Source organism: Azolla caroliniana, unplaced genomic scaffold (assembly GCF_043228905.1).
Source record: "Azolla caroliniana isolate FFs.n. ecotype wild unplaced genomic scaffold, voAzoCaro1.0.p SCAF_3, whole genome shotgun sequence".
Lineage (NCBI taxonomy): Eukaryota > Viridiplantae > Streptophyta > Polypodiopsida > Salviniales > Salviniaceae > Azolla > Azolla caroliniana.
In genome coordinates this window covers 20,878,795-21,022,973 of record NW_028230438.1, presented here as the reverse complement: position 1 = coordinate 21,022,973, position 144,179 = coordinate 20,878,795, and the positions used below count along the sequence as shown (strand labels likewise).

The window sequence follows — 144,179 nt, the reverse complement described above, 5'->3', positions numbered from 1 at the left end:
ATCGTGGTTGAAGCCCATGCATGACCATAAATGGAAGAAACTTTGTAGCCACATGTTGCATACAATCATAACTAAACTTTCATAACACCCCCAAATGACGCAAAATTTACTTGCATATGTTCATAGCATGTAGACTTCTAATTGAGAGTTAAACACAATTGATTGTAACAAGCATCTTTCCAATATACCTCTAGATGATGTTAAATGTTGATCTTTAACCCTTAGGAATTGATAATAATATTCAGCCATGTGCGCCACTAACATAATGATACACAATCATGATTACTAGGAGGGTCAAACAATAGAGGCATCGATATTCTTGCATGTTTCCCATTGGTATGACCAACAAGTTTTAAATTATGTTGCACTCAAAGAACGATTTGGTGAGGATATTCGACTTCTTGTAAAGTGCACATATTCTCCCATAATAATGTAATCAGTATCAATGCTAAACACTTCCACTAGTATCACAACTTTTTTAGCCTGAGTATGCTTACCCATGATTCTCAAAAATATGACCCTTTGGACATCTTAAATTATAATTTACAATCATATTCTTGGTGGATTATTGCCCATTTACCATCATGGTCCCTGGTTCCATATTCGGTACTAACATTTTGTGTTCTCACAATATAGTAGAAACCATATAGTCATTAAGCTTGTAATGAGGAACTTTACAAGAATTGGCCCCATAAACACAATAGACATTAAACCAAATACTTAAATGGAACACTTGGCTTGTCTACAATGTACACTCTGCATGAGATTCAGACTGGTGATCTTTGCATGTGTTGGATGGACATATCCCCCGATAAAAGGTTAGTGATTTCCAGTTTGGCATCCAACTGTATATTCAGCAAAGTTTAGCTCATCAATATAATATTTAACCCAGTCTAGAACCATGGCATCACTTGATGCAAGCATTACAAGATAGCAGATGTGTCTTTATTTTAAGAGAGCTTTTGACACTTGGATCAAGTTGGTAAACAGTGACTCACCAATGCACATTTAAGATCCACATACATCACTTGTAGTCTTGTACCATGACATGAAGACAGACAAAGTATTCATGGTGTTTATGTCGAGCAGGCAAATACCCCAATAAGAATGATGCACCATTACATTCACTTGTACACAACAAAAGAGTATGTAGCTTCTGAATATAAATCATTCACCTGGTCTAAATATACAACGGTGCTCCATGAACCAACAAAAATCATGTCTTGTATTTGCATCACCTCTCCCTTAGACAACAGTGCTTAAAAATACATTTCATAGATTTCCAGGAAATGTTTTTGCGTATTTACCAAAGACGTATTGTTTTTGAAATTGGTCAGAGTACCACTTGTACAAAAGATCAGAATGCCAAGTTTACAAATGAGTGAGGGTTTGTAACATAACCTTTTTAATACTGAAGCATAAACAAATAGATCTGGCGATGTGGGGCCAGAACTTAATTTTACATTGCACATAAGTTTTGATGGAAACTTAGTACCATCTGTGATTGTATGTAGTTGAGAAGGCATCAACTTGTTGCTATATATGGGTTAGCAGAAAACAGTTTTACAACTTCAGAAAAAATGACACTTGCTGAAGTAGTAGCTAGAGCTAGTTCCTTAATATTATACATGAATGTAGAAAAGACTACATGAATTGGTTTTCATGTTATCGTCACTCTAAAGATGGTCCACAGATTGCGCATCGCGTGGACCATCATTAGACTGAGCTTTTCTCATATTCCAATGCAATCCCTCTCTCACACTACGCAAGAAATCATAAGTAGAATCTACTTCACATGTGGTAGGAACAGGCCAAAGAGAAATGTTACACACCAGGGCATCTCCAGCCTGTAAGTGTTGTCGATCTTTTCCATCGAATGAAGCCCATGCATCACCTCTGCTGTTGAATGGAACTTGCACACGAAGGGTAACATATTCCGGTAAGATTAATGGTCGAAATGAAAGAGAATGAGGACAAATGGGTGTAAAAAGGATCCCAGGGACCTACACATAAGCAAAAACAAACACAATCAACATAACATTAACATTCACTAATCAGTGACATAAATATGTAAGAAATTCTTATCAGAATTGTTGTGCCCTTATTTTAGCACATGCAATGATTTGGTGCATTCAGTTTCATAAATTATATCTTTAATTTTGGTGGCCCCTTTCTGCCTTCTTCATTCCAATAGACATCCAACACATCATTCCCTATATTTAGAGTTTTCCATTATCGTCATTGTGTATAGTATTGATCTCGCGCACCTTAACCAAATACAATGTAATTATTACGTCTACTCCATAGGTGAACAGTGGACTCTGGCAACAAACACAATTTTAAAAGGATTGGTGCATTCATAATAATACCCATGCTGACGCTCAATGTGAAAGAATTGCCTTTACACATTACTTATGAGAGACAGATTATTCCTCCTAGATTCATAATGTTACTCTATTGGAAACTTAAAAACCCAAATGTATAAACACAAATAGTGTTGAAAGCTGTACTTTGCAACTGTAAGGCTATGAATGGGTAAAGTCTCAATCAAGAGGGGGGTTAGAATTCATCAAATCTTTGATTTTATAAATATTACTTATTTACTCCTAAAGAAATAGGTTTACAGAATTTAAGACATGAACATTTGTTTCCACAATAAGAAGTGTGAAAACGATATTAGTTTCGAAAAAAGTGTTAATAAACCATTAAAAGAACAATCCACAGATATAGTTTTTGAGTACGAGTAACATACCTGAGGATGTACCATAGATCCCCCTGCTGCCAATGAATACGCAGTACTCCCAGATGTTGTCGAAATAATCAACCCATCTCCTTGAACACAAGTCATGAATGAGTTATCACAATAGCACTCCAGGAAAGTTAGAAAAGACGATATGCCTCTATCAATAGATACTTCATTTAGAACAATATGTGAATCCCTTGAAATCTTTCTTGTATCCCATGGTTCCTCAGGAGGGTCAGATGCCCTGATTATTCGGCAGTTTAGACGATAACGAAGAGAGATATGCAATGGCCCTCTCATTATGTTCTGGAGTGTATCTTTATACCTATCGCTCTCTTTATTGATGGTTAAAGTTAAATTACAAGAAAAGTTTTGTTAAATTACACCAGCCATTATTTACAGTAAAGGATACGGAATGGTGTCATGAAACCTAATGACCCCATTGCAAATGAGACCAATGGAGGTACAGGTCCCTTGAACATGGAAGCCGTCTGGAACGTTTATAAACGTATGAGGATCTGACAGCAATATTTCCTGAAATTTTGTAAGACAAAGCTGATACATACCCAAAGCACAGTTCCATCTCCACCTAGTGTTATAACAAGATCAACCTTGCTATGCAGCATTTGGACCTCTTCATCTGCACTGATAAACTTACTTATTAATATTTAAAGGTATACCAGCCAGTTCTTCGTTGATAAAAGCAGAAAGAGTTTTTCTTTTAAGCTTTTGATATAATATTAAACAAAGTAAATATTCCACTTGAATCCTGATGCCAGAGGAAAACTGAAAGAGGGAAGCTTTTGGTGAACACCTCATCTTAAGGTGGGAAATAGACAGGAACATTGGCAGTCTTAAAGATATGGAGAGTTACACCTACAAGATTGATCTGCAGAATAAGAGCTCTACAGTTATGTCATCATCACCTATTCAAGTGGATGTAATCAATTAAATAATCTACACATGGCATGGGTTGGCCAAATACATATCAGAATCCAATATAGGCATTACCTAATGCAATTCCTTTGTGAGACCCATGGTTACATTGTACTCAAGATTTAACATTATTACCTAGCATTACCATTAGCATCAAACCCAAGTCCAATCCACTCTTCCAAGATTAGCATGTGTCACAACAAAGAATTTTTTATGAAAGCACATAGTGTATGAAAATCTCAAAGCTAGCAGAGATTATGTTTATTACCACCACCAATCACATTCAAATTTAATATACAGCATGCTATAAAGAGAGAGACGGAGGGTTCTCTGGATTTGATAAGCAGAAACATTACACTTAACATACATGTCTCATTGCTTCTCTTTGTTTATTTATGTTCCTAAATATTCTTTTATCATGGCAAATACAACCTCTAGCATCCGTAAGTCTATACCTTTTTCCCACGTGTGAACAAAGCTGTAAAAGGAACTACTTGACAGAAGCTCCAACTTGACACGTGGTTCTACAAAAATGTTCAATCCTTTATCCTCCTTTAGCCACCTACCAAAAGACAGAACCCCACATTTTAATCTTTTTTTTTCCATGAAAGGTCGACTTTGAACAATGATTTCTGAGACCAGAAAGGGAGAACATACTTCACCATCTCCTTACAAAGGGCCTGCACTTCAGCAGAATTAGGCTTTGTAAGTATCGCAACAGATTGAGGTGGCGAGTCCCATTCTAAGATGATCTGCCCATATAATGCAGATCATAATGGGAAATAAGCATCAGAAAGGACAGTTAATTCAATTTTGAAAATGTTTCAAGATCCTAGATCTGCAATTGTACCATTTGGGGACATGTCTCACTGTCATGCATATGTACATTTGGGAACAAATCTGGAGTTACTGTTAAGGTAAAAACTCCTAAACTCCCTTGCATTTTCTTTCACTACCCCCATGCCCTTCCGTTTTTTGTTATTTCCGTCAATGACCTGGATTTATTATTGTTATATATGCACCAAACAATGTATAATTCCCTGTTTTATGATTTATCATGCATACGCTTATGCATGCTCTATTAAACTGTAAGTAAGTTCAGAAACTTTATGGGGTTACTGCAAGGTAGAAACTCCTGAACACCCCTAAGTTTTCTTTTGCTATCAATGCCCCTGGGTTTTTGCTATTTTTCCAGATGCCGTTCATAAAACCCCCAAAAGAGAGAAACGGAAAATGAATTTAAATGCTAAAATATCACATGAATTGCAAAACTGGAGAAGAATTGGCAAAATAATTGCCCAAGACATAGTGAACCAGGAGAGTATTTAGGAAAATATTAAAAACTTATTGGAAACAAGGAGAATTTGGGAGTTTTCAAGAATTAGTTGCAAGATACAACAAAATTGCAAACATATGTTACCTCCTTGCTACTCCGAACAGCTGTTGTGATATCACCTCTTTCAAATGAAACCACATCATGCTTGTGATGCCTGTCCTTCACTCCATCACAGCCCCATGCAAGAGAGAACGGTACCTGTAAAACCAACAAATATGCGACAACTTTATCACCATTATTTGATGGCTCTTGTGTAAATAAAGATTGTAGAAGAAAGGAAGGAAACAAACCTTTGTTAACATTTTCTTCTCATCTAATAAATTTGGCAGTTCTGATGTACTATCTTCTCTCCCAAGAACCTCATGGCTACAAATGCCATCTCTCGCACAGTAATTCCCATTCAGCTCAGGAATCTGTCTTTGACTCCCATCCAAGGAAACCACCACATTGTTTTGTACATTAACTGATGGCGAGTTCTTCTTTGTGCTTGATACTGCGAGAACTGTTAAATAAGTATCAACAATCATTGTAGCTTTCATAAAATGCAGAGCTCCATTTGTTATTGATAAGAGGGTTTAGGATCTAGAGTGTATCAAAATTCGAAGTACTAGAGGATGAAAAACCAAAAAGTGTATACAGTACAGAAACAAGTACAATGCTAAATCAAATATATATGATTGTATAGTCATCATAGTCTATTATATAGGAAAAACGTTTATCATAGTCATCACTATTCCACATTCTGGAGCAAATGCTAACTACCAATTAATGTAGGAATAATATCAACCAACCATCACTCCACCTATTGAAGTAAATGCACCCATCACATTTATTGCAGACATAGAAGTATAATAAATGACCCTTACTTCAATTACATAAGTTATTACAATAAACCCATTTAATGCAGACATTGTAGAAATTGGAGTAAAGACTAAGAGTACGTTTTAATGATGCATCCAATGCATACTGTACCATGGGCTACAGTCATGGAGGTGTACAATGGAGTTAACTCTCACATTTCCACAAGACCCTATGTACATGGGATCAAGGAATGCGGTTAACACCTACAATTGGAAATACCTTCGGTTGTCTTATTCCGTGAGCATTCGAGTTCATACTTGCGCTTCCACTCAGCAGCTTCTTCCAATGCTTTTGCCTTCCCCTCAGCAACAATCCTCAAAGCCTTTTCTACACCTGCAATACATACGAATGTTAAACTAAATTAACCGCATTTATGCATGCAAATTAAACTATTTTAGAAGCTGAATTGGTACAAATTTAACCAGATCAGAACACAGAATCTAAAGGTGCAGTTCAACACAATTGAGAGTCACAATACAAACTCGACAACAGTCAAGAATTTAATGTAAATGAGCATTTCAAGATAAAGAAACAAATTTAAGCATACAAAATCAACCAGATTACGAACTGAGAATGGGATACCAAAGGCTTTGCCCATTGCAATACATGGTGAAGATGTAAGGAATCAACAAAAACAAAAGAAAACTAGCACAAGGAATTACGCAAATACCCAAGAGAGCATGTGGGCGAAAAAGAGAAATGGTCCAAGACCAAGTTTGGTGAACCTTTCAGATGGCATGGAGAGGTTGGGAGAGATTTGTACATATACCCAGTATAACTTCACATTGCAGGCATGTGCATCTTTCTTTGAGTTACGTTGTATCAAGTATTATGTGGGGTCATGCCCATATTGGTGATAAAAAACTGATGATGAAGACATAATTGCTAGAAGTATGCAATATCTATTTGCAGGCCTTTCATGACATTCATAAGCATACAAGTAAATATATCCTCACGTTGAGAATAAACCATCAAATAGTGTAAAATTATCTCAATATCTATTTGCAATCGTTTCGTGACATTCATAAGCATACTCATATCTGGTCATGTTCTTGGTATCCACATTTTCATATTGTCATGCTTCCACAATAAATTACAAATATGCATCATTTGCAGCCAAACCAATTCGTCTCCAAGTGCTGACACATTCTTTAATTTCTGGTCTTAATGATGGGGATCCCATCAAGTAATCTATCATACATTCTTCACCGTCAGGATTCCAACATATCAATGCATCTCCTAAAACCTGCCTATCATGAGCATCTATGGTAAACTTGAAATCCATTCTTACTTCCAAGGGCAAGGAAGTGTCTAACATACTCTGCTAACTCTCTTTTGCCTTGTGCTGATCATTGCATGCCAAATTCCTCTGCAGCAATCTCCACATACATGACCTCAGAGTATTGTTTTTTCTTCACATGTGCATGCATTAAAGTCGCCAAATAGCACAATGTTTCCCATGTTTACAAACCTCCAAATGTCATCACAAAATGTTCTGTAATGTGATACCCAACTAGGTGCAAATCTATTGAGGGTCTCTTTTTGCATCATCTTGTGGAGCTACCACAGGCTCTTGGTCTTTCTTGTACAACCAAGAAGAGTATTCCCACTCTAGGAAGTCTTCTTGCTATTACATGTGTGTCTTGCAACCTTCAATCAGCACCATGCTCTTGTCAGATCCAACCCAAGTGGCAGAGCATGACGAACTCAATATAAGGATGCAAATTTTACAAAATTTACGAATTGAATTTAAGAAAGCAAATTTGCTAAATTTAGAAACGCTAATTTAACCACATATAGAAATTTGGTTTAGGGTTAAGGGTTTAATCAGAATTTAAGGCAGCAAATTTAACCTGATAAAAAACTGTTTTAAATGTGGAATTTAACCAGCATTAAATTTAAGGATCAAAATTCAACTAGATTAAAGACTGAATTTGAGGATGAATATTCAAACTGCATTAGGAACCTACTGTAATGTAAACAATTGAAATTCACAACGATAGGATACTAACTTCTCAATGCTTCAGAGAACTCTACAAGATGGTCATCTGCTGATAGATGAGCCGTTTCTTGAGCAAATTCTTGCTGAACGTTTTCAGATTGGAGAGATGAACTTAGATGTCCCCATCCTTTTTGACCAATTCTCTGATCCTTCTCTTCTCCACCAGTTTTCAGGGAAGGCTACAATAAATGAACATGAATAAGAAAAAGATCTGCTCCATTATAGATCCATCAAAGAGAACAAACCTTTACGTGAAAATCAAACCTTTATAAGGAAAATCAAATCGTTACAGGTAAAGTTAAGCATATTGATCAATGAAACCAAGCCTTTACAGAGATATTAACCCTTTACTAAAAGGAAAATTAAACCTTAACATGAAATTCTGAGCATATAAATCGCCTTTAGAGGAAAAGTAATGCATGTTTATGAGAGAAATCAAGAGTTTTTAAAGGGAATCCTTATGCATTAATACACAGATATTTTAACCAATTCTTTTTGACCAATTCTCTGATCCTTCTCTTCTCCACCAGTTTCCAGGGAAGGCTACAACAAATGAACATGAATAAGAAAAAGATCTGTTCCACTATAGATCCATAAAAGAGAACAAACCTTTACATGGAAAATCAAACCTTTATAAGGAAAATCAAATCGTTACAGGTAAAGTTAAGCATATTGATCAATGAAACCAGACCTTTACAGAGATAATAACCCTTTACTAAAAGGAAAATTAAACCTTAACATGAAATTCAGAGTATATAAATCAAGCCTTTAGAGGAAAAGTAATGCATGTTTATGAGAGAAATCAAGAGTTTTTAGAAGGAATCCTTATGTATTAATACACAGATATTTTAAGCAATGATCCATTACAATGGAAATGAAAGTTTTCCAAGAGAGAGTCAAACCTTTTCAACACAAAATGAAGCATATAATCGAAAAAATCGAGTGTTTACAACAAAAAAGATCAAACATATTAAGCCTGATAATTGAGACTTTATAAGAATAATTAAGCATGTAGAACTCAACCGAATCAAGACTTCTACAAGTAAAGTAAACTGGGACTTTAGAAGGAAAATCAAGGTGCTGCAAGGAAATTCAAATGTTTGGCAAATAGAAAATTGCCAGAATATACGTGCGATTATAAATATATAAATTAGAGAAAGAAGATGGAAATATAAATTTGATTCACAAACCTGTTGAGCCAATCCTCTAGGTGAGGCGGAGCTGGCCATTTTAGCTGGAGTATACACACACTGGTTATATGCTCAAAGAATCCATTGGCGGTGCTTTTGCTTCACAAGAAAATGGAAGATGAAAATGCTGACAAAGAGGAGGAAGATAAAAAAAAAAGGCGAAGAAATGGAACGAACAGAAGAAGAAGAAGAAAAGCTTGCCGAATCGGGATGAACTGAATAAAAAGATAATGTTGCAGAATTAGAATGACCTAAAGATGAAGACGAACGAATAAGAAGAAGAAAAAGAAACAAGTTGCAGTATTAGGATGGTCTGAGGAAGAAGAAGTAAGAATGGGGGGAATGAACGGAGGGAATGAACGGAGGGGGAAGAAGGTGTTACAGAATCAGGATGATCAGAAGAAGAAGAAGATGATGATGATGATGATGATGGTGATGATGATGACAAATGATAAAAGAAGAAACGGAGAAGGAGGAAGCAGGAAAGATTGGAGAATCAGAATGATCTGAAGAAGAAGAAGAAGAAGAAGAAGAAGAAAAAGAAGAAGGAAGATGGAAACGTGGCGAGATAGATAGAGAGGGAGATGAATTAAGAACAGAGAGAGAGAGAGAGACATTAAAAGCCTTAAATCTACTCCGACACCATTCCCTTATACCCTCCCCATTTCTCATAATAAAACCTAAACCTAACCCTAAACCCTAACCCTAACCCTAACCCTAACACTCGGCCCCAGGCCCAGTTGATACTACTACCGCGACTTCATTAAGGTTGCATCATTACGTTGCGCCACGATCTAATTATGATCCAAACACTACACTATAATTATGATTAGTTTGATCTAATTAGGCCTTAATCCAAACCTACACCCTAACCTAACACTAACCCTCGGCCCCAGGCCCCATTGATAATATTACCATGACATCATTAAGGTTGCATCATTTAGTTGCGTCACGATTAATGGGTTTCGATCTGATTAGGCTTTGCATCGTAAATTATAAGTAGTTTGATATAATTAGGTCTTAATCCAAAATGGCTCTCATGCATTTGTCACTACTTTAATTGCCTTGACCCCAGGCTCCATTGAGACTATTACCACGACATCATAAAGGTTGCATCATTCGGTTGCCTCATGATTAATGGGTTTCAATCTGATTAGGTTTTGCATCGTATTTATTATAAGTAGTTTGATATAATTAGGTTTTAATCCAAAATGGCTCTCATGCATTTGTCGCTACTTTAATTGCCCGTGTTCTCAATGTCTAGGCCTAAGAGTTTGACAACGATTAAAGTGTTGTTGATTTGATTGGATTTTGCATCGTAAATTATAATTAGTTTGATATAATTAGGTCTTAATCCAAAACAACTCTCATGATGCTTGCATTTGTGACTACTTCAATTCTCCGTGTTCTTAATGTCTAGGCATAAGGAAAAAACATATTGTGGTCTCTCCAGAGTTTGACAATGATTAATAGGTTTTTATTTTATTAGGTTTTGCATTGTAAATTTTTGTTGAGAATCGAACTCAACTCCCCCAATAAAATGGTTTTCACACTAGCCAATGGACACACTAGGCTTGTTTTGTAAATAACATAAAGGGTAGTTGCCCTAGGCTAGTTAGTATTTAAACCAACCTTTTGTAACTTAGTTACTGTTGAGCAGCAAGCACAACCAAATCCGGATCGGCTGAATAAGCTTGAACCGGATCGGTGACCCGGTGAGCAAGTGAGCCGGTGAGCTGGGGAGCCGGTTAGTTGGATCCATCAGTAACCGGAAGCCTAGTAGCAACTAGACTACTAGGGAGTTAATAGTCTCGTAGTCAGTGCCAGACGCTCGAGTGAGCATTGAAGTACGCGGTACTTCTGTCAATCCTCTCAGGACTCGTATAAATAGTGTTGTTGAGCACGTTTCATGTATAGAGAACTATTATTGTTTTCTAATAGAATTAAGTTGTTCTGCTCTTTCTCTGTCTCTCTCGCGTACTGTAAAACTTTCCATTAAACCTACGTGTTTTTTGTGTTCGTTTTCTATTGATTCCGCACATAATCTTTTACACGGTATCAAAGCGCGAGGGTTGAAGACCTCTGCAGCTGACATTTGCTTTCGCAAGAAAAACCCTACAGGTTGTGAGAATAGAACAATAGACGAAAAAAAATAAAATGGAAAGAGGTATGGCGAGTTCACTTCCTACAGAGAAGCTCGACTGGAGCAACTACGCGTCCTGGTCATACAAAATGCACCAGTACCTACTAGGACATGGGTATTGGGGTTTCGTGGAAGGAACGAATGAGGTAGCACCAGAGCCTGGACACAAGGACTTCCCGGTATGGGAGCAAGGAGCGAGCTGAGTATTATACTACCTCGCGTCCTGTGTGCACGACCAGATGCTCGGCTACATCAGGGATGCAAAGACGCCAAAGGAGGCCTGGGAAAATCTGCATAAGCTTTTCGCCACAAGTACCACAACCCGTAAGTTGCAGCTCCGGTAAGAGTTGAACAACATCCGACAAAGAGATATGTCAGTTACGGACTACACCACCAAAATAAAGGAGATTTGCGACGCGCTCGGGTCCATCAACGTGACGGTGGACGAAGACGAAATGGTACAAATTCGCCTTGGTGGTCTAGCGCAAAGGTACGGGCCAATCCGGACAGGGATCTACACCCGAGAGAAACCACCGACCTTCTTCGGCTTGCAATCGATGTTGATGGTCGAAGAAAACCACATGAGTGGGTCTAGGACCACTCAATTAGACAGCCGGAGGTGGGTCGGCACGCACTGGAGGCGGCCGACAAGAGCCGGAAAGAAGGCACAGAGAACGTGCTGACAATAGTTCTGGGACTTCCACAAGCAGGGGGAGTCAAGGTGGCACCGGAGGTCGGCAAGATAAATCCGCCACGGAATGCTGGTATTGTGGTAAAAAGGGCCACCGAGAAAGCGAGTGCTAGAAGAAGTGTGCCGATTCGGACAGATCTGAATCTGACAAAATCGGTCGGGAAAACCGGCAAAGCTCGCACTACGCGCAAGGATCGAAAGGATCCGGAACTAGGAAGACCGGTAAGGGGCCAGCCTTCGTGATGAAGCACGAGGCAAATTCGATGAAGAAGACCACTTCCAAATCAGAGGAAGTATGGTATATTGATTCCGGTGCGTCGAATCACATGACAAGCCACAAAGAGTGGTTCTCCTTCTTGGAGAAACCGGAACAACCGGGAGTTGTCGAAACTGGAGACGACACTCCTCACCCAATCGTGCATGTCGGAGAAGTCCCTTTGAGCCACGTCGGACAGAGGGGGAAGCTGATGAACGTATTACACATTCCGACTATCATGAAGAACCTGGTGTCAATCTGTCAGATCGTTGACTAGGGGATGTAGGTGCGGTTTACGCACCTCGGGTGCTTCATCGAGGAAGAGGGCCAAATCATTGCGCAAGGGCGCAGAGATGGGAGGATGTTCATCCTCAACACCAATGACGTCGGCACTGCTTTGTTCGCCAAAGCACAGAAGGTCGAATCGGACATCGACTTGTGGCACAAGCGGATCGGCCACGTCAATTATCGGAGGCTTCAAGACCTGCAAACGAAACAAGTTGTTTTCAGTTTGCCGAAGTTTAGTGGCCGGAAGGCCCAAATATGTGAAGCCTGCCAACTCGGGAAGCAACACTGACTTCCATTCCCTACCGAACGAAATTGTAGCCGTAACAAGCTCGACCTTATTCATTTGGATGTATGGGAACCGGCACAAAATGCGAGTCTTGGCGGGAGTCGATATTTTGTCTCCTTCATCGATGACTATAGCCGGCACACATGGATCTACCTCATTGAGCGGAAGAGCGAAGTCTTCGACTGTTTCCGGAACCTCCAGAGCATGGTGGAGCGGGAATCAGAGAGGAAGATCAAGTGCATGCGGTCGGATGGCGGAAAAGAATATTTTTCCGGCCAATTCAATAGTTATCTGTAGCAAACAGGAATTCGGCGAGAGTTCAGCTGTAGATACACACCAGAACAAAACAGTGTAGCCGAGAGGAAGAACTGGTCGCTTATCAACACGTCAAGGGCGATGCTGGAGGAGAAGAGCATACCCCATTTCTACTAGGCGGAGGCGGTTCGGACAGACATCTACTTCCAAAACCAGATCGGTGACAAGGTGTCCGCGCATGAGCTATATTTCGGGCGCAAGCCGAATTTGCGACACCTTTGGATATTCGATAGCATTGCATATGTGCATGTACCGCATGAGAAGCGGAGGAAGTTGGATGCAAAGTCGGAGAAATACATCCTAGTCGGTTACTCGCATGAGCAAAAGGGGTAGGTCTGAGTTAGCTAGGATGTTGAGTTTGATGAGACGGCATCATGGTATGCCTTACTGGCTCTGACTTCCGACCCCGACCCGATACCGGAGGATGAGGCTAGTGAGCTTGAACCGGTCTAGTTAGAAGATGAGGATGTCGGCACTCTAAAAGAGAGTCTGATATCATTTCGGTTAAGTGGATCGAATGAGCGGCTGAGTCGAGATGACCAATCGGATGAGGAACCGGCGAGTAGTGAAGACTCTGTCGTGCTCTCCCCGCGCAAGGAATTGAGGAGACGGTTCACGCACAAACAAAAGGGGAAGAAGAAGATGCAGGATTATGAAACCGGTAATGATGAGTCGGATCGGAGCGGATCCGACTCTGGTATGAAAGAAGGCGGATCTTCGGCAACAAAGACCGAACCGGCCAAGAAGAACCTCAAACTGGGTAACGGTGGGTTACGCCGATCAACCTGCCAGAAGGAACCTGTTAAGCGGTACGGATACAATGAGTACATGGCGCATTACTATGCGTACAAGACCAAGGTGGCGGAAGTGCGTGAGCCGGAGAGCTACGCAGAAGCGGCAAGGGACACAAATTGGCGTGCCGCTATGGAGGAAGAGATGCGGGCACTTGATGCCAACGATACATGGGACCTGGTTGACCCTCCCCGTCACTGTAAACTGATTGAATGCAGTGGGTGTACAAGGTAAAGTACAACGCCGACGGTTTAGTTAACCGGTACAAGGCCCAGTTAGTGGCAAAGGGATACGCGCAGACCCATGGAATTGACTACGATGAGACCTTCGCTCCGGTAGCGAAGATGAGGACGGTTCGTGTGGTGCTAGCGGTTGCTGCGACAAGGGGGTGGCATCTTCACCAAATGGACGTGAAGAATGCATTTCTTCACGACGATCTTGAAGAAGAGGTCTTTATGACCCAACCCCCTAGTTTCCAGTTGGGGATGAAAAAGTCGGCGGTATGCCGGCATAAGAAGTCACTTTATGGCCTAAAGCAAACCCCCCGAGCTTGGAATGCGAAGATCACGCACCGGTTGCGTAAGATGGGGTTTTCGGCCTCCAAGTCTGACTCTTCGTTGTTCATCTGGCAAGGTTCGGACGGTCTGGTATGCATCTTGTTGTATGTTGATGATCTAGTCATCACCGGACCCGGACTCGATGAAATCAGTCGAGTTAAGTCCCAGCTGTCGGACACATTTGAGATGAAGGACTTGGGGGAGCTTCACTACTTCCTTGGGATCGAGGTGATCCGAACCCCTGGCGGCATATCGGTCTCACAGAGACACTATGTGTTGAATATGTTGTACAAGTTTGGCATGACGGAATGCCGCCCTATTTCTACACCCCTGGACCGGAACCAGAAGCTCTGTCCCAACTCCGGACCGGCCTGCGATGAGAAACGGTTTCGACAAATTGTCGGAAGCCTTATATATTTGACCATCACCCGACCCGACATCAACTATCCGGTCAGTGTGATTAGCCAATTCATGCAGAAGCCGACCGTAGAACATCTTCAGTGCGCGCATCGAATACTGCGGTATGTGAGCGGCACGAAGGACCGGGGACTGTTATACCGATGAGGTATGACCGAAGAGCTAGTCAGTTACACGGATGCCAACTGGGCCAGTGTTGCATCAGATCGTCGTTCAACTTCCAACTATATGTTTTCCCTTGGTAGCGCGACTATTGCGTGGAGCAGCAAAAAGTAGCCAACAGTGGCTCTCACGAGCACTAAGGCTGAATACCGGGGTGCTACCGTTGCCACATGTGAAGCCATTTGGCTTCTGCAACTGCTGCAAGACTTGCGAATCGAGGTGCTGACCCCGATCCTGATCTACTGCAATAACATAAGCAGCATGCAGCTCGCCAAGAACCCTGTATTCCATGCTCGCACAAAGCATATCGAAGTGCACTACCACTCGTGCGTGAGCGTGTCCTGAGCGGTGAAGTCGAACTTCGGTATGTTCATACGGATCGGCAAGTTGCCGACATCTTCACCAAACCGCTCGGATCAGACAAGTTGCAGCACTTCACCGAAATGGTTGGTGTTCAACATCTCGAGAATGGGCAAAGACACCACTGGAACGGGCAAAGGCAAAGAGACTGCCGATTGCGCCAGTGAGGGAAGAACCGACAAGGGGAGAGACAAGAAGAAGAAAGGAGCCAAGTCGACAAAGGAAGTTGACACATCTGAACAAGTCGGAACAAGCAGCAGCGGAGGTAGAGTCAAGAAGGACAGAGTCGACCGGAAGAAGAAGGCCAAGACCCGGACATGGTCCGATGTGGTGAAGGGCCTGGAACCGGAAGACGAATTGGGAGCAACCGATTTAGACAAGAGCTGGAACGAATCGGAGACAACCGATTCGGTTCTACAGAAGGATTAAGAAGAACCGGATCAATTCAAGGCCAAGAGGACGAGAAGGCAGCAAAAGTCGACGCCAACATGAAGGGATTGGCGAATCGGCAAAAGCCGAAGTCACAACAGCGAGGGAGCTGAATTGGGCATGTTGAGCAGACAAGCCGACCAAGGAAGTCGAGGTGCGCAGGAATAGAAGGGTCGCGGCAAACGGGACCGGAACGAACGAGGAGTGCAAGCGAGGTGGAGTGACGCCAGAAGGAGCCAGGTGGAAGGACCGGCTACCATAGAGACTAACACTACGATCCGACCTCAAATTGAGCTTGAGGGGGAGTGTTGAGCGGCAAGCTCAACCGGATCCAGATCGGCTGAATAAGCCTGAACCGGATCGGCATCCGGAAGGATGAGCCGGATCGGTGACCCAGTGAGCAAGTGACCTAGTGAGCTGGGGGGCTGGTTAGTTGGATCCATCAGTAACCGGAAGCCTAGTAGCAACTAGACTACTAGGGAGTTAATAGTCTCGTAGTTAGTGCCAGATGCTCGAGAGAGCATTGAGGTACGCGGTACTTCTGTCAGTCCTCTCAGGACTTGTATAAATAGTGTTGTTGAGCACGTTTCATGTACAGAGAACTATTATTGTTTCGTAATAGAATTAAGTTGTTCTGCTCTTTCTCTATCTCTCTCGCGTACTGTAAAGCTTGCCATTAAACCTGCGTGTTTTCTGTGTTCATTTTCTATTGCTTCCGCACATAATCTTTTACAGTTACTATTGGATATATTTTTATTTTTCACTAATATAGCTTCTTGCAAGCTCTTTCTCTCTCTCTGCTTGTCTCACTTACACTTGCACATACATAGTTCATCTCTGCTGCACAATATCACCTATGCCTCTTATTTCTTTACATGGTATCAGAGTGTGTGGTTTTCTGATCGAGTTTATTCAACTGTGTTGTGCTACACACCGACGATCAACAAGACTGGCTCAACAACAGAGAAGAAATCGACATCATGAATACTCAGATGGGAAGCGCTCTTCCTACAGAGAAGCTCGATAGGACAAACTTTGCATCTTGGGAATACAAGATGCATCAATACCTTGTTGGACAATATGTGTTCATGATCATATGCTCGGCTATATTCGAGAGGCGAAAACGTCAAAGGAAGCTTGGGCCAACCTCAAGAAAATCTTCATAGCCAACACAACTGCACGTAAGCTTCAACTCTGACAGGAGTTGAATAACATGCAACAGAGGAACATGTCAATCACCAGCTATACATTGAAGATCAAGGAGCTGTGTGATGCCCTTAGGTCAATCAATGTCATAATCGACGATGATGAAATGGTGCAAATATGCCTCGGCGGCCTAGCACCACGATTTGGCACGATCAGATCGACCTTTCTTGCAAGGAAGAATCCTCCCTCCTTTTTTGCCCTTCAATCGATATTGTTGTTTGAAGAAAATCATGCCTGACAAAGGAGCAATGCACCCGATGGTCAGGTGCTCAACTCCCAGTTGGATGATGGAAGAGGATTTGGTCGAGGAAACGGAGACCGACAGAACACAATTCCCATCATTGGCAAGAGGCTAGAAACACTCCTAGGGAGTTCGGCAAAAGAGGGAGCCATCCTGGCAGACCGAGCCACCAAAACAACCCAATCAAATGCAGGTAATGTGGAAAACTCAGTCACTACGAAGAGGAGTGCCAAAAGAAGAAATGAGAGTCGGCTTCGACTAGCCGACAACTCACAAACTATGTCACGAATTCTGACTATGATGACCATGGCGGAATGTTCGTAATGAGGCATAAAACACATTCAATGTCAACACAACGCCCAACCAACACCTCTTCCTCAGACAATGTATGGTTTGTAGACTCTGGTGCATCCAATCACATGACGTCTCACGAAGATTGGTTCCGAGAGTTGGGAAAGCCCAATCGACCCGACTATGTTGAAATCGGAGATGACATAACTCACCCGATTCGGCATATCGGAAATGTTTAATTCGAAAACGACGGCAACCAAACCTACCTCAAGAATGTTTTGCATGTCCCAACCATCACGAAAAACCTGGTCTCAGTCGGCCAGATTGTCAAACAAGGCATGCAAGTACAATTCAATAATGACGGGTGCTTTATTGAAAAAGAAGGCCGACTAGTAGCTCACGGTCGAAGAGAAGGCCGAATGTTCATCCTCGAATCGAACGAGGTGAAATCGGTCATGTTCGAAAAAGTCCTCAAAGTCGAAATCGACTTGAAATTGTGGCACAAACGAATTGGCCACATCAATCTTCAGAAGCTCAAAGGAATGCAGTCGAAAGGAGTCATCATCGGACTCCTGACTTTTACTGAAAAGGAGTTGGTAGGTGTATGTGAATCCTTTGAGTTCGGCAAATAACATCGACAACCGTTCCCGAAAGCGAGGAACGTGAGCAAAGGGATCCTAGATGTAGTACATTCAGATGTATGGGGACCAGTCAAGAAACAACATTGAATGGTTGTCGATATTATGTCACGTTTATCGACGACTTCTCCAGGCATACCTAGATTTATCCTATGCGGCAAAAGAACAAAGTGAAGTTGAAAAAGTCACAAGTGGGCATGTTCAATGCCTTCGATCGGATGGAGGAAAGGAGTATTTCTCGGATGAATTTACAATGTATCTCCGAAAGGAAGGAATTCGCCGAGAATTATCATGCTGACACACACATCAACAAAACGGTGTAGCCAAACGCAAGAATTGGCACATATTAGAGGTGGCAAGGACAATGATGAATGAGAAGAACCTGCCAAAATTGTACTGGGTTGAAGCGGCTAACACAACGGTGTACAACATCTGGGGTACACGACGTAACCCCTCATGAGAAGTTATTCAGAAAGAAGTCGGATTTATCCCACGTCCGGATATTTTGCTCAATCGCCTATATACATATTCCGGATAAGAAGCGACAAAAGCTTGATCCAAAGTTGGAGAAATGCATCCTCGTAGGGTACTCACTCGAACAAAAGGGGTACAAATGTTACAATCCGATTCAACAAGTCGGCATTCCTGTACGAACCAGAGATGACTCCGATGCCGACCCCAATCGACCTGGAATTGGCCAAATAAGGGATAGAAGACGAAGATCGATTGAGGCACATGTTCGAAGAAAGTCCGATTATGACAAGGTTGAGTGGACCACAAGAGCCCCTGAGCGATCAAAGCACATCTCGACTGAGTTCGAAGCTGGACAAAGGGAAGGACAAAATGCCTAAATACGACGATCCAATTGACAACGAATTAACTCACTCCATTGATAGTGAGTTTGAATGCCTTGATATCCCAATCATCCGGATGAATGGAGCAAAGAAAACCATAGTCTTTGCAAATGAGAAGCTTCGTCGCTCCACCCGAGAGAAAAACCCAGTCAACCGATTCAGCTATGATGAATATATGGCATATCATTATGCCTTGATGATTAAGGTGGCGATAGTCTGCGAACTGGAAACCTTTTCCGAGGCAGCCAAGGATCCACGATGGATCGAGGTTATGAACGAAGAAATGCACGCTCTATGCAAGACCGATACATGGGATCTCTTCCCCCATTCTCCACACAAGAAAGCAATCATCTTCAATGTAAAGTATAATACTGATGACTCGGTCGATTGCTACATGGCACGACTCGTAGCCAAGGGATATGCTCAAACACACAGAGTCGATTATGAGGAGACGTTTGCCCCGATGGCAATGATGACGATTGTTCAGACAGTCATTGCTCTCGCAGCTACAAAAGGGTGGCATCTCCACCAAATGGATGTAAAGATTGCCTTCCTCCAAGCTGAATTAGAAGAGGAGGTTTTCATGATTCAATCACCTGGTTTTGAATTGCCCAAACACCCGACAGCAGTCTGCCGACTCAAGAAGCCGCTATATGGACTCAAGCAAGCACCGCGTGCTTGGCATTCGAAGATCACCCAATATCTTCACCAAATCGGCTTTCGAATGTCAAAATCAGACAAATCCCTATACATAAAAAACAAGTCGGACAACCCGATTGTGATCATCTTGTACGTGGATGATCTGGTCATCGGAGGAAATAATCTAGCCAACATTAATAAGGTGAAATTGTTCCTATTCGGTAGATTTGAAATGAAACATATGCACGAGCTCGATTACTTCCTCGGTATTGAAGTAATTCAGACACCAGTTGGGATAATGATCTCCCAACGACACTACATTCTCAACTTACTCCACAAGTTCAGAATGACTGAGTGCAAACTTGTGTCAACCCCACTCGATCGCAACCTTAAGCTCGATGCCAACTTAGGGACAAAAGAGTGTGATCCGACTCAGTATCGACAACTTAATCTACCTAATCATCAAACGGCCTGACCTCAGCTATTCAGTCGGTCTACTTAGCCAATTCATGTAGAAACCTCAGGATATACATCTAGATTGTTTTACGAGAGTACTCAAGTACGTCTGTGGGACGATCAATTATGGCATCATATATAAGTTAGATACGATCATTTGTCTTGAAGGGTACATAGAGGCAGACTTGGCCGGCTATAAGGCCGATAGATGATCAATGTCTAGATTCGTCTTCTCATTTGGCAGCGGAGCCATCTCTTGGAGTCGCAAAAAGTAGTTGACAATCACATTGTTGAGCAAAGAGGCCGAATACAAGGGCACAGACGTCGTCGTATGCGAAGTCGTTTGGCTAAAGTGTATACTGAAGGATTTGGACACTCCCGTCAAGGATCCAATTCTCTTGTACTGCGACAACATGAGTAGTATTCATCTGGCTCAGAACCCGGTGTTCCACGCGTAGACTAAACACATTGAAGTACACTATCACTTCATCCGAGAACACGTTCAGGTCGAAGATGTCAACCTACAACACATCAACACGAACATTTGAGTTGGCGACATCTTCACCAAGGCCTTAGGAGTCAACAAGCTAGGGCAATTTACATCGGACCTTGGTCTCACGATACACGTCTTGCCGAACTTGAGGGGGGAGTATAGAATAGCAATCGATCAATCGATCGAAGGTGACCAGGGAAGTTGAAGTATGATGATAGCAGTCGATCAATTGATCAAAGTCGACTAGGGAAGTCAAAGTATGATGATGACAATCGAGCCGAACAAGGAGCATGAAGCAATCGAACAGTCGAAACCGTTCTGGCTGACTATCCTCACAATAGAGTAGAAAGCCGAATTCATTTGAACAACAGAATAGGAGTAACTCGAAAGTCGAAGCCGATTCAGTCGAATCAAGGTATTTCGAAGACCGAACCGAACAAATTTTTTGGCATCCGGAAGTTGTGTTCGAAGGGGCGTGTTGAGAATCGAACTCAACTTCCCCAATAAAATGGTTTTCACACTAGCCAATGGAAACACTAGGCTAGTTTTGTAAATAACAGAAAGGGTAGTTGCCCTAGACTAGTTGGTATTTAAACCAACCTTTTGTAACTTAGTTACTGTTGGATGTAATTTTATTTTTCACTAATATAACTTCTTGTTCTAAGCTCTTTCTCTCTCTATGCCTGTCTCACGTATACTTGCACACACATAGTTCATCTCCGTTGCACATCACCTACGCCACTCATTTCTTTAGAATTATAATTAGTTTGCTATAATTAGGTCTTAATCCCAAACAACTCTCATGCATTCGTCACCTCTTTAATTGTCATGTTCTTAATGTCTAGGCCCTAAGAAAAAAACATCTCGTGGTATCTTTGAAGATTGATGAATTGGGGTATAGTTTTGATGTTCACAAAAATATACTACGAGTTGAGGGTCTGCTCTTATCATACTTTCCTAATCAACATGTATATGGTAGTTCTTTGGATAGAGCGTTTCGTCTCTCCTCTATGATAAGTAGACTTCTATGTCTTTCTCGTGATATTTCATGGACTGATAGAACAATTGATGAGAGGGAATGTAAGTCCAAAATCCCATCAATCCCATACTATGGTTCATCCACAAGCTTTGTTGGAAATGGAGGTGTAACAACTCTGATCTAAAATGGAACTAGACGCACAACATGCCACTTGTGAGATGTGGACCAGTGGGTGGGGAGACACATATGTGAAGGGAAATTCGGATAAAAAGGGACATTGATAGTTTGACTCATTTAATGGTCTATAATTCTTATGATTAAGCCACAATAATAATATGAGATCTGCAACTTGAAATTTTGGTCTCTCTAATTAGGTTCAAGTTGATGATGATCCATTTAGGCATCTCCTAACTACTGAGAATGTTTGGGCTTAATCTCTTAGAGTTGAGTTATACAATTTTCATAGATAGTACTCAGAGAGACTTCAAGGTGTTCTGACATATACCAACAAGGGTGATGCCTGGTATTTCTAAATAATGAATTGCCCTACATGGAAGAATGCATTGAATTATTGGAAGTTGACCCTATTGTCCTCTTGGTAGTTAACGAAACAACAAAGATACTGCTCCAAAATTTGATAAATACATCATTTTGGGCATCACTATGTGAATGATAACTCGAAAAGAGCTTACAAGGAATTCTGGGTCACATGAACAAATGTTTCCAAAACTATGAGATGAACAATTGTCCAACATCACCAATAGTATTGTTTGGAAAATAGGATGCTTAAATACCTTTCATATAACTAGACGTAATGTTTCATCTTAGAGATAGAAGGAAATGCATCGTCGTAGTAAGTTGATCCACCATAATGAGAATGGAATCAAAAAGTTTGGAAGTAGGAGATCTATAATGAAATTCAAAGGAATAGATATCTGTCAACCATCAAGAATTGGTAATGCATTGCATCAATTTAAAGATGACGTTGACATTGTGTAGTTGAGACCCGACCCAAAAAAGGGAGGGCATAAATGTGCACGTGCATGTCTACTTGAGTGAGACCACGATGGACTTGAATTAGGGAGGACACAATGGCATGAGAGAAGACCTCAAACCATTTGTGGGTAGCCCTCATGTAATCCCCTTTTTGGGAATGATCTCTTTTGGGGAATCTCTTGCTTCGGCGAATCGTGGTTTAGAAGAAAGCCTTCGTTCGAGAAAGCTTCAACTTCGAGGGATCCAAATTCTTGGAAACCTAGCAACACATGTATCATGTGCCATTGGCAACACAACACGTATTAAATGCTCACCTACAATCTTTTTATCAAAATGCAAAAAGGGTAGTGTCTTTATGCACCATCCAAGATTCAAACCCTTCCCCCTTTTCCAAATGGAGATTACGCACAAACTTATAAACAACAATGTGTCCATCAAACATACGTATGTTCATTTTTTATCGTGCATTTGTATGTTGAGCTTTGGAGAAGATATATTTCTAGAGGCGATCTTAACAGAGAGGTTGGCCAATGTCAGAGAAGTACTTCACAACTACATGTTTGCCTTTCACATCTAGAAACAAGATGTTCTTTATCAATGGACACAAAAGCTCCATTGTTGTCGAGGAAAATCACAATTATGTTTGTCTTTAAACTTCTTCTTCTTCTTCTTCTTGTTTTGTAAGTGAATATAAAATGGAAAGTGATTTTATGGACAAGCTAGTTTTCAAAAACACCAAAGCACCATTGATCACCTTGCCATCCTTTGAGTATTAATTGGACAAAGTTATTTGAGAGGTAAGGGATTATATTGTTGCTTCATAGACTTCAAATCAACGTAATTTGATATAGTGCAACGTGAGTATCTTTGGAGGAGCGTGGAAGAACTTAGGGACCCAAGTGAATATAAATATCAAGAGAGCTTATGGACAAGCTAGCATTTGAAAACACCAAAGAACAATCAATCACCATGTAGTCACCCTTTCAGTATTAACTGAATAAAGTCTCTTGAGAGGTAAAGGTTTATATTGCCACTTTGTAGACTTCAAGAAAACTTATCATCATTTTACAATATCCATATCTCCAAAACTTGCTTGGAATTCCTTGATATAGCCTTCGAAAAATTATAGTAAAGGTAACTTCTTTTTTAGAAATAATTCAAATTATGTTAATATAGGTTGTCAACAAAAACTCCAACTTGAGCTATGCCTACTTGATATTCCTAGGATGCACCTCAATCACTTGATGCACTAGGTTTACAAATCCTTGAAATGGAGACTATGTATTTTTGAACTTGCAAGGTAGGTTGATCATTAGTTCCTTGGATGCCTTTTGGCATCTCGAAGATTGCTATCATAAAGGTAATAGAGTTACTTTTAGTTGTTATACTTAGTTTAGTAGACCTTATTGATGTGCCTTTTTGGAGTACACTTGCTACATGCAAATCCCAAGCTTCATCTGAAGAATAAGAATTAGAATTTTTATCGTCCATAAAGAGGCCAATTTTGACCTATGGGACCAAAGTATACATATGTTCTTGATATATGTCTCCTTCCTAAGAAGGGGTATTCATACATTGAAGCACAAAGTCTCTATGTGTGAATAAAGCATACACATATGAGCTCAACCTTCTCGGTGTTGTCTTAAGTAAGGCACTTAAGTTATCACTCCCTCTTAGTATGTCAACATATCTTGAATGAATTGCACTATATGTCGAGCATGTGAAGAGCAAGTGACATTCATCCTCTACCATGCCTTCATTGCATACTATAAAATAAGAAGAGGAGGAAGAAGGAACATTTGTTAACCCCTAAACACAAATTGTGAAGAGGTGAAGCTAAAACAACATGAAATATTATCATTGACAAGGAGAACAAAGCATAAGACTACACACTAAAGTTTGATGTTTGAGTGAGATGGTTTAACAATCTTATAAGTGTTCTATCTATGTAGTATCGTGAAACCTATCCTTGGTCTCTACCTTACATCAATCTATGGTCCACATAACAATAGTGCATGCTCGCTAGTAATTGGTGTACATGTTAGTCGTTTTGGCTATCGTAAGTGACTATCATATATAATTAATATGACTAGCTAAGGTTTAAGCCATGTATTGGTGAGTTCATGAGTTCAAGTGCCCCCAAATTGGATGGTTTTTTATATGCTCATGAGACGTATATGTATGGATAGACCGTGACCTCTTCGAAAGAATCTCACATGAAGACGCATGCTCAACACTATTGTTGAAGAAACCTCCACAATATCCATCTAAAAGAAACCTAATTGGTTGAGTTTTCATGCTTGATTGTCCTCGATGACCTTGAATGAGCTACTCCATATTATAAATGACAATTAAATCAATATATATTTGTAGTAATATCATACACCACTGATGATGTTGATCAACAAAGCATCTTATCATGGACGACATTGATGTCATTCAAGAGAGACCCCCATCAACATTGGATCTCATGAAATGAGCTTCCCTCATCTTTGTATGCACGAAACAAGTAATGTCCAATTGGATCGTCTTGAATGAATCTTCATATTAAAAATGATAATTGCATCAATATAATTGGAGATATACAACATGCCAGAGGTTCAATATCGACATGCCATAAACCCATCATTCCTCACTAACCCAACCATCCCATTCCATTTTTTGTATGTTGTAATCACTTGACTTAACACCTAACCCTTCAACGTATTGTCATAAATGTATAGTCATATTTGGTCACTTTTGTGATGGGGTCATTCAAGGGGGTTGTTTGTCAATTAATGTGGTCATGTTCCATCGCATTAGAAAAGTATTCAATGATCTTAAAAGTTTAGCTTCGCATTTAGCATATATGATTACTCATATTAAATTTAAGTCGCATTGTGCATATTGGAATTAGGTACCAACAAGCTTATCTCATGAGAGTAATCCATAATTGTAGTAGAACACAAAGATGATTTAAAAACCATTTCATGAAGTTTTTGGTAGATCTCATTGATAATGACAAGAAGACAATGTCCACTACTCCAACATAAGCATTACTTGATCATTAGACAATTCCTTCTTTCAATTTAAGATTAGTTTCAATGGGATGTTAATGTTCATGACTTAAAAAAGCTAAATCCAATGAATTACTTACTCATAAAGTGTGTATTCATGTGAAAAAATGACAAGGATCAATGAATCAACAAACATTTCTCTTAGGTATATTGAATGGATATGTTTGTCCAACCTAATTATCAACATTGGAGCCCATGATATGTTGAGTGAATGGTGGAAAACAAGCCATCAAATAGCATGAGAATAATGATGATTATGACTTCTTGTCTTATTTGGTTGGTTGGTTGGTTGTAAAGCTTGAGTAATGTTGGCATGTATTGAAATTTGAGATTTTTCAACTAGTTGTAATTTCAGTTTGGATATTTGGGCATTTATTATAGTTCACTTATGTAGGTATGTGTAAAGTTCACTTATGTGTAGGAATGGTCCATGCTTTGACAATATTATGTAGGCATGATCCATGTTTTGCCAATCTTGTCACCAATCGCGATCATAAAAAAGATGGGGATATAGATGATATATTGAAGTACAAGATCATTAAAGCAAACCTAATGGATGTACTTATTGTTGAGAATGAAATAACAAGTTGGTAAAAAGTCAAAAAGAAGTTTACATTGCAAACATCAACATCAAATGTTGAACCTAGTACGAGCCAAGAATGACACAATGTATCGAGCTACATCTTATCATCCTAATGAGTATTACCTCACATGGAGCTTTTTCACCTCTTCCAAATTATTGCACAAGTTAGGCATTGACATAGTGTAAAAGCCTTAGAAAGCAACAAGGTATACAATGAAGACTTGGTGGACTTATTGTATGCTTAACATATAACGTGATTTATGAAATTGATGAAGAATTGTTAAGTGGCATGGTAACTTTAGTGCAGTATGCAAAGCACACTTCGAAAGTTTAAAACATAGGTGCATGCATTATTTTTTCATTGAATTTGTTTACTAGAAAGTAGCATGTAATCCACCTTCTATTATGAACATATATCAAAACTCCAAGCTCGTAATAGAGATTTGAACCCATGGCCTCTTCAAAAAAGATGTATAACCTCAACCACTTAACTTTCATTAGACCGTTACGACATATAATACAATATTATGAAATGTCACCATCTTGCATGGCCTAACACATGATCACCAAGTGTCATGCTTGCATGAATGCCAAGTAGCGATCATGTGTGCCTACGAGGTGGGGAGCATGCATGTGTCCACACTATGCTATATAAGTATGTATCCAAGTATTAATGAACCATTCTAGTTCAACGCCCATCTATGGCATATCCTTGTAATCCTTGTTCTCATTGTTAATACATTGTCAATTTCCACGCATTTCTCTCTTATTTTCCTCATTTTAAACAAGTCCTTGGCTACGGCACCGACACCTTACGAAGGTGACACATTTAATATGTATATGTTTATTCCCCTCCCAAGGGACAAAATCTAATTCTCTCTCCCTTGCTATCTCTTGATCTATCTCTTTCTCTCGTGGATGATATGAAAAAATATTTGGAAGATGTGATGCAACAAACTTCATGATGCATCAATAAATTCCTTTTCTAAATGAGGCTTTTTTGTAATGTGAAAGTATCATAACATGGGAAAAATGTTGAGGCTTGTGTTTCACATATTACAGTACATATGTTTCACCTAACTACAATACAATATTCTTCCCCAAATTGGGAAGCCCCACACCTTGATATATACTAGAGCCCATTTCATTGCTAGCTAAACCATTGCTTCCATGTGACTTAGTTCACACTCATTTGACAAGGCATTGGGGCAAGCCCTTGACATAGATACCATTCACAATCTACAATATACACATCATTTAACACAATCTTGGAATTTCAAGGCAACAAGAAGAAAATTCTACCACTAAATAAGAAATTTCAAGAACCAGAGGAATTATTTTGGTTTAAGAAACAAATAGGATATAAATACACCCAATAAGGCTTCGAGCTTTGCATCCCCCTATGGGCCCCTATAAACACTAATATGAGCACTGATGTGCTTTTAATCATTCATTCATTATGTGCACTAGGGTAAAAGTTCTATACACATACTCTTTTGAAGTATGTTTTGCTAGCTTCTTTGGCTGTGATTGTAGCCAAATTGCAATCATTCACATTTCTTTCATTTTCAGATGGACTCATCTTTCTGGGATATAAAGTTTTTCAGCTTTTAAACTCGAAGCACAATATTTCTTCATTAGACCATCCATCATTCTTGCCTTTTATCGTTCAGGTCATAGAAATCAATTGCTTCATATTTCTGTGAAATAATTTCAGCCTGAACTTTCCTCGCGGTATCAGTAGCAGAACCAACAAGAATTAGAATCGAGGTCCCAGCAAACCCTCGGAATGCAGTTAAATGTGTGACTGCTTCAACAACAGAAGGTGCTGCAGACATTATTCCAAGAAATAAAGAACCAAGTACTGAAATCCGACCCAACACCTATGTCCAAAAGACACGAAAACATCAATACCACTATTATTGTGGAGACTGTAGACTGTCGATTGAATTTACAGTATGAAAAATTGCTCATAAAAATGTTGTCATTCCAGAAGCAGGGAGCTTGATGATCTACCAGCTTTTAAAAGCTTATCATGTTCCCTTATCCCAGCTTCCCTACCTTCTTAATGGGGCCCCACTTTTAGGCTTAGAATTTAGTGGTTAGGGCGTTGGGTTCAGCAGCCAGTGGTTGAGATTTAGTAGTTATGATTTAGGGTGTTAGTTATGAAATGGTTAGGGTTTAGAATTTATCTGTACAAACCGCCAATTTAGCATTAGGGATTCTAGACCTCCTCTCTTGAGTGATAACAGTTTTTTGCTCTATATTTTGTCAACACCAGATTGATATTATTATATATTGAGCAAACTCCCAAGGTATCTGCTAATTTAAAGTAAAAAGATTGCTAGAAGAAAAAGGCCTAGAAAATGGTATACAAATGCATTAGAAAATGCTTAATGCTTACAAAATGCTAAGGGGAAAAAGTCTTACATTGCTGATGAAGGTTGCAGTTGACTTTCCAGGACGTATTGTTGGAATGGATGCACCCTGACGCTTCAGCTGATCACTGACATCTATAGGGTCAAGCTGAAGAAAAGTATAGAAATAATTGAAGAAAGAAATTAAGAAGACGTTGAATGGCAAGTACAATGCACCTGAATAAAAACACAAAGATCAAATGGCATATTCAGTGAGAGTAACAGTCAGAACTCTATCATACGATGACATACAGATTGCTTTATATTAAAATGAGGAAAAAAAGAACACGAATCTATAAAGAGAATTTGATACTTCACCTCCTGGATATAGTGCTATAGCAGCGTTTTTCAACACCTCGGCCCCTGTAAAACGAGCTAAAGCACCAGGAATAGCAAGTGCTGAAGTAGAGAAAATGATTGGCATAACTCCCGAGCTATTAACCTGTGCATAAAACATAGCAGAGCTCAATGATCATATAGAGACATTAAATCTTCGAGCACCTGAACAGGCTGGCTTAAATGAGCCTTCTCTACTATTGACCATATCTTCACACTTAAATGTTTAATTAATCAGACGAAGGATTGCAAGAAGAAATTATATTGTTGTTTCATGGACTTCCGCAAAGCCTTTGACCCCGTTCCTAGAGAGCGGTTGTTTGATAGGCTTAAAAGCCTAGAGATACCAAATGACATGATTTGGGTCATCTATGTTTTATACGAGCAAGTCTCTGGGTGTGTACGATGCCCAGGTGGCCTATCCAATTGCTTCACTAGCACAATTGGTGTAAAACAAGGTTGCCCCCTATAACCGATTCTTTTTGGGATCTACATTGATGAGATCACTGTTTTTATTGCTCGTAAGGGAGGCAACGGAGTAATCCTTAGAGGTATGCAAGTCAATCTCTTGCTTTATGTAGAAGACATAGTTTTACTTTTTGAGTCTGAACACGACCCACAAAGGGACCTTAATGCCTTAGATGACTTTTGCACACAAAGAGGATTGGTAGTGAATGTAGGGAAAACTAATGTCCTTATCTTCCACACATATGCTGGAGTTAGGACTAAATGTCACCTAACCCTCTCTCATAGACTAGTTGAGGTAGTTGGATCATATGTATATCTTGGAGTCACTTTCAATGCTCACTCAGGTAAATTTTCAATGACACAAGCAGCCAAAGATAGACTAACGAGGGATATACATCCCTCTCACCCTTAAAGAAGCAATGCCACCAAGCATACTTTCAAAAGCCACAAACTCAAGGGTGGCTCTTCGACTCATTAGTGACCCTGTCCCTCATGTATGCATCAGCGGTTTGGGCGCCAGTGCTACCATCTTTCATGTGGACGCAATTAGAGAGACCATTGGTGACGATGTTATCACATAACTCCGAAGCAAATCGATAGTGCCACATGACATTATTAGAGCAAAGTTTACTTTACCCTTGATGCTAGTAGAAACACTTTTCCAACTTATTTTTATTCATAAGATACATAGCCAATCACAAGATAGAATATCTCGTCAAGCTTTTGAGCATCTTGATCACTCTTTAAGTCCGGCGATACTAGCTCTTGGTATAGCATTGTGGTGAGTTGGCTTCTTGTAGACAAACTAGACATTAATAATCTACCCCCTCTTAGGTACAACCAAGAGGCTGATAAAACTTTAATCCCTCATGAGGACCGTAATAGAGTAATACGCCAAGAAATATGTCAAATTTACACTCGATATAAATGGATCAACCCACTAGTGCCGCTCCCATCTAAAATGTTGCACTATAAGGAACACTTCATGCACTTCTCTAATTTAGGTTTTATTAGATGACCAAAATATTTAGATACATTCTTACCAAGTGCACTAAGGGCTGCCATTGGCAATCTCACCAACTTGAGATTGAGAATGGTCGTACTAATGGAGTCCGCAAAGAGAAAAGGATATGTAGATTATGTCACATACAAATAGAGGATGAATATCACCTTACATGCAAGTGTCCAACTTACGCCGAGATAAGGGCAAAATACCTAGACATATTAGGACCCTCTCCCACCCTCTCCAAACTATTAGATACCCCAAATATAAAGAAACTAGGTAGATATATCTTAGAGCTAAAACAACATAGAGAGAATAAGCTACAAAATGTTAACCATAACCTTTCTAATATTCACTAACATGTAACCAATAAAAATTTTCAGGATCGGGGAGATAATGAATGTGGACACACTTGCATCACTCAGCCTCTCCCTTGTTGAAGCAAAAAACCAAAGAACAACCAAACACCATTGGATTCCGGGTCTCAAAGTAACTTGCAGTGTAGAAGCAATTAAGAGGATAAGGGAAAGTGAGTTACACCGCCTAGAAGCTATGGTTGGGGCACCTTTTACATTGGGATCCCGACCCACACCCACATCGAAACCCTTTGACCTCCTGCTCCTTTTCGAGAGACTTGGATGGAAATGAAACTAGGCCTAGCACAAAGCCATTTCCTTTATAGAATATGTTAAACCATAACACGTTTTGTACAATACTAGAACTCTTTTATCCGAGATTTATTTTATTTAATTTTTATTTTCGATGATTGGGTGCACATCCCATTTTGTTGTAAACCAATTCTCTCATGGGCCAATTTTGGTCTTAGAAGACGTTAATATATCTTTCTTTCTTTTTCTCTAAAACCTAGACCTTAAACCTACTTGTAACTACCATTGGGCGATACCAAAAGGACCTCATACTATGGGTGTGTAACAGGAACTTGACTATATGTAAATAGATATATAATGGATGATGCATAATTGCATTTCAACACATTGTTCTACCACATCAACAAATCATCCATGCCACCCAAATCATGTGAAGTTAATCCTCTTTCTCCCAAAGCGTATATATCTGATTGGCCTAATCACCTTGGCTAAGGATTCCAATTCCATGGCAAACAAGGGAAGAAATGTCAGATCATGGGGATCATAATCATATATAATTGTCCACATTGAAACACATATAAACTTGCCATGCCCAAGATTTTCAATGCCCTTATTTTCCCTGAAGTTTACTCAATAAGCTGTGGATAGATCAACCTCCACAATAAACAGGTAGCCTAAATGCCCAAACACTATCAAATCACAATACCACAAACTCACTTTGCTTCCTAACTCTACATTTTCCATCTTCAATATATGCATTGGATCAACCTCCACAATAAACAGGTAGCCTAAACGCCCAAACACAAACAAATCACAATACCACAAACTCACCTTGCTTCCTAACTCTACATTTTCCATCCTCAACATATGCATAGATAAATGTGTACACATTTAAGGACACTAGTGTAGAAAGTCATTTTTCTTCTGCGAAGTTAACATAAACCGTTGCAGCCTTTGTCAAGGCTTGTAATGACATTTTAGATTTGTTCACATTTCTTCCTTCCATTCCTTTCTATATATGGGAAGTTAAATCATCATATTCAATAGCAAAAAGCTTGTTTAAAGTATTAATCTAATTTCTAAACTTGTCCTGAAATTCAACTTATACTAACCTTAAATGGTAAATATGCTGCTTTCCCAACTTCTCTTTTGTCAAAGTTGTATCTCGAGGCATAGTTTATTGGTATTTTTCTCTCAGCTTCCTGTTATTAAGGAATAAAGAAAAATATGAATCATCGAGTAAAATTTTGATAATACAATGTATATTATCATCCCTAAGGTAACAACCACCTGCACATATACAATCCCCAGCACAAGAAAGAAAAAGGAGGAGATGATGACACCCAAACCAGTATAATTTCCATCATTCAAGGCTTCAATGACAGTGCGGCCGATTGAAGCAGGCAAATAGGAAACAATATTTGTGAAAATTAAGAAGGAAGTTCCATTTCCAAGTTTCAGCTCCGAAATTTGCTCTCCAATGTATGTTGTAATGACAGAACCAAGTGTCAGCAAGGATACTGAAGTTAGGGCCCATTCAACACTGAAATCATAGACATATGGCCGTATGTATGTAATTTGACCAATTGCCTGATCAGGAAAAGCATCAGAACCTCTCTCTATCTCCCTCTCTCTATCTCTCTCTCTGTGCATTTTAAGGTTTCTTGCTGCGTTTTACGGTTTGTGTTGCTGCACTTAAGAGTTTATTGCTACATTTCAGGGTTTCTTGATGCATGCTACGGTTTCTTGCCATGTGCAAGGGTTTTTCTCCTGCTGCATTGTATGGTTTCATTCATGTCATATTTTTATGGTTTCTTTCTTGTTCTGTTTTCCATGTTGATTTTTCTTGTATTTTAGGGTTTTATGATTTGTTGCATTTTAGGTTCCTTTTTTCTTGTTTCCCCAATGTACAAGTAACTATATTTCAGCACCTCTTTTTAGGGTCTTATGGTTTGTTGCACTTTCAGATTCCTTTTATCTGGTTTCTCCAATGCACAAGTAACCATATCTCTCTAGGCATCCGATCACTGAAACACTAAACCCATGACATGCCTCAAGAAGATGAATGGAAATTTCACGAACCTTGAGAAAACATTTCACAATTTGATAAACTCTAACAAGAAGAGCTCAGGTACAATGATTAATTAATTCCTCATAATGTTGAATACTCATCCTTAAAGAAGAGAATTCTTTATTTATCCTAACGTTATCAAAGTATAAAGGGGCACTCAAAGCCTATATATAATCTAAACATTTTAATCGTTTCATCCAAGTACATATGCCATGTTAATCTGTTTTCTATCAAAGTATGTACACAGAAATAACTTGTGTACCTGGAAAATAGCAAAACCTATTGATGCATATCGAGTCCATTGCAGAACTTTCTTTCTTCCAGCTTCTCCTTCTTTCTTTTGAAGGTCTTGAATTTTTGGATATAGCACCCCAAGAAGCTGAAATACAATTTGTGCATTGATAAAGGGCACTATTCCAAGAGAACAAATACCAAGCCTACCAATGCCACCCCCTGAGAAAGAATCTAGAGTGCCCAAGAGGCTGTTTTGGTCTAAACTCCCTTGGAAAGCAGCTCTATCAACACCACCAAGTGGTATGTATGTTCCAACACGTGATAATGCTAGCCACGCGAGCAGCTGCAAGAACTTCCCAGGAAGTTGTCCCTTGAAAAAATCTCCAAAATCTATAGAACTGTCCTCAATTGCCGCTGTCAAAATCATAAACAGAAGTCTAATGTCTCCAGAATCCTTTTTATAAGAAAATATTCTAGTTTATTATCAAGATCAAATGTGAAAAACTCAAAGGGTCAATAACACGAGTTTATATCTCATAAGACCATAATATTATTAGTAATTTTTGAAATTCTCAAAGATTTGGGGAATCTGTCAAATCCCTCAATCATAATTAACCAAAGAGTATCCAAAACCCTTGAAAATACCATTTTGTGAAGATTCACCCCAAATGTTTCTGTGGTAACTAAATAATTTAGAGCATGATCAGATTTTAGGTACTGTAAATTTTCAATAGCATATTCAATAATCTAATGTAGTTCTAAAGTGCAAAAAATTAACTATTTGAATGGTAATTAAATGATGCTTCTCAAATTCCTGCATCAAGTTTTTCAATTATAAAGGGCTGGTTGAGAACAAAGAAGATACAATACCTGCAACTCCTTTTCCAGATTTAGCAGATTGTGGAACTTTGGAAGCTTCCATGGAAACAATAAAAAGGTCTCTCCAATCATGGAAAACTCTTTGTGGAAAGTTTTCTCCAAGATTTAATGGATCAAAAACATTGTCCATAGCCATTGATCTCCTGGTGTAAATCACATCATGTTCAATCGCATCATGTACCTACAATTACTACATCATATAAAGACTAATGGGATATATATTTTAGAAAGATCCGTACACTCATCATGGTAGATAAGTGCATGCCTTCATACGCATAAACCAAGATTTTAATTTAAGAACTAATAAAGAAGAAGGAAGTAGCCCAAAGTAATTGTATCTTGCCTCTTAGTTTCGAGCTCAGGAAGTGCAATATCACTGATTTCACTATGCAGAGCCTGGCTAATGGATGTATAAAGCCTATCTAAATAGGTGATCTCTTAATTCCAAGTTTCCAAGACAGCATCAAATCAACTACATGGCTTACATTCCACTCAAGCCTCAAAAGCTTAATTGGCTGAGGGTTATAGTAATCCCTGTTTTTTTCAAAACAAATTTATACTATACTATATCCTGGCTGGTAAAATTCGACTCTGATTCAATTCATAGAAGAACCTCACAAACACGTAGATATGAGTTATATTACAAAGGTTGATCATGAACTATAATATTGGGCTCAGGTTTACTAAGTGTTATTGCATACATTATGTATCAATGCAAAAGTTAGCATACTCATAGATCCCAGAGCTAATCAATCTGTGAAATGGCCACCATTCCCCTTTCAAACTATGTCCATGTTCCTCACAGATATTAAAGAGGTTTTATTCAGAAATGTACTTCATCCTTATAGATAGTAACAGAGTTCCCTTGAGAAATGGACATTAAGAGTTTGGATTTTCATGAATACTAAGGTTAAAGGTGTTTTAATAATATCCAACCAATCAAATTCTCTTCTTTAGGTGAAATGTGAATTATTATATTTTAACCCAATTCTTCTCTTTTATATCCTAAGTTTATGGTACGTGAGACTAGAATGAAAGAGTATTCAGTATTTTTCTTTCATAATGCTACTACATCTTAATGGGATATGGCACCTAGCTAAAGAATAAACAAACTACCATAATTGGGGCTTGGTATGAAGAAACTCTTCTCTTTGGATGAGGATTAATAGAGGCCCAAGAGAAAAACGTTAAGGAGTGAAACATTCGAAATAAGTAATATACATAATCTTCATGTACTCTTAAAAATTAAAAACTCAGTCCTGAAATATGTCACCATTTTGCCCATGCAACTGGATCCCATCACCCATCATAGAGAGGAAATGGTGGAGTGGAAGTATAGTATAACTTTCCACTTTTTAGTAAGGAACGATTCTCCCTAGGGTCATTGGGCACATGAAGAGTATATGCGTGTTCACATGGGTTGTTCAAGTTGTCAAAGGGAAAATCCCCCAGTAGAATGCTCAGGTGAATCTCTACTCAGCAGCAATAGTTGCTTCAAGGAAGTAAATCCTAGTGCTATATTGGGTGCCAAGAGAACAGTCAGGTGTACAAGGAAGATATCAGGCATCACAAAGCTATCTGTTTTCACGTGGGCTGATCGAGTGATGAAAGGAAAAATTTCCCCTCAGTGGCAGTATGGTCGAGCAGGGAAATGCTGGAGCTACATTAGGAGGATCCTGGGTATGGTCACACCTATATTCACAGGGGTTTGATCAAGGGAAATTTCCCATTAGAATACTTTAGGGAATCCCTAATCCTCACTGGTGAATTGTTCAAAAAGGAGGATGTCAAATGCAGTTTGATCAAGCTCCAGTGCGCTGGAAAATTATCCAGGATGACCCCTAGGTTGTTGATTCCATAGCTAATTGCTCGAAAAGGACCTTCCCCTTTATGACCCTTCTAATGTCGGTTTTGTTATGTTACTCTTTTCTTTCCTTTTTAAAAAATGATTTTCTTTTTTCTGAAGGGGGAGACATACACGTAAACAGAAAAAAATGAAATATGGTGTTGAAATTGAGAAACCTAATGTATAGTCTAATGGGCAAAAGAGCAAGGAAATCCATCATCACGATGAGGTGGAATTTGCAAAAGACTTCATAAATCTATACAATCAGTATATGGCATGCATGAAGGCAATACATTTGGAAAACTTACCAAGAAGAGGAAGAAGAAGAAGAAGAAGAAGAAGAAGAAGGGAGAGGATGGCTTCGCCCACCCGCAATGGAAGCTCTGCAAGGAAGCATAGGTCTTCTGAGGATGGGCCTGCATTGATTGAGAAACAGGGGGTATTCCAGAGTCTTGTTACGTTGAAGGAAACCCATGCCTTGTGTTGGAAGGAGGCCTCCCACTGAAGATCCCACCATAGCCATGTCTGGCATAGGGAGAGAAAAGAAGAAGAAGAAGAAGAAGAAGAGGGAGAAAAGGGCTAGGCTTATCATATATGAATATCATGATTTGGGAAATCTTCAAACAAATGCCCTCCTCCTCATCATCATCATCATCATTTTCTTCATCTTCATCATCATCCACGTGTTTGTTATACATCAAAAAATCATAAATAGGGCTGGCGAGGGAATCGCGGCCACGGACGGTGCAGGTCGGCTCGAATCATGGCGCATGCGATTTGCACCATCGGTTTTGGATAATAATAAAACGCGCGACCAAAAAAAGTTGTCCCCCGTCGCCCAACTACTTCTTGTGGTCGCCCAACCTACCTATTGTGGTTGGGCGACCTCAATTGGCTGGCGAGGGAATCGCAGCCACGGACAGTGCAGGTCGCTCGAAGCATGGCGCATGCAATTTGCACCATCCGATTTGGATAATAATAAAACACGCGACCAAAAACAGTTGTCCTCGGTCGCCCAACCTACCTATTGTTGTCGCCCAACCTACAAATTGAGGTCGCCCAACCTACCTATTGTGGTCGCCCAACCTGCCATCCAAGTTTGGTCGCCCAACCGAGTTTAATTGTGGTCTCCCAACCCATTCAGTGTTGTGATCGCCCAACCGCATATATCCACAGATTTTTTTGGTCGCCCAACCGCCGACTTTAAAACCCTGAAACTTGTCATTCTCTCTCATTTTTTCAAATGAGATTGACAAGGTTTTTTGCCGGGAAAGTGATTCAGGCGGCCAGTTGTCAACAAAATCAATTAATCACATCTGCCATAGCCACCCATATATTTCCCAAGTATGTATTTATGTTTGTCTCTACTTTTCTACAAAAAAAAATTATGTGCAAGAATTTTTCATGTCGAGGGATTAGGGTTTGGGTACGGTTTGATATTATGATTTTAGAAACTGTTTAGGGTTTGGCTTGATCCAGTGATTAGGTTATTTTTCAGAAACTATTTAGAAACTGTTTATTTTATTGATTATTGATTATTAAGGGTTTAGGGTTTAATGCTTTGCTTGATTAAAGATAATATTGGGTGTCCTTGAGTTCAAGAAATGTTTGATTTCTTATTTACGATCATAGTATGTAAAATTCATGTTCTTCTAGCATAACATTTGTTTTCCTACGTTGGAAAACGAATGCGAATGTTATTCAAACATTCTTGTGTTTATTTTTGTTTTTTCCAATTTTTTAGGCTTATTTACCTCATAATAAACAATTTTAATCCCAAAGTATGGTATTTATCATTCTTTGAGGGTGTTTTTCTTACACGAATGATTGAAACATTCGCGAATGTGAATGCACATATGGTACGTATGGTTCATACTATGTTTACGATTTTGCGTCATTTCTATATGTTTTCTTTTCCTTGAATTAGGGTTTAATTTTTTTGGTGTAAAACTTGTCATTTTCACGTCAAGGGTTTAGGGTTCGGGATTATGTTTAGGGTTTTGCTTATGCTTGATTGTGTAGATGGCTGCCAGGTCCAAGTACAAAGAGTGGTGGGATTCCGATAACGATGGCATATATCCAACTGAAGAGAGGTATGTCATGAACCAATTTTGATTGCTAATGGTAATGACGTGTGATGCACGTATGCTGACCAATGATTAGTTAAAGGGTTTTCGTTAGGAGACATTGGAGAAATTGTGTAGCCGGATGTCTACCAGTGCATGGATCAGGCACTAGTGCTTCATCATCCTCGGATCAACCCCATACAACGCATAACATCAATTGACGAAGATGCTCCCTCAAATGGTATGTGGATTTGGTCTCATTGTATTATCTCAATCTTTATGTAACGAATGGACTGGCATATCTAAAACATAAACAACAAATGGGGAGATCCCAAACTCGTTGTATAAGGTTGGAATAGATACAAATGGGAAAAAGGATTGTGCATGTATTGTGACTGAGTATTGCCACCTCTCGCCGAGGTGGTATCACAAAAAATGTGACATGGAAACACATTTACGCAGGGCACATGGAATTGACATAGTGTTGCCATGAGGGATGCAGATAGAGGAGGAGGAGGGTACTCCAAGGGCATGCTTCAATAGCTATGAGACCCAGAGATCGCTCAAGCGTTTCATGAACCCCAAAATCAAGTACCACAGAAATCGACAATCATACATCTAGAAGTTGAAGGTTAGGGTTGTTTTGAGGTTCAACTCCACTCCATTTGAACTCTGACTCGACACAAAGGTAGCGTTTGTGGCGAGATTTATGGCGCACAAGATGGCCATCTATGACTCCAAAAGGGATGAAAGGTTGGAGACATTGTAGAAGAATATTGCATCAGGATTGGATTCTTATGTAAGTATGAGTGAGCCTTTCATGCTTTTTTAGTGTTGGAGGGTTTATTGCCAGAATTTAGATAATAATATGTGTTGATTCGTGGTGAAACAATGTAAAAAGGCGGGGATATCCACCGAAGAGTGTGGTGTGCCCACTAATACGGTAGAGGCTCAAAACCCATTTGATGTGTCGACGCCACCAAGATGAAGATGACTGAAAATGCAAGTTAGATAGAAGGAGGTCAAATCAAACACAAATGTTGTCCCATTAACATCAGATTTAGATGACGCTGAACCGAATGTGGCCACGATACAAATTGAGAACGCAAGGCCGTCAAATCGTGGATCCAAACACGTTGATTTGTGGATTACAATTTGTATCCTACTATCCATCATTAAGTGTGACTCGATTCATGATGCATGCATGTTTCTATGTATACAGGTACCAATTGACCAACGCATGACTTGATATCGTCGTTAATGTTACAAAGTCAAAACTTGAGACGATGTGCAAGGATGAAGAAATGGCATCTACATGGACGATGACATTATACACCATGTGGATGGAGTACTTGTTGCCACATGAGGTGTTAGAACGGTTCGCCATAGTCGACCCACTATGGGTGCAGCTACACAAGCAAACAACGAAGGGGAAAGATATCCTCGGGAAGGTGGCCACGCGTGATTTCATCTTCATTCCAATCGTGGTAGAGGGCCATTGGGTGTTGTGTACAAAGATGTGGCACAAAGTTTCTAAGTTGAATAGTGTTGTACTCTTCTACGATCCACTAAACAAAGAGGCAATTGGCATTGTGTGGACTCTTGCAGATACTAGTGAACCATTAGACCACACCATTGTGTTGGAGGGTCAACATCACATATTGCACATCCCAACTCAGCCAAATGGTTGGGATTGTGGCTTTTACGTGATGAAGACTATAAAGATGTTGGTCGAGAAGTTCTTACGAGGATAGATATCTCTGGCTTTTGTAAGTGTGATTGCAAATGGATGTATTATGTGGATTTTGTATAGTTGTGTTCTTATACATATTTGGTGACAAGTCACAAATATGTGGTTCGCCAAATTTGAAGTGAATTCACTTCGGATTCAACTCAAAGGGTGGGCACGAAGGGTACTGGGATTTCCAATTGCGACCGGTGGCCCCATATTGTAAATTTTGTATAGTTGTCATGGCCACGGAAAATTTGTATATGGTGGATATTGTAAATATGGTCATATAATTTGTATCCGAGCGGATATTGTAAATGTGGTCTTATATTTTGTAGACGATGGATGTTGTAATTATGGTCAACTTTTTGTATACGTATTTCTATATGGCGAAAATATGACTCATTGTATATCGAAAATACTTATTAAATGGAAATACTACCAAAATTGTTGTTTTAGAAGGCGTTTTTTAATATCTCAAGTGTTTGTTTAGTATCTTTTATCTCAAGTGTCTATATGTTGTCTTTGATTCATAGTTTGATAAATGTTGAGTGTCTTTTATCTCAAGTGTTTGTTTAGTGTCTATTTGTTGTCTTTGATTCATAGTTTGATAAATAACACGTTCGCGTTCACAAGTGGAAGGATCGCGCATAAATGGAAGGATAAGGGAAATTTTAGGGGTTTTTCAATGATTTTACAAAACACATTGATACCAGTATCATACATGTTCAAACATACTATGAAAAAGGTTAAAAATCCACTATTTTCGTGATTTAGAAGTAACTAAAAAAAGACGAATTTCAAAAAGATACATTCTCAATTTATATCACAAACTTTACAACCAATGTTATTTTATAAGAAACGATTTTTTAGAAATCATAAGAATTCAAAACACATGATTTTATATTACTCGATTTGTTACAAGCGGAATGTAGTTACACTTAATAGCCAAATATACATTCATGATCACTCCTTTACGGAGAATCACTACTATAACTAATATACAATGACGATTCCTCCTCATCATCCTCGGATGTACCAATCAGTGCATTATCTTCGTCATAAACCAAATGGTTTGACTCTAGATTATATGTAGCAGATCTCGTTTGCCTTTGACTCGAGCCACCTTGTAGACCTGGTAATTTTTCTTTTATTATATCTATTGTTGACTTCCTTAATCGTCCGGCTTTTGTAAGTGTGAAGTCGTACACGATGATATCCACATTAGAGATATCAAGGGTCGAGGTGTTACGAATGTTTCGCTTCCTCTTCCTACCTCCCCTTCTTGTTTGGCATTCAATCATCTCCAATGTATACTTACCTGTAAAAGCATTTGCACTTCTAGTGTTGTACCAATGAACATTTATAGACTTGATCGTGTTTTCTATTTCATGCATTAGCACTTCTAGAATTTTACCAACCCAAAATTGGTGGCCATGTGAGTTCTCATCAGCCGGCGTTGCAATCAACATCCCCGCGGTGAGCTCTTGCAAATTTCCTTGCCATCTAGCTTCGGCTGCTTTGGTCTTCCTTGGTCCCACATAAATGTCTATTTTTTGTGGATGGACCAAGTTGTCATTAATCGCATTTACTAGTTGCTCCGGACTTCTATTTACGCGATCATGTTGCAGCGACCATGTGAATGGCGTTTCCAAATTCCAATTATCAACAGATACACAATTGTCTATAATTTCTTTCTGATCACTATAAAATACATCCCACCATGACGTGTCTTGTTGTGCGGCATATTTCTTGGCGGCCTCAATATGCTTTCTTTTTTCTTCTAAGGCTTGGAGCCATGACCGTTTTTGTTCTGATACCAAGTCGCTCTGCAACTGTCCTTTCTTCTCAATTGGCCTTTGCTTAGCTCCATGGACAATTGTACTCGGCATACAAAGTAATAACTGGCAACCACCTTCAGGTTCCCATGTTGTAGAAGATGAATATTGTTTAGCATACAAAAGTGTAGAACCACTTATTCCATTTTTCTTTATCAAAAAAATGTGATTGAAACTTATATTGTTTAACTGAGCAAGCACTTTAACATTCCCACCACCCCCATCTAATATATATCTCTTAAAGTCATATACCTCCTTCAAGTGTAACACTTTTGGCCGTGGTGTATAAGCATCACAAATGACATCAAATAGTTTAGGTAAAGTGAAAGCATCATGCCGAGACAACTGTCTGGAGAATGTGCTAAACATCTGATCTATATGGTCATGTGTGTGGCCAACCAAAAGGAAATTGACTTTCACTTTCTTAAACAATTCTAGGTTGACCAACATACTTAGATAGCCAAATACAGTTGAATTTTTGTTCTCTCTAGCAGTATTGTCCAATTGAATGTATAGAACATGGGGGAAAGGTTGTCCCCAAGACATCAAAACTCGGTGAATCACTGTAACTGTTAGGTTAGGATCATTGTGAACATTGGGGTAAGTAATGAAGACGTGAGGTCGAACAGACCTATTATAAGCCAAGCATCCCACCAAGTACATTTGAACAAGGCACTCATCATTGACATCTTTGGGGAGCCTCCGCATATGCGGCAAGCATGTCTTCTTCTGGTCCATGCCATCTATCATTAAGCACATGTATTGTTCGGGCCTCTTCAAACACTTCTCTCTATGATGCATCGCCTTCCTTCGTTCAAAGGATTGTGCCTCAGGATGCTCTTGTAGTAACTTCTTACTCGTATCCTTTTCCATTGATGTCTTTGCACCTTTAGCCAAACTTTTAAGATTTGCACAAATGGAGCAATACCCCATACGTACTTTACGAGGAATAATAACATTTGAAAACCGAGCTCTCCATAATCTTGTGAATTGGCTATAGGTGATAGACTTATTACGTGAGCCCAACATATCAGATCGATAGACATCATAAACTTCCCGACGTGTATAATTATCAGAAAGATGCATCCTACCTGTAGTGGGCATTACTTCACAATTTAACTGAAAGTAAGTTTTCATCCAGCCAATAGCTAGTCTTCCAATTGCACCTTTCATACTTGGAACCTCTTTACAATTGAGCATCTGATCCCCGCTAAGTAAACGTTGTTGTACTCTATGTAGCCGCATGTTACTAACACATAACGCAATTTTGAATGCAACTCTACATATCTGTTGCGCATGGAAGATATAATACTCGAATGATACTTTGATCCCCGTACATTTGTCAGATACTAGTTGCATATGTGACCCGAGGTAAGTGTCTTGCTCATCACCGGTCATCGAAAAATAGTATCGCCTTAATTCTCGCAACTTTGATTTTCCAATCATAGACATACAACCACGGGCACAACATATTTTGTTGACATCAAATCCAATCTGTTTATCTGATGTCACCAAGCTAAATCTAGCCAGACGAATTCTTCATGGGATTCTTCTAATATGCATAGGGCTCCCAAATTTCTCTTCTTGCATAGAGGTTGGTGTAACCTTGTTACAGTCTAATTCTCTGTTGTGACCATCGCCAATGTTATTCAATGTTTCCTGGGGACTTCCTTCATTCTCGATATCTTTATTAATATCGTATTCTTCAATAGAGAACTCTTCACATGTGTCATTATTTACATTCCCTGTAGATGAGCTCAGACAATATTCTTCGATAGAATATGGTGAGTCGGTCGACAGACAATATTCTTCAATCGAATATGGTGACTCTGTTGACAAACAATACTCTTTAGTAGAAAATGATGGGTCTGATGACAAACAATATTCTTCAATCGAGAACGGTGAATCTTCACTCATGGCTTAAGGTCTAGATAGGGCTCTCTAAGTTATGGGCTTAGGGTAAGGAAAAAAACTAATAAGCTCCTCTCTAAACATAAACTTCTCTCTAAACAAAAGCCAAATCAATAGAATGTCTATATTATGTAATATTCTATTAATACAATACATCAAAAAATTATTTTTAATAAAGTAATTGTACTTAAAATATCAATTATTATATAAACTAGATCTATATGAAGTTAAATCAAGTAAAATATAAAACTAATCATTAACAAGCCATGAATATGTTGGATTAATGTTAAAATCATTGGCTAATTAATGGCACCCATTTTGATATAGAACGTCTCACTCATTGGTTCTTTAATGCTCACCATTTTAAATATTAGACTTATCAATCATTGGTTAATTCATGCCCACATCTTTAATACATAACATTTGAGAGTCATAAAAATTGTTGCTTTTAGTAATCAATCATTGGTACATTCATGAACCTCTATCATTGTCTCCTTCATAACCTTTGAAGTCATTGTAGGTTGTTATGACTATAAAAGATTGATCAATATGTTAGTTTGACTTTGTAATCATAAGTTACTCTAGTTAATGTGACTATGGTTACCAACTAACTATCCTCAAAGTTACCAACATTGGTTAAGGTGACTATGGTTACTTTAACCAATGTGTTCAATCCCTATAAATAGGAAGACCTCGTCATATTTCACTCACCAGAGCGTACAGAGCGTACAGAGCACACAAAACGTAGAGAGCACACAGAGCACACAAAGCACATAGAGCACAAAGCACGAAAGCGCGATCTCCGCCTCCACTTCCACACGATCAACCATGTCTTCAAAGAGAATCGAGCGCGAGGACTCCAGGTAGGCCTCTGACACTGTGGACATTTTTGTAAATATGTTTCGTTTCTCAAGAACTCGATACGCCGTATCGAGTTCATGTATACAATACAAATATTTATACATGAACTCGATACGGCGTATCGAGTTCATAATTTAATTTTGCTTTTTATACAGGAACTCGATACGGCGTATCGAGTTCTTGTTTAAAGTGTAGGTTTTAAACACGAACTCGATACGCCGTATCGAGTTCCTGTATATAAGAAGGCTTTGAGAGAAAAAAATTGTGTTTTTGGGGTAACAAATAATTATGGGGTGGAAAAGATATCAAATTGTCTGGCAAAATCAGTCTTTTTTATGTTGACTTTCCTTACTTTTAAAAAAAAACATGCTCTAATTATAGGTGTTTTATGACCTACTTTAGCTTAAAATAGTACAAAATGATCCACAAATTGCCTTTACGATAGCAAATTCTCCTCAATATAGGTTTGGAATCTATATAAGTCATACCTACTATTTAAAAGAATATATAACCCTTTTTACTTATTACGATATATATTTTCTAGGTTGAATAGCCCTGCCTATAATAGATTTTTGAATATAGGACTGCTCCTGGGAACTGTTCTTCATGTTAATATACAACCTTAATCTACGTGACTACCTAACTTATGTTTTTGCATATACTTTCTTAAATAGGTCGTTTGAGAACCTGTCGGACCGACCCGTGAAGAAAATAAAGCTTCACATACAAGGTTCTCCAATCGAAGCCCAGACCAAGGTAGCTCCTGAGTCCATGAAGAGAGGAAAAAAGCTTCTCTTTAACGAAGAGACAAAATCTCAGCCACATAGTGATGTTAGCCAAAAGAAACTTGTCGCCGCTACTGGAGGTGAAGACCTTCCTGACCGTGATCTAACGGACAAGGAATGGTGTATGCAATATGTCGACTCAAAGAAAAAAGTCATATTGTATACAGCAAAGAAGAAGGGTGAGGGGTAGCTTGGAAAGGAAACCCCATTTATGTATGGCCGTATTCTATGATTTGACTACGAAGATGCAGATTCGGCCAACATACTGGTAATGATAGAGTGCTCCAAGGGGGTACGTAAAGTGTTCCTTTCAGAAGACCTTTTAGTAAAGGAATCTTGTGGGCCAGAACTGTTCAAAAAAGCACTTGATAGCTCACAAAACCTTATTGTTACCTTGAGGCCTTATATACAAGGCCATGTAACTCTAAGAGATGAAGTGCCCTCCCCATTTAAGGCCACAAAAAAGGTATCCAAAGTCCAGTCAAGACCAGCAAAGAAGAAGACAACGAAAATGTCGGATACGGATTCAACAAGTGAAAACGAAGAGGAGGATAATAAGGGGACGCCAGGAGCTGAGTTGGCCTCGGGTGTTTTGTCATCCGAGCAGAATAAAATAAGGAGAGAGTTAATGCAACGGAAGCTGGTAAGGAAAGGGCAAGTATTTAATTTGCCTATAACACACATCCATCGGCCCCCTATTGATGAAAAAACAGGTCGAAGACCACTTGAGATTAGAGAGCCTCACTACATGCATGTTCAAAATCTCAAGAAAAAAATGAAAATTAATCCTCATGCCACTGTGGTGCCATTTATTGTTATGGTAGATCCTGAAGAATGTGAAACCATTGAAGATTTTGATATTAGAAAGCATGATCAATATAATTACTTTGTCATTGGTGGATCGCATTCAGCGAAGGCACGTCGGCAACTTGTGAGAGAACATCCAACCACTTTCTTCTTCAAGTATGCCGAGTGTAAAATTTATGTTGGGCTCACAACCGAAGAGGTTAAGCTGTTGGCATGGGACCATAATAATGATAATGACTATAGGCAGAAAATGTCATCCATTGAGCGTATACGGTTCTTCCACCACGAGTATTTAGATGTGAAACAAAAGTTTGGTGTGAAGTTACATCCAGGCCTTCGACGTCAATGTCTGCATGAAGTCGGCATTGTGGTAGATGATAATGTTCGGTCCGATGGTCTTCGAAAGTATGAGTCTTGGTTTCAATTGGCGTTTAGAGATGGAGAAGTATGGGACCTACAAGATCAAATCTTCTCAATGTGGGAGAATAAGGAGGTAAAGGGTCAACGACAAAAGAAATGTAGGGTTGACCCTCAACTAGAGTTAAAGTCACAAGCCGCCAAGAAAATTGACTTGACAATTGAAGAAGCGGCAGATGACATGAAGCTGTCTCTATGGAGAGCGATGCAAGGTATTAAGGACGAGCAACTTCTTGTGTCGGTTTTGTCAAGGGTTGTGGCGAAAGATTTAAGCCTTGAAGAAATAGTCACTGAGTTCAATAAGTAAGTCCCTCAAATACTGAAATTGTAGTTTATATGGTGTAATTCAAAGTTCTAATCTTGATTTCTAATTTTACAGTCATAAGGTGTACATGAAGATCCAAGAAGTTATGATGAAACAACTTGGATGTATAACTTGGGAACAAGTGACCGAGGATTATCCTCTAACGTCTTCGTATAAGGCGTTATCAGAGTATTTTATTGCATTCAAGGATTGGGTTAGTATTCATCTTTTCTCATTACCCTTTCATCATATGTAGAGCTTGTATAATAACACCTGATGTCTTATTGCTTCTATTAGAAACCGTGTCGAGGCAAGAAACAAGGAGAAGTTAAGGATATACACGATTTCCCTACATCCTTCCTTGCACAGCTCGAGCGAGCCAGAAAAGAAAAGGATCGTCGCTTAGTCAAGGCGTAGGAAATGGAGGAAGATGGCTCCTTTAAAAAATTTAGCCACAAAAAAGATATTACGAGAGATCTTTACTACAATGTGGTTTGTGGTGATGTCATCAACTTGATCCAGAAGGTGCCAAAGAAGGAATATACGCTAATGATTGCGGATATTCCTTACGGATTTCGAATGGTTGGGTCATCATACGACGATGAACCGTTTAGGTTTAAACAATTGGAGAAGATGGTCAAGGATTTCGCTGAGCTAACGACCACATCCTTGTGGCGAATAGTTGTCTTTCATAGTATGGACCAAGGGTACTCGGTAGCTCAAGCTTTGAGATCTCGTTGTCATGGCATCGAGAACCTTGCATGGTAAGGATTATTTATAGGTGTCTTTCACTATATTGCATTTCTTAAGGTTGTTGAATCTATTCTTAACTCGATGAATTATTTTTTATAGGATCAAGACCAATGTAAATAGAGGGCCAACTTTTCGGTTCGTTAATGCCATTGAATACATAACGGTTGGCTACTTCAATGAAATTAAGAAAAAGAGAATCAAAGAGCATTCTAATGAAGTGGGAGGTTCAAATCTGTTGGTAAATCCAGCAGTGACTCGGAAATTGCGACATGTCACCACGATAGAACGGGGACTTGTCAACCCATACCAAAAACCTCAACGACTTATGATGCGCTTGATCGAGATGTTTTCTGTCGAAGGAGACTGGATATTAGATCTCTTTTCTGGCACAGGTATTCCTCGAACTAGGGTAACGATCTTGAGATAACCAATCCCGAATCTTTTTTGTGTGACAACTAAATCTTCTTGTTACTTACATCACAGGAACGACGTCTGCATGTGCATTGAAGCTCTTTAGAAATACAGTTGCATTGGAGAAGGACGAGGACCAGGTTATATTTATTAATATGCGGATTAAGGCTTTGTGGGAGAGCCCAGACCAGGATGAAGAGGTCGGTGCAAAGAACCTCGCTAATACAGAAAGGTTTTAACCTGCTTCACGAGAGCCTATTCCTCCATTAGCCGGCGAACCGGGGGAGCTAATAGAGCTTGATGATGAGCTTATAGAAGATATTTCGTTGGCTCGGCTAACAGGGGAAACCAATGCACGTATAGCCGAAGACAATTCTACACAAGATGATGAAGAAAATGACGTTGATGAATTGATTGCTATGTAATAGACTCTATGAAGAAAATGACACTGACGATTTGTTAGGTTTTCACATTATTAATACAAATTTTGGGTTTTACCTAGTGGATTATATTCTTTATAGATTCAACAACCTTAAGAAATGCAATATAGTGAAAGACACCTATAAATAATCCTTACCATGCAAGGTTCTCGATGCCATGGTAACGAGATCTCAAAGCTTGAGCTACCGAGTATCCTTGGTCCATACTATGAAAGACAATTATTCGCCACAAGGATGCAGTCGTTAGCTCAGCAAAATCCTTGATCATCTTCTCCAATTGTTTAAACCTAAACGGTTCATCGTCGTATGATGACCCAGCCATTCGAAATCCGTAAGGAATATTTGCAATCATTAGCGTATATTCCTTCTTTGGCACCTTTTGGATCAAGTCGAGGACATCACCGCAAACCACATTGTAGTAAAGATCTCTCGTAATATCTTTTTTGTGGCTAAATTTTTTAAAGGAGCCATCTTCCTCCATTTCCTACGCCTTGACTAAGCGATGATCCTTTTCTTTTCTGGCTCGCTCGACATGTGCAAGGAAGGATGTAGGGAAATCGTGTATATCCTTAACTTCTCCTTGTTTCTTGCCTCGACACAATTTCTAATAGAAGCAATAGGACATCGGGTATTATTATACAAGCTCTACATATAATGAAAGGGTAATGAAAAACCATCAATACTAACCCAATCCTTGAATGCAATAAAATACTCTGAAAACGCCTTATATGAAGATGTTAGAGGATAATCCTCGGTCACTTGTTCCCAAGTTATACATCCAAGTTGTTTCATCATAACTTCTTGGATCTTCATGTACACCTTATGACTGTAAAATTAGAAATCAAGATTAGAACTTTGAATTACACCATATAGACTACAATTTCAGTATTTGAAAGACTTACTTATTCAACTCAGTGACCATTTCTTCAAGACTTAAATCTTTCGCCCCAACCCTTGACAAAACAGACACAAGAAGCTGCTCGTCCTTAATACCTTGCATCACTCTCCACAGAGACAACTTCATGTCGTCTGCGGCTTCTTCAATTGTCAAGTCCATTTTCTTGGCGGCTTGTGACTTTAACTCTAGTTGAGGGTCAACCTTACTTTTCTTTTGTCATTGACCCTTTACCTCCTTATTCTCCCACATTGAGAAGATTTGATCTTGTAGGTCCCATACTTCTCCATCTCTAAATGCCAATTGAAACCAAGACTCGTATTTTTGAAGACCATCAGACTTAACATTATCATCTACAACAATGCCGACTTCATGTAGACATTGACGTCGTAGGCCTGGATGTAACTTCACACCAAACTTTTGTTTCACGTCCAAATACTCGTGGTGGAAGAACCGTATACGCTCAATGGACGACATTTTCTGCCTATAGTCATTATCATTATTATGGTCCCATGCCAACAGCTTAGCCTCTTCGGTTGTGAGCCCAACATAAATTTTGCACTTGGCATACTTGAAGAAGAAACTCGTTGGAGGTTCTCTCACAAGTTGCCGACGTGCCTCCGCTGAATGCGATCCACCAATGACAAAGTAATTATATTGATCATGCTTTCTAATATCAAAATCTTCAATGGTTTCACATTCTTCAGGATCTACCATAACAATAAAAGGCACCACAGTGGCATGAGGATTAATTTTCATTTTTTTCTTGAGATTTTGAACATGCATGCGGTGTGGCTCTCTAATCTCAAGTGGTCGTCGACCTGTTTTTTCATCAATAGGGGGCCGATGGATGTGTGTTATAGGCAAATTAAACACTTGCCCTTTCTTGACCAGTTTACGCTGCATTAACTCTCTCCTTATCTTATTCTGCTCGGATGACAAAACACCCGATGCCAGCTCAGCTCCTGGCGTCCCCTTATTGTCCTCCTCTTCATTTTCACTTGTTGAATCGGTGTCCGACATTTTGGATGTCTTCTTCTTTGGTGGTCTTGACTGGACTTTGGATACCCTTTTTGTGGCCTTCAATGGGGAGGGCACTTCATCTCTTAGAGTTAAATGGCCTTGTATATAAGGCCTCAAGGTAACAATAAGGTTTTGTGAGCTTTCAAGATCTTTTTTTAACGCTTCTGGCCCACAAGATTCCTTGACTAAAAGATCTTCTGAAAGGAACACTTTACGTACCCCCTTGGAGCACTCTATTATTACCAGTATGTTGGCCGAATCTGCATCTTCGTAGTCAAATCGTAGAATACGGCCATACATAAATGGGGTTTCCTTTCCAAGCTGCCCCTCCCCCTTCTTCTTTGTTGTATACAATACGACTTTTTTCTTTGAGTCGACATATTGCATACACCATTCCTTGTCCGTTAGATCACGGTCAGGAAGGTCTTCACCTCCAATAACGGCGACAAGTTTCTTTTGGCTAACGTCAATGTGTGGCTGAGATTTTGTCTCCTCGTTGAAGAGAAGCTTTTTTCCTCTCTTCATGGACTCAAGAGCTACCTTGGTCTGGGCTTCGATTGGAGAACCCTGTATGCGAAGCTTTATTTTCTTCACGGGTCGGTCCGACAGGTTCTCAAACGACCTATTTAAGAAAGTACATGCAAAAACATAAGCTAGGTGGTCACGTAGATTAAGGTTGTATATTAAAATATAAATAAGAAGATGAAGAACAGTTCTCACTAGCAGGCGATTAGTGGTGAAGTGAAAATATCAATCATGCATTCAGAGTACATGGTAGCCCTATATTCAAAAATCCATTCTAGGCAAGGCTATTCAAACTAGAAAATATATATCGTAATAAGTAAAATGGGTTATATATTCTTTTAAAGAGGAGGTATGACTTATATAGATTCTAGACCTATATTGAGGAGAATTTGCTATCATAAAGGTAATTTGTGGGTTATTTTCTACTCTTTTAAGCAAATAGTAGGTCATAAAACACCTATAATTAGGGCATGTTTTTTTTAAAAGTAAGGCAAGTCAACATAAAAAAGACTGATTTTGGCAGACAATTTGATATCTTTTCCACACAATAATTAATTGTTGCGTTCTTTTATACAGGAAATCGATACGGCGTATCGAGTTCCCGTTTAAAGTCTAGGTTTTAAACACGAACTCGATTGTGTTTAAACCCTAAACTTTAAACGGGAACTCAATACACCGTATCGAGTTCCTATGATTTCCTTGCTTTTTAAACACGAACTCGATACGCCGTATCGAGTTCCTGTTTAAAAAGCAAAAAATATATATATGAACTCGATACGCCGTATCGAGTTCTTGTATAAAGTTTGTATTGTATACAGGAACTCGATACAGCGTATCGAGTTCTTGAGCGACAAAACATATTTACAAAAATGTCCACAGTGTTAGAGGCCAACCTGGAGTCCTCGCACTCAATTCTCTTTGAAGACATGGTTGATCGTGTGGCAGTGGAGGCGGAGATCACACTTTTGTGCTTCGTGCTCTGTGTGCTTTGTGTGCTCTGTGTGCTCTGTACGCTCTGTACGTTCTTGTGTGCTCTTGTGAGTGAAATATGACGAGGTCTTCCTATTTATAGGGATTGACCACATTGGTTAAACTAACCATAGTCACCTTAACCAAGGTTGGTAAGTTTGAGGATAGTTAGTTGGTAACCACACTGACATTAACTAGAGTAACTTATGATTGCATTAATGATTACAAAGTCAAACTAACATATTGATCAATCTTTTATAGTGATAACAACCTGCAATGACTTCAAAGGTCATGAAGGAGACAATGATAGAGGTTCATGAATGTACCAATGATTGATTACTAAAAGCAACAATTTTTATGACTCTCAAATGTTGTGTATTAAAGATGTGGGCATGAATTAACCAATGATTGATAAGTCTAATATTTAAAATGGTGAGCATTAAAGAACCAATGAGTGAGAGGTTCTATATCAAATATGGGTGCAATTAATTAGCCAATGATTTTAACATTAATCCAACATGTTTATGGCTTGGTAATGATTAGATTTATATTATACTTGATTTAACTTCATATAGATGTAGTTTAAATAATAATTGATATTTTAAATACAATTACTATATTAAAAATAATTTTTTTATGTATTGTATTAATATAATATTACATAATATAGACATTCTATTGATTTGGCTTTTGTTTAGAGAGAAGTTTATGTTTAGAGAGGAGTATATGTTTAGAGAGGAGTATATGTTTAGAGAGGAGCTTATTAGTTTTTTTCCTTACCCCAAGCACATAACTTATAGAGCCCTATCTAGACCTTAAGCCATGAGTGAAGATTCATCGTTCTCGATTGAAGAATATTGTTTGTCATCAGACTCATCGTTTTCTATTGAAGAGTATTGTTTGTCGACAGAGTTACCATATTTTATTGAAGAATATTGTCTGTCGACAGACTCACCATATTCTATCGAAGAATATTGTCTGAGCTCATCTACAGGGAATCTAAATAATGACACATGTGAAGAGTTCTCTATTGAAGAATACGATATTAATAAAGATACCGAGAATGAAGGTAGTGCCAAGGAAACATTGAATAACATTAGCGATGGTCACAACAAAGAATTAGATTGTAACAAGGTTACACCAACCTCTATGCAGGAAGAGAAATCTGGGAGCCCTATGCATATTAGAAGAATCCCACGAAGAATTCGTCTGGCTAGATTTAGCTTGGTGACATCAGATAAACCGATGGGATTTGATGTCAAAAAAATATGTTGTGCCCGTGGTTGTATGTCTATGATTGGAAAATCAAAGTTGCGAGAATTAAGGTGATACTATTTTTCGATGACCGGTGATGAGCAAGACACTTACCTCGGGTCACATATGCAACTAGTATCTGACAAATGTACGGGGATCAAAGTATCATTCGAGTATTATATCTTCCATGCGCAACAGATATGTAGAGTTGCATTCAAAATTGTGTTATGTGTTAGTAACATGCGGCTACATAGAGTACAACAACGTCTACTTAGCGGGGATCAGATGCTCAATTGTAAAGAGGTTCTAAGTATGAAAGGTACAATTGGAAGACATGGTATTGGTTGGATGAAAACTTACTTTTAGTTAAATTGTGAAGTAATGCCCACTACAGGTAGGATGCACCTTTCTGATAATTATACACGTTGGGAAGTTTATGATGTCTATCGATCTGATATGTTGGGCTCACGTAATAAGTCTATCACCTATAGCCAATTCACAAGATTATGGAGAACTCGGTTTTCAAATGTTATCATTCCTCGTAAAGTACGTATGGGGTATTGCTCCATTTGTGCAAATCTTAAAAGTTTGGCTAAAGGTGCAAAGACATCAATGGAAAAGGATATGAGTAAGAAGTTACTACAAGAGCATCGTGAGGCACAATCCTTAGAACGAAAGAAGGCGATGCATCATAGAGAGAAGTGTTTGAAGAGGCCCGAATAATACATGTGCTTAATGATAGATGGCATGGACCAGAAGAAGACGTGCTTGCCGCATATGCGGAGGCTCCCCAAAGATGTCAATGATGAGTGACTTGTTCAAATGCACTTGGTGGGATGCTTGGCTTATAATAGGTCTGTTCGACCTCGCGTCTTCATTACATACCCCAATGTTCACAATGACCCTAACCTAACAGTTACAGTCATTCACCGAGTTTTGATGTCTTGGGGCCAACCTTTCCCCCTTGTTCTATACATTCAATTGGACAATACTGCTAGAGAGAACAAAAATTCAACTGTATTTGGCTATCTAAGTATGTTGGTCAACCAAGAATTGTTTAGGAAAGTGAAAGTCCATTTTCTTTTGGTTGGCCACACACATGACCATATAGATCAGATGTTTAGCACATTCTCCAGACAATTGTCTCGGCATGATGCTTTCACTTTACCTAAACTATTTGATGTCATTTGTGATGCATATACACCACGCCCAAAAGTGTTACACTTAAAGGAGGTATATGACTTTAAGAGATATATATATCAGATGGGGTTGGTGGGAATGTTAAAGTGCTTACTCAGTTAAACAATATAAGTTTCAATCACATTTTTATGATAAAGAAAAATGGAATAAGTGGTTCTACACTTTTGTATGCTAAACAATATTCATCTTCTACAACATGGGAAGCTAAAGGTGGTTGCTAGTTATTACTTTGTATGCCGAGTACAATTGTCCATGGAGCTAAGCAAATGCCAATTGAGAAGAAAGGACAGTTGCAAATCGACTTGGTATCAGAACAAAAACGGTCATGGCTCCAAGCCTTAGAAGAAAAAAGAAAGCATATTGAGGCTGCCAAGAAATATGCCGCACAACAAGACACATCATGGTGGGATGTATTTTATAGTGATCAGAAAGGAATTATAGACAATTGTGTATCTGTTGATAATTGGAATTTGGAAACGCCATTCACATGGTCGCTGCAACATGATCGCGTAAATAGAACTTCGGGGCAACTAGCAAATGCGATTAATGACAGCTTAGTCCATCCACAACAAAGAGACATTTATGTGGGACCAAGGATGACTAAAGCAGCCGAAGCTAGATGGCAAGGCAATTTGCAAGAGCTCACCGCGGGGATGTTGATTGCAACGCCGGCTAATGAGAACTCACATGGCCACCAATTTTGGGTTGGTAAAATTCTAGAAGTGCTAATGCATGAAATAGAAAACACGATCAAGTCTATAAATGTTCATTGGTACAACACTAGAAGTGCAAATGCTTTTACAGGTAAGTATACATTGGAGAGGATTGAATGCCCAACAAGAAGGGGAGGTAGGAAGAGGAAGCGAAACATTCGTAACACCTCGACCTTTGATATCTCTGATGTGGATATCATCGTGTACGACTTCACACTTACAAAAGCCGGACGATTAAGGAAGTCAACAATAAATATAATAAAAGAAAAATTACCAGGTCTACAAGGTGGCTCGAGTCAAAGGCAAACGAGATCTGCTACGAGGATGAGGAGGAGGAATTGTCATTGTATATTAGTTATAGTAGTGATTCTCCGTAAAGGAGTGATCATGAATGTATATTTGGCTATTAAGTGTAACTACATTCCGCTTGTAACAAATCGAGTAATATAAAAGCATGTGTTTTGAATTCTTATGATTTCTAAAAAATCGTTTCTTATAAAATAACATTGGTTGTAAAGTTTCTGATATAAATTGAGAATGTATCTTTTTGAAATTCGTTTTTTTTTAGTTACTTCTAAATCACGAAAATAGTGGATTTTAAACCTTTTTCATAGTATGTTTGAACATGTATGATACTGGTATCAATGTGTTTTGTAAAATCATTGAAAAAGCCCTAAAATCAACCAAAATTTCCCTTATCCTTCCATTTATGCGTGATCCTTCCACTTTTGAACGCGAACGTGTTTCATGGGTAACATCAGCTATATGGTATATTCTATGCGCGAAGCGATCAATCATCGTATATATGATCGATAACGTTGACACTGGGTACACCCCATGCCTGCCATGGTACCACCTTTCTTTGATGTCACGGATGCTTTGAGTGAAGGGAAGAAACCAAAGAATCCATGAGAGGTTACTGGAGAGAAAAAGCATTGAGAAAGTTGACCAGTAGTAACAAGAGGTTCGTCGGGAGGAATCCATCGGGGCGTATCGCGGTTTTTTACTGAGGAGGTGGATCGAAGTGATTGTAGTGAAGAATTGATTGGAAATGAAGCGCTTCGTCTTTGGGCATTGTGGAAAGGATCGAATATAACCCAAATTGTTCCTTCCGGATTACTTCAGTATGATGGATGTGCACAACATGTGGCACAGATGAGCATGTGTAAGGAAGCATATCATAAGTCCAAGGCTAGTCCATTAGACCTAAGTTGTTAGTTATAGGTTCTTTATTATACCAAAGGAGGTTCATAACATGGCCAACAAGTTAAAAATTGGGAATACCATGTCAGAGGTTGATTGGTCTTTGATGATGCAAGATGCATATGCACTCCAAGATCTTGGGATGGTGGCTCATGTCCAACCTTACTTGCCTGGTGAATATGGATCTCCAACAAGGAAACCATTCATCTTGGTGCTTCAAGATGAATGGATGTTATAAATGTGTGAGCGATTGTCAATAAATAACTCTTGGGCAATCGACTCCATGTTTAAAACAAACCAATTTGGGTTGCCATTATATGCAGTTGTGGCCCCAAATGCCATGGGAATTGGTATCCCATTATGGTACATGATATGTAGTTCTAATAAGGGGTCAAACCATGAGCAAGTAGCTTTAGAAACTTGCTTGAGAGTCATATTCACACAGTGTCGTGGAGGATTCTGACCACTAGAGGAAAAGCCACAGGATGCGTGTAAACAAGGGTGTGCATGTATGCACATGAACTCGGCCTAATGTACAAAACAAATGTAAATATAAAGTATTAATAAGTACAAGACAGGGGAATGTAATAGGTACTTTAAGGATCCACAAAAAGAGGGAATAAAAGTGAGTGATGGGAGGAAATAGTGGGAGAATCACTAACAGAAAACGGTTGTCATGATTGCTAATGTAAGTTCCATGGTTGTTTACGTACTCGTATTTAACGTTTAAATACGTATAGTACCTCATCATTTGTATAGTACGTACTATACCTCAATGTTGTTCAGTCAAATATCATGTACATTTGTCCAATACAGTATTTAACGTATTTATAAAAAAACAGGTATAATGCGTATTTATAAAGAAAAAAACCCTAACAAAAAGCAAAATAAATAGAAGAGACGACGATGAAGAAGATGAAGAAGAAGAAGAAGAACAGAGAAAAGAAGACATAAACCTATCCTGAGTGTGATAATCGCAGAAGATAGAAGAAGAAGAAGAAAACGAAGAAAAGAGAAACTTATCATGAGTGTGATAATTGTAGACAATTCCTCAATCTATGAAGGTATAATTGTAAATAATTATAATTTGAAGTAGAACATCGTGATACACACTTACACTAATTTATAGAATAAGGGAATATTGACATTCATATTACTACAAGTATTTTAGGATGTGAAATGTTCAAATGTCTTATATGCATTTTAGGATGTAGAACTATATTGTACAATGTACATCATAAAATTTTGTAAACATAGATTTTTTTTTACAATATTATAGATATTTTTTAGAAAGGTAAATAATTTTCAAATTCTAGAAGTATTTAATGTACTATACGTAAAATATGTAAAATACGTATTTTATAAGTATTTAACATATTAAGAAAACGTATTTAACATATTTTTAAATTGGGAGGTACTATACGGGTATTAATACGTTAAATACATATGGTATCCGTACTGTACCTAACGTACCTAACAACCTTTGATGTAACTGACCCTCCTTGAGCTATAAAAGGAGGGGAGGAAGAACATTTCAGAGATCCATTGTTTTGGAGGGAAAGGTGTTGTCGGTTCATGCTCTCGAGTGTTTGTTTTTGGCTTTGTGCATTCGAAAGGTGTTGGTGAGGCCTTTGCTCACATAGGAAGCCTATGTGCTCCCGACCAGAGACTCACTTGTCTACTTGTCTGTCAAGCTCAAAGCTCTGTTTGTCGGCACGAGCCCATTCTTTGTATTCTTTCTCGGTTTAATCAAATATTGGGTTTGCTACATCCGGATACTTTCTGTGTTCTCCGCTCCCGTCTTGTGTGATGTCCATATCCGTGTCCTATATGTTGTTTCTAGGGAGGCGTTGTTTCTCTCCTCCTTCGTTCTACGATTACTCATCGTGTTTGAGAGCTCGAATGCTCAGTTTCTGGAATCCAGCGACAGTGCCAGATCGGATACAAGTTTTACAAGCCTGTGTGCTCCGTAAAGGTCCCCAGTAGCCGAGTTGGTTAAGACGTTGCAAGCTTAGAGGCCACTCACACTCAGGCTCATTGGTTCGAGACCCCGGTGGTCCCGCCCATGCCGACCTATTAACCGTGGATAACCGCGACATCTTTGGTGAACATGACGTGAAAAGGGCGACAAAAGAGTTCTAGGATGAGAGGATGTGAGGATGTAAGCTCATTGAGGCAATGGCAGTAGCTATCAATCGATTGGTGAATGCTAGGGAGAGCTCCGCTGACCTCGATAGGGCCATAGACACAATAGTTGGCACAACCGACCAATTCAACGGGAAGGACGTCACAAATTACTTGGAGGCCTTCAAGGCCGAGATGTTGACGAGAGACGTTCCAGACGATAGACAATTGTCTGGATTTTCCCATGTTGTCACACCGAGCATCCACGCCGAAGTGCTCGAGATACAAGCCGACTGTCGTAATTGGTCAGAGTTCGAGGAGCGACTCCTCGGAAGGTATGACTTCGAGGACTTGCTCCGGTTGTCGAAGAGGGAACTCATGGAATGGGACGAGCTCCCAGGGAAAGAAGGAATACATGTCAGATCGGGGTGGGACCTAAGGGGCCTTGGACTAAGGAGCCAGTGGGAGACCATATGCTTGCAGCGACTATCCGGTTCGGTTGCCGAAGATCTTTACGGAGCACACAGGCTCACAAATGCGTATCCAATCCAAGCCTGTCGTCGGATTCCGGAAGACGAGCACACGAGCTCGGAGACTCAAGTAAATGCGTGAAAACGAATAGAAACAAAGATGAGAATGTGGACCCAAACACACACACACACACACACACAAAGAGAGAGAGAGAGAGAGAGAGAGAGAGATTCTGACACAGCAAACCAGTAATGGATTGAATGACAAAAAATACAACTGGACTCGGCCAGCAACAGAGCTTCGAGCTCCGAACGCACACTGACACACTGAAATGATGAGCCTCTAGTCGGGAGCACACGGGCTTCCTACGTGAACAAAGGCCTCACGCTAGCACACCGGAAATGACATGACAGAAATCGGAAACTCCGAGCTCAAACTGATAACACTTCCTCCTCCAAAACAATGGATGGATCCCCTCCCTCTCTCTCTATCCTCTCCTTTTATAACCCAAGGAGAGGTTGTTACATCAATCATAAAGACAACCCTTTTCCTATCAGAGATCTTCCCACGATATCCTCCCATCAACCACTTTCATTCCTCTCTTTTTGTGGGACGTTAAAAGTACCTAACTGCATTCTACCTTGTACTTATTAATACTATGCTTATTTACATTGTTTTTATACAAAGTCTAAATTCATGTGCATTCTTGCACACCCTCGTTCACACGCATCTTGCGAGATTTTCTCCTTGTACCGGAATTCCCCACGATAGTGTGTTGTTGCATTTCTATTGTAACCGCCATCAAGCGAATAAGACGAGCTCAAGGTTGCTGCTTGCGAGTCTTTCTGTATTGTCTCTTGCATAGTGAAAGAGTTTGGAGTTCGTGGACTCCCATGGTTTTTGTTGTTGACGAGGTCGTCTATGCGGAAGATCAAGAAGCATTCGATTGCTGTTGAGTACCTGCGTATAACAGAATCATAGATCGTGCATAGAGAGAGAGAGAGAGAGAGAGAGAGACACACACACAAAAAACTTTCTTATTCAACAAAGCAATAATACAACACCCAACCTTACAAAAAGGTTACAAGGTCACTATATATAGTGACCGACTTAGGGCAACTACCCTTTATGCTAATTACATAAATGGCCAAAACGGGATAGTGTGAATACGTCCATTATACACATGTATTCGACACTCCCCCGTAATGGGCGTATACATGGGTTATCTAAGATTACAGGTATAGACTTAGGTTCTCGGACATATCAGCTTTGTTCGAGTCGGCAGGGTCCGAAGGCAGAAGACCGAACTGGTCGGGTCGGAACAGTTGAAGCCGATCATTAAGGAACTGATGTCGGTTGTCGGGAACCATCCTGCTCTGTGTCCGGCTCTAACCGGACTGGTTTGTCGTTACGCCCATCTGATGCCGAAGAGACCGAAAGCGGTCTGCCGAAAGACACTTGGTCATTCCATCTGCGACGTTGTCGGTTGTGGATATTTTCTCTAGACTGATTTTCCCTGAAATGACGCAGTCCCGAACGAAGTGATATCGAACGTCGATATGTTTGGAGGCGTTGTGATGAACCGGATTTCTCGACAAGGCAACAGCACCTTGACTGTCGCTATAGACAACTGGAGTCGAGTCGTGGTCGACTTGCCGAAACGTGTGCGCCAGCCGGCCGAGCCACAGAGCTTCTTTTGCTGCGTCGGACGCAGCTACATATTCTGCTTCGGTCGTTGAGGTCGCTGTGCACTCCTGAAGTTTCGACTTCCACGAGATTGCTCCATTGCCGAATTTGAAGCAGTATCCGGTTGTTGATTTCCGACTGTCTATACAGCCGGCGAAGTCCGAGTCGGTGTAACCGACTACGCCTGAGGTTCGGTTCGGACCGAAAAGAATGCCGTGGTCTTTTGTGCCAGCCAGATATCTGAACACATGCTTGACTGCGTTCCAATGCGATCGGCCGGGATTGTGCATAAATCTGCTAACGACTCCTACGGCGTGAGAAATATCAGGCCGTGTCGCGACCATCAGGTACATAAGGGAGCCGACTGCCGGTGCATACGGTACCGACTTCATATCTTCCCCCTCCGGACCGGATGTCGGGCAGTCTCGCTGAGAGAGCCGAAGATTCATAGGGAGCGGGGTTGAAGCAGATTTGGCTGATTGCATGTTGAAGCGTTCTAAGACACGTCGGATATAGTCGGTCTGAGACAGAAAAAGATGTCGTTTATCGCGATGCCGACTAATCTTCATGCCGAGTATGTGTCGTGCCGGACCGAGGTCCTTCATGGCAAACTTCAACCGCAGTTGCCGAATGAGATCGGCAAGTTCGCCCGCGTGGCGTCCAGAAATTAGCATGTCGTCCACGTAAATGATGAGGAAGATGGGTGATCCATCTTGAGCTGTGTTGGTGAAAAGACAATGGTCCTCATCGCTTTTTGAGAAGCCGATCGATTGGATGAAGTCGTCGAACTTCTTGTACCATTGTCGCGGTGCCTGTTTGAGGCCGTATAGACTCTTCCTGAGTCGGCAGACTAGATGTTCTTGGCCAGTAGCGACGAAGCCTTTTGGCTGCTCCATATAAATTTCCTCGTCAAGATCACCATGGAGGAAGGCTGTTTTGACATCTAGCTGAATCAGCTCCAAGTTGTCGGCTGCCACTACGCCGAGTAGGAAACGAAGGGTTGTCATTTTCACCACTGGTGAAAAAATCTCGTCGAAGTCGACGCCATATTCTTGTCGGAAGCCCTTCGCAACTAATCTGGCCTTGTACTTTGGGGTGGTCGAATCAAACGTCTCTTTTAGTCGATAAACCCACTTGCAAGGAAGAGCACGTCGGTTCCTAGGTAATTCGACCAGATCCCAAGTCTTGTTTGCCCGAATGGAGTGCATTTCCGACTCCATCGCCAGATGCCAGGTGGCTGAATCGACAGATGTCGATGCTTCTTCGTAAGACGTCGGTTCGCCGGCGTCGGTGAAGAAAATTCCAGGAGAATACCTCTCCGGAGGTTGCGACAGTCTCTCGGATCGTCGAGGTATGATTGGACTGGTCGCATCGGGTATCAAGGTCGGATGGTCCGAAAGCGGATTGTTCTGCGGTGCCGAGTCGGAGTTGTCCGATTCGGTAGTGTAAGGTTCAGCTACCCGTGAAGCTGACCGTGTGTTAAGAGCGGGGCCTTCTTGAAGGGTCGGCACATCGGAAAATGTTACCCTTCGGACTTCGATCGGTTTTTCGACTGATGGATTCATAGCCGACTCGTTGAACACAACGTCCGAACTTCGAACGATTTGTCTGCGTTCGGGGTCCCAGAGTCGGTATCCCATTTCGCCGTCTGATCCATATCCAAGAAAAATGCATTTCCTGGACCGAGGTGCAAGTTTTCGGCGATCATCTTTCGGAATAAGGACGTACGCCTCGCATCCGAAGATCCTCAGCTTGTCGTATTTCGGCTTACTGCCGATCCATAGTTCCTGAGGAATTTGAAGTCCTAGAGGTCTACTTGGCGACATATTGATTATGTGTGCTGCCGTGAGTAGAGCCTCTGCCCAGAAGCCATCCGACAGTCCGGAGTGTTGGAGCATGGAAACTATCCGTTCTTGGATTGTCCGATTCATGCGTTCGGCAATCCCGTTTTGCTCCGGACTGTGTGGTGCCGTAAATTCACGTCGGATGCCGCGTTGTCGGCAGAATTTGGCGAATTCTTCCGATTTGAACTCTCCCCCATTGTCTGTCCGAAAGCATTTCAGCTTTCGGTCGGTTTGATTTTCTACCATAGCGAGCCAATCGGAGAAGATCGAGAAGACACGATCTTTGGTGCGAATTGGATAAGCCCACACCTTTCGAGTCGAATCGTCAATAAAACTGACGAAGTAAGAGGCACCGCCAAGAGACTGATGCGGCATCGGGCCACAGACGTCCGAGTGGACCAAATCGAGAGGTCTCGTTTCTCTTGGTGCTGATGTCGGGTGTGATGCGGCTGCTTGTTTGCCATACTGGCAATGCTCGCAGAATTGGTGGTCGGAGAAGGAGAGTTTGGGGATGTATCCGGCTCTAGATAGATGCGTGATGCCGGCCTTGCTGAGGTGTCCTAATCTTCTGTGCCATAGTGATGACACAGGAATATCCACCAAAAACAGGTTACCCTCTCTGAGCGTAACATGTAACGGATACAGGGAGTGTATCTTGGGTCCTCTAGCAAGCAGGAGGTTCCCCCTGTGGAGTGTCCACCCTCCCGAAGAAAAACCGGCACGAATGCCGTCTTCATCTAGTTGTCCGACTGAGATCAATGGCCTTGAGAGCTCGGGTACATGTCGGACATTGTGGAGTACAAGTGTAGAGCCACCTGCAAGGTTGAGCTCTACTGTGCCGATTCCGATGATGTCACAGTGTTGTGAGTTGCCGACTCGAACTGAGTCGGAGTGACGGATCGTATATTGCCGAAATTGGGATCTATGAGGAGTCACGTGAAATGACGCACCCGAATCCAAGAGCCATGTGCTCGATTCTTCAGTCGTGAGCAGAACTTCTGAGCCGACTGGATTTTCGATTGATAGTATATTCGGGTCGTTTGGTAGCACATCAGCTGAGAAGCTGACGTAATTGATCTCCTCATGCCGGCCACTCTTCTTGTTGTTCTTGTTCTTGAGTGCGCGGCAGTCGGCTTTGATGTGTCCGGGTTTCTTGCAATAGTTGCAGATTCGGTTATCCCGTGACTGGCTCCGTCTTCGCTGATTGTTCGGCGGCCGTGAGGAATCTCTTCCTCGTATGTTCGATCGGTCTGTCGAACCTTGTACTACGTAAGCGTCGTCTGTTGAGTCTTTGGCGAAAGACTTTCTCCGAGCTGCTTCGGTCAGGATTGCGCTCGTGACTTCGGAGTATTTAACAGCCGTGGTTGACGTGTTGCACACGGTTGTGACGAAAGTTTCCCATGATGAGGGAAGGCTGCTCATGAGTATCATTGCTCTGAGTTCATCCTCGATTGCCGTCCCCTGTGACGAGATTTGGGAGCTTATGCTTTCGTACTCATTGAGATGTGCTTGAACCGAATCGGATTCTTTCATCCGCAAGTTGTAGAGGCGCCGGATCAGAAACATCTTTGTTGCGGCGACCTTCTTTTCGTAAGTGTCCGACAGTGTTTTCCACAGTTCGAATGCTGTCGTACACGATTGCACCGTAAAGTATACCGATTCCGATAGGTGCATCCGAATCGTGGCGCGGACGATTCTGTCCAGCTTCTGCCACTCAATTGGTTTGTATCCTTCTGGAGGTTCTTCATTTTCGATGGGATCGATTTGCCCCTTGACTATGAGATAGTCCTGCATTTGTTCCTTCCAGAAGTTGAAGTTCGATCCATCGAACTTGCGTAGACTCATTTCTGACGAGCCGGATGTTGATGCCATCAAATTTGGTTTCGGTTGACGGAGCTCGGTTCGGAGTTGACTACGAACCTTGTTGGAGTGCAGCCGGTTGGCTCACCCGATATCGTTCTAGTCGGATTTGAACCCGAGTCGGTTCGGCTTCGGAACTTGCTCAAATTGACTCCGGTAGCTTGAGGGACAGAACCGACTGGTCTTCCCGAATGTTGCCGAGTCGGAGTGAGCCCGGTTCGCTTCGGATATATATGCCGAATACCGATTATTGAAACCGATTATCTGGACCGATTCGGCTTCGGGTGACTGCAGCGACGAGAGAGATGGATCCAACTGATCCTCTCGAATGTCGATCAGCCGGATGAAGCACGAATTGGGGTTGTTGTCTTGAGACCGATCTGCACCGAGTGATTACAATGAGCGGCGAGCAGCGTTTGATGACCTCTTCGGATGCCGTTTAACCGAATGGAGCACGATCGTGTCAAAGTTGCACAAGGGGATTTCACCTCGAGCGGTTACGATCACAAGGAACGGAGTACAACCTGCTGGCTTACTCCAAACAAAGATGATCTAACGCGATGAGATGCAGGCCTCGTTTTTCTTCTTCTTCTCTCTTCTTCGAATGACGCAGGAAACCGAATGCTGAGACGACGGCCGACAGTGGATTGAAGGACCGACTACTGTGCAGGCTCTGATACCAGATGTTGTTGACGAGGTCGTCTATGCGGAAGATCAAGAAGCATTCGATTGCTGTTGAGTACCTGCGTATAACAGAATCATAGATCGTGCACAGAGAGAGAGAGAGAGAGAGAGAGAGAGAGACAAAAAACTTTCTTATTCAACAAAGCAATAATACAACACCCAACCTTACAAAAAGGTTACAAGGTCACTATATATAGTGACCGACTTAGGGCAACTACCCTTTATGCTAATTACATAAATGGCCAAAACGGGATAGTGTGAATACGTCCATTATACACATGTATTCGACAGTTTTCCCTTGTTAGGGTTTCCACGTAAAACATCTCATGTCACTGAACTTGTGTATTTTGCTTCCAGTTTTTTCTATTTGTTCAAAACTTTGCACCAATGTATGCTAGAGTATAACCAGTTGTGGCCGGCTTCGATCTCAACAAATTGGTATTAGAGCGATGGAAGATTCATTCGGCGGCATGTTCAAACTAACCGGCTCCAACTATTCAGTGTGGAAGTCAAAGATGAGGGACATGTTGGTGTGCAAATATTTATGGTTCTCAGTGCAATATGGTAAGACCAAACCAGACAAGATTGATGCATCGACTTGGGAAGTCGTGCATCTGAAGGCGGCATCATACATCAAATGTTTTATAGACATGAGTTTATACAACAACTTCAATGACGAGAACAAGGTGGATGTCCTCTGGGAGAAGAACAAGGTGACACGAATCGAGGAAGGGGCCGAAACACAAGCTCCCAGAACTGGGAAAAGTCGGGGACTAGGTCAAAGTCAAGCGGGAGGCACACGTGTTTTTATTGTGGGAAGCCGGGGCATTTCCAAAAAAATTGCCGATACTACCGGAAAAACAAAGGGGGAGCTGACGGTGTTCAACCGAAGAAGATTCCGAATAGCAAGAACACCTCGACAATCACGACAAGTGAGGTGGGACTGTTGCTGATTAGCGAGCAATGTGAAGTGAATCTTGTTAACGACGAATCGACATTGGGTGGTCGACTCCGAAGCGTCATTCCACCTAACCCCCGACCGAAAGTGCTTCTCATCATATAGAGCCAAAGACCACGGTTTTGTGAATATGAGGAATGAAGGAGCATGCCGAATTGACGACATAGGAGATGTGTGTTTGGTAACCTTAACCAGGTGCAGATTAGTGTTAAAGGATGTTCGACACATTCCGGAAGTCAAACCGAATCTGATATCAACCGGTTGACTAGATGATGAAGGCTATATGGGTAGCATCCAAAATGACATCCTAAAGTTCTACAAAGGAAGTTTGATCATGGCCCGAGCCCGGAAAACCAACACATTGTATATGATGCATGCCTGAATATGCCGGGAGGAAGTGAATGTGGTAGTCGACACTATCGGTGAGTTGTGGCACAAGAGGTTGTGACACATGACCGAGAAGGGGATGCAGAGACTTGCCGAGGATAACCTCATTCCGGAGGTGAAGAACATGCAACTTGAGAAATGCAATGATTGCTTGGTCGGTAAGGAGAACAAAACCTCCTTCCAAACTAGGCCCCCGACAAGGAAGAGAATGCCATTGGAACTCGTGCATACTAATGTATCCTACGTAGACACTAAGTCACATGCCGGTTCACAATATTTTGTGACCTTCATCAATGACTGTAGTCAAAAGTTGTGAGCTTCCGTATTGAAGACCAAGGATCAAGTATTGTCGGTCTTCAGGGAGTTCCAAGTGAGAGCCGAGAGGGAGACAAGCCGGAAATTAAAAGCAGTCTGAGTGGACAATGGAGGAGAATACCGAGGATTGTTCAAAGAATGTTGTCGGTCAAAGGGAATCCAACTCAAGTGCACCATGCCGAAAACATCAGAGCTCAACGGGTTGGTCGAGAGGATGAACTGGTCGTAATCTCATGTTTTGTAAGTTGCATTCTCCTTGTTCGATGGTGTGCACATGAGATTTGCATAGAGTGATGTCATTTGATAATGGCACACAATGTGACACCACCTCCAAACTAAGGAAATTGACAAATTTAAAATGTTCTTCTGAACCACAAATTACAAGTTTTGAATCCAACACCTTCTCTCTTTATCTAAAGTAAACCATAAGCACTAACTAACAACATCCTATTAGCCCTTAGTGCATGTGAAACCTTATATAATATCATCTCATCTAGGTTATTATAGGGGGGGGGGACCAACAAGTATCTTATGTGTGGGGGAGAATACAAGAGCAACTAGGCCCACAAATTCTAGAGAGGAGGCTAAATATCCCAGGTGTAAGTTAATACTTTAATAAATAAAATCACGTTATTTTCAATTGCATAGGTGTTGTGGTGTGTTGGGTAAGTAAATTCAATCTAATTTAACCTAAAGGTCATGGGTTAATCATTTAATAAATAAAGTTTTAATATATTTAATCATGTGTTGTGCTCTATTGGTGAATCTTAAGTACACATTGTACGTAACACAATTCATGGCGGCACTTGTGTAGGCATCAAGCTTAAGGGAACATTAGAGAAAATGGGGAATAGAATAAAAGTCATTTCAAAGCTCTAGGCCAAAGGGTCATCCCAATGTGAAATGGGCCAAACGTCATTGTAAAAAGCTACAAAAGGCACATTTGGTGACTTTCATAGCTCTTTGTCCCTCTTATAACCTAAGCTTGAGCTCGCTACATTAATCGAGATGGGGTGTCATTAACATATATGTTGTTTGTCTTTACTTATATGCATATATGTTTACTTTTTATGCTTTTCTTAAGACTTAATTAATCTCTTAAGTAAGAGTTAACACGAGGAAGTATGAGTGGGAATGAGTGAGGTTATGGTTTTGCAACTAGAGGCTCAAGTGTGATTGACAACCACTCTTGACTAGTTCGCCACCAATAGGGTATACGGCAGTCTAATGCCTTGGCTCATGACATCGACTTAGAGGTAGAACTCCGGCGATCAATAGATGTGCTCTCAATAGTATCCACCTTGAGACGACACAATGGAGCTTATAATCTATTTTGAAGTTCACAAGTTCAAAACCCAACTCAACAAAACATATTTATGAACCATCTTTTTGCACCTCAATCCCCACATGTAGAAACAAGATGGATGTTTGTCCAAGCATGTGTGATGTACATTTCACGACAACACATCGACGACATTGTGTAATGGGCCTCTTTGTCCACCCATAATACATGTTGAATGTTGATGATGTTGAGGGCATGACTAGTCTATACAAGGTCGAGGCCAAGAAATTGATGATGCTTAGCCATTACTTGTAGGGTCTTATGCACATGGATGACATTGTGGAAGTTGTTCTCTTTGTCCACCCATAGCACTTGTTAAATGTTGGTCATGTTCAAGGCATTATTACTCTTTATAAGATCCATAACTAGACCAATTTGACCACACTATAAAGGCCAAGGTCACGAAATTGATGATGCCTAACATTGCATGCAGGGTCTTCTATACATGGAGGACATTGTGGAAGTGGGCATCTTTGTCCAATCATGGTACCTGTTGAATGTTGTTCATGTTAAGGGCATGACTAGTCTATAAAAAATGCATAATTAGACTAGCTTGACCCCATTGTTAAAGACCAAGGCCGAGAATTTGACTATGCCTAGGATTGTGTGCAAGGACTTCTAAAAAGTCAAAAGGAAGGTGTTCTTAATGTAATTATCTTGGGGATAGTAGTTAAACTTGTGTAACACTTGCTCTAACTAAATGATAAATTGCATTATACTCTGGGTTTGGTTCTTTCTAAGTTTGCTTGGGCATGATGGGACATTAAAACATTCATAAGAAGTTTTTATGACTTACATCAAGCGTCTCAAATTGGCTAGGTGGACAGTGGCCATACAATTGGTGGCCTAGCCTTCTAGCGATATGATGATTTGTGTGAGTGTCCCTTGGGTTGAGACTTTGGGAGACATGGTTTGCCTTCAAAGTCATGTATGATAAGGAACCTAGCATCTTAGGTGATAGGGCAAGAATTGTCGAAGGCGGCCATCTCGTAGTCGAGTGTTGACAAAAGGTCAAATTATTTACTACTACAATCCAAACTAGATTCAAAATCTCACTAAAGGGATGACCTTCCTTGATTAACTTAGAAACTTATAGAATTTAATAATTGTTATTTAAGCCACATATTTACAATGCCTTTGATAACATATGACTTGTTGAGACAACCTTTGAACTGGAATTTTCTCCTCTGATGCAAGGGGTTTTTTGCTTGGTCGTCATCCTCGGTTGAATTGGGCTTCTTTGGATGCACCAGTTGCAGGTAATGTTCTATCATGGGGATGTTATGTTATGAATAAACCGTTACAACCTTTGTCGATGCTTTCAGTTTGAGGAGGTGCTATTATGTGCAATGATATGCAAGTGGCATTGGGACAATTTAGGGATTCATGGTCCCCCTCTAACAATCAGATTTGGTTTGGTTATTTCTCTCCTTTAAAAGTTATTTTAGGAGCTAAAGTAACTAACACTACGGGTGATGCTATATACTTTAATGTGGATGATAATGATAGGTTGTGGCATGTATTTTCTACATCAGATGTGTGGATGTTTGCCAATGTTTCAGCTATTCAAGTAGTTGCAAGATATGGAAAAAAATGGTTCTTGGATGCACCCTTTCAAGAATGCTTGTTGTGTTGCTCATGTGGATTTTTCAAAAAAAACCTCTTTACAATTTGGATTGGGATCCGGCTGATTATCAATTGAAAAAGCCGAGTGGAAATGGTAAACATTTGGAGTTTTTCCAATATTCAGTTAAGCTAGGTAGAAATTTGTGGTTGCAATCAAAGTATAAATGCCTTGTTGTCATGAAGCATTGGACTACAAATAATGTGCATGCATTGCAACTTACCAAATTTTGGAAATGCTTGTGGAGTATGTAGTTGCCGAAAAAAGTTATTTGTTTTTGTTGGTTGTTGATGCATTATGCTCTTCCTGTTGGTGATTGGTTGAGGCAAAATCAGCAATATGCTTGTGGAATGCATTGTGGTGCATCAATGGAATCTATTTTGCATGTGTTTTGGTTATGTCCCAAGATCAAGCAATTTTGGAGTAAGTTGTTTTTTATTGTTCAGACAACATTATTCTCGTTCTATTTTCTCATGGGGTGCAGTATTATGGGGCATCCTTCATGGAGATGTTATGAAGTATGAAAGTAGACATGCTTCTTATGTCTTTCACTTTTCCCATGGACACCTCTATCTAACCTCATTTCCATCTTCTATTTGACGGTTTACAATTGAAAATCTGGTTATTTGGTGTATTATTATGTCATTGGCTCTTTGGATAATATGGAAAGCGAGATGTGATGTTGTTTTTAATAATGCTCACATACATCACCACACCATGTTTATTGAATTCGAACTATTATTTTTCCATTCAATATGATGTTCTATGGCAACGTCAAGTGGCCTTTAAGAAACGATGGCAAGGGCTTCACTTATTTTCAGATACAACTTATTACAGTAGACATTCGGTTAAGTGTGTGTCCATTTAATTGTGCCATTCTATTAAGTGCGCTTTTTTGGGAGGCCAAAATCCAGTTCAAAAAAATTACATTGTTTCTTCACAAAATTACATTCTATTATATTCGAATGAGGAAAGAAAGACGCATTTGCAAAGCATCTCTATCTTGGCAAGATTGTCTCCATTAGATTAGCTATTGATGGTGGGGACATTGAAGGAAATGGGTGAGGTTGTGGTCGTGATAGGTCATGGTAATCATGCATCAACAATTCAAGAAGTGGATGTTAGGGCATCAAAGGAGAGTCTAGACTTCGCGATTATGGATGGCAGTTTTGCATTAGTGGTGAAAGTGGTATAGTGAGGCCCGATTAGTTTCAGCAAATGTTTGAGAGAGCAATCTTAGCCATGGAAATGGCAGCCAACAAACGAAAAACCCAAGGGGCATTGTGAAAGGAATAAGGAAGAACTAAACAGATTTTTCATATTTACAACAATACCCCTCCCTTGGCTCACTCTAAGTCAAGAGAATTTCATGAGTCCCTTGTCATGCTTTTCACCCAACATTTAGGGTTAGGGTTTCTTCTATTTGGATTTTTTCTAGGTACTTATGTGACTTATGGTGAGTAAACAAAACCCAAGGGCATCGGTGGAGGAATTTGGTGGCAATCTTCGTAAATTTTTTGTGGCAACAGGATCATCAGGGAATATGTCATTAAACTAACGTGTAACTACTATGGGTGCATTCAATCATGGACATGTTGGAAGCGCTAGAGATAAGCCAACTGATAATTTGTTGAACATGCCTCCAATTGTGCAGAAGGAGCCCACCTATTATCCGATATAGAGGAGGCTGCTGATAATCTACTGAACATGCCCCAAAGAGCCCACTGATAATCCACAACAGATCATGCCATTGATTTTGCTAAACATACCCCCAAACAGGTAGAATGAGCCCAATGATAATCTGTTGTAGAGCAGACCACCAATAATTCGTTAAACATGCCCTTTATAGGGTGGAAAGAGCCCCTAATTTTTTGATCACCTCTAATTTCACGTGGAGGAACATCTCCTTTCAGGCCATCTACTATTTTATCATTCACCTAACCCTTCCGGTTAAGAAAGATAAGGTAATGAGGCTAACTGGTGTAGCAAATGCTTGTTGTATCAACAAAATTTTCATATTCAGCCCTAAGTGCGCAGCTCAGTTAAGTGCGCACTTATTCCCTAAGATCAAAGTGCGCACTTAACCGAATGTCTACTGTATCTAAGGTGGAATTATGCCATGCCTCCTTTTTTGTTGCATAGCTCGTAATTATTGCTCCGATTGTTTCTTATATGATATCATCTTTTGATCATATGTTGCTACTAGCCTTTGTATCACAATAGAAGTGAGATGAATTGTCTCTGTCTATTTTCTCTATGTACATTTCTCAAGTAATATACTAAGGTGTATCTTTCTTTAAATTAAAAAAAACCTACATATTTATACAATCAAATGCCAAAGCTCAAAGGGAGTGCAAACATGACAGATAAAGATTTGTGCTCATAGAGTTTATATGAAGTAAACACAATATATAGAGAGGGTAATACTCTTTTATCCTCTCTAATTATGAGCTTACGGATTAGTTGTTATGATCGCAAATACCCTATCTATCTATCATGAATTAAACTATCAAAGAGATTTTCCTAAATATTAGATTAAACCGATCCATAAAGGAGGAGATAAAAATTGAACATCCAATTATCAAACTATCATGCTTAGCTTGGTTATGACCAAGTTATATACTATTGTCGTGGAACAAAAGATTAGCTTATGGGCTAAACAATATCACAAATGAGCACTCGGCCAAATAGGCTTTACACCAAAACATTCTGTTATGGACCATTTGCTTATGTTAAGAGTATATCTAACACACTCACAAGAGTGTAATCCTTGTATGTGAGAGTGATGTTGTATCAAAGCATGATGCTTGCAATATGATTCAATCATGATGTTGCTTTATAATTATGTGATATTAGAGTCGTTCATAAAAAATTGGTTGTTGAAGTTAAGGTTTTTAGTAATGTTTGAGAGTCTACATTGTCATAAAGACAAATGTGTCCTTCCTCCCAAATGTGAACACGTGGAAATTGGTAAGCACAATGGCATCAAATACCCATGTGAACATGAAATCACGAAGCCAATTGTTACCTCCATAGGCATGAGATATCACGTGGGCCTTTTCCATCTGTCCTTTATGACCGAGCCTTTGCCTCAATTTCCACCTCGTTTATTGGGACGGTATACTCTCATTCGCACTTTGGAATCAAAATCTCATTGCTAAACTCATTAAATCATCCCAAAACAAAATTACAAATCTAGAGGTATTCTATCATTTCTCAAGACACGGTGCTTGTAGGAGATCTCGATGGCAAGATTTCCTAACAAATGGCGGATTCAGATAGGACATGAACATGAGGAATACTTGTTCTCACACTCATTATCAACAATATTTCTCTCACTTCCACATGAAACCTTGTGATTAACTCATCGTTTGACGATTCATATAAATTAAATATAAAAAGATGTCAACATGCTTTACCAAACCTTCTAGTCATTCACATTAGTATAATTATCATGATAATTTAGTCACGTCAAACAGAGTTCAATGTCACCACGTATTTCATCCCATAAAAAAAAAAACCGTTTTTTCTGCGAAAACTTCAACCATGTTCGTTGGATTTAATTAAATAAACTTGTATACCATTCTAGGAAAACGAATGATGTTTGATTTGTAAGAAATATATAACTTCATGAAACTCAAGCAAAGGCGATAATAATATTGGATAGAGCATGATGGTACGTGAAAACTGCAACCGTGATGTGCTCAAATTATTTTATAATGATATATTTACGATTAGATTTGAAGTTGTGGTGATGCTATTTTGTAAGGTAATATTCTAGTCCTTTTCATGGCTACATAACTCTTGATACTTGATATTATGCTACTCACAATCCACACTTCCATTGATATACCCATTAAACACGCACACAAATAGAAGCAAATACCTAAGTGGATATTAACACTCAACCCAAATATTATTCAAATGTTTAGTTAAGGTAAGCTAAACATAGTTCACAACTTGAGTCCACATTTATGTAAAATGCAAATTTGTTTCAAATGGTTGCTACGCATATTTTTGCAAAACATTATTTTTTATTAATGAATACTTAGCTCTACATGGATATATGATATGTGATTTATGAGTTGTTAAGGACTTGATGGCCAATCTAGATGACATAAATTGTTTTTTTTTTCTAATGTTGGGCGCCCGAATGAGTTTATTTTATTGGAAAAGGATATGGAAATAACGTAAGTTTAGAAAAGCAACCCACTACGAGCACAATATTGAATATGGTTTAAATTAATTAATTGTTTAATGCAGGTCAATCGATAATTGAGTTACATCTCCTAACTGCTGAATGATTGGTTAGTTGCGCACCGAACATTATTAAACAACCCTAATGTAGCAGCTCACACATAGTTGTTGATTATATGATAGTTAAGGACATACTTAAATAGCTATATGAGATATTGTGATGCTCTAAGTCGCCTATATTTTAGGACCATGATACATTGTTTTGTAGGGGAGACTCTAAAATCAAGAAAGTGCATGTGGCAAATGCGAGAATCAAGGTTAGGTAAAACGAATGGAGCCCAAAAGAAAAAGGATTCCATTTTTAAATCCAAATCTAAGCCATTGTACTTTGTTAGGTTTTCGAATGAAAGAGATGTTAGAGCGATTTCTTTACACGTGTGCAAAAATATTTGGCTTCATGATCATATGAGAAGGTAAGGCATTGAGCTTCATTATTTTTCCTAATTGTGTGACTTTCCTCACAAGCAATAGTGATTCCCCTAAAAGAACATCTATGGTTGAGTATCTCTATCACATTTAACACGTGGAGGAAGATCCGACGCTTTGCATTTCAACACTAGTTAGTTTTGTGGACATATTATCACGTCAAATAGATAAGCATGTGGTGTTACCTATCATCTTGTTTTGAGTAACTCGACGTTGTTTTTGTTCATGATCAGGTGACATATACCACATTGGTCGACTTAAATTTACCATACTACATTTTACGAAAATAGAGATGGATTTTTATGGATACAAAGGTCACATATATGTGTCTGTTAATTGTCTAAAATAATAGTAAGCCCTACGAAAACAATATAAACAAATTTCTTCCACCAACTTGATTACAGAAAAAACTTAATTTGGGACTCCTATTGCCACTTTCTAATCACTAGTGTTCATCAAAGAGGGGAATATTCTTTTCAAAAGTTCTATCCTTATCAGATTTAACAAATGCCTTTTTACTCCTCGACTTTTATAACACAAATACAAAGAGACAATAAGAATACAGAAACCAAGGAGGTGTTTATGAATGAGAAGACAAATACACAAAAAACATTGAATACTACATAAAGCGAGAGACACATAATTGTACAGTCATGCAAGCTATGTACGATCCATGGGTTTTATGCATTATTCTTACAATAGTGATGCTAGCTTTTCACAATAACTAGACATGAGAAGATGATGTAAAAAAGCATCAAAAATATAAAGAGAAGCACACAACTGTCCTATGTGTAACCTATGACACTACGATTGTTATATGTGATATGCGTGTTGTGTGTAGAGAGACAAGCACAAAGAGAAATAACATGAGATGAAATTTAAGTCCATTTGCAAATCACGAGTACAACGTACGAGAAATTGTCATAGACAACAACTCTACCATCAATGTCGTATAAAAGAGTTCTTCACAATAGAAGATAATGTAAAGTGTTTTGAACTTATAAAGAGATGCACCCAATTGCCATATGTACCCTATGACAACATGATTGTAATATGCAATATGTATGTGTATGTTTAGATAGATTAGATGAAATTTACTGTTTTGTTTATGATATTGCCACGTCTATAAGATTATATGCAATAGTGCAATAGGATTTTTGAATGCATCCAAATAGTGATGATGATGTTCTGGCACCCTCATGAGGGTAGAAACATGATCTATGGGACCCAAAAAGAGCATTACAATAAGTGTCATTTGTTGGGACAAAGGATGTGGTTCATGTAGCACCTTAGTAGAGAGAATACATGTGGTAAGAGGTTGGGGTTGGTGAGTCCAACTTGGAGAAGTTGGGTACGATTGGTGCATGAGGTAATTGATAGAGGTAAGCATTGTCGGATGATAGTGAATGCATCATAACGTAGTGTGACTTGCTCCTTGGGGAGTGTACAAGTGTAGTTTGCTCTCACCAGACATTTCAAAGCTCTAGTTTCCATTTCAAAATCATGTTGGAAAATTGTGGAGAATGATCACTAGCCTCACATTACATAGCATGAGGGTGGTTGAATATGTGTCCCATCAATTTCCTTGGAGGATTCCTAACATGCCGGATTCATGCATATGTAATAATATTGCAAATTCCTATTATTGACATTCTTGTTCCATTTGTCGACAAGTACATCAATGAGACCCAATTTGATGCACATTGCAAGCATGCCATCAATGCGTAGCAAGTAGGTGTTGCCTAATTCCATCTTTAAGCTATTTGTATGCTAATGTAGAATAATGATTGTGCATTTGTCTTCTATGTCATTTACTCTAGTTGCATACTTAGTTGTGTGTGTAGAGATGATGATAATATACTTATATCAACAAGAGGCCAACGTGAATCATGGGACCAACAATCATCACGAATCTCTCCTCAATATTCCTATAACTAGGGGATTTTTTGCATGGTACTAACAAGAAAAACTAAGTTAACAGTTGCAATGAAATATTATTAAAGCTTGTTCCATAAATTTCATGATGGGATCTTCCATGAGTTTGGTTCTATAATCAAGTTGATGAGCAAAGAGCATTCTAAGTGTAATTGGTAATGATGTTATCCTTGTTGGGAGTATATAATAGGAAATCTTGAAATCATGTTTGTGGTACATAAGAGGCAACACAAGTCACATATTCTATTTTTCCGTTCAATATTAAAGCAAGTCCCTAGTTCTATTTTTGTATGTGAACTTTATATCGATGCTTGAATTCTCCATTTCTCGTGGAAGGGTCAACTTGATGTAGAGGGCTTCCAATTTGATCATCCACCCTTAATCATTCTCCGAATATCAAGTATTAATGCATTGCGACAATACACGAACTTAGACCAAACACATTCCATATTATATGGCCAAACTGAGGAATGTATTGGTTTGGCTTCTTCATGTTGGGACAAATTCATCACGCTTTCGCATGTCATGATAGTTTTATCATTGCATATATATATGTATGTGATATGTATCTCTAGCTTCAAAATTATGTATCATATTTTAAGCATTAAGTTTGAAAAATACATACTCGATGCATAGTTGTTAAAAAACGTGTATTCTACATTTAGAGTACGTTTTAGAACTGCCGTTTTTTTAAATCTAACATATTCTATGTATTTAACAAGTATTTATCATTTCAAAAGAATATTTTAATTTTAAATATTTTTTGAAAAAAAAACTTTAAATTTTAAGAAGTATTCTACACATATTCTAAGTATTTTATGTATTTTATCTATAAAATACGTATTCTAAGTTTTTTTTTTTTTAAGTTAGAATACGTAGAATACGTATTCTACATGTATTTTATGCTAAGTATTTTACAACAATGAGTCAATGACACAACTAGCATGTTCACTTGTTTGAGCCACAAAGGTTTTGTTCTATTGATAGCTACAAGGTTCTTACAATTCCTCATACTTATCATGTCATATTAAGAATTTTGTGATATCTACATGTATATATTTGATCCATGCATTCATGTTTCCAGTGACCAACACTTTCCCTTAATTAGCATGTTTAGCAATCTCTACTCATATTTCTGCAAAAGACACTTGTCTAACACAAAAGCATGAACCATATCATGACAACTCCCTATGCAAAATGTACTAGTGCAATATCCACATATATTGGCGTTTTTATTTTTATTTTCCACAAAAACTATACTCCATTGGTATTAAAATTAACAATGCCAAAGGCAATATACAATTTGTACATAATAGTTTCTACTCCATAAGTGTCTATAAAAAGACCAAATATAAACGATGACGTTTGGCAAGATAAGGCTAATTATGTCCATGAAAACTCTCTCAACCTTTGCCAACAAGACCCATTCACAACCTATAAACAAATTCCTGTGGTCCAAGAGAATACATATGTTTACATATCTTGGTGGTAATCCTAGTCAACATATCCCAGTTGTCCACCCTGGCTAGTAGACTAAAAACTCCTTATATGCCTTTGATTTTGCCAATACTGGAGTTGTTCACCATCACCTGACTGTCCATTAGGGTGATGCTATTTGACAAATGTTTTGTACCAATAGTTGAAGACACCAAAATAGTCCATGATGCACCTAACGCTTGGGTAAAACGTGATGGGCTACCTTGGATAGCCCCCATGTATCATCTCCCAAACCAAAAATGTATCATCTCCCAAATCAAAACGACCATGGTCTTCATCTCCACGAAAATTGAAATGTACTTGTAATAATCTCCCTATAAACAAGATGAACTATGTCCTCCACACCTCACACCATCTGCTTCGATCCTCACACCATCTTCACTATATAAAAATATTAGCATTTTTATTGCACAAACCTTTGCCCAATATCTTTTATGAGTGTTTCATTTGAAAATATTGATTGTGTATTGTAATTTCCTTTGGATATAAGTGTTATCCCTCTAGGAGCTCTCATTTTCATGTGTGGCATCTACATATGTTACAAAACCCTTAATGTGCAATGAACTATATGCATCCTAATCCCATGTTTCTTGAACAATAAGAGCTTCAACTTGTGGGATTATCTCATTTAGGCCTTCTCCTTTATTCTATGGGAACCCTCAACAGTGAAAATTTGTGATGTGCATAGTCTTCGTCCCGTGGAAAATGTATGCTTATGATTGGGATTTTTTGTTATGTGCTTCATAAGTCGTGTGGGATTTTTATTTTCGATGATGAAGTTTTTTCGTCTTGGGGATTTGATGTGTTGTTAGTATCATGTTGTCTTGGAGATCAACCGGTGTGTATACAATGGCTTGGGTGAAATATAGCTTTTTCTTTCTCAATCTATGTACCTACAAACAATAATGTATAACATCCCAAAGTTCTTCCCACAAGACTCAATCACTTCACATTTTAGGGCTAAGTTCCATCCCTGCCTTTTTTCAATATGCCATAGACCATATAGTTTTTAGATCTTTTGAGCATCGTGTGTTTACAAAGAGGCAAATAACTTTTTGTGTTTAATTATACTCTGCACAGAGGCATCTAGTATTGTATTCTGTCTAGTGCGATTCGAAACCATCTAATGTAGAATATATCACGTTCTTTCTTACAAAAACAAGCATGCAACCCTATAACATAAGACAAAGAGAACAGATTCATACAAAAACTACACATACATAAGACAAAAGGAGAGCCTTGTCATTTGTATCTCAGTCTGCAACATTGTTTGCTTTAGACTAGAACTTCATGTTTCATCCCTACATGCTTGAAGAAATCCTAGAAAAATGTAATTCAATGTAGAACCATATCATATTGAGATAAGAACTCCATGTGTTTAATTATACATTGCAAAGAGGCATCTAGTAATGTGGTGTGTTTAGTGCAATTTGAACCGTCTAGTGTAGAATATACCGCTTTCTAGCTTACAGAAACAAGGGCACGACCATGTAACATAAGACAAAGAGAACGGATTCATACGAAAACCACACATATATAAGACAAAGAGAGAGCCTTGTCACTTGTATCTCAATCCATAAGACCATTTGGTTTCATCTATTAATCTCTACATGCCTCAAGGAATCTAGTAATGTAGCAAAGATTTTGTGATTTGAAACTTGGATGCATGGGTAAGGTTATCCAATCATTGACCCTTAAAGTCATTCATTCAACACCGACATTCCACATTGGTATGGAGTAAAGGATTGTACTTAGTGAAAATTTGAACCTAGATTGATAGGTTTATGCCAAAAACAACATTGATGAAATTTTTAAATGAATGAGAGTGGTTGGGGCATGAATTTTTTTTAAACAATTACTAGGACAAATCAAATGCTAGGAAACAAATATGAGTTTGGTCACTTGTTGACGAGAAATCACAAAAGAACTTATGAGAGAGAGCAAAAACCCAAAGGTCTTGTGTAAAAATTGTTTTTTGGATTTCCTTATTTACATGCCTAAAGTACAAGTAACTATTTTAAGGTTTCATGCACTGGTAGCACAATTTTGTTGATTTGGTTAGCTAAATGAAAAGTTGTCGCAAAAGAAACATGAGGTTGATAAGGTTCAATGTTCAACGCTCATTAAAAGATCATGTTGTGCATAAAAGATTAAGCTCTCTCTATTGTGCTTGTCTCTTGCCATTATGGGCCACTTTGCTCTACCAATCAAGCACCATGATTTCCATTGAGGAGCACTGATGGGATACAAAAAAATGTTAGAAGTGATTTGGCAACATAACAAAAAGACAAAGGCAAGGTTAGAAGGCATGAAAACTCTTGAAATAATTAGGCATGATTTAATTGGTTTTGATTACTTAAGCCTAGTTTCCACAATAATAGGCAGATGTAAGCCCAACAAGTAATTTTGTCTTGTTCAAACCAAAACATCATGTATTCAGCTTCCATTCTACAAAGGCATTTAGTAAACAAGATCAATTAGTGAGATATAAAAAGTTGTAATATAAAAGAGTAGTTAATAAGTTTAACCTTAAGTGAATGGATTTGTACAAAATAAGGGTACAAGCATTGTACTCAAGAGACAAAGAGCTCTAATAGGGGTAATGTTGTCGAGACCAAACCATCATGTGTTCAATCCTACATATTGCATTGTAATACGACAAACTAGTGGGATTAGCCCAATTTGAAACTTGGTGCATGGGTGAAGCAAAGATCGCTTACTAATATGTATAATCATAATAGAATAGTGGTGAACAGAGTGAATATCAATTTAGGGTACAACTCCTTTGTAGCCTGGTGTAGGAGTTGAACATATGGGTAAAAAAGTTGTGACTCGTGAGGCCTTGACATAGATTGAACTTACATAATAAAGTGGCACTTGAGGATCATTGAAAATAGATATACGGGTGGTAAAAACAAATATTCTGTTTTTAATCATTATTCCATCATAAAATCTAACTTCGGCACACATATGTTTGGACATTAAATTTTTTAGGTCTTTTTGGATGATTAATCATTTTTTAGAAGATTAATATAGGGGCGACCTTAGGTAAAAGCTTCCTTATATTTTCTAAAGGATTTTGTTAACAAAAATTGAAAACATTGTGGGCAACTTCAAAAGGTTTTAGTTATGTAACAATTGTGGCACCAATATTTTTAGGCATGTGCCATGCAATAATTAACAACTCAACCGTTATTCTTAATTCTTGCCAAATATTCTCACTATGAAAGTTGGTGGATTACCATGAACAAATCTCAAACTTTGGGAGTTTTAAAAATCAAATTGGTTCTCAATCCATACTAGTAGATTTGTCATAGCCAAAATAACTGCTTTGATATACCTATAAGTTGTTACAAGCCAAAGTCAAGGACATAGAGATGCATGAGGCTTGGAATGGTAAGAAGCGACACGTAGAAGGTCCGCAAGAGAAATGATTAATGCTTAAAATGATTGAATGTGGACGTTTAATTGATTGAACGTGAACTACTTGAGTAATCGATTGATCAATGACATGCTCACAACATGTGTTCAACCATTCCATGTAGATGCATCTACAACGCAAATGGAGAGAGGATGCCCCTAATAACATATCAAAATACTATTTCATTCATGTGGCATGTTGAATGCATGTGGCAACATGAGAGAATTGATTGTACATACTAAAATGAAATTAGATTGTGTGATGGATGGAGGAGTTGTGGGATAGATTGGCTTCAATCGTAGCACAATCTCTACAAGAAGCATAACGTTGTAGTTGATGTGCTAATGCATTCCGAGATTATTTAAGCATATCAACATCAACTGTCACTATGCTTGCATTTGCTGAGTAATAATTGAAGCCCAATAGCTTTGTGATGAATTATTGCTGGTTGGAGATGTAGTACAAAGGACTGCCATGTTATTGGGCTATACTGACCAAGATAAGAATGAGGATGCTATACAATTTTATCCTCAAATGCTTGTGCAAGGCTTCCTCTTACCTAATATCATATATGATAACATTTTGTGGTATGTAGAAAGCATGTGGCAACAAGGGAGAATTGGTTGTACATACTAAAATGAAATTAGATTTTGTGATGGATGGAGGAATTGTGATATAGATTGGCTTCAATAGTTTCACAATCTCTATGGAAAGCATAATGTTGTAGTTTATGTAAGGATGTTTTGTTTAGAAAAAAAAAAACTATTTCATTCATATAAAATCCGACATGTTAGAGATAGTCATAATGAAATGGTGCGAGAAGATAAAGATTAATTCATTAATTTACGTTGCTACTGTCACTCTATCTATGCATTTGGCCCACGAGCAAGATTACTCTTGATGAGTAAGTCCAAACAATATTTTAGGCTTGTTGTAGCTAACACTAATTATTAATTTACCAGTTCCTTTTATTTGTTAGTGTACACGTATAGTTAATCAAATCTATTTGGACAACTTTATATTTCATATGATTCTTGGTTGTTCCACAATATAATTGGGATCCAAAACCAAACTTCTTTCATGTAGCAAGTTCAACCAATGTTCTGGGTTGTGAGATGAACTAGCTAACACTTTTGACATTATTACTTATTTTTAACAATATTGCAAATGTGAACATTTATAGAGTGTTTCATTAACGTTACCGGTTCTTAAAACTTCGGGAATTTTAAAAATATGTTGAATAGGGGACTATCTATTTTTTGTCCCCACTTGCTTCAAGGAAGTTAGTGGTCTACGAATCATAAGGTTTGACGACCTTGTATATCCACTTCACAATAGATATACAAGGTGGTCGACAAATCATAATGTACATTTTTATCCGGCGAGAAGCAAGAAATTGTGCATTTAAAGCTTACGGAGAGAAAAGATCATTCAATGTCTTGGGCCTCGTTCTGTTCCTGAACCTTGCACACACAAACACTTGCTTTTGTAATACCAATATTACTATAGGGAAAACCCATGACAGATTATCAGAGCGAAATGACAGGTGCATCACTATATTTATTTTCACTCTAGAAAACCTCAACGAAGATGGCATAAACAAGGATCCTCTATTTCTTTCTTTCCTAGTGAAAACCAAAAGCTTTGATATATGTCAGAGATAGGCTGACCATAGTGCAAACGGTTGTAAAATATCCATATTTTCCACATTGCCCCAAAAACTTGTCGAGTCTTTTATGAGCAACAAAAACTAATGTGGAAGATGATAAGGAATTTGTTGTAATAATCTAGCCAGAGGAGCCCTTATTAGTTGAAATGTTGTTTCATATGCATGTGGCAAGGGCAACGAGATTGTAGGATTGCCCATGTAGTAGCTTGAATGACAATAATCACATCTAAAGGAAAACTACTTTCTTTAACAATGAACTTTCGATATTGTCTATAACCTTCATTTGTGGAGATTCTTTAAAAATAAAGGCACATCACACAAACATAGGTGTTTAAGAGCCTTCACATGGTTTGTCATATAAGGAGACAATTGTATTATCCAATCAATGCCTTCTTTGGCGTTTGAAATGTAAAAACTTAAAGACTTGCACTTTCACCAAATTTAGTCCCATGTTGAATATTGACATACATATATTTTGTTGTTGAACATTGCATAATCTTATAGGTAGGAAACTTGTAAGTGAGGTGAAAATCCATAAAGGATACATGCCTAGTAAGAAACATTGAAAAATAGGGCATAAATAACATCACACCAATGTTATGAGTCATGAAACACGTAAAGGGTCTCGGGAGAAACCCCAATTAAACCAATATGAATCTAAAGTTTTTTCACTACGAATAGGCAATGTTGTCCACATAACCACGTGTCAAACCCATGGAAAAAATATAGCAAAGGGCTCAAATTCCCATGCCAATAAAACCAAAGATACAACTAGATTTTGGTTTTGATGAGCATGGAACCATTATTGTTTACAATGGACAACTAGTTGCAAGGAAAGTATTGTATGAGGACAAACACAAATCAATTGAATAAGGATTTCATATGCTTGTCCACACCTCTTACAAGTGACCCTAGTATCAAACCCATGGAAAAAAGATAACCATGGGCTCAAGGTTCCATGCTAAAAAACCTCAAAGAATCAACAAGATTTTGGATTTGATGAGCGTGGAACCATAAATTACGATAGTGAATAGCTTGTTGTAAGGAAAGTATTGTATGGGGACGAGTCTAGACTAGCTATAAAAGGGTTTCATATGCTTTTTGCCATAGCTCCTATAAGTGATTGAAGCAAATTATCTCGAGTGTAACAAATACCAACATGCAAGATCCAAATTAGACATAGCCAAAGAAATAGACATCCCTTAAGAAGCCACAATTTTTTCACCATCCTTTGACCCCGTAGTTTCTTAATGAAGCAATGAGTTTTTATACAGCACATATCACATCCAACCACAAATTTGGCTACAAACCATATGAAAAGATATGCCAATCTTGAAGTCAAGTTTCATCCAATAATGGATGAGTGTGTTGTTGTTTAAACACAAGGTATTGAAAGTCATGTGACATGGATTTTTGATGCACAGTAAAGCTATGTCTTCATCTTGCATCTAAGAAGATAATATATTTTCATCAATTGTGACCACATTTGTTATGATTATTATACTTTTTTATTTTTTCAGCATCCAATACCTTATTGTCATGAAACTAGGAACAAGAGAATGTCAAATATTTGGAAATGGATCTATCAAATATATTGAAGATAGATAAATACAGTGCCATGAAGGATGCAACTGAAAAAGGATGAAACTCAACAAGAGAGATCCCCAACTAGTATTGGCTTGGAATGCCAAATTGATGCTCCAAACTCTCTTACATTCTCTTACATATGGTAGAACTCATCATTGACATAGAATGCTACAATAGGCCAAGGGCTCCCTTCCACAATATGGAAATCATACCTCTTTCTCACTAACACATAACGGATAGTTAGGCAAGAGAATTAACTTCAATATTCTAGATGGAATTGCACGTTCTTGAATATTTAGTGGGATAACAATGCAAGAGGATGTTATAGGACATTATAGGTGGATCACCTCGTTATTGCCTCATGCATGATGGGAATTTAGGCAAAAACAAGTGACAACCATATATAAATATATATGATATTCATGTGGTCATCACAACAATGACTCTTAACAAACTATGCAACGATGGATACTTTCAAGCCTCATAGAATACCTCGAACATCATCCATCTATGGCCCACTTGAGATGCTTCATCACTTTTTCCCTACAAAACCAATCAAGTTGGTGCTAAGCGAGCATCAAGATACCTTCTTCATGGGCAAAGACACATCCCCACATCCCATGGAGAAACAATCGAAATCCCCAAACTTTGTGTCACATATTCATTGCATAAAGCAACTAAGATAGATATATCTTGCGTACAAGATTGATTTTAGTTGCAAACTCGAGGAGTAAAATTGCTTTCCAACCCCATAACATGGATATGCAAACACATACACACACACACACACACTCTCTCTCTCTCTCTCTCTCTCTCTCTCTCTCTCTCTCTCTCTCTCTCTCTCTCTCATTCTCTTGCACACACATATGCGCATACACAATGTGCACTGCACATTTACAAAAAGAAATAGATTTCCTAAACTTTTAATAAGGACCTCATTTCACCCATATTTTTCTTGGTTTTACGGGCAACTCATTTGTTAGAGTTTAAATTCATATTCACCTTTTATTCTTTGTTTTATACACTATTCATTTGTTTATGCATTTGAAGTATTAGATAATACCATGCTATAACCCTTACATTAATGACATGGAAGGGTTCTTTTTTTCTTATCATGTTTAGTAAATTATGCTACAAGAGGTATCATCACTCATAACACCCGTTGAATATAGTATATGAATTGTCATAGGGGACAATGCTATGTAATCTTGTTATTAATAGGTTCAACCCACCATACATTGCCAAAATTTGAGCCAAGTGGGATGAAACACAACATGTTTCATTGCCAACTTTGATCAAATGAATTATATGATCTATTTGGTACAACAAAGCAAACATCTTTGTTCGCTCGAGATATTGAAGTGACCATGACTCTTGAGAGTCCCTATTCCCAAAGCTGATTGACATATGAGAGTCATATGAGCCACAATTCAGAATGTGCAATGGGTCGAAACCAACCTTTATGGTTCCTTCCTTTTTAGTGGATTGTGCATTATTTAAGGAAGGGATGACATCAACTACAATGTTTGTATGGTAATATGTGTGTCACCTCAAGCGGCAATGTGTCCATGAGGTCTACATAAAAAATAGGAAACACTAGAGAAATGTGGGTGCACTAGGGTCCCTATGAAGGCACAAAAGGGCCATACATAATCTTGAAACCAAGACAATAAATCTCTAGACTATGGGATTTTTGAAGGGAATAGCAATTAAAAAACATAAACGGGAAAGCTCTTAAAATTTGAAGGACAATGGTAACTATAAGTTTACATTTTCCTAGATAAGTTCAAGCAAATAGGGTAATTAATCGAGGCAAATTGGAGAAAATGGCTTTTGAAATTAGAGTGATTTTTGGAGGTGTGGGAAGATACACAAAAAGCTTTGGAAGCGAGTCATTAAGACAAGACAATGGAAAGAGAAACATTTGAAGGTTTTATTTCAAACCCATGTAAGAAACAAGAGAACATGTGCGGGTAGACTCTCATTCGCAAAACCATTAATTAAAGCATAAGATTGAAGGAGGGGGGTAAAGGAATCCGTAGAGCAAACAAGTTAATGATGGATTTCTGTCGTAGATAAGTTAATGACGAACCTTATGTATGATGACCATTGTGTAAGAATACTGACACTTTGCAAACATAATAATTTTTTTTGAGCATTTACAATGTTCGGGTCGTTGAAAGCGAACTATGTAAAAGCCAAAGTCCATGAGGAAAGGTGCTGGCTAATTGTCAGCGTAATAATCTAAAAAGTCAAAATGTGAATGCTTTTTTTTTTGTAGTGAATTGGAAAGGTTAGACCTGAATGCTTGTTGCAATCACTCATTACTCATTGATTTTGACTCGTTAGTGTAAATGATCTCAAAGTCAGGATATCAATATTTGTTTGTTACAATGACTCTTCGTTGTAATGATCCAATCTCGAAGGCATACAGATAGATCCATTCATTGGTTTCAACTCAAACCCCATAACCCTTTTCGTTCTTCTTCCTAAACGGTAACATTTTGTTCTGATAAAAGTATGTGTTAAAATTTTAATGCAGAGATGGAAATGAAAAATACATGCATAATTCAACCTTACTCAAGCATAGGTTTTTACTGGAGGCTCGTCCTAAAGTAATTAATCACCACAGAAATTCCTATGCACTTTAATCTATAAACAAGCTATTAAGATGCATATGCTCCTCAAGCATCGGAACAACTTCGAAATTTAAGGCTTCTTATGAGTTGGGGCTCCGTTGAGTTAGCCTCTCGATCTGATTTGTCGTTTCGGACATATTAGAAAGGCTTTACATGATGACCACCACGAGAATAAAATCTTCACCTATCATTGTCTACGGCAACATTAAGCAAATATAATAGCCCTAGGAATCGGTAATGGTTCAGTTTCGGCTTAACCGGTTTGGCCTGGTCCAAACCAAACAGGTTGAGCTTAAACTGGTTAAGCCTTAACTGTCTAAGAAACCAGTTTGGTCCAAATCGGTTCTGCGTGAGCAATCCCAAACCGAGCTCAAATTGTATAAGGAAGCTCAAGCCTAAACCAAACCGAATCGAAACGCCAAACCATTCAAAAACGGTTTTAACGGTTCGATTCAGGCTTGAGTTGAGTTGTTGCCGATTCGTAAATAGCCCCATATATGATCAGATTTGGGTGAAGCCTGTTGATGTGATTTCATTCGGCTTTGGGCGGGCACTCTGGGAAATGTCCGGGATTTTATCATCACTCTCTACTCTACCTCCCCCACCACCTGAGGCTTTCGAAATTACCGAGATACCCCTCCCATCTCCAACCCCCAACCCCACACTTTGCTGAGTCCTCTCTCTCTCTCTCTCTCTCTCTGCACAAGCAAGACAGACAGTCTGTCCTTAATTAGGGTTTCTCCTTCCATGGCAGCTAGAAGGCTTTTCTGTAAAGATTTAGCTTTTGTTCTATTTTAATTAGATTTTAGGGCTGCCCCCCCCCCCCCCCCCCCACCCCTTTCTTTGTACTTTTCTTTTCCAAGAAAGGAACTCGTTTGCAGTGCAGAAATTAGGGTTTTCTTTTTCTGTAGACATTGGCAGGGAAAGTGGGAATTTCGGCCCTTTTTCTGGCGGGGGGCAATTGTCAGAAAGGAAATGAAATGGAAAATTAGGGTTTGGAGTTTGGAAAATAAAAGTTCTGTAGGAATTAGGGTATTTGACAAAGCTCGTGTATGTTATGGTTTATTTATTTATTTTTACAGAATGTAGGGTGTATGGAGAAAAGATATTGTGGGAATTAGGCATTTCATAGGCATTAGGGTTTTTGGAGAAACAGCAAGGCTTTTCAAAACGAAATTAGGGTTTTGAGTTTGGGGCAGAGTTCTACAAAGAAATGAGGGGGGGTTTTATACTTTAGGTTAGGAGGAGTTTCGGAAAGGCTCTGTAGAAATTAGGGTTCTGAAAAAGCAGATCAGGGCTGTGAATTAGGGAAGGATTAGGGTTAAAAACTGATCGAAATGGATGAAGATTCTCTGCACTAAGAAAGATTCTGTTAGGAAATGAGGTAGACGACCGGCCGAGCCGGTGGCCTCCGCCAAGATGACCCGCTGTGGCCAGTCACCTCCTTTTTCCTCCTTATTTTTTTTCCGTTCATTTTTTTATTTTGCTCTTTTGATGCCTTTGGGATTCCCTCTTAAATTAAGAGTCTTTTAATTTTTAACCCTCAAGTTTAGCTTGATTATTTTGTAATCTGCCCTTGATTAAGCTTTTCGTAATGCTATTTCGCTTCTTCTGGGGCTCCTAAGTCAACCTTAATCTCTCCATTAATCCCTTTATCTGCTCTTAATCCCTCCTTCTGAATCTTGATCCAATCCTTGATCCCTCTCTTAGCTGATCTTAATCTAGGTCTTGACGTCGCCAATCTACTTTTAATCACCCCATTGGATCTTATTCTCATCCCTAATCCCCCACACTAACCTCTCTTAATCTCGCCTGAATCCCTTTGCTCAGGTTCAGTCGAATAAAAGGGGTTCTTTCAATGCTCCCCATCATTTAGTTCAAGTTTTGTGTCCATCGATCCAATTCTCAATCTTTCTTTCATGTTTAATCTGTCCGTAATTCCTAACTTGGGTTATTTAATCCAATCCTTACTCTCTCTTTCGAGTCTCTTAATCTGTCCTTCATCCATTTGTTGGGTCGTTCATCCCCATCCTTCATCTCTACGTTAGCTAGCTTAAACCATTTTCACTAATTTCAGCTGGCCAAATTCAGCCTAATCCTCTTGTTGGTTTTCTTAACCGTCCCTTAACTAAACGGTTGTTAGCTCTTAATCCAATAATTACTTGAAATCAGGTTGATTTCATGTATGGGTTGCTCTTAGTCTCTGTCCTAATCCTCCTCATGGCTGTCTTAATCACCCACTAATTTATTCTCCCTTTTTGTTTGACCTCTCTGTTCTGCTCTTCTCTTCTCTTCTCTCTCTTAGCCATAGCTCCCCTGTTTCCACCGTTTTACATTCATTCAACCCCAACTGAGTCATTACTTCATTTGGCTCTCTCAATTTATCTACCAAATCATCTATTTATATTTCTATCTATCAAAATAATCTATTTCGGGATAAATGTGGGCGCCATGGAAAAAGATGGATAGTAGAATGTGTTTTTGGCACTATTGGAGGGGGGAAGAGATTCTAACAAGGTCTTCTATCTTGATGGGTTGATGATCCTCATACATTGCATTTATTTTGAAGAAAGAGAAGGGGAGTTTTGAACCTCCTATACTTCTCTAATTTCCGCACTCAGAGTGTGATCCCAAACTATTGTCAGGGTGTGGAGTCATAATGGAAGGTAAGCTACACAATCCCATTTCTGTTTGAAAATTTATAAGTTTGATGTACATACTCAATGTAGCAATACAAAGGCACATTTCAATCATAAATACATACAATGGATTCATAATCACATGCATAGATATTATAGGCACATGCATACATACATGCATGCATGCATTCTTGCATATGTGCATACTTACATAGATAAATCGATGGTACTGTCTTCCTTGGAGATTGATTATATGACTTGTGACCAAAATAGATGTTTTTATGTTTTCTCTCGGTGATGCTCAAGAATTCAAAATGGCGTAGGATCTACTTTTAAATGTAAAATATGTGAACTTGTGGGGTCTTTTACTAATGAGAGAATTGTATGTGAGTATGCTTCAATCAGAGTGTAGGCTAGATTAAAGGAAAAATAACTCCAAACTATCCATGAAATTTTCTTTATTTAGGCAAAATAGCTCTGATATTTTCTTTATTTCTCAATATTCCCTTGGACAAATCTCCTCTCAAGCAATTATATCTGTTGTTTTTGAGCAATTATATGGCCAATTTCACACTCTTCTAAAACTATCTGTGTTATTTGAGTGATTCAATATTTCCAATCTCTTTTGGGGCTTGACCAAGGACCAAGGACCTTTGTGGAAATCAACGTGGGGCCATTTGGGTTGCAAAATAGTGAGGGATGTTTCAGAGTTTTTTTTCCTCAAATAAAATTTGAGTACTTTGAACATCTGTTGTTTTCATTCTTTGCCTCATGTTATTCTTATCATGGGCATAAACTTGTAACTTCAATCTGTTATATTACCAGGAGGCAAAAAAAGTGTGAATTCGGAGCTATGGCATGCATGTGCTGGACCGCGTATCTCATTACCTTCTCTTGGTAGTCTTGTAGTTTATTTCCCACAAGGCCACAGTGAGCAGGTTAGCAATTCTTTATAAGAGCAATTTCTTGATTTTTTGTTTCTTTTCTTTTCAAAGCAATGTTTGTTAATCTAATTTTTAGAGATGGTTTCATATTTTCATATTTTCAAATCAATGAATGCTCATTGAATGTTTTTCTGAAAAGAGATATTGTTATTTTTAAATTTGCATTTATTTATCTAACGGTTTAATTTTCCAGGTGGCGGCATCAACTCTGAAAGAAGTTGATGGGCACATACCCAATTATCCTAATCTTCAATCTCAATTAGTTTGCCAACTTCACAATATTACGCTTCATGTATGTTTTCATGCCCTAATATCTTTGTAATTTGTATACGAGACATTGCATGCTAAAGGATATTGTGAAAGCATGACACCAATTTTTGTGTTTATACATCATATAATCAGTTTAGATGTATACATAATTGCTTCTGTACTTTCTTACTAATTTCACTAAAACTTTCTTACTTCTAACTGTGTGTTGAAAACTTAAGGTTTGGTAGTCAAGTCTCCAGCAATGAGTCTAATGGAGTGTTCATTACAAAAACTCTTCATAGTTTTAGTTTAAGATCAATGTACACCAACATTTTGGAATTATAGTGCTAGCTACCTTATAAAAGAAAATGCCATATACATATACATATTTTTATATATACTGGCATGTGATGCTAACCAAGTTAGAGCAGTAGAAAAGGTGCCACTTCCGGTTGCTAGGTCATGTTTAAAGAGGTTTTGTGGCTTCTCACAAGAAGACTTCTTGAAATAAATATTTTCTTCGTATATTTGATGATATGGAGACTCATGATGTTTTTGCACAAATGAAGGCTGATATGGACACCGATGAGGTTTTTGCACAAATGACCTTACAACCCGTGAGTGATGTAAGTATATATACATTCATCCAACACTTTCCTTTCTCTTTTCTATTGTCTACAAATTTAGCTAACCTTCTCAATCTGGTGTTCGTAGCAAGAGAAGGACCTCTATCTTCCACCAGATATCGGCACTCCAAATCGGCAACTGACAGAGTTCTTTTGTAAAAACCTGACTGCAAGTGATACTAGCACCCATGGAGGTTTCTCAATTCCAAGACGAGCTGCTGAAAAAGTCTTTCCTCCTCTTGTATGGACTTAACTTTTACAGCCTTATTGTTTTTATCATATATAAAGTCTACTAAACACAATGTAAAGTGTGCATCAGGACTTCACAAAACAACCTCCAGCGCAAGAACTTCAGGCCCGGGATTTACACGATAATGTCTGGACTTTTCGGCACATATATAGAGGTATTATCATACACCCACATTTTTATGTTTGCAAATCTAGCTCAATTTTGAAATCAGCTTCATTTTTCAGGTCAACCAAAGAGGCATCTCCTTACCACGGGATGGAGTGTATTTGTCAGTGCCAAGCGTCTTGTGGCAGGTGACTCTGTCTTATTTATAAGGTAATGTTATGAAAGATTCCAGAGATCCCTCACAAATTTGAGGGGGATCATGTTAGCACCACCAAGTCCAGTTGTTTTTTGAGAAGCCTAGTTTTGAAAATGCTATTTCAAGATGGGAAAATAGTTGTGCGTTTTATTTACAAAGATAGACCAATGAATGAATATATCACACTATGTACATGTCTTATCTTATGGAAAACTAGTTGTGCATTTTATTTACAAAGATGGACCAATGAATGAATATATCACACTATGTACATGTCTTATCTTTTTTGACCAGAGATGATAAAGGGCAGTTGCTTCTTGGAATCCGACGGGCTAATACCAGGCACCAGAGTGTTTTACCGTCTTCTCTTCTTTCAAGTGATAGCATGCATATAGGTGTGCTTGCAGCTGCAGCCCATGCTGCTGCGACAAGTAGCCGCTTTCAAGTGTTTTATAATCCCAGGTCTTTATTGTAACAAATTTTTAAATGTCACCCCAATGTCCTTCCACCTCAGAAAGGGTGCAAATCAATCACTAATGTTTTAAAAGTCCTTGTTCCAAAGAAAATAGTACTCTTGGGGTACAGATAATGCAAGTAGAAATGCCATTGGCATAGTATGCATGAAACGATTGATAAAATCCTGAGGGATGCAATGAAAATCATACTCTTGTTTACTGAGAACGTGTAGAGATGGCCTTGGCATGCTATACATAGTGGGGAAATTCACTCTTCATATAAAGGGGATGCCTGTGCTTAGACCTAAAGATAACCCCCAACATAATGGTCAATTCTTGTGTATTCTTTTGTATACGTTTATGTTGGAGTCCTATGAGCAGTATGTAAGTATGACATGTTCTTTTCACGCATCTTGTTACTTCAACATCCAAATATGTATTGTGGCAATATATATCTATACATATTGAGCTGGAGTTCTCTAGTATTGTAGATCCAGATGTATGTCTCCTCATATACTTGCACTATCTACTTCGATTTATTAGCTAAAGAATTTTATTATACTTCTTTCCTACAAATTAGGTTTGAACTTACTAAAGCTCATTCTGCTCGACATGATCAACTGTGAGGGGACATAAATAATAGAAGATTTTCGTAAGCCTCATGCTTCTTGAATGCTAGTGTATCCTGTAGAAACATTTATATTTGGTGTTCTAGAATCCTCTATATGTGAATCAAAACTATTACAGTAGTTATTTAATACCGTAATTTCATTATCATTGGCATATGCTTAAATGCACCCCCAAGTTGATTCTGTCGATTTGATGTAACAACTTTTGGTAACATAAGTGGTCCAGGCATTCAATGTTGGCCATAAATATTAGCCTCTCTTTCTTTCTCTGTCTCTCTGTCTCTCTCTCTCTCATTCTTTAACTCACCCATATGCACTTAAATTGGAAGCCTATCAGAGTCTCTCACACTATATACGCCCACCCCTATACATTTCTTCATTCTTCTTAATTCTGGTTGTACAGGACGAGCCCATCAGAATTTGTGATTCCGTGGTCAAAATATAGAAAGGCAGTTCACTTCACTCAAGTGTCAGTAGGGATGCGATTCCGCATGATTTTTGAAACTGAGGAGTCTAATGTACGAAGGTAAAGAGAAAATCATATAACCTAGCATATCTGTTGTCTTATCTATCTTGGCCCCGTGCCATATGCTACTTTATGGCTATTGTTAAAATAATTTTGAATAGGTACATGGGAACAATAACTGGAATTGGGGATCTAGATTCTACACGTTGGCCTGGTTCCAAGTGGCGTAATCTCGAGGTATGTGTATCATGTTATTCATTCATTTTTCTAATGTTGATAATATATTGTTAATTATCCTAGCATGTTTGTTGCTCTTTTTTCTACTGCTACTAATGCTTATTAGCTGTTTTTGTAAATATATTAACTTTTATGAAGCATGTTTGTAGCTCTTGTTTCAATTGCTACTAATGTTTGTTAGCTGTTTTTGACTTGATAAATATATATATTTTTTTGTTGGAGGACCAGGTTGGATGGGATGAGTCCAGTGCTGGTGAACGGCCACGTCGAGTATCCCCTTGGGAGATTGAACCTCTATCTGAGCCCTTTTTCATTTGCTCTCCTCCATTCCCTTTCAGGCCAAAGCGTCCATATCAACAAGGTGTTAGGTTCATTCTCTCCCAATTACACAAATTAACCTAATAAATATGATTAAATAATTGAAAAGTGTAGCAGAAAACATGTAGGATGCTAGAGTCTTCTTAGTCTCTATTCAATCCCACATCCCCTGAGCTCAAGCTCATCAGCTGTCTATAGGCATGGATGCATCTCATATACGTAAATTAGAGTGTGTACGGTATCTAGGCTTCTTTATACTGAGAATCCCTAAGTTCCATGGCCGTACACCATAAAAATCCAGATTCCATAGCCGGCCAAAGGTTGTCCAAAAGGTAATGGACCTACTCAATCCTTTAATTTGTTGCTAGTGAACTGGTCATACATGTATGCTTTATGCTGCCACACATCTTACAAATTTAAGATGCAAAAAAATGATGTTTGAGTTTCTCATACATGGGGTTCCAGGAGATGAATGTGATATGGATGAAAATATGAAGCAGTACTTATCGACCCTTCGGCCAGAGAATGGCAATGGAAGGGACCTTGCAACATCAAACATGAGTGGGGAGTCATGGCTTTATTTCCAGCGACCTGAATCTGTTAAAATAGAAAACGTGTATGATTTTGCAACCTGTTCCTCTTCTTCTCCACAAGACTTCCGGACAACGGATGCATCAAAAGCGGTGCAAAGACAGTTATCACAACAAGGGCAATTTATGGCTCACCAGCAACTAGATCCACATGTTTCATGGCCACATACCAATGGTCACCAACAACAGGCTATTCATCCACAACCTTTGGCATCACCCCCACCATTACAATCTCTGATAATACCACACACAACTTTTACTCAAACAATTAGTCAAACATCGAGCTCTCAAATAAACGGTTCTCAATCAACTGTTCCTCAAACAAGTCTTCCCCCAACAACTAGTTATCAAACAACTCCGTTAAGCATACCACAACCATCTATGCATGTAACGACAACGCAACCCACCTTGTCTCATCAATCTGCTAATAATTCTTATTCTCATTCTCAGCCTCAGTTGCCCCTGACTCCACAAGTTCAGCCACGACAAGTTCTACCTCAAATTCAGCCAAAATTATTGCCCACAACACATCTTTTGCCATCACAGATTACACAACAAATACTACCACAAGGACACCACCAAACTACATCTACTACTGCTACACAGATAACCGAAACACCATCAACACATTTCTCACAGGTGTTGCAAAGTCGGAACCAATCCATGATGAGGGCAATCATGAAATTTCCTGAATCTGAGCCCCAGTATGGAGAGAACACATCTTCATTTCATGGACAAAGTAGGACAATGCTCCAAAGGGGTAGTAACAATGCGGTGGTGATATCTTCCAAAGTGGAGGATGATGGGCAAATTTCCAATCCTAATGTCGTGAAAGTGAACCCCAGCATGGTACCACTGCCACAACTACCACAACCATCCCAACAATCACAACAGCTGCAACCACCACACCCGCCCCAACTGCCACAATTGTCACAACCACAGCCCCAACCACCATTTCAACATATTCCACAAATTGAGTCACATATTGGAAACTGGTTTCATTTACCGAGGGAAAACACACAATGTGAATCACCGATGCTTTCGAATATTCAGATTGGGCAGTCAGATACATCGTCGTCCACAGTCACCTCGTGCTCGCACTCGCTCGCTCCTGAATCTTTTGGTAAGATCTTTTCCTAGGTTAGAAAACTTTATTTGCTTTCGTTTTTTTTTCTTTGGTTAAAAACACAAAGGATTTGACATTTTTTGCTTTTTCTTTTCTGTGTTTTTGTGTTTCCTTCTGAGTTGCATTTTCTTTTGGAGGAGAGCTTTAAATTGTCAGTCTTAAACAAATAATTTTCTTAATTAATTTTAGCCAAGTTTTCATTTCCGTGTATTGCTCATTTTACACAATGTGAATCAATGTGTATTAACAGATAATTCTTTGATTTTACCAACGACGACGACATCATTTGCAACAAGATTTAACAATATAAATAAGGAGGTCCAATGTCAAAGGGCAGTAAATGACACAGTCATGGGGTCCTTCTCATCACCATCGGGTTCATTTACACCGAGCACTCCTGATGGTAGTCGCATGAGTGCAGGAATGATCTCTAATGCAGTACTCGATGAGGGACTTATGCAGCGTTTGTCACATGTGCCTGTTCCTCCACCTGTCCGAACTTTTACAAAGGTTTTTCATTCTCCCTCTCAGTTATGTTGAAGTCCTTTTTATTGTTTTGGGGCGATGGGGGGTTGTGGGGAGGGGTATGCCAAAATACTGCAACTTGCAGTGGGTGGGTATTTGTTGAATACACCTCAGTTCTCAAAAGTTACTGGAAGACCCTCTTTCAATTCCAGCAATTTTTGAAAACTTTTGCAAATACCCACTCAACAAGATAGTGGTACTTGATTTATACAGAAAGCAATGCGCGATTATTTACTGTAGTGAGAAACACAGGTTCATAAGTCAGGGTCAGTTGGGAGGTCCATAGACCTTTCAAGGATGACAAACTATGATGAACTGCGGCGGGAACTAGCACGACTCTTCAACATAGAAGGTCAATTGGAGGATCCCCAGAGATCATACTGGCAGCTCGTGTTTGTCGATACCGATGGAGATATTTTGCTAGTTGGAGATGACCCTTGGGAGTAAGACGGTTTAGATACTTAGATCCAATACATGAACAAGGAAAATTATTAGAATATGCCTATATGCATGAGAAACTAAAGAATGTATGCCTGCTTGTTTGCCAAAATTATTTATATAAATAAAGTTGAGGCCCATAATCACATGAAAATTAAGATTAAGCGCAGTTGGTATTAATATCATAATTAAGAACAGCAGCAAAACTGCAATTTGCAAATTAAGTACAGTTTCTCAATTTTGATAAGCTCATTCTGATTACTATCATAATTAGCAAGTAAAGATTCTGTTTTGAACAATTACAGCAAACTCTCTTTCCAGTTGAATAGCAATTATTAGTGAATTTTCTAGTAATCATTTTATAATCATCATAAGTTTATCTTCAGAACAAGAAATAATTTTGTTAATCATGTGTTTAATCTTAAGTTTCATATGATAGTGGCCTAAAATTGACTGATTATAACCAAGCATACATAATTTAGTTGCATATACATATAGGAATATCTTATGGTAGTTTTCATTCGGGATTTTGTGTATTAGGCACTTGTTTGAGTTTCTGATTTTGGCCTTAAATTGCGCTGTGATTGCTTGCAGTGAGTTTGTAAGTTGCGTCCGGGCTATAAAGATTCTGTCAACGGCTCAAGTCCTTCAAATGAACCAGGAAGGCCTTGAACAACTCACCAATGCCCTTCCTATGCTCCAAACAAGTAGCAGTTCTGAAGATTTTCAAATGTGGAAAGGCCTACAGTGACAACATGCATTTGATTCTTGAATGAAACTCTCCACTTTGGATTTCAAAGGTGTTATTTGATTATATCTGCATATATCAAATGACCTTAATCACATGCGAATCCATCAATTCACTCCATGAGAGAAGAGTTGCTCATCACTTGAAGACATGCTACCACCAAGCCGGAAACCGGAAAATTTTGGGTCCAATCCATATTCACATCACAAATGACCTCAAGAGCCCTTGACTGTGTAACATGTGTTGTACATCATTCAATATAAATATAATCACATTTGAAATTTCTACCATTAGTATCTTAAAAATTAAGGAATGTTGATAACCTATACGTTAGGATGCATATAAGCTTTTTAAATAAATTGAAAGTTATCTCTTGCCAATCTTTAAGAAATGCCATAAAATCAGTGCAACATATCTCCATAACCAACTCCCTTTAAAAACCTTTGCAATATCCCCATTTCAACCTTACTTCTCTTTTAAATCGACTTTGATTCCACGAGACCCACTCACCCCTCAATTTGATCCACAAGGTCCACTACCTTATATAATGGATCACATCATCAGTCATTATGAATCCCACGTTTTTTCATTACTCATGATGTAGAGAACAAAATACACCTGTCTTATTGATTGCACACCTTTTCAATTAGCCAAAGGTGGACAAGATACACGTGCTTATTCACATTATCCTTAGATCCACAGAATTACAGGACCATCACGATTGTCCTACCAATGGCATATGATATAGAGCAATACTTAAGCCTGGTTTTCAAAAACAACCCCTCTTATGGACCTCATCTTTGTTCAGTGTTGCATAGAAAAAGAGGATGCATTGATTCTTAGTCAACTTCTGCAAAGCCTTCAATACAGTTCCAAGTGAGAAACTCTTCCAGCTCCAGGATTGGGAGTGCCCTAAGAAATTAGATGGGCCATACATGCCTTTCATGAACTAGTGACAATCATAGTGCGGTGCCCTGCAAACTAATACTTTCTAAGACTCAAGTTTCTGAGGTTTATGAGATCCTTTACTATATGCTGTATGATGGGCCAGAGAGCGAACCTTCAAGGTAGTTCAATGTCAAATAGGCATACAGAGCTACCTTACAACTCTTGATGGGGTTCGGCATTCAGAAATGCTTATTGTCAATCTTGGAAATACAAGGTTATGATTTCACATATCGAGCCCCATTAAACAAGCCACAATATTCAGTATATTTGGGGGTTGAATGGTGGGTGAATCTTATGCATATATGGAGACACCTTTAACAGCCCACACCAATGCGATAAATGTGGGCCTCTGGGCTCTAATTTAGCCTCGTCAAGGTTTATGACCAACCATTTTCATAAATTGACTTGAATAGAACAGTTTATCTATCAAAGTAGTCAATTTCATCAAAACTGTTAAAAGACCAAATATTTCCAATCCTTTTTATTAATAAATATTATAAAATCATCACGGATCCATCCCCTAAGGCACACATAACTATTTGGAAGTAAAAAAAATTGCTTTAATTTTATCAGTGCATCTGTGCAACAACATATACATGCCTTTGGTAAATAAAGTTAGATTATATGCTTCAAATGCAAAATAATGATGGATGTGTCTTCCAACTCAAATTTGTTTATGTTAATTGAAATGCTTGGCCAAGAACACGCTCACTGTCTCTATGTTCATTTTCACAGCTTGGATATATGTTGACAATTGATTTGCGGTAGCATTAATATGAGAAGTGATAACATTGTTGAACGCACAGTTGCACTTGCATGGGCCTACAAAATCAAACAGGAGGTATTGTAAGTCCAAAGAAATAATAGCCTCTCATACATACTCACATACACATACAATACACATGCACATATTACATGGATATAGGATTTTTAAGAAAAACAGTTTAAGATGAAACATATATACTGTATCCTTACCACATTTTGGTGATTCCTTCATAGTCTTTCTTTGTGGTGTTCGGGTGTTCGGGTGTGAGCCACGCGTGGGAGACGAGCCTACATTAATCGAACAACCATTAATTACAAGCAAAATCAAGTTGTAACATCTACATGAAAATCAAGCTTATTATTACCTATGGTATGCTACATAAAGAAACAAATTACATACACTCTCCAGAAGATCCTGAATACCTTTACCATATGCACATACAAAGATATGTACGCTCACACACACAATCATACGTATGTACATTGCAAACACCATATACATCATCATGTTAGGGTTTATTACAGCCAGGATTGTCCGGTAGATGTTGCCTCTTCTTGTTTGCATGCCTGTTTTCGGTTGGTATACCACTTTCTTGAAGAGAATTCCATGGCGGAGATCCTACATGTTTAAACTATATTGTTAATACTTTCTCCCTCACCACGTACAACTTGTCATTTATTTCATCCCTTTCTTTTGATCATGCCACAAAAGAATATCTCGTTTCCTTCTCTCTCACCACAAAAAACGTTTCTAGTTTCCTTCTCTCCCCTTACCACCACAATCAGAATTGTCAACTGCAAGCTTCCTCTTCTTCTTTGCTACCATGCCATTCGATCGCAGTGAATTATTCGGCGGAGACCCTACATTGAGCTGGAAGAATAAGCACAAAATGCACAAAAACATTATTGCTTTCAAGGAGTTTTCTTCTTCATACATACCACAATCAAGAGATTTGATTTTAGTTTGTTTCTTCCCTTGTAGAATATTAGCATATGTTTTTTTTGGGTTCACAATTGCTTCTTCATGAAGCGATTGTAAATTAGTAATATGGGTTTCTTTTGGACTGATAACTACTTCTTCTTCTTCATGGAAAGATTGTATAGGCGTATGTCTTTCTTGTAGGCTAACTGTGTCTCCTTCATGGAAGGATTGTGCATTAGTCCGTATTTCTTGTGTGCTTATAACTCTCTTCTCCTCATGGAGAGATAGTCTAATAGTATGTGTTTTTTGTGGGATAATAACCCCTTCTTCATGCTTATCAGCATTATTCTTATGGTTCACATCACTATTCTCATTGTTATCACCAATACCATCATTGTCCTTGTGGGTTACATCCACATCATCTTTGTTCTTATGGCTGTCATCACCATTATCCTTGTGCTTGTCATCACTATCCTCATTCTTCTGGTTCTCAACACTACCCTCATTGTTCTTATGGGTCTTAGAAATATGCCCATCATGATCATCATATTGCTGTGAGCATAAACTTGTTGGATTTACGAGACCACTTTTTGTAGCTCCATCTTTATTTGCTTTTGCTGCAGCTTTCTGACCCCTTGTAATCCTTCCTACTGGAATCCCGCTTACATGTTCTTCCTCCCCATTCTTCAACCCTCCTTGCACACCATCATCAAGCCCCGTTGCATCATAGAATGCTTGCACTCTTGTGTATAGCTCCTTATCGAAGCTCCTTGGAAGACCATTAACCTTTCTTTGCTTGAATGTCATGGTATCATAAGAAGGCGATTTCTCTTGGGATTTCCATGCTTTTATGTCCTTGAACCCTCTCATCAATGAATAGAACTTTGCTCTCGTAGTTTGTTCGGATCTTTGGAAGACATGGCCATCCTTGTTCATGTATTTAAGGATAATATCCCATTTAGTGTTGTTATCAAGCTCCCATGCCCGGTACACACAGAAACATTTCTCAACTGCAGAGAGAAGGCTGTAAATTTCACCCGCAGTCCATGGTTTCCAAAGAGATTGATTCACATACAAACTTGTATCGGCTTGTGATGTCTCACTCTTCATATTTACATTTATTGCAATTTTCTCTTCATTGTGGTTTGCCTTTTCTGCTGCTCCATCTGAACAACTAGAAGTCTTATGGCATCTCTTTTCGTGGCTATCTGTACAAGGCATCATCATGTTGCAGCTTTCTAGCTTTACCTTTGAGTTTTTCTCGCTAAGGTTAGTGCCAAGACCTTTCTCATTAGGTTTTGAGGTTTTCGCAGGGCCATCCCAGCTCTTCTCACAGTCACCCGAGCTTTTCTCATGGTCACCCAAACTTTTGTTGCTTCTCTCGTTGCCATCTGGGCTTTTCTCATTGCGTTTCGAGCTTTTCCGTCCGAGCTGGAGCCATATATCTGGCATTAATGAGCTTCCATTAATGGCTGCATTCAGTAATTCATGGCAATCATGCTCCAAATTGCCAACATTATCAGACGATGCAAACGAACGGAAAAGTGGCTCGCTAATTCTCTGGCTTCTTTTGCTTTCGGAAACATTTGTGCCCATAAAAATGATCTGCACAATGACAAGAGGAACCAACAAACTCGGTTTTTTGCTATATAAATAAACGGATCAATATGCATGTAGTTGAGAGAATTTAGAATTAAGTTTTTTTTTTTTTTTACCTTCCATGAGAGAAAGAAAGAAAGAAAGATATATTAACGTCTTCTAAGGCCAAAATTGGCCCATGAGAGAGAGTTTTAGCCTTAATAATTATATATGTATAAAATTGTTGTTATTAGGGTTGGATGTTTTGCCATGGCATGTGAGGAGGAGAAAACGAAAAACCTCTGTTCTCTCTCTCTCTCTCTATCCCCAACCCTCGCCCAACACATACACACAGACAGACAGAGAGACAGAGCATCATGAATATAGATTTCACTACAAAAAAACAAAGCCCTCTGTTGTTTCTCTCTCTAAATTAAACTGCACACAAACAATCACTCACTTTCTCCATTTCAATGGCATAAGTTTACACTCTAAATTAGGCTGCACACAAACAATCACTCACTCTCTCCATAAGTTTACAGAATGAATGAAATGCATGATCGCAAAATTGGAGAGGAATAGAATTGCATACATACCAGTAGAAGTAGAAGTAGAAGTTCAGGTAGAAGTGGTGGGTGTGTCCAGGAACAGAGAGAGAGTGACAGAAAAAGAAAGAAAGGTGAAAAGAGGGAGGAGTATGTAGTAGCAGGAATTTTTATTTTTTATTTTTTTAAAGTGATAAAAATGGGGAATTTTTTATTTATTTTACAATATTAATTTTGTATGGATGCATGCCCATTTTGCCCATGCACTCACTCACTCAAATTGGGCCATCCTTTTTTTTTTTCTATTTATTTTCTTAAATAACTATATATATGTATCAGTATGTATGTATTTGTATTTGTATGTATGTATGTATGTATGTATGTATGTATTTCTATCTGTATATTAACAAAATTCTCAACCATATCCCCCACCTACCCTTGTATTTTGTACCCTTCTCTGATCTTGCTTCTAAAGAACTTCTTCTATACACTACTCTCGTCGTGTCCTACTGTTCTCTCTCTTGTATTTTGTACCCTTCTCTAATCTTGCTTCTAAAGAACTTCTATACACTACTCTCATCGCGTCCTCTCTCCATTGTGTCTTGGGTTCGAAACCCAATTTTCTCACCTCTCTATTATATACTTCATATATATCTCTATTTCACTAGATGCCACTGTGGAATGTAGGGGTTGAACCCATGACCGCCTGGTCTCCATTGGGCAACCTTACAAACTGAGCTACATCCATCTGGGCTCTCTCTCTCTCTCTCTCTCTCTCTCTCTCTCAAAATTTGTGTTTTGGTTGGATGCAAGATATGGAAAAAAAAAGGTTTGGAAGATCAAATGCAATGCACCTGCTTCATGATGCATAGGAGGGAAAAACAAAGCGAGTGCGTGAGCAAGGGAATTTTGTTTTGAAATGATAGTGTTTCATACCTCATATATCTTTTATGCTCATTGCAGATTGAACTCAAGATCTTTGGTTTACAAGACTGATGCTACTTTAATTGATAGTTTCCCCCATTAAGGATTGAATACAAGGCCAACACGCTACCTTGACTCATATTTTCCCCCATTAAGGATTGAATATGAGGCCAAACCTCTACCACTGAGCTATAAAGGCACGAGTAGGCCAAAACAAATTTGAAACTTCAATTGTTGAGTGCAACAATTAGCTCAAGTCTTCATTTACCCCAATGAGGATTCAACTCAAGACCTTTAGTTTACAAGACTATACACTCTACAATTGAGCTAGAGAGGCCCCAATATTTACTACTATTTATGTTGGCCACATGAATGGTAGAAAACTCTATACCTCGTATCGTATCACCACTGTCATTGATATTTGCCCCCATAGAGGATTGAACTAAAGACCTTCAACTGTATTGACGCTCTACCATTGAGCTATAAAAACATGGGTTTCTTCAATAAAACAAGGACCCCTAAATTTACTTTAGTTTACATTTGTCATTTGAATCATATTGACCAAATTCTTTGAAATTTGCCCCCATCGAGGATTGAACTCAAGACCTTTTAATGCTCTACCACTGAGCTATAAAGGGATGCTTTTCTTCTAATCTCCAAACTTTACAAGCCAAACCCACAAACCCACAAAGCCATAGGTTTCTTAAGTACAACAATGAGCTCTAGACTTTACATTGCTCATTTGAAGTGTAGAAAACTCCATAGGTTTCTTGAGTACAACAACAAGCTCTAGACTTTACATTGTAGAAAACTCCGCAAGCTCATACCCCTAACTTTTTTTATATTTGCCCCCATTGAGTATTGATCTCAAGACCTTCAGTTTACGATCTACTGATGCACTACCATTGAGCTATAACTTTAAAGTACAACACAGACACTCTACCACTCGACTATAAAGGCATGGATTTCTTGAGTACAACAATGACCTCAAGACTTTACATTGCTCATTTGAATTGATATTTTCCCTCTTTGAGGATTGAACTCAAGACCTTCAGTTTACAAGATTGATGCTCTCCCACTGAGCTATAACTTTTAAGATCCAACATGACACTCTACCACTCAATTATAGAGGCTTGGATTTCTTTAGTACAAGAATCACCTCTAGACTTTACATTGCTCATTTGAATTGATATTTCCCCCCTTTGAGGAAGGAACTCAAGACCTTTAGTTTACAAGACTGATGCTCTACCACTTAGTTATAGAGGCACGGATTTCTTGAATACAACAAGAATGACATCTAGACTTTACATTGCTCATTTGAATTGATATTTTCCCCCTTTGAGGAAGGAACTCAAGACCTTTAGTTTAGTTATAGGGGCATGGATTTCTTGAATACAACAAGAATGACATCTAGACTTTACATTGCTCATTTGAATTGATATTTTCCCCCTTTGAGGAAGGAACTCAAGACCTTTAGTTTACAAGACTGATGCTCTACCACTTAGTTATAGAGGCATGGATTTCTTGAATACAACAAGAATGACATCTAGAATTTACATTGCTCATTTGAATTGATATTTGCTCCCTTTGAGGATTGAACTCAAAACCTTCAATTAACAAGAATGGCACTGTACCACTGAGCTATAAAGGCAAGCTTTTCATGTATAGTCCAAAATTTACAAGATGTATATCTACTAGGGTATAAAGGAAATGTTTCTTGAGTAGAAAGATTTTACTTTATCATTTGAATTGTAGAAAACTCTCCAAGTTGGTATGCCTAACTTTGGTGATATTTCCCTCCATCGAAGATTAAACTCAAGACCTTAAGTTTACAAAACTAACTCTCTACACAAGGATATCCAATTTTACTTTTAACATTTATCAATGGAAAACTCTACATGCTTGTATTCACCACCTTCATTGATATTTGCCCCCATCGAGGATTGAACTCAAGACCTTCAGTTAGCAAGACTAACGCTCTACCACCAAGTTATAAAGGCATATGTTTGTTGAGTTAAGCCATCTAGCCTTTCAATTGATTATTTGAATGGTACAAAATTCCGCACACTCATACGCCTAACTTCATTGACATTTGCCCCATTGAGGATTGAACTCATTAACTTTAGTTTACAATACTAACGCTCTATCATTCAGAATAAAGGCATGGGTTTCTTGAGTAAAATAATTGAGCTCTAGAATTTACTTTTACCATTTAAATAAACTCCGCAAGCTTGTATTCCTAACTTAATTGATATTTGCCCCTGTTTAGGATTGAACTCACGGCCTTCAATTTACAACACTGGCACTCTACTGCAGAGCTATAAAGGCATTGGCTTCTTAAATACAAAAATGAACTCTAGACTTTTTAGTTTACTTAAATTGATCATTTGAATGGTAGAAAACTCACGACCTTGAATTTACAAGACTGCACCCTATCATTAAGTTATAAAAGAAATTATTTGTTAAATATAGCAATAAGCTCTAGAGTTTTTCCATTAACTTTACATTGGTCATACAACAATCAATATAAGACTTTACTTTAATTTACATTGATCAACCTGCCCCCATTGAAGATTGAACTCAAAACCTTCAGTTCTACCATTGAGCTATAAAAACATGACTTTCTTCAATTCAACAAGGACCTCCAAATTCAATTTAATTTACATTTGTCATTTGAACGGTACAAAACTTTGCAAGCTCGTATTCATCACCTTGATTGATATTTTCCCCTCTTGAGGATTGAAACCAAGACCTTGAATTTACCACTTGACTGGTAGAAAACTCCACAAGTCGGTATGCCTAACTTATTGATATTTGCCCCCATTGAGGATTGAACTCAAGTCCTTTAGTTTACAAGAGTGATGGTCTACTATTGAGTAATAAAGGCAGAAGTTTCTTAAGCACAAAAAGAATCTCTTAATTTATGTTAACCCTATTAAAGATTGAACTAAACACCTTCAATTTACAAGATTGACGCTCTACCATTAATATTTGCCCCCATTGAGGATTGAACTCAAGACCTTCAGTTTACAAGACTGACACTCTACCACTGAGCTATAAAGGCATGGGTTTTTAAACCATAACAAGATTATTTTAATTTACTATAACCCCAATAAGGACTAGACCGAAGCCCATAGGAAAAATGGGTCTCTTCAATACAAGATGGACCTCAAAGTTTACATTTGTAGAGAACACCAAAAGATGGTACGCCTAACTTTATTATATTTGCCCCCTTTGAGGATTGATCTCAAGACCTTCAATTTACAAGAATGATGCTCTACCAATGAGCTATAAAGGCATGGGTTGCAAAAAGCATCGGTCTCTTCAATACAACAAGGATCTCCAAATTTTCTTTAGTTTACAATCGTAGAGAACTAAAGAAGCTGGTACGCCTAACTTCATTAATATTTGCCCCCCTTGAGGATTGATCTCAAGACCTTCATTTTATAAGACTGAAGCTCTACCACTAAGCTATAAAGGCACGGGTTTCAAAAAGCATGGGTCTCTTCGATACAACAAGGACCTCCAAATTTTCTTTAGTCTACATTCGACGAGAACTCCAGATGGCACACCTAACTTGATTGATATTTGTCCGAATTGAGCATTGAACTCAAGACTTTTAGTTTACAAGACTGATGCTCTACCACTGAGTTATAAAGGCATGGCTCTCATAAGTATAACTAGAACATCTTAAGTTATTTTACCCCCATTAAGGACTAGACCGAAGCCCATCATTTTTCAAGATTGAAGCTCTACCACTGAGTTATAAAAACATGGGTTTCTTCAATACAACAAGTACCTCCAAATTTACTCTAGTTTAGATTCGTAGAGAACTTCTGAAGCCGGAACGTCTAACTTTATTGATATTTGCCCCCATTGAGGATTGACCTCAAGACCTTCAATTTACAAGACTGATGCTCTACCACTGAGCTACAAAGGCATGGGTTTTAGGAAATCATGATTCTCTTCAATACAAGAAGACTTCCAAATTTACTTTAGTTCACATTGGTAGAGATTTCGAGAAGATGGTACGCCTAATTTATTGATATTTGCCCCCATTGAGGATTGAACTCAAGACCTCCAGTTTACAAGGCTGATGCTCTACCACTGAGCTATAAAGGCATGGGTTTCAAGAAAACATGATTCTCTTCAATACAACAAGAACCTCCAAATTTACTTTAGTTCACATTCATACAAAATTCCAAAAGATGGTATGCCTAACTTTATTGATATTTGCCCTCATTGAGGATTCAACTCAAGACTTTCAGTTTACAAGACTGATGCTCTACCACTAAGCTATAAAGGCATGGGTTTTTAAACTATAACAATAACATCTTAATTTAGTTTACCCCTGTTATGAATTAGGTAATTAAGAAAGGGTTAATTAGTACCTAATTATGTGATTAAGTTAAGCGGAAAATTAAGTGATATGTCTGTGTATGTGTGTAAGAGGAAGAGTGAGAGGACGTTAACGCTTATGAATGACTAGGCAAGATGGGGATGATTAACTATATTAAAAAGCATCATCAAATACTAAAATACCCACAATGAGGTATATATACATCTCATGTGCAAACGTGCACATGTGTGAGTAGAATATAGGTACAAAGGTGTAAGTCCTATATTAAATGTACTTGAGAGTGGAGGATCTAGAATATCCCACTTAAGTACAAGGTCCTATTTAAGGCATTATAGTCAACACTTCTAACTAGATTCTATTTAAGTAACTATGAAGTTACGTGGTTAACTAACTAACTCACTCTAGTTGAGCTTGATCTCTCAACAACCCCCAATAAGGACCGAAGGCCATTAGAAAACATGGGTCTCTTAAAACAACAGGGACCTCTAAATTTTCTTGAGTTAACATTTGTAGAGAACTGTAGAAGCTGGTATGCCTAACTTTATTGATATTTACCCCCATTGAGGATTGAACTACAACAAGGACCTCCAAATTTACTTTAGTTCACATTTGTAGACTCTAGAAGGTGGTACACCTAACTTTATTGATATTTGCCCCAATTGAGGATTGAACTGAAGACCTTTAGTTTACAAGACTAATCCTCTACCACTGAGCTATAAAGGCATGGGTTTCAATTTACAAGACTGATGCTCTAGGATTGAGCTATAAAGGTATGGGTTTCAATTTATTAATATTTGTCCCCATTGAGGATTGATCTCCAGACCTTTAATTTAAAAGATTGGTGCTCTACCACTAAGTTATAAAGGCATGGGTTTTAGAAGTCATGGGTCTCTTCAATATAATAAGGATCTCCAAATTTTCTTTAGTTTATATTCATAGAGAACTCTAGAAGCTGGTACACCTAACTCTATTGATATTTGCCCCCTTTGAGGATTGAACGCAAGACCTTCAATTTACAAGACTGATGCTCTACCACTGAGTTATAAAGGAATGGGTTTCTTACCAATAACAAGAACATCTTAATTTATTTTATCCCCATTAAGGACTAGACCAAAGTCCATCATTTTTTAGGTTGATGCTCTACCACTGAGTTATAAAAACATGGGTCTCTTCAATACAGTAAGTACCTCCAAATTTACTCTAGTTTACATTCGTAGAGAAGTTCAGAAGTTCGTACGTCTAACTTTATTGATATTTGGCCCCATTGAGGATTGAACTGAAGACCTTCAGTTTACAAGATTGATGCTCTACCACTGAGCTATAAAGGCATAGGTTTCATAACTATAACAAGAACTTTACCCCCATTAAGGACCGGACCGAAGAACTCCAGAAGCTTGTACGCCCAACTTTATCAATATTTGCCACCATTGAGGATTGAATTGAAGACCTTCAATTTACAAGACTGACACTCTACCACTGAGTTATAAAGGCATGGGGTTCTTAACTACAACAAGAATATCTTAATGATGGAAATAAACGAAACTTTCCAAACTTCACCTCTCGGCCACAACCAAGTAAACACACGAATCGTTGTTGCAGAAAATGGGAAATGCGAAAAAATAGAGAGGACACACGATTTATCGTGGAAAACCCTGTACGGGAAAAACCACGGGAGTACACGACTCCGAACCAAAACTATGCACAGAGAAGTATACAATGGCGAGCTGCAAGGCGACGACCTTGAGCTCGCTGTCCTCGCCACAGGCGGCGGAAATACACAGAGGCGTCGACCTCTTCCTCTCTCTCTCGCGCTCTATCTCTCTCTCACGGCTGCTCTCTCTTCACTCCTCTAGAGTGGAAAAACAGAAAAATGAATAGCAACAACAAAACTGTTTGCCCTAAGTCATATTTATACACATATGACTTTAGGGCTATTTACAACTATAGCCTCAAGGGCCCTTGGCAAACATATTCACAGATATGTTCCCACATCCGGATCTCTCTCCGGGTACATTCGTCATCCGGTTCCGAAACCGGGGTCTTCATCATCCGGTTCCGAAACCGAAACCGGGCTTGTCGGCATTCATCTTCGGACATCCGACCATCCCATCCGAAAGGGACCATAATCCCAACAAACTCCCCCTTCACTTCGGTATGGGATGTCTCTCCAATCCGATCCTCTTCCGGCATGCTTCCAGCTTGTCGGGTGTGAGCACCTTGGTCAGCATATCCGACCCGTTCTCGTCCGTGTGGATCTTCGTCAGCACGAACTCCTTGTCTTCTATCCTTTCCCGGATCCAGTGATATCTTCGCTGGATGTGCTTCGTCCGGGAGTGATAGGCCGCGTTCTTCGCAAGGTGGATTGCACTCTGACTGTCGCAGTAGAGTCGGTACTCCTCCTGCCAGATACCGAGCTCTCTAATGAAGTCCTTCATCCATATTATTTCCTTGCCGGCTTCAACAGCCGCCATGTACTCCGCCTCCGTGGTTGACAACGCAACCGTCTTCTGCAGCCTCGACTGCCATGAAACAGCTCCCCCTGCATACGTCATCACATACCCTGATGTGGACCGGCTGGTATCTGCATCAGCCGACATATCCGAATCGGTGAAGCCGTCGAGTTCGGGCTTACCGGAGCCGAATCGGAGGCACACGTTTGCTGTGCCCTTCAGGTATCGGAGTATCCACTTGGCCGCGTTCCAATGCTCTTTGCCGGGATTGCTCATGTACCGGCTCACCACTCCGACTGCATATCCTATGTCCGGTCGCGTACACACCATGGCGTACATCAAGCTCCCGACGGCTGAGGCATACGGCACTTTCATCATATCCTCCTTTTCAGCCTTTGTCTTGGGACTTTGCTTGCTGGACAGCTTGCAGTTTGCCGGGAGGGTCGATCCGACCGGTCTTGCTTCCGACATGTTGAACCGTTTAAGCACCTTTGTCACGTACTTCTCCTGTGACAGCCACAACTGCTTCTTGCTCCGGTCCCGGATGATGTGCATCCCTAGTATTTGTCTCGCCGGACCCAAGTCCTTCATTGAGAAGGTTCGGTGAAGAGCCTTCTTCAGCATCCGTATCTTGACCTGGTCCCGTCCGACGATCAACATGTCGTCCACGTACAGGAGGAGTATTAGAAAGTCTCCTCCTTCGAACTTCTTCACAAACACGCAGTGGTCGGACTGCGTTTTGAGGTACCCTTCGTCGGTCATGAAGGAGTCGAACTTCCGGTACCATTGCCGGGGAGCCTGCTTCAGTCCGTAAAGGCTCTTCTTCAACCGGCATACCAGGTGCTCCTTCCCTTTCTTCTCGAATCCTTCCGGTTGCTGCATGTAGATCTCTTCTTCGAGGTCACCGTGAAGGAATGCCGTCTTCACGTCCATCTGTTCTACCTCGAGGTCCATGCTTGCCGCTATGCTCAGCACCGTTCGGATGGAGGTCATCTTCACTACCGGAGCAAATATCTCGTCGAAGTCGACGCCCTTCTTCTGCTGAAACCCCTTCACCACGATCCTGGCTTTGTATCTCGGGGGGTTTCCGGCATCTCCCGGTTTCAGCTTGAACACCCACTTGTTACGGAGTGCCCGTTTTCCTTTCGGCAGCTCCACAAGTTCATATGTGTGGTTCTCATGCAGGGAGTCCATCTCCTCCTGCATGGCACTTAACCACCTGCGGCTATGGGTGTCATGCTTCGCTTCTTCAAAGCTCTCCGGCTCCCCCTCGTCGGTTAGCAGCACGTTGTCGTAGTGTAGGTTGCACACTATGTGGAAATTATATTTTTGTCCCTCCGGATAGAGAATGGAGTGCTTGGTGAGAACCGGAGGAAAAACGGCATACCGGCAAGGAAGAGCCGGATAAAGAGACATAAATGTAAAAAAAAGAAAATACTCACTACTGCGCAGGGCGTGATTCGAACTCTGCACCTCCACGTTGACAAACCCCAACCTTACCATTACATTAAATTATCTTAAGTGTTTTAAATATAGATTTAATATGTATAAGACCTTTATTTATGCATACCTTTATTAAAAGGTAAATCGTGTATTTTTTAATATATGAAAAAAGAAAAGAAAAGAAAAACACGAGACACTAAAAATAACTCATGCACATCTAGCGTGCATGAGCCCTATACTTAGGAAATAAAAAAAAAAAGCATCACATGCACATTTAGTGGACATGAACACTTTTTGTAAAAAAAAAAGCATGAAGCCATGCTTAGCTCTTCCTTCCTTATATAAGGAGGAGAGAAATATGTATATGGTTGTTGATTATTTGGATTAAGTATGAATTAATACAAAAATTATTCGTGGGATTCACGATTTATACGTCTACTTCTCTCTTAACACCCTAAGTACCAATTAATATAGTATACTCGTGTGATTCACGAGTTTCTTATCTTTCTCTTTGCTATTTACTCATAATTAATCTCTATCTCACGAACTTCTTTCTCCTAGTCCAAGACCTCTGTGGTTCCCACCCGACTCACGCAACGATCCGGAGCCGAAAGGCACGACAACGTGCTCTGGTTCCGGAAATCTCCGGGGGGCCCTTCTCTCTCTTAGAGGATATCTCCGTTTCGGAGCTTCGGTAACCGGTTCTTCCGATTCTTCTTCATCCGAATCCATTTCGGGATCGGGGCCGGTTCCGGTATCATTTTCATCTTCTTCGGCCGGTTCTGTTTCTTCACCGTCTTCGGCCGGATCCTCGAGTGCTAACCGGTCCCTTGCCGGTCGGGACTGCTCCTCGTAGAGTTGATCCTCACCGGTCGACTTGGAGCTCTTCATCTTCTTCTCCGACTCCAAATCGGCGAGTGTCTTGTCCTCCATGAAGATGATGTCTCGACTCCTGAATATCTTCTTGTCGACCGGGTCCCATACTCGGTAGCCGAACTCGTCGTCGCCGTAACCGAGGAATATGCATGGCCGGGTCTTTGGATCTAGCTTTCCTCTCCGGTCCTTTGCCACATGCACGTATGCGAGACACCCGAACACCTTCAGGTGCCGGTAGGACACTTCCTTACCGGTCCACACTTTCTGCGGCGTGTCTCCGTCCAAAGGTACTGAGGGTGATCTGTTTATCACGTATGTCGCTGTCGACATTGCCTCAGCCCAAAACCCCTTGGGTAATTTCGCATGTGCCAGCATACTCCGGACCCTCTCCATTATGGTCCGGTTCATCCTCTCGGCCAGCCCGTTCAGTTCCGGCGTCTTCGGCACAGTAAACTCGAGTCGGATTCCCTTCGAGCGACAGTACTCCTGGAACTGCCCCCGGTATTCCCCTCCGTTATCCGCTCGTATCGCTTTCAGCTTCTTGCCGGATTCCCTTTCCACTCTCGCGTGGAGTTCTTTGAAGACGCACAACACTTGGTCCTTTGTCTTCAACGGTGCCGTCCACAGCTTCCGGCTGTGATCATCAATGAATGTTACGAAGTACTGGGCTCCGCCATGTGACTTCGTTTCTACCTGACACACATCAGTGTGCACCAACTCCAATGGTGCGCTACGTCTCGTCGGTGGCCTTGAGTGGAAGGAGGTTCGGTTCTGCTTACCGGCCAGGCAATCGGTGCACTTCTCCAGGTGCACATGCTTCACTGGAATAAGGTTGTCTTCTGCAAGCCTCTTCATCCCCTTCTCACTCATGTGGCACAGTCTTTTGTGCCACAGCTCACCGGCAGTGTCGGCTGCCACATTCAGCTCTTCCGGACATAACCGGGCATTCATCAGGTACAGTGTGTTGTCTTTCCGGGCCCGAGCCACTATCAGGCTCCCCTTGCTGAACTTCATTACGCCGTTCCGGATGCTACCTGTGTAGCCTTCATCGTCTAGCCTCCCGGCCGAAATCAGGTTCAATCGAACCTCCGGAACGTGTCGGACATCCTTCAGCAGCATTTTGCATCCGGTCGGGGTTGTCAACCACACGTCTCCGATGCCGGCAATCCGGCACGTACCTTCATTTCCCATCCGAACACAGCCATGCTCACCGGCTGTGTAGGATGAGAAGTATCTTCTCTCCGGGGTCAGGTGGAACGATGCTCCGGAATCGACCACCCAGGTCGTCTCATCGCCGGCAATGTTTAGTTCACCTTCTTCGGTGATGAGCATGATTTCTTCCTCACTTGCCGCGAGTGCCGTCGTTCCTTTCCGGTCCTGCCCTCGCCGATCCGAACCTCTCCGGTCCGTGGCTCCCCGGTATGCACCGTTTCTCTTCGGTGACTTCTTCGAATCGGTGTCGTCGGCTCCGTTGTCTTTTCGGTAATGCCGACAATTCTTTCGGAAGTGCCCCGGCTTCCCACAGTGGAAGCATGTGGGCCTTCCTCTTGACTGCGACCGGGTCCCCGACTTCTCCCGTCTTTGCGGACTCCGGTTCCATTGTCTTCCCCGATCCGATTCGGTAAGCAGCGCCTTCGAGTCGGAGGCCGGTTCTTTGTCTCTCCGACGCGCTTCTTCGTTCAAAATACTTGTCTTTACCGTTTGTGGGGACAAGTTATCTTCGGTGCAGGAGGTGCTGAGAGTCACCACCAAGTTCTCCCAGCTTTCCGGCAATGTACACATCAGGATGATGGCTTGCATTGCATCCTCCAACGGGAACTTGATCGCCGCAAGCTGATTCACGAATCCCATGAACGTGCTTACGTGTTCCACCATACTCTCGCCATCCCGGTACTTGAGATTCACTATCTTCCTCATCAGGGAGGTCCGGTTCAATGCATTCTTCCTCTCATAGAGGCCCGACAGCTTCCGCCACATCTCATATGCATTGGTGTCGTTCGCCACATGTTGTAGAACGCTCACGTCTACGTATTGCCGAATGGTTGCAACGGCTTTCCGGTTCAGAAGCCTCCATTCCGACTCAAGTACCCCCTTCGGTATTTCCGACCTGTCAATCGGTTCGTACAGGTCCCGAACAATCAGAAGATCCTCCATCTTGATCTTCCAGTCGGCGTAATTCTGCGCATTCAGCACCATCATCCCCGGCTGCCCGCTGCCGCCGCCTTCCATTTTCTGCAGCAGCTCGCTCTGATACCAAATTGATGGAAATAAACGAAACTTTCCAAACTTCACCTCTCGGCCACAACCAAGTAAACACACGAATCGTTGTTGCAGAAAATGGGAAATGCGAAAAAATAGAGAGGACACATGATTTATCGTGGAAAACCCTGTACGGGAAAAACCACGGGAGTACACGACTCCGAACCAAAACTATGCACAGAGAAGTATACAATGGCGAGCTGCAAGGCGACGACCTTGAGCTCGCTGTCCTCGCCACAGGCGGCGGAAATACACAGAGGCGTCGACCTCTTCCTCTCTCTCTCGCGCTCTATCTCTCTCTCACGGCTGCTCTCTCTTCACTCCTCTAGAGTGGAAAAACAGAAAAATGAATAGCAACAACAAAACTGTTTGCCCTAAGTCATATTTATACACATATGACTTTAGGGCTATTTACAACTATAGCCTCAAGGGCCCTTGGCAAACATATTCACAGATATGTTCCCGCATCCGGATCTCTCTCCGGGTACATTCGTCATCCGGTTCCGAAACCGGGGTCTTCATCATCCGGTTCCGAAACCGAAACCGGGCTTGTCGGCATTCATCTTCGGACATCCGACCATCCCATCCGAAAGGGACCATAATCCCAACACTTAATTTACTATATCCCCGTAAGGATTAGTCCGAAGACCATAGAAAACATGGGTTGCTTCAATACAAGAAGGACCTCAAAATTTTCTTTAGTTTACATTCGTAGAGAACTCCAGAAGTTGGTACGCCTAACTTTATTAATATTTTCCCCCGTTGAGGATTGATCTCTATAGATCTCATGTGCAAGGGTGCATATGTGTGAGGATAATATAGGTAGAAAAGTGTAAGTCCTATATTAAATGTACTTAGGAGTGGAGGATCTAGAATATCCCCCTTAAGTACAAGGTCCTATTTAAGGTGTTATAGTCAACACTTCTAACTAGATTCCATCTAGGTAACTGCGAAGTTATATGGTTGACTAACTAACTAAACTAAGTTGAGCTTGATCTCTCAACATGCCCCCTCAAGCTCAAGTGTGAGGCGTCCGACATCCGCTTTGGCTTTCATTGACTTCGTGTGCTTCCGTCCGACCTTCAACTTTCTTCGCCGTGGCAATCTCGGTTCCTCCTCCTCAAGCCGATGACGATGGCTTGTAGTGTGTGGGCAAAGGTCGACTACTTCCACCTATCGTGGGTTATGAGCCGCATTCGGACGAGCTCATGGGCTCTTGTTCGACCGCTACCTTCATCGTGGAGGCATAGTGATGGGCCATGTACTCGTTGTAGCCGAGCCGAGTGACGAGGTTCTTAGCTCTAGATGAGCCTCAAAGTTTTTCACTCGCCGATGTGAGCGCCTTCTTTACTTTGGGTGTTCGCATGATGGGTACACCAAAGTCACTATCTAGTGAGTGAGCCGACACATCTGAATCACTGTTGTTGGGGTGGTCGACTTCATATTCAGGCATCTTACCTTTGCCTTTGTCCAAGTGCGGATTTGGCCGCGATGTGCTTGGATCATGTGGGGGCTCTTGTGGCCCACTAAACGTTGTCGTAATCAGACTTTTTTCGAACATGTGTTCTAAGCGATCTCTATCTTCTACCTCTTGTTCGGCAGATTCCGGGTCGAGTAGAGTCGGAGTCGAAGTTGTCTTTGGTGCGTACCAGTATGCGGACTCGTCGAAGACTACGTCTCGACTTACCCGAACCGCTAGAGTAGAAGGGTTGTAGCACTTGTATTCCTTTTTCTCAAACGAGCATCCTATGAGGATACATTCCTCCGACTTCGCGTTGGGCTTCTGTCATTGTTTGTTCGGGATGCGTACATTCGCCATGCTTCCGAACACCTTGAGGTGTGACAGGATCAACTTTCTTCCGACAAGGAGCTCATATGGAGTTAGCTCATGCACTCCATTAGTGGTGCATTGATTTATGAGATAGACGGCCGTGGATGCCGCTTCGGCCTAATAGAAGTTTGTCATGTGCTTCTCGTGCATCATGGTGCGTGCTACCTCGAGTATTTGCCGATTCTTCCTTTCGGCTACTCCATTTTGTTGGGGTGTGTGTCGATAGGAGAATTCTCTCTGAATGCCTTCACTTTGGAGGTAGGAGGTGAATTCATCAGAGAAGTACTCCTTTCCTCCGTCCGACCGTAGGCATCGAATGTGCCGACTGGTTTCTTTTTCGGCTTGGCCCTTGAGTGTTTGGAAGATGGAGACCACATCGCTTTTCTTCTTCATCGGGAAGATCCATGCGTAGTGCGAGTAGTCGTCAATGATGGTGACATAGAATCGGCATCCGCCGATCGTCGGCGTTTGAGCCGGTCCCCATACATCCGAGTGTATGATGTCAAGGAGGCCTTTGCTTGCGGAGCTTTCCATCATAAATGGGAGTCGATGTTGTTTGTTGAGTTGACACGCTTCGTATACTCAGTTGACTCGTTTCGACTCGAAGGTCGGAAGTCCGATGACGACTCCCTTTGTTTGCATAGCTCGTAGCCGTTGGAGGTTTATGTGGTCGATTCTCTTGTGCCACAACTCGATGATTGTCTCGATTTTTAAACCTTTGGCATACATGAACAATTTCACCTCATTCGAATTGAGGATGAACATCTGACCGTCTCTCCGTCCCTTGGCTATGAGACGACCATCTTTCTTGATGAAACAACCTAAGTTGTTGAAGCGGACTTGCATGCCTTGCTCCACGCTTTGGCCGACCGAGACCAAATTCTTCGTTATTGTGGGCACGTGCAAGACATTCTTGATGCAAGTTTGTTCGCATTCTTTCTCGAATGGGACATTGCCGATGTGCCGAATGGGATGTGTAGTGTTGTCTCTCGTCTCTATGAAGCTGGATCGATCCGGTGTACGCAAGTCATTGAACCAGTCTTTGTGGGATGTCATGTGATGTGAGGCGCCAGAATCGACGAACCACACGTCTTACGAATTGGAGGTGCTTGCGGAGTCAGAGGCCGACATAGAGTTCGCTCTATGCCTCATTACGAATAGTCCGTTACAGTCGTCGTATTCGGAGTTGGTGGCGTAATTCGTGTGTTGTCGTCTTCTCGAAGACGGCTTGCTTCTTGTTTTTCGGCACTTCTCCTTGCGCTGGCCGATTTTTCCGCAATAGTTGCAAGTTGCGGGCCACGTTTGCTAGCCTTGTTCGGCATGGAAGCTCCCCCTTCTTCTGAAGGTTCCTCAAAGGCTTTCGTGAAGGTAACAATCGGCAACGGTTCGGTTTGGTTTGAGAGGGTCCAAACCGAACCTATTTGGAATCGAACCGTTTGAATTTTCAAAACCTGAACCAAACCAAATTGAACCACGGAACTGTTAAACCGAACCATTACTTTTTTTTCAAATCATTAAAACATTAAACTGTAAAAACCGAGGTTTCGTGGTTCGGTTTCGATTTTCAACAAAGGTCAAAATTTTAATTATTTTAAATTTATAATATTTCATTATTTAAAATTTTTACGATGTTCCTAAAATGTGAGAATAAGGTCTAAAAATGAAAAGATGATTTAAAAACAATTTTTAAAAAATAAAAAATAAAAAATTGTTAAACTGTTTAAACCGCGGTTTTTGGCTGTTAAAACCGAACCGAAACCGAATCGAACTGTTTTAAAAAACCTAAACCTGAACCGAACCGAACCGAACCGAGTCGAGTCGAGCCGAACTTTTGAAACCGTTAAGCCACGGTTTCACGGTTTGGTTCGGTTCAAACTGAGCCGTTGCTAATTGTTACGTGAAGGTTTGAGTTCCCTTCATGTGATGGGCTGCATTGGCCTCTTCTACCGCCGTGACCTCAACCTCGGCCACTGTCCGAACTTGAGAAGAACATTTGTCCTTCCGACGTCTTCGTCTTGGTTCGGATGTGGTTCTCTTCGACCAATAACATTGATTGGAGGTCGAAGAATGAAGGAGGGTTTTCCCTCACCAAGATTGTCGTCCTCAACGAGTTGAATCGAGACTGCCCAAGCATACTTGAACCATCTCGTCTTCGTCGATGTTTATGTTGATGGAGCCAAGCGAGTCGCAAATGTTCTTGATCTTGGCGGTGTAGACCGGCACAGACATGTCTTTTTGCTGAATGTTGTTGAACTCTTGTAAGAGTTGAAGCCTTCGGGCAGTTGTGTTGGTGGCGAACATTTTCTTTAAGTTCTCCTACGCCTCTTTGGGCGTCTTGGCATTTTGAATATGGCTACCATGTGGTCATGGACACATGTTGCCAAGCAATAAATGACTCGACTCGCCGCTTGCTCCCATGTTGAGTAGTCGGCATTCTTTGGGTAGGGCCCATTTTCTTGAGCGTCGTTGACGTAGCTCCAATACCCTTGGCCGACGAGGTATTGGGTCATCTTGTACTCCCAAGATGAATAATTGCTCTAGTCTAGCTTTTCACTAGGGAGCGAGCTACCCATTTTTGTGTTCATGTTCATTGTAGTGTCTTCCATTTTTCTTTTCTTCCTCCGATCACGTACTCGTGTGACGTAGCGGCACTACAGTAGCGAATAGCCGGTTTTTGTCGTCGGCGTCTCGAACACACAATCGCGAAGTCGGCTAGGCTTAGTGGATGTGCTAAACCACACGCTCTGATACCATGTTAAGAATTAGGTGATTAACTATGGGTTAATTAGTACCTAATTATGTGATTAAGTTAAGTGCGAAAGATTATGTGATATTTGTCTGAGAGGAAGAGAGAGAGAAAGATACACTTATGAAGAACATAAGATGGGGGATGATTAACTCTATATTGAATTAGCATCATCATCATCAAATACAAAAATACCTAAAATGAGGTATATATAGATCTCATGTGCAAGGGTGCATATGTGTGAGGATAATATAAGTAGAAAAGTGTAAGTCCTATATTAAATGTACTTAGGAGTGGAGGATCTAGAATATCCCACTTAAGTACAAGGTCCTATTTAAGGTGTTATAGTCAACACTTCTAACTAGATTCTATCTGGTAACTACGAAGTTACATGATTGACCAACTGACTAAACTAAATTGAGCTTGATCTCTCAAGAGCCCCCATTGAGGATTGAACTCAAGACCTTCAGTTTACAAGGCTGATACTCTACCATTGAGCTATAAAGACGGGTTTCTTAACTATAACAAGAACTTTACCCACATTAAGGATTGGACTGAAGACCATCAGTTTACAAGATTGACGCTCTACCATTGAGCGATAAAAACATGGGTCTCTGCAATACAACAAGGAACTCCAAATTTACTTTAGTAGAGAACTCCAGAAGTTTATACGCCTAACTTTATTGATATTTGCCCCCATTGAGGATTGAACTTAAGACCTTCAGTTTACAAGACTTATGTTCTACCATTGAGCTACAAAGGCATGGGTTCACAAAGAATATCTTAATTTACTATACCCCCAGTAAGGATTAGACCGAAGACCATAGAAAACATGGGTCTCTTCAATACAAGGACCTCAAAATTTTCTTTAGTTTACATTTGTAGAGAACTCCAGAAGCTGGTATGCCTAATTTTATTAATATTTGCTGCCATTGAGGATTGATCTCAAGACTGATGCATTCTTAGAGAACTCTAGAAGCTGGTACACCTAACTTTATTGATAGTTGCCCCCATTAAGGATTGAACTCAAGACCGTCAGTTTACAAGACTGGTGCTCTACCACTGAGTTATAAAGGCATGGGTTTTTTAATTATAACTAGAATATCTTATTTTATTTTATCACCATTAAGGACTAGACCAAACACCATCATTTTTCAAGATTGATGCTTCACTAAGTTATAAAAGCATGGGTCACTTCAATATAGCAAGTACCTCCAAATTTACTCTAGTTTACATTCGTAGAGAAGTTTGAAAATTGATGATTTACTACTAAGTTATAAAAACATGGGTCTCTTCAATATAGAGAGTACCTCCAAATTTATAAAAGCATGGGTCTCTTCAATATAGAAAGTACCTCCAAATTTACTCTAGTTTACATTCGTAGAGAAGTTTGAAAATTGATGCTTTACCACTAAGTTATAAAAACATGGGTCTCTTCAATATAGAGAGTACCTCCAAATTTACTCTAGTTTACATTCGTAGAGAAGTTCAGAAGCTGGTACGTCTAACTTTATTGATATTTGGCCCCATTGAGGATTGAACTCAAGGCCTTCAATTTACAAGACTGATGCTCTACCATTGAGCTATAAAGGCAAGGGTTTCATAACTATAACAAGAACTTTACCTGACTGAAGAACTCCATTAAGGACCGGACCAAAGAACTCCAAAAGCTAGTACGCCTAACTTTACCCCTATTTGCCCCATTTACAAGACTAACACTCTACCATTGAGCTATAAAGGCATGGGTTGCTTAACTATAACAAGAATATCATGATTTACTATACCCTCGTAAAGACTAGACCAAAAACCATAGAAAACATGGGTCTCTTCAATACAATAAGTATCTTCAAATTTTCTTTAGTTTACATTTGTAGAGAACTCCATAAGCTAGTACACCTAACTTTATTAATATTTTATATTCCCCCATTGAGGATTGATTTTACGACTTTCAATTTACAAGACTAATGCTCTACCACTTAGCTATAAAGGCATGGGTTTCAAAAAGCATGGGTCTCTTCAATACAATAAGGATCTCCAAATTTTCTTTGGTTTACATTCGTAGAGAACTCTAGAAGCTGGTACGCTTAACTTCATTGATATTTGCCTACGCTTAACTTTATTGATATTTGCCCCCATTGAGGATTGAACTCAAGACCTTCAGTTTACAAGACTGATGCTCTACCACTAAGCTATAAAGGCATGGGTTCCTTAGCTAGGACAAGAATATCTTAATTTACTTTAGCCCTAATGAGTACACTGAAAACCATCAGAAAGGATCTCTTCAATACAAGATAGACCTCCCAAATTTCTTTCGTTTACTTTCGTAGAGAACTCTAAAAGCTCGTACATCCAAATTTATTGACATTTGCCGCCAGTGAGGATTGAACTCAAGACCTTCAGTTTACAAGACTAATGCTCTACCACTGAGCTATAAAGCCATGGATTTCTTAACTATAACAAGGACATCGTAATTTACTATGACCCATTAAGGACTACACTGAAGACCACCAGTTCACAAGATTGACACTCTACCACTTAGCTATAAAAACATGGGTCTCTTCAATACAATGAGTACCTCAAAATTTACTCTAGTTTACATTCATAGAGAACTCCAAAAACTGGTATGCCTAACTTTATTGATATTCGCCCGCATGTCGTATTGAAGTGCAGAGCTTATGTTTACAAGACTGATGGTCTACCACTAAGCTATAAAGGTAGGGGTTTCTTGACTATACCAATAACATCTTTATTTCCTTTACCCCCAATAAGGACTAGACCGAAGACCATCAGAAAACATGGGTCTCCTCAATACAACAAGGACCTCGAAATTTCCTCTAGTTAACATTCGTAGAGAACTCGAGAAGCTTGTACACCTAACTTTGTTAATAGTTGCCCCCATTGAGGATGGATCTCGAGACCTTCAATTTAGAAGGCTGATGCTCTACCACTAAGCTATAAAGGCACGGGTTGCAAAAAAATGGGTCTCTTCAATACAATAAGTATCTTCAAATTTTCTTTAGTTTACATTCATAGAGAACTGCAGAAGTTTGACCCCATTGAGGATTGATCTCAAGACCTTCAATTTACAAAACTGATGCTTTACTACTGAGCTATAAAGGCATGGGTTTCAAAAAACCTATGGGTCTCTTCAATACAATAAGTATCCCCAAATTTACTTTAGTTCATATTCGTAGAGAACTCCAGAATCTGGTATGCGTAACTTTATTGATATTTGCCCCCATTGAGGATTGAACTAAAGACCTTCAGTTTACAAGATTGATACGCTACCACTGAGCTATAAAGACATGGATTTCATAACTATAACAACATTCCCCACATTAAGGATTGGACCGAAGACCATCCGATTACAAGATTGACGTTCTACCACTGAGCGATAAAAACATGGGTCTCTTCAGTACAACAAGGAACTCCAAATTTACTTTAGTAGAGACCTCCAGAAGTTGATATGCCTAACGTTATTGATATTTGCCCCCATTGAGGATTGAACTCAAGACCTTCAATTTACAAGACTGACGCTCTACCACTGAGCTATAAAGACATGGGTTTCTTAACTATAACAAGAATATCTTACTTTAGTATACCCCCAGTAAGGACTAGATAGAAGACCATAGAAAACATGGGTGTTTTCAATACGAGAACGACAGAAGTTGGTATGCCTAACTTTATTAATATTTTCCCCCAATGAGGTTTGATGTCAAGACTATCAATTTACAAGACTGATACTCTACCACTTAGCTATAAACGTATGGGTTCCAAAAAGCATCGGTCTCTTCAATACAACAAGGACCTCCACATGTTCTTTAGTTTACATTCGTAGAGAACTCCAAAAGTTGGTACGCTTAACATTATTAATATTTGCCCTCATTGAGGATTGAACTCAAGACCTTCAGTTTACAAGACTGATGCTCTACCACTGAGCTATAAAGGCATGGGTTTTTAAACCATAACAAGATTATTTTAATTTACTATAACCCCCATTAACGAGTAGACCGAAAACCATTAGAAAACATTGGTCTCTTCAATGCAAGAAGGACCTCCAAATTTTGTTTTGTTTACATTCGTAGAGAACTCAGAAAGTGGGTAGACTAAAATTTATTGATATTTGCCACCATTGAGGATTGAACTCAAGACCTTCAGTTTACAAGACTGGTGCTCCACCACTTAGTTATAAAGGCATGGGTTTCTTAACTATAACTAGAATCTTATTTTATTTGATCACCATTAAGGACTAGACCGAAGACCATCATTTTTCAAGATTGATGCTTTACCACTAATTATAAAAACATGGGTCTCTTCCATAGATTGATCCATGCGTGAAATTCGTAGTATTCGACATCCATAAAATTCGTAAAATTCGAGAATGACCCCAAGAATATTATAGAACCATTCGTTTATTTATTTATTATTAATTTTTTTTTTTTACATATTATATATATAAATATTACTAGTCTAAGGTCCCTTTTAAATGTCAAGATAGTAAAAAGTGGGGAATTAATTAACTTATTATTTATTTATTTATTAAAAATAAAACAAATACTTTTAAGTTTTTCATCTATTATAAGAGTATTATTAGTGAGAGGTCCCCTTTTTAATGTGAGATAATAATATAAAATTTTATGAGAACCTTTTCTTTACATATTCTATTTATTTTACATATATTTTATTTATTTATTGTTTTATTAAAAAATAAAATATTTCCATTTAAGTTTTATATATATTATAAAAATATTATTAGTGCGAGTTCCCATTTTTAATATGAGATAAAAATAGGAAATTTATGGGAACCGTTTGTTTATTATTTCATTAAAAAATAAAACAAATATATTTAAGTTTTATATATATTATAAAAATATTATTAGTATGAGGTGCCTTTTAATGATAGATAAAAATATCAAATTTTGTGGGAGAGTAAAAAGTATGGAATTAATGAACCTTTTATTTATTATGTATTATTTATTATTATTTTATATTTATTAATAATAAAAAAATGCTTTTAAATTTTAAGTTTTCTATCTATTATATAAAAATATTATTTAGTTTAAGTCTCCTTTTTAATGTGAAGTTAAATATCCCCTATTTAATGTGAAAGTCTTTTTGTTATATGATATATATATTAGAAACTAAAAAGTATGAACTCTTTTTTTTTTTTTGTTTTTTAAACGAATATGTTTTCATCCATTCTTTTGCGTATTCGTATGAATTCGTATGGAAACCCTCACGAATGCGAATATGTCAATCTATGGTCTCTTCAATATAGCAAGTACCTCCAAATTTACTCTAGTTTAGATTCGTAGAGAAGTTCAAAAGCTGGTACATGTAACTTTATTGATATTTGCCCCCATTGAGGATTGAACTTAAGACGTTCAATTTACAAGACTGATACTCTACCACTGAGCTGACATGGGATTCTTAACTATAACTAGAACTTTACCCACATTAAGGATTGGACCGAAGACCATCGGTTTACAAGATTGACGCTCTACCACTGAGCGATAAAAACATGGGTCTGTTCAATATAACAAGGACCTGGAAATTTACTTTAGCAGAGAACTCTAGAAGTTGGTACGCCTAACTTCATTGATATTTGCCCCTATACTCAAGACCATCAGTTTACAAGACTAATGCTCTACCACTGAGTTATAAAGGCATGGGTTTCTTGACAATAACAAGAACATGTTAATTTCCTTTATCCCCATTAAGAACTATACCAAAAACCATCAAATAATATGGGTCTCTTCAATACAACAATGACCTCCAAATTTTCTTTTGTTTACATTCGTAAAGAACTCCAGAAGATGATATTGTTAATCCCCATTGAGGATTGAACTCAAGACCTTCAGTTTGCAAGACTGATGCTCTACCCCCGCTCTACCACTCAGCTATAAAGGTAGTCTTTCTAATTATTTCTAATTATTTCTCAGCTATAAAGGTGATATGTCTCCCTCTTCTAATTCTGCCATTGTATAACGAGGTTCCGCAAGGGTCATAACTCCACAAGCATTCTGCAGGAAATAACCACAAGTCTTCATACCGATAACCGAAAAGAAACTATCTTCGATCTTATGATTTAACCAAGCTACACAACTGGTAGGACAAAACGTGTGATAGTTGCAAGTTTCACATTCAAAAGCAGTAGTTTTGGAAGTTCTCATGAAAACCTTTTCTTCAAATATATATATATATATATATATATATATATGCAGAGATTTTAAAATCTCAATTTTAAATTATTGTAAAATCTCGTAGATCCGGCTTGGGGAGCTAAAGGTTTTAACCCATTCGTTTCAGGAGGAATAGCTTCGCACCACATAACTGTGGGAGTCCTAGGTATATTAGCCGGTCTATTTCACCTTAGTGTTGCCCCCCCCACAATGATTGTATAAAGCTCTTTGTATGGGAAATATCAAAACTGTAATATCTAGTAGTATCGTTGTAGTCTTTTTCGCCGCCTTCGTAGTTTCTGGAACCATGTGGTACGGTTTTGCCGCCACTCCAATCAAGTTGTTTGGCCCTACGCGTTACCATAATTATAACAAGGACGTCTTAATTTTCTTTACCCCTATTAAGGACTAGATTGAAGCTCTACATTGAGCTATAAAAATGTGTCTCTTCAATACAACAAGGACCTCCAAATTTTCTTTAGCTTACATTCGTAAAGAAGTCTAGAAGCTGGTACACCTAACTTTATTGATATTTGTCCCCATTGAGGATTGAACTCAAGACCTTCACTTTATAAGATTAATGCTTTACCATTGAGCTATAAAGGCATGGGTTTCTTAATTATGACAAGAATATCTTCATTTACTTTACCCCCATTAAGGACTGGACTGAAGACCATCAGTTTACAAGATTGATGCTCTACCTCAGTTTACAATAATGGTGAACTCGAGACTTTTCAATGGTAGGACAACTCCGCATGCTCGTACAAGTACCTCAATCGATATTCCCCCCTATTTAGTATTGAACATTTGAATTGTAAAAAACCACAAACGTTCCTATGCATATCGTCGTTGATATTCACCCCCTTTGTGGATTGAAGGCAAGACCTTTATTACAAGATTTACACTCTACCACTAAGTTATAAAGGCTCATACAAGAGTGTTTTTTTTTCCAAAAAAATGCTACCCATTAGTTAGGAAGAAATACAAGAGGTATCATATGTACAAGGGCCAAGCCTCACATAGAGCACCATGGCTTCGATTAACTGTAAAAATGTGAAGCCTAGAGTGATCCTTCTATACTCTAGGGACAATGGGGGGATGTCGCATAGGGGGGAGTCTATCGAATACGGGTGTATAATGGACGTATTCACATTGTCCCATTGGATACACTAGGTTTAGGCTATTTCTATAAATAGTGAAAAGGGCAGTTGCCATAAGTTAGTATTTAAACTGACTTTTGTAACCTAGTGTTAAGGTTGTTCATTTTGTATATTGTGCCATTGTAACTTTAGGAGAGGATAATACAAATTCCCTCGTGCTTGTGCCTACTCTATTGTCACTCTTCCTTTGTTCCATTCTTGACTTTGTTTCATGTTTCTATTGCCTATTGTTATCAATTTGTTTCCTTGTACAACCTTTGAAGATCTTCCATTAGAAGAGTGTTGAGATTGTTCCGCATCTGATGGCTGGTTCAATCAGAGTCCTCGGTGGGAAGAGCCATTTTGTAGGGAGATAGCACTATTGTATATTGACGCGTTGCAATCGCAACATCAACATTCCACTCCATTTCAAAATGAAAGTTGCTCGTGACGCGTTTTGCCTTGAATATCTTCATATGGCCCACAAAGAAGGCAATGATCTCAAAGTTCCATGATTACCTCTGCCGGCAGGATGGGCTTCCCTTGGAAGATCCTGCGGCCACGGTGCTTCCATATCTGCCATGTTGTTAGACTTACAAGTATGGTCCACAATGAATTTAGCTCTATTGACTTTGTTTGTGACCAGGAAGGATAATCGGTCATCCTACTAGTTCCTCGTGTTGGGGACAAGGCCGTCAATGCGGAAGTGCAAGCAACATTCGTGATGAAGAAGATCCTATGTATGCACGAGCAAGATAGACACAGAGGGAGAGAGAGAGAGAGAGACAACGTTGTCGTGAAGAATTTTGGCCAGAGGCGGAAACCGGGAAACATTGGCTACATCGGCGGGGTGCGGCGTGTGTACACACCCGTGTACATTTAGTGTGAATATCGAGGGCGCCTTTATGGTGCCGAAGAGTAGTCAAGTCGGGACAGACGATCCCATGTAAGTCGGGATTTGTCCCACATTATAACGCATCCCTTTCCTTGTTCTATAAAAGGAAGGGAACACCCTTTGTGTAAGGGTTGCCCATTTTGCATTAGAGGGTATACCGTTAGGTTTAGAGTTAGTTTCTTCTTCTTCTTCTTCTTCTCCCCCTTCGTGTCTTGCTTAGGGTTTGCTTTGGCGGCCTCCTGTGCAAGGCCCCGCTCGGCGCGACGAGCCGAGAGCTCGCCGACGGCGGCTTGGCAGCAGACGACTACTGTAACCTACCTCAGCCCGGCTTGAAGCCGGGAATGTATTCTTCTTTATATATATATATATATACGTTTGCGTCTGTCTGTGTATATTCGCGTCTTCGATTGGCGTCGGGTGCTTCCCCTTTCCTGCCTTTCCTGTACATAAGGGTGTGTGCGTGTGTGTGCGTGAGTCGGTGTTAATCTCTCTCTCTCTCTCTCTCTCTCTCTGTCTCCCCCTTCGGTTGCTTCCGGTGTGCTTCTGAGATGCCCCAGAAACAGTGAAGCACGACTTCCTACGCTCCGTCACTCCCTGGTCCAAGACCCCCGTGGTCCTGCCTTTCTCCACGCACGCGCGTAACAACGCGACATCTTTGGTGAACCCGACGTGAAAGGCGGCAAGGGAGGATGGAGTCGGAAGACGACGACCTTGTGGAGATGGTGGCCGAAGTGGTGTTGGAGTCGGCACGAGTGGTGATGAGGCGAGAAGCAGCGCAACAAGCGGTTGAGCGAGTGGTCAAAAGAGTCGGTCGTTTCAACGGGGACAAAGTCCCATCTTACTTGGAAGCCTACAACGCGGAAACGGAGGAGCGTGGCGTAGACGAGGCGTTGTGGCTGGAGTTCTTCTGTCGGGTTGTGGCTGTCCGGATGCATGCGGAAATAAAGGAGCTCTGTGAGGCTCATAGTTCGTGGGAGGCCTTCAAAGAGGCGCTCCCGAAGGCTTACGGAGGACTGGTCGAAGGTCGGAAGGGTGTGCCAACGGCTAGACAACGAGCGAGCCGAGAAGGCTAAGAGGAAGGTACGCGACGGCGTGCCATCACAGCGGGAAGAGGCCGAACGGCAAAGAGAGTCGGCAAGGGTCGGCGTTGGGGCCAGGATAGCGGAGGCGTACGCAGCTCTCGAGGCGATGCTCGAGGAAGAGGAAAGACGGAGGCCGCAAGCCGAGACTGAGGAGACGGACCTGCCCCATGCAGCGGCGGAAGATCGGTACGACGGTACGATGGGAGAGGGTGTGGAATGAAACGCCCTCTCGACTTGTGGAGATAGAACGGCCAAGGACGAGGCCGAGATACAGATCGCGGAACCGGATAGTTGGGACCAACGGTTTCGGGCGTGTCAGTCCGAAACCCCGGTCATTGGAGAAGCGAGCCAAGACGGGCTTTGCGAGATCGCTAAGAAGACGACCGCCGACCACGAAGAGTCGGTGGCTATGGACAAGGGCGAAAAACGGACGAGTGATTCTTTGTGTCTTCCCACACTTGCTTCTGAGACGATGACAGTCGGGCCCGAGTGCCCACGTGAGTCCCAAGCGGAGGAAGGCGGCGGCGAAAGGCCAAGAATCACCGGCGAGACGATACGGGGAAGGAGCGGACGAAAGCCCACGGAACCGATTCCGGAGAACTCGGCATTCGGGCCCGTATGCCCATGTAAGACCGAGGAGATGGATGGCGGTACCGAGGGGTCCTGGCACGATGCCAACGAAGACGGATGGGAAACGGCCTGTGAGGAGGCCGAGGACGGACGCGGCACGAGGAGATCCGCATTCCGATACGGGTGGAGCGTGATCAGGTCGTGGGTTGTTCGAGCGGGGCCGGATTCGGCATAAAGGTGCCGATACGGGAGAGGGTGCGGGACGAGCCGCCCTCTTTTACATGGGGAGAAAGACCGACCGGGCGAAGGTCGAGATTTGGAAAGAGAATGGAAGCTGGTCCTATGGGATTCCTTACACCGATCCGGCTGCAGGCCCGAGTGCCGGCGTGAGTCCTATAAGAGAGATCGGTGGAGATAGGAGAACGGGACCCGACAATACGGAGAAGGATGAACGGACCCGGACGAGAACCGGGCGGAGCGGACTCCCGGATGACCATTCCGGGAGGGAGGAAGAGAGCAGGCCTACGGAGAGGCCGAGGAGATGGTACGTCGGTACCACGGGAGAGGGTGTGGAACAAAACGCCCTCTCGGCATGCGGAAAGGGACGACCCGGGACAGGGTCAAGGAGGCGACGAACGCCCAAGGAGGATCCTTCACACCGGTTCTAGAGACTTCGGCAGTCGGCAACGCGGTCGACGTAAGACCAAGATACTGACGGTGGCGGCGAGGTGACGAAGGCTATGGGCGTAAGGAAGTTCGGTCCTACGGGATCCCCACACTTAACCAGAGACTCCGGCAGTTCGTCCAACGTGGCAACATGAGACCGAGAGAGAAGGTTGGTGGCTGCGGGAAACGGGACCCGACTACACGAAAGACACGAGGAGAGTCCGGGAGGAACTCAAACAAAAGACACCCGAATTTCGGCAAGCATAGACACGGAGTCCGGTCCTATGGGACCCTCACACCGATCCGGAGACCCGGCAGTTCGGCCAACGTGGCAACGTGGGACCTAGGGAGAAGGACAGTGGCGGCAGGGAACGGGACCCGGCAACACAAGGTTTCGGAAGGAGCCGATAGGGGCAAACACGGGGAGGTGTGTCGGGCCGGAAAGGCATACTTGGGACGGAATAAGAGTCTCGCAAGTGGCCATCGCGGGCCGGATCAAAGCGTGACTACGGGACAGTGTTCGGCACGGGCGGTGCCGAACGAAGGAAGAGAAAGACGGTAAAAGAGAGGTGCCGGGAACGGGGTGGCGAGTGCCTAGTGAACTGCACAGGGTCGGAGTCAAGGAATGGCAAGAGAGGCCGGAGGAGGATCCTCCACACTCGCTTCGTAGATCTCGGTAGCTCCGTCGAAGTAGCGAAGACTGACACGGGAAGCCCGGGGTGACAAGTTGGTGGGGCGAGGGGATGACGGCAAGCGGAAGATTCAGGACCTATTGCAGCAGCACAAAGACGGGAAGGGCCAAGCGGGCTACTACGGGGTGTTCCTCGGATGCAAAGGACACCAGTACGCAGGTAAGCGGCGATGCGCGATCAGGCCGAAAAGGGATCTTCCACGCTATTCCGGAGACCATGGCAGTTCGAGCCAACGCAACGATATAAGACCATGGAGAAGGAAGGTGGCGGCGAGAGGACGAGGGCAACGCGAAACGACATGGGACGGCAATCAGGACGACGCGAATGATCAACGAAGGCCAAGCATGCCGGTACGGGCGTTCCTCAAACGGAGGACATCGGGCATACGGCGGGAAGCGGGGCGTTCATACGGCCAAACAAGGGCCAATGGAAGTACGCGTACTACGGAGATCGCGACAGAGGGCCCATCGACGGGTCGAACGAGCCTACGGGGAGGTAAGCACGAAGGAAGAATCGAAGCCGACGGATCAAACCGGCAGCGAGCCGGGATGCGGATCACGGAAGACCGGTTTCTTGCCGGCCGAAATCTCTTACCCTTCAACCGGATTTGGCACGTACCGGTGGACGTGCAGTTAGGTGGGGGCGGATGTCGTGAAGAATTTCGGCCAGAGGCGGAAACCGGGAAACATTGGCTACATCAGCGGGGTGCGGCGTGTGTACGCACCTGTGTACATTTAGTGTGAATATCGAGGGCGCCTTTATGGCGCCGAAGAGTAGTCAAGTCGGGACAGACGATCCCATGTAAGTCGGGATTTGTCCCATATTATAACGCATCCCTTTCCTTGTTCTATAAAAGGAAGGGAACGCCCTTTGTGTAAGGGTTGCCCATTTTGCATTAGAGGGTATACCGTTAGGTTTAGAGTTAGTTTCTTCTTCTTCTTCTTCTTCTCTCCCTTCGTGTCCTGCTTAGGGTTTGCTTTGGCGGCCTCCTGTGCAAGACCCCGCTCGGCGCAACGAGCCGAGAGCTCCCCGAAGGCGGCTTGGCAGCAGACGACTACTGTAACCTACCTCAGCTCGGCTCGAAGCCGGGAATGTATTCTTCTTTATATATATATATACGTTTGCATCTGTCTGTGTATATTCGCGTCTTCGATTGGCGTCGAGTGCTTCCCCTTTCCTGCCTTTCCTGTACATAAGGGTGTGTGCGTGTGTGTGCGTGAGTCGGTGTTAATCTCTCTCTCTCTCTCTCTCTCTCTCTCTCTCCCCCTTCGGTTGCTTCCGGTGTGCTTCTGAGATGCCCCAGAAACAGTGAAGCATGACTTCCTACGCTCCGTCACTCCCTGGTCCAAGACCCCCGTGGTCCCGCCTTTCTCCACGCACCACGCACGTAACAACACGACAACGTATAAATTATATTTCAATAGCAACAGTTACAAAAAATAACAACCAACCTTTACTAAAGGTTACAAAGTCACTTTATATAGTGACTATCCTAGGGCAACTGCCCTTTATGCTATTTACAGAAATGACCCAAACTTGGGCTGTCCAAAGGGACAATGTGAATACGGCCATTATACACTCGTATTCGACACTCCCCCGTAATGGGCGTATACATGGGTTATCTAAAGAATTACAGGTATATATATACAAGGTTTATCGGACAGATCGGTTTTGTTAGAGTCGGCAAGATCCGAAGACAGAGGACCGAACTGGTCGGGTTGGAAGAGCTGAAGTCGATCCTCAGAGAACCGATGTCGATGGTCTGAAACCATCTTGTGCTGTGTGTTCGACTTTAATTGGACCGATTTTGCGTTATGCCTATCTGGTGCCGAAGGGACTGGAAATGATCCGCCGAAAGACACTTGGTCATTCCATCTGCGACATTATCGGTTGTGGATATCCTCTTGAGCCCGATTTTCCCTAAAATGATGCAGTCCCGAACGAAGTGATATCGAACGTCGATATGCTTAGAGGCGTTGTGGTGAACTAGATTTTTTGACAAGTCAACAACACCTTGACTGTCGTTGTAGACAACTGGAGCCGAATCGGAGTCGACCTGTCGAAACGTGTGCGCCAGCCGACCGAGCCATAGAGCTTCTTTTGCCGCGTCGAACGCAGCTACATATTCCACTTCGGTCGTTGAGGTGGCTGTGCACTCTTGAAGTTTTGACTTCCACGAGATTGCTCCATTGCCGAATTTGAAACAGTATCCAGTTGTTGATTTCCGACTGTGCACACAACTGACGAAGTCCGAGTCGGTGTAACCGACTACGCCTGAGGTTGAGTTCGGGCCGAAAAGAATGTCGTGGTCTTTTGTGCCAGCTAGATATCTGAACACATGCTTGACTGCGTTCCAGTGCGATCGGCCGGGGTTGTACATGAATCTCCTGACAACTCCTACGACGTGAGAAATATCAGGCCGTGTTGCGACCATCGCGTACATAAGGGAGCCGACTGCCGGTGCATACGATACCGACTTCATATCTTCCCCCTCCGGACCGGATGTCGGGCAGTCTCGCTGAGATAGCCGAAGGTTGATGGGGAGCGGGGTTGAAGCAGACTTGGCTGAGTGCATGTTGAAGCGTTCCAGGACACGTCTGATGTAGTCGGTTTGAGACAAGAAAAGTTGTCGTGTATTGCAATGCCGACTAATCTTCATACCAAGTATGTGTCTTGCCGGATCGAGGTCCTTCATGGCAAACTTCAACCGTAGTTTCCGAATGAGTTCGGTGAGCTCTCCGGCATGCCGACCGGAGAGAAGCATGTCGTCCACGTAGATGATGAGGAAGACGGGGGAGACCCGTCTTGAGCTGTTTTGGTGAAGAGACAATGGTCCTCATCGCTCTTTGAGAAGTCGATCAATTGGATGAAGTCGTCGAACTTCTTGTACCACTGTCGGGGTGTCTGTTTTAGGCCGTAGAGACTCTTCTTGAGTTGACAGACGAGATGTTCTTGGCCGGATGCCATAAAGCCTTTCGGTTGCTCCATATAGATTTCCTCCTGTAGGTCACCGTGGAGGAATGTCGTTTTGACATCTAGCCGAATCAGCTCCAAGTTGTCGGCGGGCGCGATGCCGAGCATGAAACAAAGGGTCTTCATTTTCACCACTGGTGAAAAGATTTCGTCGAAGTCGACACCATATTCTTGTCGAAATCCTTTTGCAACTAATCTAGCCTTGTACTTTGGGGTGGTCGAGTCGGACGTCTCTTTTAGTCGATAGACCCACTTACACGGAAGAGCACGTCGATTCTTCGGTAATTCGACCAAGTCCCAAGTCTTGTTTGCCCGAATGGAGTGCATTTCCGACTCCATCAACATATGCCATGTGGCTGAATCGGCAGATGCCGATGCTTCTTCGTAAGACGTCGGTTCGCGGACGTCGATAAAGAAAATTCCAGGAGAGTACTTCTCTAGAGGTTGCGACAGTCTCTCAAATCTGCGAGGTATGACTGGACTAGTCACACCGGGTGTCGATGTCGGATGGTCGGGAGTCGAGCCATTCGGCTGTGTCGAATCGGTGGATTCGGTGCGAGAGTTGTCGGTTACCCGTGAAACCAATCTCGTGTTGTGGGCTGGGCTGGCATGAAGGGTTGGCACTTTGGAAAATATTACCCTTTGGACTTCAATAGGCCTTTCGGCTGTTTTATGCATAGCCGACTCGTTGAACACGACATCCGAACTTCAGACGATTTGTCTGTGCTCGGGGTCCCAGAGTCGGTATCCGATCTCGCCGTCGGGTCCATATCCAAGAAAAACACATTTCCGTGACCTTGGTTCGAGTTTCCGGCGGTTGTCTTTCGGTATGAGAGCATACGCCTCGCAACCGAAGATCCTCAGTTTGTCCTAATTCGGCTTACTGCCGGTTCATATTTCTTGAGGTATTTGAAGTCCTAGAGGTCTACTTGGCGACATATTTATTATGTGTACTGCCGTAAGTAGAGCCTCCGCCCATAAGCCACCCGACAGTCCGGAGTGATGGAGCATGGATACTACGCATTCTTGAATCGTCTGATTCATGCGTTCAGCAATTCCGTTCTGCTCCGGACTATAGGGTGCCGTATAATCACGTCGAATGCCGCGTTCCCAGCAGAAGTTGACGAATTCTTCAAACTTGAATTCTCCTCCATTGTCGGTTCGGAGACATTTCAGTTTCCGACCAGTCTAATTTTTGACCATTGCAAGCCATTCGGAGAAGATCGAGAACACTCGATCTTTGGTTCTGATGGGATAAGCCCACACCTTCCGAGTCGAGTCGTCAATGAAACTGATGAAGTACGAAGCACCACCGAGAGACTGATGTGGCATCGGGCCACAGACGTCCGAGTGGACTAAATCAAGGGGGCTCAATTCTCTCGGTGCTGATGTCGGGTGTGATGTGGCTACTTGTTTGCGGTACTGGCAATGCTCGCAGAATTGGTGATTCGAGAAGGAGAGCTTGGGGATGTAATCGGCTCTGGATAAGTGCGTTATGCCGGCCTTGCTGAGGTGTCCAAGTCGTCCGTGCCATAAGGATGACACGGGGATATCAACCAAAAATAAGTCACCCTCTTTGAGTGTGAAATATAAAGGATACAAGGAATGAATGTACCTTTGGTCCTCGAGCAAGTAGGAGGTTCCCTTTGTGGAGTGTCCACCCTCCTGATGAAAATCCGGCACGGATGCCGGCTTCGTCAAGTTTTCCGACTGAGATCAAGGGTCTTGAAAGCTCAGGAATGTGTCAGACATTGTGTAGTATGAGTGTAGAGCCTCCTGGAAGATTGAGCTCTACGTTGCCAATTCCGATTATAGCACAGTGTTGCGAGTTTCCGACTCGAACTGAGTCGGAGTGCCGGTCCGAGTATTGCCGAAACTGAGATCGGTGAGGTGTCACATGATACGATGCGCCCGAGTCTAGGAGCCATGTGCTCGATTCGTTAGTCGTAAGCAGAACTTCTAATTCGACTGGGTTCTCTATGGACAGTATATTCGGGTCGGTCGTCAAAATTTCGGCTGAAGAGCCGACGTAGTTGACCTCCTCATGCCGGCTACTCTTCTGATCCGCTCTCTGAGCTTTATCGGTTTTTGCTTTGAGTGCCCTGTAGTCGGCTTTGATGTGTCCCGGTTTCTTGCAGTACTTGCAGATTCGGTTGTGTCGGGACTTGCTCCGGCTTCGATGATTGTTCGGCGGTCGGGAAGAACTTCTTCCCCAGTTGTTCGATCGGTCAGTCGAACCTTGTGAAGTTAAAACGTTGCCGGCCACAACCGGTTTCTCGTGTGCGGAATAATAGTCAATCTAATGAAAAAAAAAAACTGAATACAAAAACTGAGAATGACACAGATTTTAACGTGGAAACCCGAATTGGGAAAAAACCACGTGGAGTTCACAAACTCCAAAACAGAACACTATGAGAGAAAGGAATACAATCAGAGATCTCAGAGGCAACGACCTCGAGATCCTGCTTCGCCAACAAGCGGCTATGGAGCTCACACGCTTCCACTCACACTCGTTCACTCTCACAGTTACGGAGGCAACAACCTCGTCAACAGTAACTTTTCAATAACGCACTCTACTAACATGATTGCCCTAAGTGCTTATATACTTATGTAACCTTTCGACTATTTACAAGTTTAGCCTTCCGGGTTGCTCATCAACACGGTTCTTCTCAACTTCCCATCCGGAGGGACCTGTTTCCTAACACCTTGTACTACGTAAGCTTCATCTGCCGAGTCTTTGGCGAAAGACTTTCTCCAAGCTGCTTCAGTTAGGATTGCGCTCGTGACTTCGGAGTACTTAATGGCAGTTGCTAAAGCATTGCACAGAGGGGAGACTACTCATGAGTATCATTGCTCTGAATTCATCCTCAATTGTCGTCTCCTGAGATGAGATTTGGGAGCTTATGCTTTTGTACTCGTTGAGGTGTGCTTGAACCGAATCAGATTCTTTCATCTGCAAGTTGTAGAGGCGCCGGATGAGGTACATCTTCGTTGCGGCAACCTTCTTTTCATAAGTTTCCGACAGTGTTTTCCAAAGCATGATTGCACTGTGAAGTACACAGACTCCGACAAGTGCATCCAAATCGTGGTGCGGACGATTCTATCCAGCTTAGCCACGTGTTTGCCTTGTATGCTTCTGGAGGATTTTCATTCTCAATTGGGTCTATCTGACCCTTGACTATGAGATAGTCCTGCATTTGTTCCTTCTAGAAGTTAATGTTCGAACCGTCGAACCTCCTTAGACTCATCTCCGATGAGCCGAATGTTGATGCCATCTGCTCAGTGGGGTGCAGCCGGTCGGCTCACCCGATATCGTTCTAGTCGGTTTTGAACCCGAGTCGGTTTGGTTTCGGATACTTGTTGCTGAACTTGCTCGGAGTGACTCCGGTAACTTGAGGGCCAGAACCGGCTGGTGTTCCCGAATGTTGCCGAGTCGGAGTGAGCCCGGTTAGCTTCCGATTGTATGCCGAATACCGATTACGCGAAACCGATTGTTTGGACCAATTTTGCTTCGGATGACTGCAACGATGAGAGGGACGGATCTAACTAATCCTCTCGAATGTCGATCAGCCGAGTGAAGCACGAAGTGGTTGTTGCCGGGAGACCAATCTGCAGCGGGTAGTTACAGCAAGCGGGTGAATAGCGTCCGATGACCTATTCGGATGTTGTTTAATCAAATGAAGCACGATTGGGTCGGTTGTTGCTCAAGGAGCTCCCCTCAAGCGGTTACAATCACAGGAACAGAGTACAACCGACTTGCTTACTCCAATTTGTGATTTAACACAGTGAGATGCAAGCTCTTTGTCTTTTTATTCTCCCTTCTCTGTTCTTCAAAGAAAACGAAAACAGAATGTTGTGTTGTGTGACGACGGCCGACAACGGGTTGAAGAACCTCCAACGCTTTGATACCAAATGTTGGGGACAAGGCCGTCAATGCGGAAGTGCAAGTAACATTCGTGATGAAGAAGATCTTGTGTATGCACGAGCAAGATAGACACAGAGGTAGAGAGAGAGAGAGACACAATGTATAAATCATATTTCAATAGCAACAATTACAAAAGATAACAACCAACCTTTACTAAAGGTTACAAAGTCACTTTATATAGTGACTATCCTAGGGCAACTGCCCTTTATGCTATTTATAGAAATGACCCAAACTTGGGCTGTCCAAAGGGACAATGTGAATATGGCCATTATACACTCGTATTCGACAGAGCATCCATTAGGAAGCATCTCCAATCTTGAAGCGTGTGGATTCAAACCCGATCAAGCCTTCCACAAGCCATTCCCTTCCTTTCACTGAGCATAATGCAGTCCTCTTGTTTGAAGTTGAGGTTCTAGAAAAGCTCTTGCCGCTGCCATTATGCCTATGAGCATGGGTTGTTACACTCCAAGTGCCCTCTTAGACTATTCCATGCCACCATGAGTGAGTAGATGATTATGTTGTCCAATGCAAGTGGTCTCTTAGGTGAGTAGGTTGGGCTAAAAATCCATCATGTTGAGGGGTCCACGACCCACCGTTCTTGGGAGTCCATAGTGCAAAACGATTGTGAATAAAGCACCGTTATAAATGTTGATGATATGGTGGTGGGCAGCGGATGATGATGATGACCTATAGTAAGATGTGCAACAAACAACACATATATGAAATAGGAAGAGAGACAGAAAATGGATGCAGCTTCAGAGCTTCAATGGAAGTTCTTATTCTCTTTCTCTGTAACTCTTACACTCCGAGATCATCTTTACAATGTTCAGTTAGAGCTTATATACTCAATCCCTAGCTAGAGGACATGTTCACACTATGGATACAAAGTGGAAAGAGTCATCCTTTTATGCGAACAAACTCCCTCGTAAAAGGGTTACTCTTTCCTATGTATACAAATAATTGGGGTTACCTCGCTTGTGAACCTAGATTACAAGTCTAATCTATAGTTACAAGTATATATTCAAGACTGTCGTCATTCAGCCGAATCTGCATAAAGGTAAAGTCGGGATCTAGCCTTGTTGGGCTAGTTATCCAGATCGGCTTGTCTGAGTCGGTTGGATCCACTAGTTTGAGTTGGATTGTATCCGAATAAGCTTGTTCTCCTGCCTCCCACTTGCACTTGCTCATGTGCTCCTTGTTACGAAGGCACTACGGGTCTTTTGTGTGCACAATGGATCGTGATGTGCTAGATCGTTTAGTGCTCAAGATAGAAAGGGAGGGGCAAAGAGACTTACCTTTGCACAGTCCAAAAGCTTCTACTTCATTACACGCAGAGCTCCACTTGCTCTCGTCAGTTTTCTGTTTTTCTGTTCTTACTCTCTGCACTACTCTCACTCTTCTCTTACTACTTACTACTTTTTACATAAGTACATAAGTGACTTATATATGCAACTAATTAGCTGCCAGTAGCTAAATAGTTGTCAATATCTAAATGGTTGTGCATAGCTAAATAGTTGTTTCACCTTTATGTCCACTAGTAGCTAATTAGCTAATAGCTACTATAGCTTATTTCTAAATAAGCATCATATAGTTTTGTTGAGCTTGCTTCTCAACACTCCCCCTCAAAGTCAACTTATCCTTTCTTGGGATCATCTTCAATCTTCGTTTCTTCATGCTTTTCAACTACCATGCCGATGGCTATAACTCCCATCATGTCTCTAAATTGTGTATGTTTTTCTATGCTCAATCCCTTCATAAGAATATCAGCCACTTGCTGATTTGTACTTACATACAACAGATCCACTTCTCCATCAATCACTTTTTCTCTAACAAAGTGATAATGCACTTCAATGTGCTTTGTTCTTGCATGGAACACTGGGTTTTTTGCTAGTTGAATGTTGCTCATATTGTCACACCAAATTGTGACAACACCATCTATATATTCTCCCAAATCAGAAAGCAATCTTCTGATCCATATCTCTTTAGAGGTAGCTATTGCAGCTCCTCTATACTTAGCTTCAGTACTTGACAATGCAACAGTACTCCATGAAATAGTTGCACTTCCCAATGTAAACATATATCCACTTGTGAATCTTCTGTCAGTTTGGCTTCTAGCCCAATCAACATCTGTATATCCGTCCAACTTTATGTCCAGATCAGCCTTGTAAAATAGTCTATAGTTCTGAGTAGTTTTTATATACCTCAGAATTCTTCTTATGCAGTCCAAATGTGGCTTCGTTGGCTGTTGCATAAACTGGCTGATTAATCCAACAACATAACTCAAATAAGATCTTGTTATGGTCAAATATATGAGGCTGCCCACCATAGACTTGTACATGTTTACATCTTCTATTTTGGCTCCCAAATCAGCCCTCAATTTGCAGTTCTTATCTAGTGGTATACCAATAGGTTTGCATCCAAGCATACCATACTTCTTCTACATAGTTGTTGCATACTGTATTTGCAACATATATATACCACTCTTAAATCTTATCATCTCAATGCCAAGAAAGTATCTCAACTCTCCCAAATCCTTCATCTGAAATTGCATTTCCAGATTTTTCTTCAACTTAATTATCTCTTCCATAGAATCACCTCCAATGATTAGATCATCAACATATATCAAGATCACAACGATACACTCATTCATCCTTTTTACATACAATGAAGGACCAACCTTTGACATTTTGAAAGCAAATTTTTTCAGAGATTCTGAAAGTTCTTTATGCCATGCCATTGGTGCTTGTTTCAATCCATAGAGAGTCTTTTTCAGCTTACAAACATATTCTGGATGCTTCTTATCTTCAAAACCTGGTAGTTGACACATATACACTTCTTCTTCTAAGTTACCATGTAAAAAAGCATTTTTTACATCCATATGGTGCAAAACCCAGCTTTTGGCTGCACTCACAACAAGTAGTGTTCTGAAGGTTGCCATCTTTGCAACCGGTGAAAATGTTTCATCATAATCAATTCCTTGCATTTGGGCATATCCCTTTGCCACAAGTCTTGCTTTATGTCTATTAACATTTCCATTTGAATCATGCTTTGTCTTGTAGACCCATTTGCAACATACCACATTTTTTTCTTTTGGTAACTTTACCAAATCCCATGTTTTGTTTTCAACCAATGCATCTATTTCTTCTTGCATTGCATTCACCCATTTTTTCTCAGCTTTTGCTTCATCAAAGTTGTTTGGATCAGGGATTTGCACCACTTTAGACATGTATGCATAATGCATAGCCATATATGTGTCATAGCCAAATCTTTCAACAGTCTTTTTCTCTCTATCTGATCTTCTCAGCTTCTAATTTGCATACCCTTTTTGCTCCTCTAAATATCCAACAAAAATACATTTTTCAGCTTTTGGATCAAGCTTACTTCTCACCTCAGCAGGTACATGAACATAGGCAAGGCATCCAAACAGTCACTTTTAAGTGTCCTAAACTCAGCTTTCTGCCATAGAAACATTCTTCAGGAGTTACTTCATGTACTCCAGATGTTATACATCTATTTAGGATATAGTTTGTTGTGTTTACATCTTCTGCCTAGTAATACAATGGCATATTTTTTTCTGTCATCATGGCTCTTGCTATGTTCACTAGAGTTCTGTTTTTTCTCTCAGCAACTCCATTTTGCTATGGAGTATATCTACATGTAAACTGTCTCCATATCCCTTGATTACATAGAAAATGAGAAAACTCATTTGAGAAGTATTCTCCTCCATCAGATCTTAGGCATTTTATTCTAATTCCAACCTACTTTTCTACCATGCATTTAAACTTACGGAAACAATCAAATACTTCACTTTTTTCTTTCATGAAGTAAACCCATGTTTTCCTTGAGCAATCATCAATGAAAGTTACATAAAACTTACATCCACTAATTGATGCATTTTTTGTTGGTCCCCATACATCTGTATGTACCAAATCCAACAAATTTTGGCTTACATGTCTTTCGTGAGGGAAAGGCAACCTATTTTGCTTTCCATATTGACATGGTTCACATATTTTTCCCATCTCACAGTCTTCCAGCTTAGGCAGTCTAACCACTACATCTTTCCTCAACATATTTTTCAATGTTTGCATACTTATGTGACCGATTCTTTTATGCCACATTTCCACTTCTGAGATTACACTCATTCCTTCTGTAAACATGCCTGTAATCTTCCTAGGCATATCCACATCTAACACAAACATCCTTCCTTCTCATTTTCCTTTTGCAATGAGCTTTCCATTTTTCTCTATGAAGCATCCACTTTGCTTAAACTTAACCCGCATTCCTTGCTCTACTATCTGTCCAACAGAAATCAGATTTTTTGCAAGGTTTGGAACATGCATCACATTTAGCATATACTTTGTTTTTCCTTTTTCTTCCCACAATGGGATATCTCCAACATGCTCTATTTGGTGAGTAGTATTATCACCCGTCTGTACATAACCAGGAACCTCTGGTTCTCTTAGACTTTCAAACTAGTTTTTATGTCCTGCCATATGATTAGATGCCCTAGAATCTACATACCACATATAATCTTCATTACATCTCTGTGAACATTTAGTCACTACTGTTGTTTCATGTTGCATCACAAATGCACCATCTTTATCACAGTCTTCACTAGTTGAGGCATAATTATTTTTCTGTCTCTTCCCTCTTTTCTCATCATTTTGCTTTTTATAGCATTCAGCCTATGTGTGGCCTGGTTTTCCACAATACCAACAACCATCATCATTCAAATAGGTTTGCTTACCTCTGCCTCGATTGCTCCCCCTGCCTCTGATGTTGTTGCTTCCACTAATGGCTTGTTGTCCTCTTCCTTGATAATTATTGTTGGTTCTACCTGAACCAAATCTTCCATGACCTCTTCCTCGGCCTCTTCCAACACTATTGTAGAGGGCTTGCCCCTCATTCTCTGAGTTTCCTTTGTTTACATCATCCATTTGATATCTTTCTTCTACTACAAGCATTGAAACCAGATCTAGAAAACTTGGGATGTTATCCCTTGTGAGAATAGATGTTTTGAAGCTTTTATATTGAGGTCCTAAACCTCTTAAGCATATTTCCACCTTATCATCATCTTCTACCTTCACATTGATAGAAGCAACTGATTCACATATGCTCTTTATTTTCAGAGCATACTCATTTACTGACATCTTACCTTTTTCCAAGGTATTTAGCTCAGTCTTCAACTGAAGCTTTCTTGCCTTTGTATTCACTACAAACAGTTTTACTAAACTGTCCCAAGATTCTTTTGGAAGCATAGCATCTTGTATGTGTCCAAGCATCGAATCTGAGATGTTAAGTGACAACCAATGCAATACCTTTCTTGCCCCTTGGTTCCATTCCTTAAATTCTTTAACCTGTGCAGTAGATGCATTTTCTTCAGGGATCTCTGGAGCCTCTTCTAGGTGTCCTTGAATATAATCCCAGTATCCTTTCCCCATAAGGAAGTTTGTCATTCTGAATTTCCAAGTCGGGAAATTGTTTTTATCTAGTTTTTCTGTAACTATTTGGCTTGCATTCTCTACAACCATTTTCTCTTTCAATTAGGGTTAACTTCACAGAAAACTCTCTCTGATTCAGATCAGCAACCAGAAACAAACTTCTCAGATCTCTGTACTATTCCAATCTTCTTTATGAGCAACTCTGCTCTGATACCATGTTACGAAGGCACAACGGCTCTTCTGTGTGCACAACGGATCGTGATGTGCTAGATCGTTTAGTGCTCAAGACAGAAAGGGAGGGGGAAAGAGACTTACCTTTGCACAACCCAAAAGCTTCTACTTCATTACACGTACAGCTCAACTTGCTCTCATCAGTTTTTTGTTTTTCTGTTCTTACTCTCTGCACTACTCTCACTTCTCTCTTACTACTTACTACTTACTACTTTTTACATAAGTACATAAGTGACTTATATATGCAACTAATTAGCTGCCAGTTGCTAAATAGTTGTCAATATCTAAATAGTTGTGCATAGCTAAATAGTTGTTTCACCTTTATGTCCACTAGTAGCTAATTAGCTAATAGCTACTATAGCTTATTTCTGAATAAGCATCACATAGCTTTGTTGAGCTTGCTTCTCAACACTCCCCCTCAAGGTCAACTTATCCTTTCTTGGGATCATCTTCAATCTTCGTTTCTTCATGCTTTTCAACTACCATGCCGATGGTTATAACTCCCATCATGTCTCTAAACTGTGTATGTTTTTCCATGCTCAATCCCTTCATAAGAATATCAGCCACTTGCTGATTTGTACTTACATACAACAGATCCACTTCTCCATCAATCACTTTTTCTCTAACAAAGTGATAATGCACTTCAATGTGCTTTGTTCTTGCATGGAACACTGGGTTTTTTGCTAGTTGAATGCTACTCATATTGTCACACCAAATTGTGACAGCACCATCTATATATTCTCCCAAATCAGAAAGCACTCTTCTGATCCATACCTCCCAATGCTTCCGTCCTGGGTTCGACATGTACCAGCTGACAACACCTATGACATAAGCAAGGTCGGGTCGGGTCGCCACAATCGCGTACATGATACTTCCTACAACTGATGCATAGGGTATCTTCCTATTGAGCTCTCTCTCCTTATCCATCGAAGGAGAGTCTTTGTCTGATAGTCGGATCGATGTCGAAAGCGGAGTTGATGTTGCGTTCACGTTCTCCATATTGAAGTGCTTCATGCCCAGTATGTGTCGGACTGGGAGAGCTGGAGAGTCTTTGTCTTCCGATTTCACTCGATCCTCATGCCCAGTATGTGTTGGGCTTGGCCGAGTTCCTTCATCGCAAACTTATCGTGAAGGCTCCACTTTAGCTTTCCGATTTCAGCTTGATTGCTCCTTACAATCAACATGTCGTCAACATATAGGATCATATAGATCCGGAACTCATCGGCCAATTGTTGAGTATACATACATGGGTCGGAGTCGGATCAACGGTAACCAAGCTTCTGGATGTAGGAGTCGAACTTCTGGTA

At 40.3% G+C, this 144,179-nt stretch overlaps 4 protein-coding genes and 10 non-coding genes across 19 annotated transcripts; 1 reads left to right on the top strand and 13 right to left on the bottom strand.

Moving 5' to 3' along the window:
- Positions 1 to 1,382: 1,382 nt before the first annotated feature.
- Positions 1,383 to 9,374, bottom strand: NADK1 (NAD kinase 1). 2 transcript variants are annotated; one of them, XM_087316968.1, is made up of 11 exons: positions 9,069 to 9,374; positions 7,889 to 8,057; positions 6,096 to 6,209; positions 5,306 to 5,517; positions 5,100 to 5,213; positions 4,337 to 4,431; positions 4,135 to 4,241; positions 3,310 to 3,383; positions 3,156 to 3,234; positions 2,753 to 3,078; positions 1,383 to 2,003 (listed from the first exon to the last, which is right to left on the bottom strand). In XM_087316968.1, exons 1-11 carry the CDS (start codon positions 9,105 to 9,107, stop codon positions 1,677 to 1,679), a joined length of 1,656 nt encoding a protein of 551 aa, XP_087173094.1. In that variant the 5' UTR covers positions 9,108 to 9,374; the 3' UTR covers positions 1,383 to 1,676. The 2 variants fall into 2 exon arrangements, with proteins under 2 accessions (XP_087173094.1, XP_087173095.1); XM_087316969.1 differs by having other exon boundaries at positions 5,306 to 5,508.
- Positions 9,375 to 27,479: 18,105 nt separating this feature from the next.
- On the bottom strand, positions 27,480 to 36,590 carry SCY1 (SECY homolog 1). Of its 4 annotated transcripts, none has more exons than XM_087316962.1 (8): positions 36,367 to 36,590; positions 34,204 to 34,355; positions 33,362 to 33,747; positions 32,319 to 32,618; positions 32,141 to 32,230; positions 28,932 to 29,055; positions 28,627 to 28,790; positions 27,480 to 28,079 (listed from the first exon to the last, which is right to left on the bottom strand). In XM_087316962.1, the coding sequence occupies exons 1-8, from the start codon at positions 36,588 to 36,590 to the stop codon at positions 27,846 to 27,848; spliced, it is 1,674 nt and encodes a 557-aa protein (XP_087173088.1). In that variant the 3' UTR covers positions 27,480 to 27,845. The 4 variants fall into 4 exon arrangements, with proteins under 4 accessions (XP_087173088.1, XP_087173089.1, XP_087173090.1 ...); XM_087316963.1 differs by having other exon boundaries at positions 34,204 to 34,358; positions 36,376 to 36,590; XM_087316964.1 differs by having other exon boundaries at positions 34,204 to 34,352; positions 36,367 to 36,509.
- A 51,888-nt stretch (positions 36,591 to 88,478) lies between these two features.
- LOC147866516 (auxin response factor 12-like) lies at positions 88,479 to 97,714 on the top strand. 2 transcript variants are annotated; one of them, XM_087316960.1, is made up of 15 exons: positions 88,479 to 89,554; positions 90,353 to 90,465; positions 90,665 to 90,763; positions 91,290 to 91,346; positions 91,435 to 91,587; positions 91,666 to 91,750; positions 91,821 to 91,911; positions 92,192 to 92,359; positions 93,385 to 93,507; positions 93,609 to 93,684; positions 93,913 to 94,045; positions 94,468 to 95,715; positions 95,969 to 96,228; positions 96,496 to 96,686; positions 97,276 to 97,714. In XM_087316960.1, the coding sequence occupies exons 1-15, from the start codon at positions 89,548 to 89,550 to the stop codon at positions 97,430 to 97,432; spliced, it is 2,961 nt and encodes a 986-aa protein (XP_087173086.1). In that variant the 5' UTR covers positions 88,479 to 89,547; the 3' UTR covers positions 97,433 to 97,714. The 2 variants fall into 2 exon arrangements, with proteins under 2 accessions (XP_087173086.1, XP_087173087.1); XM_087316961.1 differs by lacking the exons at positions 88,479 to 89,554; positions 90,353 to 90,465; positions 90,665 to 90,763 and having other exon boundaries at positions 91,656 to 91,750.
- Positions 97,715 to 98,835: 1,121 nt separating this feature from the next.
- Positions 98,836 to 102,311, bottom strand: LOC147866515 (uncharacterized). The gene is made up of 6 exons (XM_087316959.1): positions 102,239 to 102,311; positions 100,082 to 101,669; positions 99,917 to 100,003; positions 99,666 to 99,761; positions 99,353 to 99,430; positions 98,836 to 99,199 (listed from the first exon to the last, which is right to left on the bottom strand). Exons 2-6 carry the CDS (start codon positions 101,658 to 101,660, stop codon positions 99,057 to 99,059), a joined length of 1,983 nt encoding a protein of 660 aa, XP_087173085.1. The 5' UTR covers positions 101,661 to 101,669; positions 102,239 to 102,311; the 3' UTR covers positions 98,836 to 99,056.
- Positions 102,312 to 106,103: 3,792 nt separating this feature from the next.
- On the bottom strand, positions 106,104 to 106,175 carry TRNAT-UGU (transfer RNA threonine (anticodon UGU)). Its single transcript has one exon. It is a non-coding gene; the product is annotated as a tRNA-Thr (tRNA).
- Positions 106,176 to 106,979: 804 nt separating this feature from the next.
- Positions 106,980 to 107,051, bottom strand: TRNAT-UGU (transfer RNA threonine (anticodon UGU)). Its single transcript has one exon. It is a non-coding gene; the product is annotated as a tRNA-Thr (tRNA).
- A 110-nt stretch (positions 107,052 to 107,161) lies between these two features.
- On the bottom strand, positions 107,162 to 107,233 carry TRNAT-UGU (transfer RNA threonine (anticodon UGU)). The gene has a single exon. It is a non-coding gene; the product is annotated as a tRNA-Thr (tRNA).
- Positions 107,234 to 107,345: 112 nt separating this feature from the next.
- Positions 107,346 to 107,417, bottom strand: TRNAT-UGU (transfer RNA threonine (anticodon UGU)). Its single transcript has one exon. It is a non-coding gene; the product is annotated as a tRNA-Thr (tRNA).
- A 705-nt stretch (positions 107,418 to 108,122) lies between these two features.
- TRNAT-UGU (transfer RNA threonine (anticodon UGU)) lies at positions 108,123 to 108,194 on the bottom strand. Its single transcript has one exon. It is a non-coding gene; the product is annotated as a tRNA-Thr (tRNA).
- Positions 108,195 to 119,512: 11,318 nt separating this feature from the next.
- Positions 119,513 to 119,584, bottom strand: TRNAT-UGU (transfer RNA threonine (anticodon UGU)). Its single transcript has one exon. It is a non-coding gene; the product is annotated as a tRNA-Thr (tRNA).
- Positions 119,585 to 120,597: 1,013 nt separating this feature from the next.
- TRNAT-UGU (transfer RNA threonine (anticodon UGU)) lies at positions 120,598 to 120,669 on the bottom strand. Its single transcript has one exon. It is a non-coding gene; the product is annotated as a tRNA-Thr (tRNA).
- A 534-nt stretch (positions 120,670 to 121,203) lies between these two features.
- On the bottom strand, positions 121,204 to 121,275 carry TRNAT-UGU (transfer RNA threonine (anticodon UGU)). The gene has a single exon. It is a non-coding gene; the product is annotated as a tRNA-Thr (tRNA).
- A 1,288-nt stretch (positions 121,276 to 122,563) lies between these two features.
- On the bottom strand, positions 122,564 to 122,635 carry TRNAT-UGU (transfer RNA threonine (anticodon UGU)). The gene has a single exon. It is a non-coding gene; the product is annotated as a tRNA-Thr (tRNA).
- Positions 122,636 to 122,953: 318 nt separating this feature from the next.
- On the bottom strand, positions 122,954 to 123,025 carry TRNAT-UGU (transfer RNA threonine (anticodon UGU)). The gene has a single exon. It is a non-coding gene; the product is annotated as a tRNA-Thr (tRNA).
- Between the last annotated feature and the right edge of the window lie 21,154 nt (positions 123,026 to 144,179).

Bases quoted from the DNA above. Each gene is read 5' to 3' on its own strand.
- NADK1 (XM_087316968.1), bottom strand. From the start codon at position 9,107: ATGGCCAGCTCCGCCTCACCTAGAGGATTGGCTCAACAG. The intron at 8,058-9,068 runs GTTTGTGAATCA...CATTTATTGTAG, and splicing joins CTAGAGGATTGGCTCAACAG to CCTTCCCTGAAAACTGGTGG. The intron at 3,235-3,309 runs GTATGTATCAGC...TAAACGTTCCAG, and splicing joins GAGATGGAACTGTGCTTTGG to ACGGCTTCCATGTTCAAGGG.
- SCY1 (XM_087316962.1), bottom strand. From the start codon at position 36,590: ATGCCAGACATGGCTATGGTGGGATCTTCAGTGGGAGGCCTCCTTCCA. The intron at 33,748-34,203 runs GTATTGTATCTT...TGATTTTGACAG, and splicing joins ATCTGGAAAAGGAGTTGCAG to CGGCAATTGAGGACAGTTCT. The intron at 32,619-33,361 runs GTACACAAGTTA...TTTCCTGATCAG, and splicing joins TAGGTTTTGCTATTTTCCAG to GCAATTGGTCAAATTACATA.
- LOC147866516 (XM_087316960.1), top strand. The intron at 93,508-93,608 runs GTAAAGAGAAAA...AATTTTGAATAG, and splicing joins GAGGAGTCTAATGTACGAAG to GTACATGGGAACAATAACTG. The intron at 95,716-95,968 runs GTAAGATCTTTT...GTGTATTAACAG, and splicing joins GCTCGCTCCTGAATCTTTTG to ATAATTCTTTGATTTTACCA.
- LOC147866515 (XM_087316959.1), bottom strand. From the start codon at position 101,660: ATGGGCACAAATGTTTCCGAAAGCAAAAGAAGCCAGAGAATTAGCGAG. The intron at 100,004-100,081 runs GTATGTATGAAG...AGCTCAATGTAG, and splicing joins AATCAAATCTCTTGATTGTG to GGTCTCCGCCGAATAATTCA. The intron at 99,200-99,352 runs GTAAGGATACAG...TTGATTTTGTAG, and splicing joins GAAGGAATCACCAAAATGTG to GCCCATGCAAGTGCAACTGT.